Genomic DNA, 144,179 nt, shown 5'->3' with positions numbered 1-144,179 from the left:
GTAAATAGATAGAAGAGCGCGCGATTACTAACCAGCATATATTATTTGACTTTCCCTCAAAGGCCTCAGCTCCCAATTTGAAAACTGATCCGACTTATTGAGTCTTTGTCCAAAGCATAATTCTACAAGTTTACTTAAGCTTTTGTTCGTGAAATTTGGATCACCTTTGTATGGAAAAATAAAATTGTATTCTTCTACTAATTTTCTCCATAAAAGCATCAAGTCAATGTATCCTTGACCATATGTTTTAACGGACGACAAAGCAGGTAAACTATTACGTATTACAGTCACGTCTTGCGCTATTCCAAATCCTGTGTGTATGATATAATACATATAATAATAACATAATAACAATCATAATATAATTTTAATCACAATATTCATTTCTGTATCAAAAAACAAATTAATCCTGTCTACACACTGGGTTACGGTAACCTAAGCCAATTTTTAAATGTCCACTATTTAGCAAAACGACGCTGCGACTGGGAAGGGGAAAAAGTTGGAGCTGATAGAATACAGCTTCAACGTTCCTCCAGTCCCAGCGCCCCCTTGCTAAATACTTTTAAATAACAAGCATTTTTAAATGTGCGTAAGAATTGGAAGAAAAATATAGTGTGTAGGCAGAGAGTTAATCAAAATTAATGTTAAGTAAAATATAATGTATATGCATTGCGTATTTAAAATAATATAGATAATATTATTTTATATAATTAAAAATACACACCAATCTTGATAATGTCTTTATTTCCGAATAATATAAGACCAAGTTCATTCCAGAGTTCAGGCAATTGATTACCAATAGTAGTTACATCCAGAATGTAGATGTTATCCTCAGTAGCTATTTGCATAAGTGCTAATTCAGGTTGTTTAGTTCCTGATATAGAAGTTTTAAATTCAATTAAAATATATTACAAGTTAATTATAGTTTCTTTAAATTCAAATTCATTCAGGGTGTTTACTCAAATTTTGCTAAGAATTTGAATTGTCTAAGAATTCTTACATTATTTTTAGGAATTTGATTTAAAATTCAAGTAAATCTTTTAATAGAGAAATATTTTTATATTTTTATATTTTTATATTGTACACATTTAATATTCTTTAATCATACATTGCACTTACAAAGAAAAAATTTTTTTAATTCTAAATATTAAATTTAAGAAGATATACGAAAAAAACGGAGATAAAGGCATAAAACACCACAATCTAGTTGCAACTTCACTGGAAGTACAAAAGTCAAAGTGATAAAATTATAATGCAAATTTTGAACAATAAAGAAGGAAAACTATTATTACAATAGTCTGACTAAAAAGTAACAAACTAAAAAACATCTTAAAAACAAGACATTCGAGAAAATATTTCATACAAAAGTTATATTTTGTAAAGGGACAAAAAATAGTAGATTCAATTTTCAAAAAAAAAAATGTTCAGAAAATTCGTGCATAAATTGAATATTGTGTATCATAGAACTATGCGCTAAAGAGTTAGCAATAAGTTTATAATTACACGCATAATGTTTATACGTGAATGTATATGCCATATTTATTATCAACAATCGATTGTCAACATTTTGCATTGCAAGAAAAAAATTAAAGAAATAATTTTATTAAAAAAAAAAAAATTTTAATTTAAAAATAAAATCAACAAAATTTTCTTGTTTTCTTCTCAATATTATCAATAAAATTCCATAAAAATCTGCAATTTTCAAGAGCAATAAATAAATTTTAGGTTTTGCTAGTTAGTAAACACCCTAAAATTTTGTATTGTAATTACCGAAACTAGGTTTCCATTCCACGTCAATTCCAACCATAGTAATATCTCTTAATCCGTTATCAAGAAACTCTTCAAAGAATCGTCTATTGTCTATTAACTTAATGTTTTCTCTTGGTAATTTTAAAACATGATAATTCACATTATCTTCATTTGGTTCGCAAGTGGTTTTCTCTTTGCTCGTTGAAGCGCCCTCATTTACCACTGTAAACTATAATATTATGGGTATTTCTCGAGATTTAAATGTTAAAATATAGATGAAAACATTACTTTGTGCACTCTGTTCTTCTTCATGTACGATAGCCCATGGCCATTCATCTTTAGATATTTCATATTCTCTTGCCCAGTGTAAACCTTCTTGTGTATCATTAGCATTAACTAACATGGTGAGTAACTCTGTTTGTAATTTAGCATCGTTCCCTACCGCTTCTCTTACCATCTCTCTCCAACTGGCAACATCTATACATAATAAAAATGATTAATTCAACTTTACTCTCGGTAGTTTATTGTAATTACTCACGAGGGAAGTTTCTGACTCTCCAACATTGTATTTTAAATGTTCTTTATAATAATTTGCAATTAAATAAAGATTGATAATATTGTACACATTCTTTACATAAAAATAAATACTATTTTTAATTGTAATACCATTTATGCTAAATAAAATAACAAAATAGTTTTATAAAGTGAGTAAATATAAAGGATTCATGAGATTGAGGTATTCTGGAAACTCCACGTGAGTAATATACAGTTAAATTAAAAAATTTAATAAATTTATTATTCTTAATTCAATTTTAATTCAATTCTTATTTCTTAATTCAATTTTTAGTTCCAAGTAAAGTTAATTTTACTAAACAATAATATAGGAAAAAATGGATATATTTACTTAAGCTACCATCCACATAGCGTTTATGCAAAAGGAACTGCAATGCTCCTTCATTTCGTTTTGTATTTAAATGAGGACATACATCAGGTGATAAGTTATATTGCTTTATTAGACGTGCAATAAGCTTAGTTATTGGACGAACTTGTGTAAACGATATTTTAACATCTGGTATATCATTTGTACTGTAAGTTCAGCAAAAATCTCAGTTAGATAAAAATTAATATCAGAGTGCTTAAGAATATATTTTATGCATTTAAAAATTATGAATAAATTATAAATGTTCTATACCGAGTTTTAAAAACTGATAAACAAAAAATTGTCAGCAATATTGTACCTGGACCAACAATTCTTTCAATGAAAAATAGAAATGTGCTTTAACCTTTAGAGAACCAGGATTTTAGAAATAAGTTCGTAATTCCCATAAAAATGAGTTTTGAAGCCCCCCCCACAGAGATCAAACAAGAACGGATATGTACGAGTCAGGATATGACGCCATATGGCGTCATTCCAGTCCTCTAAGGGTTAATGAAAATGTAATTAAAAGATATCAAATTTAAATGTTCTTATATAAATACTTTTCAAGATGACACTTATACAGTTTTATTGCAACATAGAAATTGTTCTATAAATGAATAAATTTTTATAATATGTATAAAACTACATTTGTGTATAACGTAATTCAAGTAGAGATAAGCGGATAAACGATCACAGCGGATCTTACAGGTAACACTATCCAATTGTTAATCGACAATTTTTTCGAAACTGTGCACACTTATAGTATATAAAAAAATATCAAACATGTGTTTTTTTTTGTTTCGGCCCATAAGTCGTTTTAATTAAGGGTAGAAATCACCCTATAAGTACGTAAACTGTTTTATCTCAAAACTGTTTTATCTTAAATGTTAATTACCAAAATTCATAAATTCGAAACCCATAAGCATCCCCGAGCGGGAGGGTTCCGTTAGCACACGTCCACTCGCATCTCCTAATGCCTAGGAATCTTTTGATAAAGTACCAATCAGAAAATGTTATATTAAATTAACCAATTGGCGTTGTGGACTATTGGATCCCTCCCTCACGGGTCACGATCAGCTAATGAAGGCAAGATTTTACTTATAGGGTGATTTCTACCCTTAACATAACTTGTGGACCGAAAAGCATGTGTTTGATATTTTTTGATATACTATAAATGTGCACAATTTTGGGAAAATTGATTAGTTTCGGGAAAATCGACAACTGGGTAGTGTTACTTGTTAGTATTTCTTGTACAGGGTTGGGTAAAGTTAATTTTGAGAAGCTTTAATTAAATTAAAAAGCCATATAATTTACTTAAGTCAGATTACCAACATAATTACAGTATAAATGATCAAATATATTTAATATTTTATTTGTAAATTAAGTTATAATATTAATTATATAAAATAAAAAAATATTGTTTTCATGTAAAAATGTATTTCTATTTTATAATTTTTTTCGTCCAGATAAAATTTTTAATTAAAAAAAAAGTTAATAAGTTAAAGTTTATACGTTTCAAAAATAACAAGTTAAAGTTAAAAATTAAATTATTTAAAATTAACTAAATTAAATTAAATTATTAATTTTGCTTCATCATAAAGGAAACTTTGTCTTCGTATAAAGAAATTTTTTTAGCTGTTTTTACCAATGTATCCGGAATGTTCTTAAACGTCATAAAAACACAATTTTTAAAAATGGTGTGTGTGTGTGTGTGTGCGCCAAATTTACTAAAATTTCTATAACTTTAGATCTGATTAACCATTTCTTTTCGAAATTTATGTGAGATACAGGTAGAAAAGACTGAAGATTTTGATAGATTTAGAAAAAATTCCAATTAAATTTGCATATTGCTTTCTCATAGTTTTTAAGTATACAATTTAGAAATTTGTAAATATCACTTTTATTTTGGCTACCTCATAGAGGAAGCTTTATATATTGTCAACAAACATTTTTAATAATGGACAAACTGCGTTTACGCACACTCAGCTGGAATATTCTCCTTCCGGATAGTTTATGTGCGTGACGCACACACACACACACACACGCACGCACGCACGCACGCACGCACGCACGCACGCACGCACGCACGCACGCACGCACGCACGCACGCACGCACGCACGCACGCACGCACGCACGCACGCACGCACGCACGCACGCACGCACGCACGCACGCACGCACGCACGCACGCACGCACGCACGCACGCACGCACGCACGCACGCACGCACGCACGCACGCACGCACGCACGCACGCACGCACGCACGCACGCACGCACGCACGCACGCATACACACGCACAAACACACTTTCTTTATTTTTTATTGGCTACATTTCAAAGTTTCAATAATTAAAACTTTTCTCAAAATGATGTTTTTTGACAATTTAGAATTAATTATTCTATCCATTTTTTATTTCGAATTCTTATTCAACAATAAAAAATCTTAGGGTACAAATTTTTATAAAAATTAGTCAATCAAAAAATAATGTGCGCACTATTGGATCAATATTTCTTTCTTTTAAGCTAAAAGTGTGACAATGCTAACAAAGTGATTAATCAGAGAAGAAAAGGGGATTATGAACCATTTTCTTTTATTTAAATAACTCCGCAAATAAAGAAATAAATTCAAGCGGCAAGACGAACGCGGTAAATATGGGGCAATAAATTTAAATTAACGAAATTATAAATAAATACTTTAATTGTACACTTTTTTTAGTTATCTTCAATGAAGAAAATAGATAAACCAAATACGATAAATTATTGATTTCCGTAAATATTTATGACAAAATTCTTGTCGGTATAAGAATTTGTTAACTCTTTCGTGCCCACGGGAAACACAGCTATGATGAAAGAAAACCAACGATGGTTCTTGAATCGTGATTTTAAACTAAGTTTATTATGTTAAAAAAATTATTAAAATTAATTGTTCTTTAACAATTTTTTTTAAAACAAATTGACAAATTTTTGTCATAAAACCAGCAATAATGCTATTCAATTCCGCAAGATAAATTTCAACGAAAAAATGTCTTGCATATTTAAAAAAACGTGTATTTCATAAAATAATAGAATCACTAAGAATATATAATTTTTTTTGTTTATGCCAGCGTTTGTTGCCGGATTTCTGAGGCGACGCTTCCCGCGCCTCCACTACCTCTCAAGACTCAGTCCATTTACATCTTCTAATTTCGTCAACGATTGTTTATATGCAATCAGCAACCAAAACAAAGAAAGGCACTAACAAGTAACACTACCCAAGTGCCACTCACCGATTTTGATATGCTTAGGGCGGGTTTATCAATGCTCAGCTAAGTTAAATTTGACTAATAGTTAAATACTAACTGTAAGCTATGTGTTTATCAAAGCGGAATAACTAACAGTTATTCCGCTTTGATAAACACATAGCTTACAGTTAGTATTTAACTATTAGTCAAATTTAACTTAGCTGAGCATTGATAAACCCGCCCTTAGAATATGTTGTAGTCTAGGTCAAAATAAGAGACACGTACTTTTTTATACGTGCCCATACGGCCGTTGAAGTGGTAAAAACCCTCTTGTAAAAAAAATTTCAAACAAAACTTTTATGGTTTTTAATGTACTTTAAAACTGTGCAATCAAATTTTTCGAAAATTTTATGTTTTTCGAAATTCTCCTCTCACTTCTCAGTTTTTGAAAATTAAAAAATTTTGTTTATAGCAAAAGTTATAGTATATATTTAACAACAAATTTAACCATTTATGATAAAGTAGTTTTAAAGTACATTAGAAACCATAAAAATTTTGTTAAAAATTTTTTTTATATCTTCTATTGTTTCGACGATATTTGCTTAGAAAGATAAAAACCGATTTTTCTTCAAGAGGGTTTTCACCACTTTAACAGCCGTATGGGCACGTATAAAAAAGTATGTCTCTTATTTTGACCTAGATTACAACATATTCTAAACATATCAAAATTGGTGAGTGGCACTTGGATAGTGTTACTTGTAAGTATCCACAAGAGAATTTATTTTTTTTTTTTTTCAGTTTTTAAGTTTATAATATTGGATCCTCCATTTTGGATTTATAATAGTCACACGATTTGTAATAAACAGTGCCAACAACCCAATATACAATTATAAACACAATTATAAATATTATTAACACAGAATGTCGTTCGAAAGTAATAGTTACTGTCTCCAATTTCTGATTTTCATGAACTTTGAGCCTTTTTTTATTATTTATAATTTTTTCATATACATTTTTCATCACATTTTTTTTATATAAGTAGTGGTAACCTTCCTTAACAAAATAAAATAAACCGTATTTAATTCTATCTATTTGTTCCAAAGATATAAATTTTTATAGAGATGGGACGTATATGTTCCATGGGCATGAAAGGGTTAATCTGTTTTTATGTTCTAATATAAAAATATATATATAAAAGTTATTAAATGTTATATTAAATGACGCGACTAAAAAAGTAACGCAAAACTACTTTTAGCGCGGCGCCTATAGCACAAGATTATTATCTCGTTTTCCCAAAAATTAAATGGTGGAATCCATATATTATTATATATGAGTAGATTTGGCTTTTAGTGCTCTTTAATTTTTGTCTTTACAAAATTTTCAAAATTTTGAAAAATCGAAGTAGAATTGGGTAAATTAAAAAATTTGAAATTTTTGAAAAACAAATATATCATTGTAAAGAATATATAAAATCCCATAAAACTTTTGTATAGAACATATTTTTATAAACCTAATATTTTTAAAGATATTTGCCAAAAACGAAAAAATGCATTATTTTTGAGGGATAATTTCACTTCTAAACGTTGAGATACACTGCTAAAAAAATATGGGTTTAATATTTTTTAATGCTCTATATTATAGTGTCCCTCATTGATTTTAATGAGTTTTTGATATGTTATATGTTGATGAGTCTATAACATATCAAAAACTTATTAAAGTCAATGAGGGACACTTCCGACCGTTTCCTTGTTGATGCATTGTAGAAGTATTATAAAAGTATTATAACAAATAATATTAACTAATAAGTATCGTAGAAATATAACCAAATTACGTGCAAGATTATGGGACCTCAAACCTCGGACTCGCGACAGTCAGTTATGACAAGTAATTCATAACCCTAAACGCAGACAATATAACTTTACACGTATCCACACATTACGTCAAACATTAAATTTAATTACGTTATTTGAAAGTCATATTCGAATCCTTCAACTTAAGTTAAAAAATTAATATCCCATATACTTCTCAAAATGGTGTACAAAATACTCTTATAAGATGTTTGATAACACTGAAATGCAGTATTCATAATAAATACTAATGATTAATAACTATATATTATAACATCTAAACAATATGTAAAGAAGTAATTTAAAGTTATTCTTAGTATTCAACACAAAGAATACAAGATATTGTAAAATCCACTCCACATCTAGTTCATAATCGTCTTCTCTCCTCTCCATTATTAATTTAACTAAAAGATATATTTTCTTACCTCAAATATTAAAGAATTTGTTGCAAAAAATATTACCTCAACCAGAATAAATTTTATTTATTTATAGAACAAAAAACTACACTACTAAAATATTTATAGTATTTAAATAAAAAATTGAGATTTGTCATTATTTTAACAATTTTTTAAAAACAAAACAATTCATAAACTATAAAAATATTATTAAATAAAAATGTAATATTTTACATTATTTTCATATGTTGTTTACTTAAAATATTAATATTAATATGTTTCTAGTTTTAATTTACTTTGCAGAAATTTTATGTAATGCATCCTTAATAATAATAAAAATGGATATGTTGTCACTTACTAAATAAATTGTTCCAATATAACTTGTACGTTTTTCCCTGGTGCTATCAAATTGTCTAAATAAGTTGTTAAGGCTTTTTGAACCTCTGGGAAGCCTGTTAAAAACTCGTCAACTATTTGTAACTTATTTTGCAGTATAAGAGGTAACAACAATATTTTCGGATCCATAAAATGATTTTGTAATTGTAACATTGCCGCGTATTGCGCAGCTTCTTTATATTCCTTATTTCGTATCATATCCTACACATAGAAAAATACACCGGTTGTTTCAACTTTCTTAGTAAATTTACCTATGAGGTGAACATGCAGCTATCTTCATTTTTTTCTTAATAAATAAAGACAGACATATATTTATCTAATAGATAAGTTTATCAAGACGTTGGAACTGGCTCATACTGTCTTTAAGTAAATACTACTTGTTTCAAGTATAGGTATCATAAATTTATCATAAGTATCAAATCTATTCAAAATATATTTTGAATTCTAATATTCAATCATGAATATTAAATTAAAATAAAAATTTAATTTGCTTTTGACTTGTCTTTGATAAAATTTTATAATTCAAGAGAATGTAATTCTTTTAAAGTACATAAATTTTTCTAGCATTTCTAAACAAGTACATTTTAAGAACATTATCAAGAAAATTTTTTATTCAAAATAATCATAAGTTTAAAAAAAAACAAGTAAATTAATAATTTCTTCTTAAAAGTCATAGCACAGAAACATTCTACAAATAACTGAGACATATTTCAAATAAAAAATAAAACATTTCATAAAAGTTGCAAAGTCTGCAACATTATTAAGCTTTGGAATATCAAATTGTCGGCGATTCTTGTAATTAAAACTTTATTTAAAAACTACTCAAACATATTTATTAACTTGTTCTTTAAAAAAAACTCAAACTTTTTTAAATTAAAAAAAAAGTAAAGTTAAAGCATTAAGGACTGATTGTTCCAGTTTATTGAAAAGCTTTATCCAACAAATACCTATCTGTATTTATTTAAAAAGTTCATTTGTATTTATTTAAAAAGAAAGATAAATACATATTTATCTGATAAAGATATAAGTTTTTCAAGAAGTTGGAACAGATCTAAAACAAATTTGTTATTTAACTTACTTCCACTCTACTTAAACAATAAGCATAGTTATTACCATCCCATAGTCCAATTATGCAAAACAAATTGTATAAAAACTTGTGCTTGTTATTATAAACTATACTCAAATAAAACGAGTCATAATAACGTCAAATAACATAAAAACTAATTATGATTAATCGTAAAGTTACTTAATAATTTTTAATGTTATTTCGATATCATTTGATAACTTTTTATTGTGCTTCTAGATATATTTTCAAATTTACTATATATGTTAGATATTTAATAATATTTTTGTTGTAAAATTTTATAATATTTTGCAGAATTTTGTAAAAATGGTGTGTACACAAAACATGTAAAAAGATTGAAACCTTTTTGAAAATTTTCCATAACAGTCGGTGCTGTATTGAAAATAATTTTTTTTGTTAAATATGCAGTGTAACGCTCTCATCTCCAATTTTTCTTTAACTTTGTAATTTTTTGTACTTTTGTGCGTGGAATCGTACCTAAATAAGAAAATCGTCGCTTAAGTTTTTTTTTTAATTTAATTATAAAGTTTTTTATGTCGCTGGCGTTGTAAGTAGAAACATGATAAATTTATGGCTGTATGGACATGGCGCATGCACTTTAATGTTGTTTTTAATATTGCAATTTATACATTAGAAGTGTAAAAAGTGTAAAATAAATTATTCAATCAAATAGTAGTTTCTTAATAAAAATTCCCAGTTCAGTCGACTATAAGCTATTTTTATTTTTATATACTGAAAAAAAGTAATATATCCAATAAGATATGTAGTTGCTGGCTGCCAACTACAGATATACTCGATATAATAATATATGCTATTGTAATATCAACATTGTATTTGCATTAACAGTAAATATTATTGTATTGAGTATTTTATGTAGTTGACAGCCCGCAATTATATATGTTATTGGCTATATTACTTTTTTTCTGTGTATATTTTCTATTGTAATTATTATTTAATATTTAATTGAAACATGATATTTGCTAATATAAATTAACAAAATATAAATCTTCAACCACAAACAAATATTCCTTGGTGTAAGTAAAATTATTTCTCAGAAAACTTATTTTTGATTAAAGAAAATATTTGCTAGTACAAATTAACAAAGTATAAATTTTCGACCATAAAAAATTCTAAATATGCAAACCTAAATAAAATTTAATTATGTTTTGTCAAATTTTAATTAAATCAGAATGTTGATCGTATCTATAAAGGGCCACAATTTAGCATAACCAACATCTTGAACAAGAAGTCAAGGATTGTTATTAAGCTGTTCGACTAAATAACTTATTTTAATTTATAAATCGTAATATTAAAAAGTATAACAACATCAAAAAACATGCACAATTTTCTTTACTGTCTTTACAGTCATAAAGGGTCAAGCAAGATAAGCATATAAAATCTGCCCGTGCAGATTCAAATTTGTGCCATAAGTTCACATCAATGTGATATAAAATTTCCCTAAATAATAACTTGATATTTCCATTAGTTTAGGAGATATGAGGGAGAAAGAAAAATAAAAAAGTCAATTTTCTCGAAAACGACTCGACCGATTTTGATGGAAAAAAATGTTATGAATATCAATAGGACAATTTTCCCCTCCAAAATTAAAAAATTTTTGACAAAAAATAGAGATTAAAAGTTTTAATTTTTATAAAATTATTTGGAAATTATGTTTGTGATTCGCACCATATTTAACATAAAACTATAGAACTATAGAAAAACTATAAAAAAATAAATAAAATATAACTATAAAACTATAAAAAAAATAAATAAAAGTTCATTTTTTTAAAACTTGTACCATAGAAAGTTAACACCTCAAATTTTTAAATTTTTTTTTAATTAATTCGATAGAACTATGACATATACTATCGGGAACTTTAGAACTATTGTAAAACAAACCAGACTTCTAAGAAATAATTGATTTTTACAATTCGGTGCGCTGCGTGAACTTGGCGCACTATATTTTTAAATTCAATTTTTTTATATATAATCAACAAAACTCTAAAAAATTCTTACAGAGAACTCTAGAACTATTCGAAGGAATACTAGAACTCTAAAGAAACTTTTGGATTTTTAAAATATGGTGTGCCATTTCACAGTAGTCCAATGCAGTGCACCAGCGTTACCAGAGCAATTTTTATTTTTTTTTTCATTATGTTGCACCACTTAAAAAATTGAGCACAAATATATTATAGAGGATATTCTTGCGAATATTTATGTTAAATACGGTTGGTGTGAATCAAAAACATAACCAACAAATTTTTTTTTAATTAAAAAAAAATTTAATCCTTATTTTTGTCAAAATTTTTAATTTTTTTGGAAAATTATCTCATTAATATTAATAACATATTTTTTTTAATCAAAATCGATTGAACCGTTTTTGAGAAAATCAACTTTTTATTTTTATTTTCCCCTCCATATCTCCTAAAACAATAGCAATATTAAGTTATTATTTAGGAAAATTTTGTTATCACATTGATGTGAATTTATGGCGTAAATTTAAACCTGATATCTGGGTGGGCAGATTTTATAAGCTTATTCTGCTAAGCCCTTTACTATGTGCCTACTTATCACAAAATAAAAATTTTACAAAAAAATTTAATTTAAAAAAAAAACTTGAGCAACAATTTTTCTTCTCAAGAAAGATTTTACACATAAAAATACACAAATTTATAAAATTAAAATAAAATTGAAGATAGGAGTGTTATACTGCATATTTACCTTTTCCTGTTTATAAAAAAATATAGGTATAAATAAAAGAAAAAATTATACTTTTTGCCAATAAAATACCTTTATCATTGGTAGGAATATATCGTTATGTTCCACAAATTCGTATATAGTAGACATCTTTTTTATTAACAGCATCTGTTTCATTTGTTTCTGCCTTACTAATTTAAATGCTGCTAATTTCAAATCAGGAACAAGAAATTCTTTGTATCCTTCTTTTCTCTCCTCTATCCAAATTGAAAACTCGTCTATCACTGCAATGCAATAAAAATTACAAGAAGTTCATAGTTTGAAAGAAAGTTGCTTATCTCTTTTCATATAATCTTTCACAAAGAATTGTTAAAATTATTTTACATATATACAAGAAATAATTTTTATAAATTATTTAATGTTAAGAAATCAGTTTCCTGAACTTTGATATGTATTGTAAAAATAAAAATGTCAACTTTATATTTTATTTTAATTAGTTTCTCTTCATCTTTTATCATTTTTATACTATATTTATCAAAGGAGACCTCTTACCAGCATAATTTTTCTTTTGTTACATAAATCAATAATTACAATAATTATAATTATTATATGTTATACAAAATGGTTCCTTAAGTACAAATTCTTTAAATACAAAAAATAAAAGGGATATTTTATAGATTATTTTAGAAAGTTTTATAAATCATTTACATATATTTTATATTGTTTTATTTTTAACTTAATATAATTACACACATATCTATCTGTATATATGTAAAAATATTTCATAAAAAAAAAAAATTCTTAAAATTCTGCTTTCTTGTTTAATCAAATATTAAATAAATTCAATAAATTAATCTTTTGTCTACACATATTGCCACAAGTATAACCTAACACATTTTTTTCTTTAAAATACTGTAAACCAAGACAAACAATAGCCTACATTCTCTTTTTAAAAAAGTTTGGCATCTTAAGAACAGAGTATGTGTCTTTTTTTCTATCTGTAAATTTTTCAACTAATGTGTTTATATTAAAGAAATTTCACAAAATATTCATAAATGTTTTTAATAATTTTAAGTTAAATGCAAAGAATATCTCTATCATGGAATGTTATAAATAATATTTAATGTCTCCTGTAATTTATTGCATTTCTCACCTTTGACATCATATAAATAATGTTGTGCTACAAAAGTGCCAGGATGAATATATCATATACATCAAATTAAAATATATCAAAGTATTTTCCAGATTTTCAAAAATTTTATATTTTTCTCAATTTTAACATTTTGAAAACAAAGCAATACAGAATATATATTCACATGATCTTTATCCATAAAATAAGCCAAGGAATATCCCCTTCAATTTTTAAAAATTATCCTATATATTACGAATCTCTTACACAATAATCATAATATACATATATACATTGTATATTGCAAAATTAATAAAAAGTTAGGTGTGCAAACCTGCAAACGCAAGAGACTTGTTGTTCGTCATGTGATCAAAATCTGATGCATTGACAAGAATTCTCAGTGTACTGAGATAAGGATTTGGTGCTGTCTCAAAATAATCTGTTAACGTTTTGCTGACCCCATCACATTTCTTCCCTGTGAATTAATTCGAATACACATTTAATGTATGCGATCAAATTTGGGAAAGTTTGAGAAAGAAAAAAAAAGCTCGGAGAGGATATTAAATGCTCGAGAAAGGATAATATTAAATGCTTACACAGCGCCCACATTCGATGCAGGCTATCAAGCCACATTTTCGTAGCCTCATCTATAGAAGTGAAAAACAAGAAATCCATATCGGCGTTCTGATGACTATCCATCACGCTTTAAGAATTTTTAGAGAATTTAAATTTCAAGTATACTGTACGTCAGCTGTCGAGAATATAACAGATACAGATACTTTTATTTCAGAGACACTCGGAGAATTGACGATAGAAAAAATTATGGGAGAATATGGATACCCGAAATATAAGAAACAACAGAATGACAAATGAGTGATATTCATTTGATGATCACGTTATAATATCAATGAGAAAGAAAACGCAGAGGAAAACGTTGACCAGGATCGTCGGGACTTCACCGCTTCACCCTTCCACGCTTGTGAATCATAATCCTATCCTCTGAAGTTTGCGCCACTTCGTTTGTCAAAAGGCATAAATCATATGACAACAATAGATTGCAAACACGTTTATTAAATTACCAACGAGATTATGGCTGGTATTCATAAGCCGCGGTCATTCAATGTTCAGAGTTCCTATTGGCCGGGTCTACATGGGTGCATCAGTCGAAGCATAGTAGAGTGAGTATAAGAAGAGTGGAACTAAGGCACTATAAGGCCCGGTTCTACAACTCACGGTTAAATTAACTGGCCGATTATTCCATTGGAATTGACCAATCGTATTTGTCGTTAAGCAAAATTAACCAATACCATTGGTCAATTCCAATGGAATAATCGGCCAGTTAATTTAACCGTGAGTTGTGGAACCGGGCCTAAAAGTGAGTATTCTTCTTTGGCCGGTATTCATAGTCAAATCTTATTTCAAGATCGTCTCAAGCAATATCTTAAGATGCTAATACGGCTCTGTGATTGGTTGATGGCATCTTAAGACAGTACTTAAGATGATCTTAAATATAAGACCCGACTATGAATACCGGCCTTTGAGTATTTATACATGGAGGAGGAATTGCTATGGTTTCATGTAGACCGAAAGTGTGTCCAAGATCTGTGCAAGAGAGAAAGGTATATCATGATACTCGCTTTCTCTGCGCATGCGTTAATATCATTATCTGCACCGCAGTTTCAACACTTCTTGTGCACTTCTTGTGCACTTTTGTACTTATTTACGAATTGTATGTGTGTGTGAAACATACAATGCCAGCCATTGTACATATAGCGTTTGACGCATGCGCAGAGAGAGCAAGTATCATGATATACCTTTCTCTCTCGCACAGATCTTGGACACACTTTCAGTTGGACACACTGGCATTCCTCCTCCATGTATATATACTCAAAGGTATTCTCCATCGACATATAGAATGGACTGAGCATTGCGATAGGTTAGCGCGCGCCTGCTTTAGAGTGAGAGGTACTACACCTGAGGCCTATGTTTGTCTCTTTTGCAAGCTTCTGATTTGTTATTTCGTCCCCCTCCATTCACGAAGGAGGACGAAATAACAAATCAGAAGCTTGCAAGAGAGACAAACATAGGCCTCAGGTGTAGTACCTCTCACTCTAAAGCAGGCGCGCGCTTGCCCATCGCAATGCTCAGTCCATTCTATATGTCGATGGTATTCTCACGTCCGCCATTTTTCTTCTAACTACCAGGAAAAATTAGGTATGTTTGTATATATATACGTCAATAATCTTTGGAAGCACCAAACTTTATGCGACAATGGCTTAGTTTACATCGTCAAAACCTTAGTACGCGTATTAAGTTTGGTGCGCACCAAAGCCTTAGTACGGGCGCGTTTACATCGAATGTACTAAGCATGTACTGTGAAAAATATAATACAAATTTAATTCATGTTGATGTCTCCTACTAAGACATTTTCACACCGATTTTTAGATTTTAGCACTGAGGTTATGCTCAATTGCTAAATTCTCTTTAAAATGCGTTTTATGCGTTTACATCGACATTTGTATCACTTGGTACCACTGATCTTATTAAAGTGGATATGGCATAGGACGAAATAAGTGTGACCAATTGAAGGTTGTAGTCTCTGTACACAATATGGCGGTGTATACGAATACGAACACAGTTTACTATGACGATGATACGAAATTCCACGTGTAATTAATTATCTATAGACGTAGATGTATAGCAGTTTTATCCAAAATATTACTTTTTTTATAATAAAAATAGTAAAATAGTAAAATAGTAAGATTCCAAAATTAAAAAATGTGTTTATTGTGGAAAAGGAAGTGAAAATAAACAACAAACGTTTCATAGGTGAGTAAGGTTAAGTCTGAAAAGCTTAATAATAATATGTTTAATATATAATGTACCTGGATTCAAATATGTACCTCATAAGTACATAAGTATTTGTTGAATACACATTTTTATTATGTTGCTTTAAATTACAAATTTAAGTTTTAAGTGATACGTTTGTTTTGAATTCATATATTTTATGTTATAAAATATATTTATAATGTAACATTATTGTCATTATGTTTAAATAGCACAGCATGTGACTTGCAAAGTTTAATAAAGCACGCAAAATAACATTTTTCTATTACTACTTTTTTATTACTACTTTTTTCTAAAAAACGCGATAAAAAAATTATCTTATTTTCTATTTGCTTCTATGCTGTGCATGTATATAGTGCATGTATATACATTTTATTATGTACATTATAATATTTATACTTAAATATTAAATAAATCTATGCTAATCTATGTCTAATAGTTACTTTTTTTACAAGCTGCAAGTATGGATTACTACAATACAATTAAGGACACAAGGACAAAATAAGCTATAACAATACCCTTTAAACTTATTTATAAGTTTAGTAGTAGTAGTATTATTTATTAGTAAAATTATTTAACAAGATGGTCATAAATAAAAATTTACGATTTTTAGACACCTGCAAAATTTTATTTTTTAATCTTTTATTTATCCTCTTATTTAATAAAATATTTATATATTTTGATTCAATTTATACATAAAAATGTTATATAGTACCAAATATTTTTTTAAATATTACAAAATATTTGTTATAAAGTCACTTACAAATGTCACTTACAATTATAAAAAAATACATAATATTAAATGTTATATGTATGATATAAAACAATATTATAAAAATTCAAATAAACACATTCCAGATTAATATTTTAGAACATTTCAAATTACTAAACATATACATTTTAATATATTTTGTAAATTAATTAATTTTTTAATTCATTTTTACTGGTTACATTATAATCATATTTTATATTTTTACAATATATCTTATTTAACACATATATTTTGTGTTAGTCATTCAAATTTTCCGCCAAAAGCGTGTACGCTGACTACAACTTTAATGGCTTCCGGTATTCTATTGGTCACACTTTTTTATCTCAGATTATTAGGGTATGCCATATCCACTTTAATGAGATCAGTGCTTGGTACGCGTATCAGTTTAGTACGATACTCCTACTTGATACGCTCGTACCAAATTGATCCGGCAGCGTTTACATCGTGCGTACTAAATATTTAGTACGAATTTGATACGAATATGATACCTGATACGTATCAAATGCACGATGTAAACTAAGCCAATGAAACAAAAGATGAAACGGGATTCATAGCCGATCTTAAGCTCAAGCATTGTCTTAAATCTAGCTTCGAGCCGACTTGAGACTTACTTAACCAATGAAATAACAGCATCGACGTCTCAAGATCGTGCTTAAACTGGAACTTGAATAAGATTCGACTATGAATTCCGGCCAAAGACACGATATTTATGATCTTCAGACTGTAAAGGTTATTGCGATGTATTATATACAGGGTGTCTGGTATTTTTTTATGGGATTTTTATGAGTAGGTAGAGCGCATGAAACTGAACAGAAGAGTCCTTACCGTTTTTCCATTTTCGCAATAGTTAACAAGTTAGTGACTTGTAAAATTTTCTGTATTAGCCCGGCCTACCGACAAATGCAAGCGCGGCGCTGAGCGCCAGGCCGCGGCGGCCGCCACTCCCTAGCGCTTGAGCCTTGTGATTGCTAGACGCGCGGGGGGAGTTGTTACAATAAGCGGCAATGGCTACGCACGAGCGACGCGTAACGCTGGATTCTCCCTTTGAATTATGATAGTTCCTTACTTTTTTTAATAAAAATAAAATTTTCTAACGACAAAAGTATGTGTGTACGTGTACATACATGTGTAGAGAAAAATATCAGTTCTAATGCTTAAAAAAGCGATTAGTAAATTTATTTTTTTAATAAATAACGATTATTTTTAATAAAAGAAATATTTTTTAATAATAGTCTTAAACGTCGTAAATTGTCATTATAAATTAAAAAAAACTGTTATCACGTGCTCGAAAAAATAATTTATACTTCTTCAAAAAACATTACAAAATTTTATCAATTAAAATCGAAATAACAACCAAATAAAATTTTTGTTTATCTTTATATTCTTAATTAAAAATTAAATAACTAGGAAATTTATATTTTTAATAAAATTAATCCCCGTGATAGACTTATAACACACAGAGAAAACTTTATAATAAAAATTACTATGGTAAGTAGTAAACGCGAACTGTTTAGGTTTTCTAAATTTAGCAAAAGAAAAGATTAAAAACTAATTTAAGTTTGAAAAGAAATGATATGCGATGAAAAGAAAGACGAGTGGATTCATTAATCAAAATAATTTTATTGTAAAAAATAACAAAATATAACAGAATTATTGAGGGGAAAAGTAAAAATGAAATTAAATAATTGTACTGTTAACAAGATACAAACTTTAAAAAAAGAAAATATATAAATTAAATTTAAGAGACATATTGCACACAAAGATTAACTAACATAATTAAAAGAAACAGAAAGATAATGTTGCTAGTGAAATATTCTTAATAATTTAAATAATAGAGTATTAATCAAATAAAAAGGGGGGTTTTAATGACCCCTAGTTGCGTATCCTGTGTGATGATCTCGTCAAAATCGTTCATGTCGTCATCTTAAGCCGTTTATCAACGTTCGTTGTCCATAGTATGCGTCTATAACCGTCAACTTATAATAGATCGGGAGACGTAAGTGATGCGAGTCATACCTGCTATATCAAGAAAAAAAAGAAAGATGCAGTGGCAGGCCTATGGACTGCCAAAAGGCCCCACTCGTTATGTGAAATGCCTGTGCGCTTTGCAAGGCCCCAAGTGAAATAATGAGTTGATTGCCAGTATGCTTTGTATCGGTTCCTTGATGGTGAGAGAGATATCTAGTGTCTCACTAGGTTATCTGAACGTAAGAACTGCCGTTGCTCTTCGCAAGGCTTGTATGCAAAACTGATACCGTGGCGCTTCGCCAGGTATTTGCTTGGTGGATGCGTATTCCCAATGAATTTGTGATTATCCGAAACTCTAACACACGACGTTATTTCCTCAAATCTTTTTACTGTCCGTTAACACGTGGATCGTCCCGAACGTTCCGTGTTCGTCTGCGCGCGCAATCGCCCCCACGCCGTCGCGATTGTCGCGAAGCGGAAGCATGCCGCCAGGAGGAGGGGGGCCGTCCGCGCATCACCGTGAACCGGGGCCCGGCCTCCCGAAGTCAAGCTCCCTCGTCTGAAGCGCTGTTCTCACTAGCCTTCTTATTTCGGCCGGGAAATTCGAATCGGACGCGAATTCTTTTCCCTCTTAACTCCATCAAATTACAATTGTTAGCGATTGTGTCGCTCTAATTCTTTAATGTCTCAACACGAACCAAGGAGGAATTATGGAAATTTATATTATGTTTTTTATCAAATTACGATAGTACATTTACACCACTCATATGGTTTAATTCTCTGAAATTTCTTCTTACAATTCGTGATTACTATCGTAAATAATAAATCATACATAATTTTTCTATAAAATTTTCTCCGTGTAGATTTACGAATACATGAATTTATCTGGCCACCACGATCGCCGGATCTAAATGTGCTAGACTTTTTTCTATGGGGTTATATAAAAAGTTTAGTCGAACATGCGCGTAATGGCACAGAACAAGAAATGCGTCAAGCCATAATTGACGCTTTTAATACTATTACGCCAGAAATGGCGCATCGTGCAACGCGTAATATTGTTCGAAGAGCCGGACTCTGCGTACGAGAGAGAGAGGACATCATTTCGAACAATTTTTGCATTAAAATATGAGAGTGGATTAGGCCTATTGGGGAAACCACTAAAAAAAAAAAACGCACTATGCTATCTACCGCAAGGTGGTGTGGAAATGATAGCGCTCTGTCATTTTCTTACTGAAAAGACGAATGAAAATTATAAAATTATTTTTTGCTGCGCGGTACTTGCATTGCACAATCCTTGTTGTTTATGCACGCGTACGTCATATAAAAATAATTATTTTTATTTGTTGATTTAATTCAAGAAACTTTTAGCATGTAATTTGTGTGTAGTGTGTATACACAGGAAAATGTTAATTATTATTTGTTTTATGTAATGTGAAGTGTTTATTATCATTGACAGAATATTCTTTCCAACCATTAAAAATAAGATAATTATTTAAAATAATAAAAGTAAAATTAAACAATTGATTTTTTTTAATACCAGAATTATATTTTTATACATGCGCGTTTATAGCAATTAGCATGAATAGCAATAGTGATATAAAATCGCGAGCTAAGGAATAATAATTTTTCTATCACAAAAAGGAGAAATTGATTATTGAAAAATTATTCTTTAGCTCGCAATTGTATGTACACACACACACACACACACACACACACACACACACAAATTACATACTAAAAGTTTCTTGAATTAAATAAATATTGTTTATAAGCTTTCAAACATTCTATAAATTCATGTATTCGTAAATCTACACGGAGAAAATTTTATAGAAAAATTATGTATGATTTATTACTTACGATAGTAATCACGAATTATAAGAAGAAATTTCAGAGAATTAAACCATATGAGTGGTGTAAATACTATCGTAATTTGATAAAAAACATAATATAAATTTCCATAATTCCTCCTTGGTTCGCGTTTACTACTTACCATAATAATTTTTATTATAAAGTTTTCTCTGTGTGTTATAAGTCTATCACGGGGATTAATTTTATTAAAAATATAAATTTCCTAGTTATTTAATTTTTAATTAAGAATATAAAGATAAACAAAAATTTTATTTGGTTGAAATTTCGATTTTCATCGATAAAATTTTGTAATGTTTTTTGAAGAAGTATAAATTATTTTTTCGAGCACATGATAACAGTTTTTTTTAATTTATAATGACAATTTACGACGTTTAAGACTACTATTAAAAAATATTTCTTTTATTAAAAATAATCGTTATTTATTAAAAAAATAAATTTACTAATCGCTTCTTTAAGCATTAGAACTGATATTTTTCTCTACACATGTATGTACACGTACACACATACTTTTGTCGTTAGAAAATTTTATTTTTATTTAAAAAAGTAAGGAACTATCATAATTCAAAGGAAGAATCCAGCGTTACGCGTCGCTCGTGCGTAGCCATTGCCGCTTATTGTAACAACTCCCCCCGCGCGTCTAGCAATCACAAGGCTCAAGCGCTAGGGAGTGGCGGCCGCCGCGGCCTGGCGCTCAGCGCCGCGCTTGCATTTGTCGGTAGGCCGGGTTAATACAGAAAATTTTACAAGTCACTAACTTGTTAACTATTGCGAAAATGGAAAAACGGTAAGGACTCTTCTGTTCAGTTTCATGCGCTCTACCTACTCATAAAAATCCCATAAAAAAATACCAGACACCTTGTATATAAAACATTATGCTAGTTACTTGTTAGTTTGAAGAAAAATGGCGGACGTGAGATACCTATTTTTTTAGTGCTCTAGTGGAGCCAATGCTGGTTCTTCTCCTTGATTGGTTCCGCCATTTTACGATCAGTTTCCGGCAGCCAGCCAGCCAGCCAATCAGGTCGCCTGATTATTCATTTACGTAGTTGAAATTTACGCGCCTCAGTTCCGCTGTCAATCGTAAAATGGCGACTTCCGGCTTATTGGCTCCACTCTCCTTATATCCATTCTAAAGCGTAATGATCCTTGTGACGTCCCGTCGTTCCTACCCCCTCTTCTTTTTTATTTTTTGATATATTTTTTCTTAAATATTTATCTACTAACTATTTTTTCTCCTTAGGCTGGATTCCCATGGCACGTATTTTCCGCGTATTGCGTAACCAATCATATTGTTCATTCTTTTAAAATGTTTCAACAGAAATGTCAACCGTGTAAATTCATTGGTTACGCGATACGCGTTACGCGGAAAATATCAGTCCATGGAACCGCACCCTTAGGGCTCCAGCAGACCAGCGCGATTTTGTGACCAGGCTGCTTTCACATGGGGCGTAACTTGCGTCGTCCAATCACATTGTCGTAGGTCACTTTAAAGCGTCTTTAACGTGCCCTGATTGGTTGACGCAAGTTACTCTTATTAGATATCGCTCGTCGCTTATCGCGTCTAGTGTGCCAGAGCCATTAGGGCTCTGATAGACCAACGCGATTTCCGTCGCGCGCGACGCGCGATATCCAATGGGCGTACAGAGATGAGCGGAAAGACGGTTGCTCATTGGACATCGCGCGGCGCGCGCGACAAAATCGCGCTAGTCTGCTGGAGCCCTTAAGGGCCATCTACAATGGAGAGTCGTAGGCCGTAGCAGTAGTCGTAGAAAATGTCTCCACTTTGTATTGCTTTACTGTTTACAGCCTACAGCAGACATTGAGCCAATTCATTGCGTGCTTACGATGAGCGTTGGGGCATTCGGGATTAGTTTTTGGTCGCCTTTCTTTGATGGCCGGCTTGTATGTTATTGCTACGTCGTTTTTATTCTAGACAGCATTGCCGTAGTTTTAAGCGGGTCACACACACTTTCCGTAGAACGTAACAGTAAGGTTTTGACCAATCACGTACTTGATTTAGTCGCTTACTGTTACGGTCGCCCAATCCAACATGTCGAAACCTTACTGTTACGTTCTACGGAAAGTGTGTGTGACCAGCTTTAGTGCTGTTACGGCTAAAACACTCCATTGTAGATGGCCTTTTACATGGCGTGTGCACTGGGCGGTGTATATATTTACTTCTTTTTACTAACCTCTTCAGGGCCATCTACAATGGAGTGTTTTAGCCGTAACAGCATTAAAACTACGGCAATGCTGTCTAGAATAAAAACGACGTAGCAATAACATACAAGCCGGCCATCAAAGAAAGGCGACTAAAAACTAATCCCGAATGCCCCAACGCTCATCGTAAGCACGCAATGAATTAGCTCAATGTCTGTTGTAGGCTGTAAACAGTAAAGCAATACGAAGTGGAGACATTTTCTACGACTACTGCTACGACCTACGACTCTCCATTGTAGATGGCCCTTTCAGATTCATGAGTACTACGCGTGCTACTTCTTGTCACTTCTTGTGTACTTCTTATGGGCACGAAAAGGTTAGAAATGGCCACGCATGCTTGTGTGTGTGTGTGTGTGTGTGTGTGTGTGTGTGTTCGATACGCCGAAATGTGGCTCTTATGTCCCACTGAGCGGATTACGCGGAAGCAGAATCAGCGGATCACTAATCACGGGATCGTTCTAATAGAACTTTTTCAAAAATTCCGTTGAAACAGTCCCATGATTGGTGATCTGCTCGTTCCGCTTCCGCGTAAAGATGGAAGCACATAAAATTACAGGAGCCATAAGGCAGAATGCAGAAGCCATAGCGCATGCGCTATGGTATTACTTTATCTGTCCATGAGAAAATGTAATACTATAGCGCATGCGCTATGGCTTCTGCATTCTGCCTTATGGCTCCTGTAATTTTGGCTTCCACCTTAATCCGCTTCATGGGACATAAGAGACATATTTCGGCGTACTGAAAGCAGCGGAATATCTGTGATTGGTTGCAGAGTTCGATACGCCCGATACGCGCGTATCGCAATACGCGCCATGGGACGTCACCCTTAAGGGCCATCTACAATGGAGTGTTTTAGTCGTAAGGGCCTTAACACATGAATTGACATAATCATAACTAAAGACCTATAATCAAATGGTTTGTTCGCGTCGCCATGCTCCGACATGCTCCTACTCACTCCAACGCATTCTAATAGGTTGGCGTCATCGAAATCAACGTATTGGAGTGCGTTGGGGTAAATAGGAGCATGTTGGGGCATGTGACGCGAACAGACCCAAAGATTCGCCAATGGCGAACACAATTTTGATTGGTCACTTGAGTCACATGGTTTATTCGCCATTGGCCTAGTTTACATCGTGCATTTGATACGCGTATCAAGTAGTGAATTTAAGCTGATCAGCCAATGATTAAACACATTCACTAGTTATTTACTATTTGATACGCGTATCAAATGCACGATGTAAACTAGGCCATTGCGTACCCACGCTGGGCGAGGAAGAGGGGAGAGTGCTCTGTGTTGAGCAGTATAGGTTAAAGGAATATGTGTCAGAAATTATAAGGTAATTCAATCTCTGCATTCTAGGGTCACTATATTTTGACGATACACTCAGGAAGAACAAGAAAAATTAAATTTGCATCTGTTATATGGCTGCGTATAACTTGGAGCAGGCTCGCATTATTTACTATCTCCACTACTCCAGACCCCAGCCCCAGATCCCAGCCCCCGGCCCCAGCCCCCATCCAGTCACCGTATGGGTACAAGATGGTGGATAGCAGTCATGGTGGGGGGCCATTGGCGCATCTTTGATTGGGTGCTTTCCATTTAGTAACACAAGTCGACACAAGCATCGTTCTATCTTTTTTTATGTTCAATGAGTAACAAAGATAGAACGATACTTGTGTTGACTTGTGTCACTAAATGGAAAGCACCCATTATAGGTCTTTAATCATAATGTTGCGAACGTGAGCTTCGCGAGCGTGAGCTTTGCGAGCGTTGTGAGCGCAAGCTTAACGCGAAAAATCAATATATCGATTGCTTCAGTCAGCTGAGTCTATCGGCCCCGGCGTTGCTTATATAGTTATGTATAAACAAATGGTTTTGTTTAGAACTTCCTGAGACGTCGACTCGTGCGGACGTGCTCGGAATTGTTGTAAACGTGTTCGCAGTTTTGAATAAAGTTTTTTGTTCGCCAAAAGCGTGTTCTTATTCCGCCGCGCTCGCGAGCGGAAGAGTGAGTGTGTGGAAGTGAGTGCTTCGCGAAGTGCAACACTTTTTGGGGGCTCGTCCGGGATCTTCCTTGACAACGGCCATGGCAACGGATGTGATTTCCGACGGGGGACGGCGCGTTCTTTCAAAGAGAAGACGCCTTGAGACTCCCGGGCCCTCTGCGGGAAGTGTCGGAGCGGTTGCGCCGGAGTTTCAAGCTCTGCTGGAGGAGCTCCGTCTTCTGCGCGTGGAGCAGGCGCGTCAGGAGTTCGCTGAAACGCTTCGGCGACGGGACGAGGAGCTACAGCGCCTGCGAGAGAGCGTGCAACAGCTCCAGGGCGTGCGCGGAGAACGCGAGCAACAGGAGGAAATGCTGCGACAGCTCCAACTTCAGCGAGGAGCTCCGCCACAGCTAAGTCCTTCCAATAACTTTTTCGTGAATGAAATTTCGTTGGGCACGGTGCTTGGATATAAATTAAAGCCTGATACTTTCGATGGGACGGTTTCTCTTCAAGAATTCCTTTCCCAATTTGATTTAATAGCGCGGGCGAATTCTTGGGGGGATTCCGCGAAAACAGTGGCCCTGGCTTCGTGCTTGAGGGGAAAAGCGCGTTCCATTTTAGAAAATGTGTCGGATTTCGAAAACGTAAATTTTTCAGAGCTGGTTTCGAAATTAGAGTTACGTTTCGGGGAAGGGCATAATTCCCAGAATTTTTATTCGCTTTCCACAAATCGGAGACAAAGATTTGGAGAAGATTTTGCTTCTTTCGGGGCGGAACTTGAGAGGCTCGCGCGGCAGGCGTATCCTGAGTGCTCTTTTTTGGTTCGGGACAAGATCGCTTGCGCGCAATTTGTGTCTTCTCTCGCGGACGGTTTCGTAAAAAGAACGCTTCAATTAGAAGGGTAACTTCTTTAAAAATCGCGATTGAAAGGGCTAAGGCGTAAAAGTTATTCAGGGGGGTAATTTCGTGAATAGGGGGAATTTTGGAAAAAGGGATGCGGGGGAAAAGAATGATAACGGAAAAGGAAATGGCGGGGAAAAGTCAAAGGCCGCGTTTAAAAATTTTATTAAAAAGGAAAATGGTCGAAATGGGGAAAAGGGGAAATTCAATTCTAAAGAATGTTGGTCTTGCGGAAAAGTAGGGCATTTTCGGTTTGAATGCCCTGAAAATGTGGGAAACACGGTTTAGTTGATCTCAGCAGGGTGAGATTGACTGGAATTTTTAATTCCCCGAAATCTTTTCCTGAAAAAATGATTTTGAATAGAATTAAGAGTAGTTCTAAGAATTTTTATTTAAAAGGAAAATTAGAAAATAAGAATTGTTCTTTTAAGATAGATACGGGCTCCGATGTTTCAATTGTGAGTAAAAAGTTTCTAGAAAATAAAGGAAAAAGAATTTTATTAAAGAATGTGAACTTAAGATATCCTACTGGTGAAAAGGTTCCAATTTTGTTTAAAGTCTTTGTCAATATTCAAATTGGTAGATTTTCGAAGAAAGTTCCTATGTTTGTAACTGAAATTTGTGACGAATGTCTTTTGGGAGCAGACTTTTTGAGTTCTGTTAATTTTGATGAAGTTCTCAAATCGTTTTTCGAAAAAGAAGATCCTAAAAAAAAAAAATTTTATCTTGCTCTCGTATTTCTAAAAATCAGGAGTTCAAAGAAAATCAAGTTATCTTAAAAGAACTTTTGGAGAATAATTCAGAAAAATTGGATGCTAATCAAAAGGAAATGTTTTCTGTGTTTTTGAAAGAAAATTGTTCATTGTTTTCAGAAAATATTGTGGCTGGCAATTGTGATGTTTATGAACATGTTATAAATGTAAAAGATTCCCCCCTCCCATCAAGCAGGTACTTCGTCGAATTCCATTTTTAATGAGAGAGAAAGTAAATAAAACATTGGAGGAGATGTTAAATCAAGGAGTAATCGAGAAATCCCATAGTCCCTAGACCTCTCCTGCAGTTTTCGTCAGAAAGAAGGATGGGACTATCAGATTTTGTGTCGATTATCGTAAATTAAATGATGTCACGGTAAAAGATTCTTATCCTCTACCTAGAATAGACGATATTCTCGACCATTTATCAGGTAATTCTTGGTTTACTACTTTAGATCTAAAAAGCGGTTACTGGCAAATTAAAATTCGTGAAGAAGATAAAGAAAAGCTGCTTTTTCCGTCGGGAATGGTTTGTGGCAGTTTACTGTTATGCCTTTTGGTTTGTGTAACGCCCCTGCGACTTTCGAGCGAGTAATGGAAAAAATTTTAAAAGGATTGCTTTATAAAGTTTGTTTAGTCTATTTGGATGACGTAATTATTTTTGGAAAAGATTTTTCAGAAATGTTGGATAATCTAAAAAAGGTTTTTCTAAGATTAAAGATGTCTAATTTGAAAATTAATAAAAAAAAAGTATTTTCTTTGCAAAGGAAATTAAATATTTGGGATATGTAATTTTGGCGGAGGGCGTTACTACAGATCCTGAAAAAATTTCGGCTGTGAGAGATTGGCCGATTCCTCATAATAAAAAGCAATTACGAAGCTTCTTAGGTTTTTGTTCTTATTATCGTAAATTTGTTAAAAATTTTTCAACTTTAGCTAAACCACTTTATGTTTTAAATGAAAATCAGATTAAATTCTTTTGGAATGAAGAATGTCAAAAGACTTTTTTGAAACTCAAACGAATATTATCATCTTCTCCTGTTCTTGCTTTTCCAAAGGAAGAAGGAGAATTTATTTTAGATACGGACGCTTCAAATATTGGAATTGGCGCAGTTCTCTCACAGAGACAAGGTTCGGTAGAAAAAGTTATTGCTTATTACAGTCGTGTTTTAAGTAAAACAGAGAAAAATTATTGTGTGACGCGTCGCGAACTTTTGAGTATTGTTGAAGCGTTGAGAGCATTTCGTCATTATTTGTTGCGACGAAAATTTTTAATTCGCACAGACCATGTTTCTCTTAAATGGTTAATGTCTTTTAAAGATTTAGAAGGACAATTGACCCGCTAGTTGGAGAGACTACAGCAATTTGATTTTGTGGTCTCTCATCGTAAGGGGCAATTTCATAAGAATGCGGATGGTTTGTCCAGACGTGAATGTGCTTCCTTAGACTGTATATATTGTGAGAAAATTGAGAAGAAATTTTTGGAGGAACCTCCGAATTTGGTAGCCCGAATAATTCTTGCGGGAGAAACTTTGAAGGAATGAAAAGCTGATCAAAGAGAAGATTCTGATCTTTCGATGGTTATCCAAGCAAAAGAAATTGGAAGACGTCCATCTCGCTCGGAGTTCCCACCTGAGGGTAATCCTGCACGTTTGTAGTGGTTTTATTGGGATTCTCTGTTTTTGGAAGATGGAATTCTTTACAAGATTTGGGAAGCACCGAATTTAAAATCGAGGATTTTCCAATTAATTGTTCCCAAGAACCGTAGAGAAGAAATTTTAAGGGAAGCTCATGATTCTTCTTCTGGTGGTCATTTCGGAATTAATAAGACCCTGGAAAAGATTCGAAAACGTTTCTTTTGGGCTTCTTGTAAACAAGATGTCGAAAATTGGTGCAAAACATGTGAAGTATGTATTTCAAAAAAAGGTCCGCCTGGGAAAGGAAAATCTCCTTTGCAAATTTATAATGTTGGAGCACCTTTCAAAAGATTGCAAATGGACATTCTCGGTCTCCTTCCGAAAAAAACCTGGAAGGTCTCTTAAATTACAGAGCAATTGGGAAGGACCTTATTTGATTTTGAAAAGATTGAATGAAGTAGTTTTCTGTATCCAAAGATCGCCAAGGCACAGAAAGAAGATTGTTCATGCAGATAGGCTAGCGTCTTTTTCAGAGAGACATTCTTTTATTTAGGGGAACGGAGCCCGTAAAAAAAATGAAAACGAATAACAATAAGGATATTTTCTTTTTTTAAAAATAGAATTACTTTTGTCTGGTTGGTTCTGTTGTTTTTTTTTCAGATTAAAGCTTTGAATTTGGTGACGCTTGGGTCAGAAATTTACGTCTGAAGCAGGAGAGGAGAAAAGGAATTGAGTCTTCTGAAGAGGGTACTCCTTCTAAGAAGACCGTCTCGCTCACGGTTTTTGGACGTAGTTTTTCCGTGAGACTTTGAACAAATGCCGAGACGGGAACTTGGGAGTCCTTCGGGACTGAAGGGGACCACGGAGTCATTTCTCCCCCCTTTTCTGAAATGCAAGTAAGAAGGGCGCAAGTCTCTTATGAAGAGAGAAGCGTCGTCGATGTGGAAAGAGGAAGACGGGCGAGTTCTTCGCTTCGAGAAATTGGGACTCCGTGCATCGTTCTGGAAGCTGGCCACTTTCAAGAGGGGGATGAGCGGAAGTTTCGGCAGGAGGAGGAGAAGAAGGAGTCGCTCGGTAACCTGTGGCTGCGGCTCAGGGTAGAGCAAGAAACGTCTGAAACTAAGCCCAGGAAGTTTTCCTCGAAGAAATCCTCCCTGAATTGTCGGGACGACAATTCTGAAGAAGGGGGTTAGTGTTGCAAACGTGAGCTTTGCGCGCGTTGTGAGCGCAAGCTTAACGCGAAAAATCAATATATCGATTGCTTCAGTCAGCTGTGTCTATCGGCCTCGGCGTTGCTTAGTTATGTATAAACAAATGGTTTTGTTTAGAACTTCCTGAGACGTCGACTCGTGCGGACGTGCTCGGAGTTGTTGTAAACGTGTTCGCAGCTTTGAATAAAGTTTCTTGTTCGCCAAAAGCGTGTTCTTATTCCGCCGCGCTTGCGAGCGGAAGAGTGAGTGTGTGGAAGTGCGAGAGTGCTTCGGGAAGTGCAACAATAACGTAAGGTTTTAACGCGTCGGATTGGGCGAGTATAACCGTAACCTGCCGTAACCGGCTAATTCAAGTACGTGATTGGTCGAAACCTTACTGTTACGGTTATGTCAATTCATGTGTGAAGGCCTTGAGGGCCTTTACAGCGCTAAATCTACGGCCATGCTATCTACAATACAAACGATGTAGCAGTAACACACAAGCCAACTATCATAAAGAGGCGACCGAAAAGTAACCCAGAAGGCCCCAACGTTCATTGTGAGCATGCACTGAATTGATTCAATGTCTGCTGTAGGCTGTAAGCAGTAAGGCCGAAATCACATGGTGCGGAATAGAGTGCGGAATAGAACGTGCGCCATAGAAGCAGCCAATCAGAGCTTTGCCACATCAGAATGCGTTGATACGGCAAAGCTCTGATTGGCGCTTTTATGACGCACGTTCTATTCCGCAGCCCTATTCCGCACCGTGTGATTTTGGCCTAAAGGGCCATCTACAATGGAGAGTTCTAGGCCGTAGCAGTAGTCGTAGACAATATTTTCATCACGTACTGTTTTACTGATTACGGCCTACAACAGACATTGAGCCCATTCAGTGGGTGCTTACGATGAGCGTTCAGGTGTTCGGGGTTAGTTTTTAGTCACCTCTCTATGATAGCCGGCTTGTATATTATTGCTACGTCGTTTATATTATTGACAGCATGGTCGTAAATTTAGCGTTGTTACGACTAAAACACTCCATTGTAGATGGCCCTTAAAGCAGTACGAAATGAAAATATTTTCTATGGGTGCGTTCCGTTTCACGCATAATACGCATGATGCATCGTTCATCCTTGTTGTTTGTCAAACGTTAAACAAGGATGAACAATGCATTATGCGCATCATGCGTTGAAATGGAACGCAGCCTACAACTACTGCTACGGCCTACGACTCTCCATTGTAGATGGCCCTTTAGGGTGCGGTCTCCTGAGCCTAGTTTACACCGAGTACTTGATACGCTTACTAAGCACCATATTCGTACTAATCGCTTAATGCGCATGGTATAAACGTTCATGGACTATTTTAGTACGCTCTGGTCTGGTATTCCTGAAATACGAGTATCAGACCAAGTTGGTACGCGTATCAAAAGATTTTAGCACGCTGTAAACACTTGGTCCGTTTGGTTCATTTGATCGTATATGGACTGCGTTCCGATATTCACTGCCAGTACTGAAAATCTATAGTTTACGTTATATATACTGTAGATTTTCAGTACTGATAGTAAATATCTCGGAATGCAGCCATGGTGTAAACAGAGATGTACCAAACGTTTAGTCCGTACCAACTTGGTACGGGTACCAACCGATTTAACGGTGTAAACTAGAGCATGGACTGAGGGTACGGTCCCATGAAGCGGATTATGCGGAAGCGGAACGAGCGGATCACCAATCGCGGGATCATTCTGATAGAACTCTTTCAAAGATTTCGTCGAAACGGTCCTGGGGCCCGATTCTTGAAGTCATTCGCAAGAGAAACGTATACGCAAATACTCGCTCTAACAGAAAGTTGTAAGTTTATTGGTTAATAGCCATACGATAGCCAATAAATTTCTAACTTTTCTGTAAGAACAGAATTTGCGAATACGTTTCTCTTGCAAATAAATTCAAGAATCGAGCCCCTGTGATTGGTGATCCGCTCGTTCCGCTTCCGCATAATTCGCTAAATGGGACCGCACCCTGATACTTTCCACGTAACGCGTATCGCGTAACCAATCGGAGACTTTCCGCGTTTTCTGTACGCGGATTTGAAATCTCATCGTTCACATAGACACAAAATTTGGGTAATAAAAACTTGCGTAACCAATCAATTGTGACATTTAGCATTTCTGTTGGAACGTTTTAACAGAATAGAAAAATATTATTGGTTAAACGCGTTACGCTGCTGCTGTTTTATGTACCATGTGAACGATGAGATTTCAAATCCGCATAACAGAAAACGCGGAACGTCTCCGATTGGTTACGCGATACGCGTTACGTGGAAAATACATAGAGCTTGTATTAATGAAGGGGCCATTGCTATGGGAGCGTCCCAGATGCCACAGTAATAAACGGACACAGCAGGCTGAGTGAAACGGACACAGTTACAAACGGACACAGACCAAACGGACACAGTAATAAACGGACACAGTAACAAACGGACACAGACCAAATGCGCACAGAGCGAAACGGACACAGTAACAAACGGACACAGACCAAATGCGCACAAAGCGAAACGGACACAGTGCGAAACGGACACAGACCAAATGCGCACGGACCAAATGCGCACACTGCACATGCGCACACTGCACGTGCGCACGGACCAAATGCAATCCATGTACATTGCAAGCAGAGTAAAGTCCACATAGGTTAGCGACTTGGACGGGGTGGGTGCGGGAGGGCGGCCGAAGGCCCCCCTCGTGTGTGTGTGTGTGCGTGCAAAGCATTCACTGCATCACATGGGTTTGCGACTTTCCGTGTATGCATTTGGTCTGTGCGCATGTGCAGTGTGCGCATTTGGTCTGTGTCCGTTTCGCTCTGTGCGCATTTGGTCTGTGTCCGTTTCGCTCTGTGCGCATTTGGTCTGTGTCCGTTTGTTACTGTGTCCGTTTCGCACTGTGTCCGTTTGTTACTGTGTCCGTTTCGCACTGTGTCCGTTTGGTCTGGGTCCGTTTGGTCTGGGTCCGTTTGTTACTGTGTCCGTTTCACTCAGCTTGCTGTGTCCGTTTATTACTGTGCGCATCTGGGACTCACTCATTGCTATATGCCGGAGTCTGCGCGGGGAGAATCGACAGAAACATGAATATATTCTCATATATTCTTTTGTGTTGGACATCCCCACCACTCCGTTTTCTAGAAGGAAAGAAGCGCACATACGACAGGTACGAGCCTACCTACTTGGTGACTACTTGGGTTCCGGGCTGTTACAATTAGTACAAAAAATTTTTACATACAAAAGTAATACTGTGTATTCATTGATTGGCATGCATCTTTTAGATTCTAAATTATGTACCACTTAATGAATACACAGTGTTATCTTTGTAAGCAATTTTTTTTCGTACGAGTTCGAGAATCGGGCCTCAGATTTATATAAGTTACGAACCTGTTCCCACACGAAAAAAGACAGAATATATCCACTTCTCGATTCTCCCCGCGCGCGTCGCGATGCACCAAGGCCCCTCCATTAATACAAGCTCTATGTTATACACACACACACACACACACACACACACACACACACACACACACACACACACACACACACACACACACACACACACACACACACACACACACACACACACACACACACACACACATATATATATATATATATATATATACAGGGTGTTAATAAACCTTTGCATAATATTTATACCATCGTGTTGCCCACGAAAATCGAAGATGAAAAGCTCTCCAAATTTTTTCGATTCCATGCGTACAGTTTTTATAATTATTGTCGGAAAATAGTGAATTATTGCCAATGTACGCACGGCTATAACGGAAACACGAGCGCGGTACGACACAAGACGATCGTCATCGCTCGCCGCGAGGCGAGGAAAGCGCAAACAAAATTCATTGCTATTCGTAACGTTGTTCGTAGCGATAATCGATGGGGACTAAGGATGGTCGACGATAGCTCATAACTAAAATTTTTTACATAAATTTTTAAACTGTACTACATAAATTGCGAAGCTAAAAAATTAAAAGTTGATTGAAAACATTAAGAGAATCATTTCATAGTATTTTTATTGATATACTTGAATTTTAAATTAATGAAAGAGAATAATTCGTTGGAAAACTATAGTTTATGCTATTTTGTAATTTTGCAAGCTTATCAGAACTGTATGTAAAATTAATATATTTTGTTATTATCCTTATACTAGCAGGTTACTTTACAGCTTTTGGAAGATGCGCCATAGTATTTTCAATGAACTACAGTTTTAAATTAATAAAACCGAATAATTCATAAAAAGTCTGTCGCTTCCGATTTTTTCTCGCAATTTTCCAACTTTATTGATTAAATATGTAAGGTTAATATTTTTGGCCACATATTTTATACTTGTAGACCATTTAACAACAAAGAATATGCCATATTAATTTCATTAATATACTTGAATTTTAAAGAAATAAAAGCAAATAAGTCATGAACAATTAATTGTTTTCTATTCGTTTTGGAAATTTTGTACGTTGGAATAAAGTCTATAAATTGTGAAGTCCGCTGTTTGTGGAAATGTCTACTTACATTTTATAAATAAACAAAATATATTAATTTTACATATAGTTCTGATAAGCTTGCAAAATTACGAAAGAGCATAAGCTGTAGTGGATTTCCAACAAATTATTCTCTTTCATTGATTTAAAATTCAAGTATATCAATGAAAATACTAATGAAATGATTCTCTTAATGTTTTTAATCAACTTTTAATTTTTTAGCTTCCCAATTTATGTAGTACAGTTTAAAAATTTATGTGAAACATTTTAGTTATGAGCTATCGTCGACCATTCTTAGTTCCCATCGCTTATCGCTACGAATAACATTGCAATGAATAGCAATGAATTTTATTTGCGCTGTCCTCGCCTCGCGGCGAGCGACGACGATCATCTTGTTTCCCACCGCGCTCGTGTTTCCGTTATAGCCGTGCGTATATTGGCAATATTTCACTATTTTCCGACAATAATTATAAAAACTGTACGCATGGAATCGAAAAAATTTAAAGAGCTTTTCGTCTTGGATTTTCGTGGGCAACACGATGGTATAAATATTATGCGAAGGTTTATTAACACCCTGTATATAATAAAAATAATAAAGATAAATTATATATAAAAGTAAGATACAAGTGCGGACATAAATCAAATATCCAGCACAGGACGTTCTGAATAGAACATCCGTTTAAATTCCAATAATGGACATCCAATGAATGTCCATTTTATGTCCCTGGACATGCGGACCTGAATCGGACTTAAAATGAACGTCCTTGAAACATCCAGTGCTATTTGGGTAGTTATTGCAGTTTATGTTTTATATTTTTCTCTTGCTATTATATATTTTGTTATATTGTATTTGCAGTTTTAAATGTTAAAAATTATTTTGCTTCATATTAATTTATATTCGCGTTTGTAACAAAAAATATACGCAGAAGAGGCAGTTATTGAGTATGACGCGACTAAAGAAATAACGCAACACTACTTCTAGCGCGGCACCTATAGCGCGAGATTACTATCTCGTTTTGCTAATAATTGAGAATGATGGAACCCATATGTTATTATATATGGGTGGATTCGGCTTTTAATGCTCTTTAATTTTTGTCCTTACAAAATGTACGTAGGCACATACGTATATATATGCTACTTTTGTTATACATATATATGCATTTATGCTTTATATCGTGTAATACGTTGCGTATTATATAATTAAGATTAATCCATTTTTATGTTTTAATATAAAAATATACGCAGAAGAGGCAGTTATTGAGTATGACGCGACTAAAGAAATAACGCAACACTACTTCTAGCGCGGCACCTATAGCGCGAGATTACTATCTCGTTTTGCTAATAATTGAGAATGATGGAACCCATATGTTATTATATATGGGTGGATTTGGCTTTTAATGCTCTTTAATTTTTGTCCTTACAAAATTTTTTAAATGTTGAAAAAAAAGGGGTGGAGGGTGGGATAAATTAAAAAATTTGAAATTTTTAAAAAATATAAATATACTGTTGTAAAGAGTATAAAATGCCATAAAACTTTCGTATAGAACATTTTTTCATAAACCTTATATTTTCAAAGATAAACTTTTGCAAAAAGATTTTCGCAAAAAACGAAAAAATGCGTTATTTTCGAGGGGTGGTTTCAACCCCTAAACGTCGAGATACGCAGATAAAAAAAAATGGGTCTAATATTTTCTTATGTTCTACAACATGTCCGAAGCTCATTAAAGTCGGTGAGGGACAGTTCTGTCCGTTCTCTTGTTAGTATAATGATTGGCAATACTAAATTGGCCAATACTTAGTATTTACGAATACTTAGTATTGACGAGTAGTAAGTATTGAGCGCTCAATATTTAGTATTGGTCAATATTAGATATTGGTCAAAATTTTTTATAGAATACTTAGTATTGATGAATACTATTGCAGTCTACTGTGTTATGCTGTGTTATATTCCGAAATTCACTGCCAGTACTGAATATCTATAGTATACGTAACGTGAACTATAAATTTCTGGTACGGAAGAGTATAATATCGAGATGCAGCCCATATACATATATATATGTATACGTATAGTATATTGTAATAGTAAGTATTCGTCAAGAGTGAGTCCCAGATGCGCACAGTAATAAACGGACACAGCAGACTGAGTGAAACGGACACAGATCAAATGCGCATAGAACAAATGCGCATGGACCAAATGCGCACGGACCAGATGCACACGGACCAAATGCGCACGGACCAAATGCGCACAGTCGCAAACCTATGTGGTGCAGAGAATGCTTCGCGCGCGCACGCACGCACGCACACACACACACACACACACACACACACACACACACACACACACACACACACACACACACACACACACACACACGGTGAGGTGCAAGGGGGGCCTTCGGCCTTTCTCCTGCACCCACCCCGTCCAAGTGGCTAACTTATGTGGACTTTACTCTGCTTGCAGTGTACATGGATTGCATTTGGTCCGTGCGCACGTACAGTGTGCTCATGTGCAGTTTGCGCATTTGGTCCGTGTGCATTTGGTCCATGCGCATTTGGTCTGTGTCCGTTTCGCTCTGTGCGCATTTGGTCTGTGTCCGTTTGTTACTGTGTCCGTTTCGCACTGTGTCAGTTTTGCTCTGTGCGCATTTGGTCTGTGTTTGTTTGTACTGTGTCCGTTTCACTCAGCCTACTGTGTCCGTTTATTACTGTGCGCATCTGGGACGCTCCTTTCGTCAATACCTTAGTACTAAGTTGTAACCCAGGTAACAAATTGTGAGGGCTGACGTCATCCTCACGGTTTGATTATCACACGTGCGTGCAATACCACAATCATATTGCCCTTACGATGTGATGGCGACACGTGTGTGTGCGTGGAAGATGGCACTAAGCAGTCATGCATGAGAAGGTAGATGAATGATCGAAAAAAGATTTCACTGTACGATTGTACTTCCTTATGTATGATTGTATTTATCACAGTACGAATGAAAACATTATTTGTACGGACTCATGTCATCCGCACAGTGTGATATTCACACGTGTATGCAACAACACAATCACGTTGTGTTTATTACGTGATGGGGTAGAAAATGGCACTGAACAGCCATATATGATCGATATATAGGGCTTGCTTTTATATAAAGTTTATATACATATATAAACTACAGGACAAAATTAAAGGAACAAAAGTTTGAAGTAGCGCCATGTTCGTAAAAGTTGAGCAAAAAATCTGAATTTTTTATATGATATAGCCCAAAGTGTTGACTTGACCCCTAAAAAATCTCCCCGCTGTAGGTCCAGCAGTTTCGGAGTTATGCCCTTCGAAGCAACTCCCGGTCAAAAACAAAAGTTGCAAGATTGTAACTTGGAAAGCACAGGACAATCTGATGCGAAAAACGAACCAGAAAAATTCGGAAATGGGCTAAGCCGGTTCTGTAGGTGTTGCTCAGAGCACCCCTGGTGCGCCCTGATACCCCCATTTCTTTTTAATTCTTATTCGCAACTCCTTAGAACTGACAGTGGTGACAGCGTTTTGCGTCTCGTCTGTCCAATCGAGAACAATTCTCTAGCACCGCTTGGCTTTAAAACCGTTAAATGTCGAAGGTCTTACCTTTCTATGACCCTTACCACCCGCGAGGGTGGGTTAGGCAACTACCCCTAACACTAATTAGCACCCGCAGGTGCTTCCATGCGTCCGGAAAATTCGGAAATGGGCCAAATCGCACCTGTAGAGGTCTCTGGCACTCCTTCCTAACCACGCACGAAATCCACCCCTTTTAATCTCTACCTGCTGCTCCTTCAATCGGACAGCGTGTCACGGTTACGCTAGGCTACAGGTGATCGTTTCAGAGCACGACTTGCATTCGAGATAAAAAAATCCTTGTTCTCCCAGCCATTTTCTTTTCATCCCCTCTTTTTGTGTTAGGTTTCTTTCTCTTCCTAGATTTGCATCTTTTTTTGCTTTCATGCCTTTTCCAGCTGACTCTTCGTCTGCGTTCTGTTTGTTCCTGATTGCTCTTTTCGTTTCCCTTAAAAAATGCATTACTTTTCCATGTAAACTTTCACGTTCTCTCCATATTTTTTGTTTTTATGTTGCTTGTGGACAACAAAATATTGTTAAAGCAAAACAAATTCAATCAACAATTTCTTTGTTTTGCTGATTAGTGTTAAAGGTGGTTGTCCAACTTACCCTCACGGGGTGGTAACGGTCATAGAAAGGTGGGACCTTCGACATGTAACGGTTTTAAAGCCGAGCCGTGCTAAAGAGTTGTCCTTGGTTGGACGGACGCGACGCAAAACGCTGTCACCACTGTCAGTCCTAAGGGGTTGCGAATCAGGGTTGAAAAGGAATGGGGTATCAAGGCGCACTAGGGACACTCTGAGCGACATTTATTGAACCGGCTTAGCCCATTTCCGAATTTTTCTGATTCGTTTTTCGCATCAGATTGTCCTGTACTTTCCAAGTTACAACCTTGCAACTTTTGTTTTTGACCGGAAGTTGCTTAGAGGGGCATAACTCCGAAACTGCTGGACCTACAGTGGGGAAATTTTGCAGGAGTTAAGTCAACACTTTGGGCTATATCATATAAAAAAATTCAGATTTTTTGCTTAACTTTTACGAACATGGTGCTATTTCAAACTTTTATTCCTTTAATTTTGTCCTGTAGTTTATAATATATATATATATAAACTTTATATAAAAGCAATTTAGCCAACGATATATATTATATTTTAATAATATTAATAAATCGTTGGCTAAATTAGAAAACCTTATAATTCCATCGGACGTCCGATGGAGTTCTAAGATTTTCTAATTTAGCTCATGATATTTATATTTAGATATTTATTACATTCATATTTATTTATTTATATTATACTTACATACGCGCGCGCACGGTGTGTGTGTGTGTGTAAAATGAACATTTTGAACTTTTGGGATTTTCATAATTTTTTTCTCTATTATGCATTTTAATTTTATAAAATTACATTTGATTAATAATTTTCATTGTAATTTAATTTTAATTGGTTTTTTTAGTTTTAGAATATTCATATTTCAATTATTGAGTCAATATATACGTGTCATCGCTTTGAAAATTTTTTACAGTTTACAGTCGAAAAAGAACGTTGCTAAATTGACAAAAAAATTAGGAAAAAAATAATAAGTTCCTTTTGACTATTGCAAAAAATTTTCAAAGCAACACATATTGCGTGTAAATTGAAACATATTTATCCTGAAATTACAAGAATTAATTAAAATAAAATTAAAATTAAAATTATTCATAAAATGTAATTAGAATAAAAATACAAAAAAGAATAAAAATAATAAAAAATTCAAAAAATGTTCAAAATTAATATTTAGCTGGTGTGTAAAATCTCAATAAAATAAAAAATGCAAACATTTTCAAAATGGTCATACTGTTAAAAGTTTCTTAAATTTTGATATTTTTAGAAAATTTGTAAAATGTGTAAATCTGTAAAGCTTTCAAGAAATACTGAACTTTGTTAATTTTGACATTTTTTTTACATTTTATAATCTTTTAAGGGGTTACACAAACCTAGCGGGAAAAAAATTCGATTTTTTTTTTATTACATTTTTTTGAAGCTTCAAGTTTCGAGAATATATCCTGAAAGTTTTATGTTGATATCTGAAAAAATGCCGGAATTACAGAGAGTTGAGTAAAACGGGATCGAGCGTTCGAATGCTCGAATTGGAGCAATATTAACATAAATCGCCGCTGGACGATAATGTGATTAAAGCCATTCGTCCAATATTTGAAAACAACTTTCTAGTGATAATTTACTGAAGAAATGCGTCGGTGGATTTACGCAAAACGTTAATGAAAGTTTGAACAATCTGATTTGGCGCATAGCGCCAAAAGTGCAGCACAGCGGTGCACACGTTATGCAAATTGCTGCCAATATTGCTGCATACACATTTAATGAAGGTGCTGCCGCACATTTATTAATAATAATAAAAGAATTGTGCTGCATATTGCAAAAATCAAGACCGAGCGCGCATCGATGTGGCCGAAGTACGAGCGCAGAAGGCGACGCGCAAAGGAAGGATTGCTCGCCGTCAACAGAAGTCTTCACAGAACGCTGCTGCTTTTGATGTGGAAGGAATCTCATATGGCCCCGGAATTGCCGACTAGAGGTAAAGTGCAAAATTCGGCTGTTAACAATAGTAGAACTAAACTTGAAACTTTAAACGCGTTTTTCTCGAAACATGGTTTTCAAAGTCGGTGACCACCAGATCTCAAAAACTAATCGATGGATCGTTTTCAAATTTTTACACAATACTCTCAGAAACATTCTTTTCTCGGTGACGATCTACTTTTTTTTAATCAACCTTCATTAAAAATTAAAAAAATAAAAAAGACGAAAATTTTTTGTTTTTTTTTTAATTTTAACTTCAACTCATCGCCATTTTGTAACAAACAATAAAATCGACAATCGGCAATCGTCACCGACAAACCACTACTGTTAGCTTAAAAACACCATTTTGTTTTTTTGTTTCAGATGGATCATTTGGACGGGACAGTGGTCACCGCAAAATGCGTTTTTCCAAACCTCAATGTGTGTCGGCGGCCATATTTCTGCTTTCCGCTATTGTTTAATAAAAAAATTTTTTTATATTGTCGAAGCATAAGTCAATAATCACACAAAATTTCATTTAATTCCCACTACCCGTTTAGAAGGAATAAAATATCAAAGTTAGGCCTGTTTTTCGACCGTCTAGGTTGGTGTAACCCCTTAATTTTATATACATATAAAATAATCTAAGTTTAAAGAGATTAATATTTTTCACATTTTCAATAATTAACTTTATAATTTCTTGAAATTATTTCGTTTATCTGTACTTACAATATAAGAAAACGGTCGGGGCTGTTTCTCACCGATTTTGTTGGCCTTGGATATGTTGTAGAACACCCAAAAAGAAAAAAACTCGTATTTTTTATCAGCTTATCTCGAGTTTTAGGGGTTGTTTTAACCCCTAGAAAAAAAAACAAAAAATGAAAATTTGATATTTTTAAAAGAATTGAGTACATCATTGCAAAGAGTATAAAATACTATAAAACTTTTGTATAAAACATTTTTTCATATTTTAGAAGATATTTGTTAAAAATAAAAAAAAAAACGTTTTTTAGAGGCGTTAAAACAACCTCTAAACCTCGAGATAAGCCGATAAAAAAATACGGGTCTCTGAACTTTTTTGATGCTCTACAACATATCCAATGCCCATCAAAGTCGGTAAGGAATAGCCCCGACCGTTCCCTTGTTAGTTACGTATCTGTAAATAAGTATTATATTTATCTTTATTTTGTATTTCTTTTTTGTTCTTAACACAAAGTAATATACATTCAATATATAATTTAATTCAATACATAATAATTTGATTTTTAATTTAGCTATTTCCCGTTTCGTCTTAATAAAGATATCATTGGATTAAAATATAGTTCACATTATTCTTATTTTTTAATAAGTCTGTAAGAATATATTACATTAGGTGAATATGCAGGACAAAATAACGCAATGTTTAATCTTACGATCTCTCTCTCTCTCTCTCTCTCTTTTTTGCTCGCTCATTCGAAAAACGTTTATTATTTTTATTATTTTATTATTTAACACTCAAAGCTCATATTGCTTGCACGCGTGAGTGCCGCACGTGTGCGAGCGATATGAGTCTCAAAGGAGGACGCATCTGCATGGTGCTGTGCAGTCACATTGTGACGATTATATTAAGCACGCGTGCAAGCACTGTGCAGTCACTGTGCAGACATTTTGTTATCTGGGAAAAAGTATATAACTTTGTAACAATAATAAATCTTTGTTATAATATACATACATATATATATATATATATATATAAATTTTTTAACTCATATTATTTCACAATACTTTAGCATTGATGAATACAAGTCGGTAATACTTAAATATTTACCAATACTGACTCTCAATACTCAGTATACATTAATACTTAACTTTTTCAATACTCCCAGATAGCAAGCTCACGTCATTTTGACGTCCCAAAATGACGTGAGCTTGCTATCTGGGAGCTTGCTATCATTTACTGACTATTCTTGACGTCACGAAATGACGCCCTTATGACGTTAAAATGACGGTCAAATGTCACAAATTCCTGACGTCATGAAATGTACCGTATTTTGACGTCATATAATGACGTGAACAATATGTTGTTAAACAGATCTCTAAAAGATATCCTGTTTCTGAAAATGATAACATAAAGAGACTTCTAAAAGATAACATATAATATCAGAATGTTAACCAATGCGTCGTTTTTTGAGAACAGAAAGATATCATGAAACTAATGTCTAAAAGATTTCTTAAATCGGATATCTTTAAACTGCAACTAGAGATAAAAAAATAAAATAAAAATTTCATTTAAAAAAATTTTTTTATCAATAGTACATACTAAATTTGGGACAAATTTTTATTAATTAATTAAATTTAAATTATATTATTTTATTTTACTCTTACTTGTCGCTGGTATAGGTTTTGAACTCGGGACCTTAGGATTACAAACCTTGTACTCCATCTGCTACGCCAGTTTGAATCATCGATATGGGTACTTGTTATTGTCTACATATACCTATATGTTATAAACTGTCACAATTATATTATTTTTTATAAAAGCAATTAAATCTTCCAAAACATATTAAAAATAAATAGCATTAACTTATTTACTTATTAATTTCATTGTTAAATTTAATTTTTTTCATAACCTTTATAATTTGATGGAAATTGCGATCTATTTAGCACTAAGACTTTGAAGCGTTCAAATGATTAATTTGACCATTTTGAAATTATTTCCAAGATATCTAAATGTTTTCTTAAAAAAGTTCTCTTAAAGTTGAATATAATATGCTTATATAATATGCTTATGTCTTACGCCTTAAATCTCATTGTATAGACACCGCTTTAGACCGTGTCTAAAATATGTCTTAATGACGTACGTCTTTATGTCCCAATTTTGAATGTGTGCTGTCTGGGAAAATAATCGTCAGATCATGACTGAAATATGACTTCGATATGACGTCATCATGACGTCAATTTTAGGTCATGTAAAAAAATGGTCATTTTGACGACATATGACCAGATATGACCATTTTGGGACGTCAAAATGACGTGGGCTTGCTACCTGGGCTGTAGTATTGACAAATAGTAACTTTCAATAATCAATATTCATCAATACTTAACTCCTTCAATACTGTAGTATTGACCAATAGTGACTTTCAATAATCAGTATTAATTGTCTTTGAGTTTTTTAAATTCTGCTGTTATTGATTTAACCTCTTTTTTTATCTTTCCTAAACACTCTCTATATTATTATTATTAACTTCTTCTTGATCCTTGAAACTCGATCACCTTCTTCCCCCGCTTATCTCGATCCTTTCATTATTAATTTTTTCTGCCCCTCTATTCCTTTATCTTTTATTCCTCTCTCCCTCGTCACCCTGTACATTTCTTTGAGATCTTCAACACAATTTAACCTAATCTCTTAACCTTTTCGTTTGTTTTCTGTTTCATAGATCTTTTCGCCTTACCTCTTGCAATTCCTTCCAGTTGTTCTATGCTCTTAAACACCTCTCTAATCACGTATCTATAAACACTCTATCTTACCTAATTCCGCTTTAATTACAATTTTATGCTAGCGCCACAATCGTACGAATCGTACGAATCGCGAATACGCGCATAGTGTGGCGCTAGCATTACAGTCGCACTTATACGCCACGCGTCCGCACTTAGAGGGGAGCGTCCCAGATGCGCACAGTAATAAACGGACACAGCAAGCTGAGTGAAACGGCGGACACAGTAACAAACGGACACAGACCAAACGGACTCAGTAATAAACGGACACAGTAACAAACAGACACAAACCAAACGGACGCAGTAATAAACGGACACAGTAACAAACGGACACAGCAACAAACGGACACAGACCAAATGCGCACAGAGCGAAACAAACACAGTGCGAAACGGACACAGTAACAAACGGACACAGACCAAATGCGCACAGAGCGAAACGGACACAGACCAAATGCGCACCGATCAAATGCACACGGACCAAATGCGCACACTGCACATGCGCACACTGCACGTGCGCACGGACCAAATGCAATCCATGTACATTGCAAGCAGAGTAAAGTCTACATAGGTTAGCGACTTGGACGGGGTGGGTGCGGGAGGGGGGCCGAAGGCACCCCACCGTGTGTGTGTGTGTGTGCAAAGCATTCACTGCATCACATGGGTTTGCGACTTTCCGTGTATGCATTTGGTCCGTGCGCATGTGCAATGTGCGCATTTGGTCTGTGTCCGTTTCGCTCTGTGCGCATTTGGTCTGTGTCCATTTCGCTCTGTGCGCATTTGGTCTGTGTCTGTTTGTTACTGTGTCCGTTTCGCACTGTGTTCGTTTGTTACTGTGTCCGTTTCGTACTGTGTCCGTTTGGTCTGTGTCCGTTTGTTACTGTGTCCGTTTCACTCAGCTTGCTGTGTCCGTTTATTACTGTGCGCATCTGGGGCTCGATTCTTGAATTCATTCGCAAGAGAAACGTATTCGTAAATTCTGTTCTTACAGAAAACCCAACTTCATACCTCTATTCCGGGGACCCTACAAGGTGATCAAGGTTCTAAGAAACAATAGATACGTACTGTCCGATATAGACGAAAAGTTGGAAATTTATTGGCTATCGTATGACTTTTAACCAATAAAATTGCAACTTTTCTGTTAGAGCGGGTATTTGCGCATACGTTTCTCTTGCAAATAAATTCAAGAATCGAGCCCCTGGGACTCACTCACTTAGAGAGCCTCTGAGGGAGAGAGTGGCAAACTGATCACGTGAACACCTCCATGGAATCAGAAGAGACACGGTCTCTCTGTCGGTTTAGTGAGCCTCTGAGTGAGAGAGAGAGAGGGAGAGGGAGAGGGAGAGGGAGAGGGAGAGAGAGAGAGAGAGAGAGAGAGAGAGAGAGAGAGAGAGAGAGAGAGAGAGAGAGAGAGAGAGAGAGAGAGAGAGAGAGAGAGAGAGATTTGATTGATTGATTGATTGTATTTATTATGCCCGAGCATGGCTGTAGGGCAAAGGAGTATAAATAGAAATATAATTTTGACAATAATCAACACTGAATGATGTAGTAAACTTATGAACTAATCTAAGCTAATAGTATAAAATAAAATAAAGTAAGCAAACGCAAGCTCCAAACTGATAGATGAAACAATTACAAGTAAAATAATGAGAATCTACGTTGTACAGTTAGCAGAATTCAGCAATCTGAACGCCGATATACTTAATGTTCGTAACAATTTAACATAACAATAGTACTGGTCTAATGGCATACAGGAAGAGTAAAAATAAAAATATAATTAAAATAAGTATAAACTAGGAGTACAAAGTGGCAAAGAGAGCAGACTTAGCAAGTAAAAACACAAAAAACAATAGTTTATAGTATAGCTTCGTTTACAAAGTAGATATGAGACTTGGACTGCAAGAAACATAAAAAGTAGGGCAAGGCACAAATGCACGCAGTATAATGTAGTAAGACAAGCAGGAAGCCTTCAAGCAGTGAAGCACAAGTAAAGCAAGTATAGACAATTCAGTAACTAATTGATGAAGTAAGGTCAAGTCTAACTCTTGGCCACGAAGTAATCAGTAAGCAGATTGCAGGTATAAGTAGAGTAAGCACAAGTAGCAGCTCAAGCAAACTCAGAAGCGATCAAGAACGACCGAAGAAGATTCTTGAAAGTAGCCAAGGAGGGTGCAGAAGTAATATGATCAGAAAGGGAATGCCAGAAATAAGTAGAAGATAGCCTGAAGGAGTTTCTGTAGCAGTTCTATGGGAAGGAATGTGGAAGGTCTGTGATGAAGGATGCAAAGAACGCTCGGATCTTCTTAATGTTGGGTCAGAGGGGATAAAAAGTTCATGTAGATAAGAAGGAGAAGTCATGTAAGGAATACGATAAATTTGACATCCAAGAAAAAACAACCTTCTGTTCTCCACCGAGACCCATCCCAGACGACGCCTGAACGGTGTGATATGCTCATCACGCCGAAGATTAAAAATAAATCTAACACAGCAGTTCACCAGCCTTTGCAGCCTGGCATTGAGTTCGCCGCTAAGCCCATGATACACCAGACTACAATAGTCAATGTGAGGCAAAATTAGAGTAACGACAAGCTTGATTCTAAGCTTCTCAGAGAGCGAGTTCTCGTTAAATTTGAGCCTGTAAAGGGCACGATGCACGCACTGAGAGACATGCAAGACATGTCTTTTCCATGAGAGGTCAGACATTAGCGTGATCCCAAGATTACGCACCTCACTTACAAAGGGTAATGACGTCAGGCCCACAGTAACCGGCGGCAAGCGAGAAACGTCAATGCTGGTAGCATAAGCACGGCTGGAAAAGATAATGATCTTGGATTTTTCAAGGTTGAGTTTTAAACCATTTGCCCCAGCATATTCAAATATGGCGTGTACGTCTTGAGAAATCAATCTCAAACCCTGAAGAATTTCTGCTGGCGCACAAGACAGATAAATCTGAAGGTCATCAGCAAACAGCATATGTCTTGAATTTGACAAGGCATCCCCAATGTCATTGACAAAAAGGGAGAACAAAAGCGGGCCCAGCACAGATCCTTGAGGAACACCCAAGGACGTAGAAAGCCAACTCGAACAGCCCCCCTCATCATCAACAACAGCCTGCGAACGACCAGTCAGGTAATGAAAAAACCAACATAATACTACTTTAGAAAACCCGAGACACTTAAGCTTCACAAGCAGCCGCAAGTGCGGAACAGTATCAAATGCCTTGCTGAAATCAAAGAGAACCATAATCGTAGCCAGTCTATCATCGATTCCCTCTCTAATGTCATCACAGACACGCAAAAGAGCAGACTGGGTGCTGTAGCCAGAGCGGTAAGCAGACTGTCTGGGATCCAGAAGATCATACTTATTCAAATAAGACATAATTTGTTCGGCGACCACTCTCTCAAGTAACTTAGACAACTCAGGCAAATTTGCAATCGGTCGAGTGTCAGATGGAGACAAGGGAGTGCGAATCTTAGACAAAGGCCGAATCAGAGCGCATTTCCAGATGGAGGGAAACGAAGCGGACTCAAGAAAGCCGTTAAATAGTGCCACAAGCCAGGACGACACACAAGGCCAAGCGATTCGTAGAATGTAAAGAGGGATCCCATCCGAACCTGAGGCATAAGAATGAAGGGGTTTAGCTGCTATCAGATCGAAAACCGTTTGAGGTGACACCAAAGAAAAATTAAACTCAGGACGATGTAGCGTACGAGCAAGACCTGAAATAGTCAGACTAAAAGCAGCAAGATTAAGTGGTATCCCACCAGAGACGGAGGCATAATAAGAGTTCAGTTGATCAGGTAGGAAGAAACGTAGAGGAGAAACAAGAACCGATTTAACAAGCCCAAGACGAGCTAACTCTCTCCAAAGCTTAGCAGGTTCCACAATATCGTTCAATGTGGCCAGAAGAAACTCACTCCTGGCACGCCTAATATCCGCATTGAGCTTACTTCTGAACAGTCTAAATCTGGCATAACCCAGGAGACTATTCGCACGCTTGGCCTGCTTATATAGCAGGTTGCGATCTCGCAAGCGACCTTTAAGCTCAGTGAAGAGCCATCGCGCTGGAGGCTTCCTGACAGTGAATTTCCTTGCAGGAGCAAAAATATCCAAAGCACCCCGGAGAGTGCAAGAAAGTAAGTCGCTAGACTGCTGCACATCAACTACGTCTGACAGGACGCCAGAATTAGTATGAGCGTTAATCACCTTGGCGTCGAGGAAATCATGAAAGTCTGCAATAATGATTCCTCTATAGCAGCGACGATAAACAGAACGCTCTCTGTCCGTCTCTACATTAAACGAGAGTGTAAGCTCCAGAAGGTCATGTCTCGCAATAAACGGACTTGAGGATTTGGAGTAAGATTTGATTTTGTCAGGATCATCGACAATGAAAACATCCAGCCATGAATCCGAAGTAGCCGTATGATGAGTAGCCTCAGAGCGGACAATCTGCAATGAATGAGCAACCATAAGATCATTTAGATGATTAGCTTCGAAGCTATTATTTAATAAGTCACAGTTTAAATCTCCTCCAATAATTATGTTATTGTATAGATGAGAAACACTGGAAAGTTTCTCAACAAATTTATTAAGAAGGTGTCCCTTCGGTCTTCTGTAAACTGAAGCAAACAGAATCGATACACCATCCGGTAGACGAATGTCAATGATCAAATATTCGACATCATCAATGAGATCACTTTCAGACACATCGACAACCGCGGCCCTAAGAGAGTTGTGAACGTAGCAGGCCACACCACCGCCCGCACGTCCAACACGATCATTTCTAATTAAAAAATAATCACTTAAGGTGACAAGGTCATCAGATACCCCCGCATGGAGCCAAGTTTCAGATATAGATATCACGTGATGGAAGTGCGTACAGAAATGCAGCCTCACAAAATCCATATGCCCACGTAGTGAATTCGCATTGAATTGAGCAAAACGAATATGTTTGGACTCCAATTCCGAATTACCTAGCATGACAGATGACGGTGAAGGAACAGAAGGAGCATGTCATGTAAGCTTGTCAAGGTCTGCCACCGAGTCCACTCGAATCACTGGTTCGCCATCAGAGCGCCTAACATTAATACGACCACCACTGACCCAGACATAACGATACGATCGTTCCTTGGCGGCACGCTTGGCTTGCGTAAGCAACTCATAAATGTTTTTGGGAAGCAGTTCGTTCACATAAATATTTCTACCAGAGTCGTTCTCACAAACATCTCTCTGCACCAGCACACGACACGCGCGCTTCTTCAAGATGACAGCATCACGAACAGCAGCAGAAGCCAAGGTGACAAAAAGCGAAACGGTGGAAGAGGCCGGCAAAGAATTGTGAGGCGTTCCGCGACGCGACTCACGAGAGACGGCCCTAACATCTAAGATATGGCACGTCAACTCAGGGATACCGAGCTTTGAAAACACGTTGCGTACAATAGTCAAGGAGGTGACAGACGCTGCGGATGGTACACCAGATATGATCAGCATATTGTCAGTTTGGTTGTGTGAGGCTGAATCAGACGATGCCTGATGCTTCCTCATGTCACCGACATCACGCGCAAGGGCGGCACAGCTCTGCTCCAACGAAGAGATGCGCTGGCTATTTCTCTCCACATTGCCAGCAATGACATTTAGTTGATTGAGCTTGGCATTAATCTCATGATTTGTGCGCCTTTGTTCCTCGATGAAGACAGAGAATTTGGCGTCTGACGCATTAAGTTGCTCCATTAACTTCAGCAAGAGTTCGTTGGTTGAAACATCAGCCCCCGCCAATGGCTGCGACCGCGACTGCAAGAACTCGCACCCACAGGAGTGGTCATGCTTCCAAAATTGAATGGCTGTGATGTACCAAGCACCTCGGGCGTTGAAGGCGTGCTTAACGAAGCCGACAACGACCTACAACACTCGTCCGCGTATCTGGTGACGGAATAAGACTTTACGCAGCCCGGGTGAAACACCCTCCCGCACTCACATCCAACCGATACAGTAGCAATCGGTTTATTACACTTAGCACACACAGGTTTCATAGGTGGGTAATTATACGCTAATTAACTCGATACAAATATGAGCACACAATTCAATCACAGAAATGCGCGTAGTCGGTTACGCAAGCAATACTGTCAAGCTTCACAATGCACGATGAGGACTAATCCGAACACCCGATAGATGTAGGGATCACGCAAAGCACACGCCTCAGATGCGGTGGAGCAGCGAGATGAGGCATGGAGAGATCGGCTGATGGAAGCCGAGCATGCGCAGGAGAGAGACGACCGATGGAGACAGCAAGCCGGAAAGAATGATAATGAAATCCAAACCCAAAAAGAGCCAAAAACACCAATTAAAGGCTAAGTGGACACCCACCAATGATGGAGAGTGTCAAGAAGATGGGCCCTTGACCGTGAGACTGCAACAAGAAAGCCCCGTAGGGCAGCAACACAGCAGTAACAAGCACAGAAATACGGAGCAAGAAAAGCACGCCTGTACGCAGTACTCACCAGAGAGAGAGAGAGAGAGAGGGAGAGGGAGAGGGAGAGGGAGAGGGAGAGGGGAGGGAGAGGGAGAGGGAGAGGGAGAGGGAGGGGGAGGGGGGAGGGACAAACTGATCATGTGACCGCGTGCTTAACGCCCGCATCGAATCAGAAGAGACGCGGTTTGCCACTCTCTCCCTCAGAGGCTCTCTACACACACTTGCTCCTCCTAACCAAGTCCGTCAGTATTAATCAATACTTAACTTCCTCAATGCTGTAGTATTGACCAATAGTGACACTAAATACTCAGTATTTATCAGTACTTAACTCCCTCAATACTGTAATATTGACCAACAGTGACTCTTAATATTCAGTATTCATCAATACTTAACCTCCTGAATGCTTAAGTATTGACTAATACTTAATCTCAATACTCAGTATTATAATCTGAATACTAAGTATTAGAACCTCAATACTTAGTATTGAGCCTCAATAGTATTTTTCCGTAAGGGGTGACTGTTAGGAAGGACTCTCTCACCAATTAAGAGTCATCTATTAGAGACTCATCTATTGTATACTACGATGATTTGTTTATGTTAGTGAAGATTGTGAAGGTATACGAAATTTAGGAGCGACGCTGTCGCCAGTACATTCACCGAATTGAACTGTGTATAACATATATCGAAAGTTTTGAAGTGTATTTTTTGTTTTTTCACTTGCTTTTCATAATTTTTTAATTATAGTCGTACAAAGGGCTTAAGAGAGTTAAGACGCACAGAGGGGCATCGAAAATATTTACTAAAAAAAAAAGAAAAAAATGTTTTTAATTCGAAAACAGTAGAACAAGACGACAGTGTTTCTAGTGCATCTGCAAAAAAATTAAAGAGACAAGAAGAAATTGCTGTACTTCAAGATAACAATATAGTGAAAGCTTTTTACTCTGTCTATTTTTAAACTTCTTTTCCCGCGCCACGCTTTGCACGCGTGGTCGATCGAAGTGCTCTCTCACCGATGACTTTAACACGATCCTCGGGTAGGAGGAGCTATGCACCAGGTATTCGAATGGGCACCGACGTCGCCCGCATCCGGGTAACGTCGCTGCGGTTTCCGTGGTCTCTCGACCGTCCGTTGCGCACACGTGCGATCGAGACCCACGGAGGCGCACTTAATTCGCCACCGCTGGACCAGGGGGAAGGAACCGGATTTAGGTAAGTACAGATTAACGCAGGTATGTATCTTGCAGGTAAGTATAGAATCTATTTCACGTACATTACAGCGTAGAAAAATACAATGTCTGTGCACACTTCACTCCGACGCGTCTCACCCGAGAATGCCGGCCTTTGTTAACGCCGAGTGCTCCCACTCGCGCCCTCCTCCATCCAGCGCCGTTGTCGGCGCATCTCCCTACTAATCTATCTGCTGCGCGCTGCAGCCGCCATCTTTCAATAGAATACAGGAGTTTAAATTTTCTGACTGTATTTACTGCAATTTCCAATCTTGTGAAATGTAAAAAAATGTACATGTGACGGAAATGTCACATTTCAAACAGCAAGCACGCGTGGTCTTGGATTCAAAATTGCAGTATTGTGGTGAAAATTGCGCTACTCAATATATTCCTTCATGCAATTTCATAGGACATTCATATGAAATAAATCGCCGCTTTATATTTCTAACGAGAGTGTTAGGAATTGGCTTTCAAGAGGATGCCACTCCGATAAGGATGTGACAGGCGCATGCAGTAGACGACTCAGGAAGGAAGAATACTCCGTCGTCAACACCAAATTAATATTTTAGAAGCGGCTATGGAAGGCGAAGGTGTGCTGTATAAGCCTGGAATTGATAACTGTGTGTAAGTTTAAAAATACACCTTTTATTTATACGTAAACATTGCAGTACTTAAAACTTTAAACGCGTTTTTCTCAGAACTGCATTTTCAAAGATTGTGCCAAAGATTTCTGAAAAACTATTCAACCGATTAATCTGAAATTTTACGTGCTCTCTTCTAACATAAAATGCAAGTTTTTGATCAAAGGATTTTTTTACTTATATTTGTAATTTTATGTACAAAAAACGCGCGCTTTTTTTTACTAAAATCGTAAGTTTGACTTTTGGCAGTCGCCATTTTGTTCTAAATTAATTTTTTCCTAAAATCTTCGATTAAGGACTAGAAAATTTCATGTACAAACTAAAATTTTTTGTTTTATCTGTTTCAGATTCACATAACAGTTGGCATCGCAAAACGTGTTTTTTTAAGGCGACTTTGTTATTAACTATAACTTCTTTAAATTTTAATATTTTTACTTGAAATTTTTTTTGAATTTTTTTTACATATTATGTAATACAGTGCCAATGTTCATAAATTAAATTTAATACTGTAGCTTCAAAAAAAATCCCAATAAAGTGTCTTTTTTGGGCTTTCTAACTGCCCTTGATCCCTTAAAATACCATCTCCGTTCCTTCTAACCAACACATCTAGAAAAGGGATTTAGTTGTTTTATTCTACTTCTATTGTAAACTGAATGTTAGGATGCTGAGAGTTGAGGAAGGCAAGAAATTGAGGAAGAGTATCTGATCTGCCATGACTCCAGATCACAAAAGTATCATCAATATATCGGAACCATATAGATGGTTTGAGAGATGCGTTTTTTAGAATTTAATTTTCAAAATGTTCCATAAAGATATTTGCGATAATGGGTAGTGAGAGCCCATTGCTGCTCCAGAAGTTTGTTTAAAAAATTCTCCTTGAAACTGAAAATAAGTTAACGTTAAACAGTGTTCTATTAATGGAAGAAGGTTCGTAGAAATTCTGTCGGATTTCCCGATAATGTTCAAAGTGTTCTGGTTCAAAGTGGACTGAAACATTTGTGTACAATGAGACTATACCAAAGCTTACAAGGATATCATTAATTTTTGTTTTGATTTTAGTGATTTTGTTCACGAAATCTATTGAATTCTTAATATTAGAATCATTGAGTCCAGTAAGTTCTTGTAGAAGTTTGGTGAGATAGCGGGTTAAATTATACGTAAGTCCACCTATATGTTGCTAACAAATGGGGCGTAATGACACTGATTCTTTATGAATCTTAAGAAGGCCGTAGAGGAGCCGAAAATTCTCTGGGATTGAATTTCTAAGAATTTGAGGAGAAAATTTTGCATTTCTAAGGAGAGAGATCGTTTTTTTCTCTATAGTGGAAGTAGTTTTTTAATTGATCAATTAATTTCCAAACAGCACATATTAATTGGCAAATAGTAAGCCAATATTGTGTTAAGATTAGTCAATAGTTGACCAATGGTAGGCCAATGAACTGTGTTACTATTGAACAAATAACTCCGTCCCCTCCCCTCACCTCTATCCCTACTACTAGGACAAGGGATATACAGGGTGTCTGGTATTTTTTTATGGAATGTTTATGAGCAGGTAGAGCGCATGAAATTGAACAGAAAAATCCTTACCGGTTTTCCCTTTTTGCAATAATTAACAAGTTAGTGATTTGTAAAATTTTCTGTATTAGCCCGGCCTACCGGCAAATGCAAGCGCGCTGAGCGCCCGGTCGCGGCGGCTGCCCCTTCCCAGCGCTTGAACCTTGAGATTGCTAGGCGCGCGGGGGGAATTGTTACAACAAGCGACAATGGCTACGCACAAGCGACGCATAACGCTAAATTCTCCCTTCGAGTTATGATAGTTTCTTATTTTTTTTAATGAAAATAAAATTTTTTAACGACAAAAAGTATGTGTGTACGTGTACATACATGTGTACAAAAAATATCAGTTCTAATGCTTAAAGAAGTAATTACTAAATTTATTTTTTTAATAAATAACGATTATTTTTAATAAAAAATATTTTTTTGATGATAATCTTAAACGCCGTAAACTGTCATTATAAATTTTAAAAGAAGTTGTTATCATATGCTCGAAACAAAATTTATGCTTCTTCAAAAAACATTACAAAATTTTATCGATTAAAATGGAAATGACAACCAAATAAAATGTTTGTTTCAACTTTATATCCTTAATTAAAAATTAAATAACTAGAATATTTATATTTTTAATAAAATTAATCCTTGTGATAGACTCATAATACACGGAAAAAACTTTATGATAAAAATTACTATGGTAAGTAGTAAACGCGGGCCAAAGAGGAATTATGAAAATTTTTATTATGTTTTTCATCAAATTACGCCAATATTTACACTACTTATATGATATAATTCTCTGAAATTTCTTCTTACAGTTCGTGATTACTACCATAAATAATAAATCATACATAATTTTACTATAAAATTTTCTCCGTGTAAATTTACGAATATATGAATTTATTAAATGTTTGAAAACTTATAAACAATATTTGTTTAATTTAAGAAAATTTTAGTATGTAATTTTTATCATAAAGTTTTTACGTGTATTATAAGTCTATCACAAGGATTAATTTCATTAAAATATAAATATCCTAGTTATTTAATTTTTAATTAAAAATATAAAGTTGAAACAAACATTTTGTTTGGTTGTCACTTCTATTTTAATCGATAAAATTTTCTAATGTTTTTTGAAGAAGCATAAATTTTGTGTCGAGCATATGATAACAACTTCTTTTAAAATTTATAATGACAGTTTACGGCGTTTAAGACTATCATCAAAAAAATATTTTTTATTAAAAATAATCGTTATTTATTAAAAAAATAAATTTAGTAATCACTTTTTTAAGCATTAGAACTGATATTTTTTGTACACATGTATGTACACGTACACACATACTTTTTGTCGTTAAAAAATTTTATTTTCATTAAAAAAGGTAAGAAACTATCATAACTCGAAAGGAGAATTTAGCGTTATGCGTCGCTTGTGGGTAGCCATTGTCGCTTGTTGTACCAATTCCCCCCGCGCGCCTAGCAATCTCAAGGTTCAAGCGCTGGGGAGGAGCAGCCGCCGCAGCCGGGCGCTCAGCGCGCTTGCATTTGCCGGTAGGCCGGGCTAATACAGAAAATTTTACAAGTCACTAACTTGTTAACTATTGCGAAAAGGGAAAAACGGTAAGGACTTTTCTGTTCAGTTTCATGCGCTCTACCTGCTCATGAACATTCCATAAAAAAATACCAGACACCCTGTATAAGGACGGTTACAATCCAAGAGAGCTCAGAGCTCCTAGTCCTGATGATGCAAACTGCAACGTTTGCGAAACGCTGTACCAGGACGCATCATGTCATCCGGAAGCTCTTTCCTATTGGAATTAACGTCAATAGCCGTGAAAGCTTTAATAGCGTTTTCTACTGAGAAAACTAGTGCAACACTGGTGCGCACTGAGTGCAATTTTATTGTTCCACTGTAAAAATCAGTTCACATATTTTCAGTGTTTAATGTTCTACTGACAAAATTGATTATGGGCAAAAAAATTGCACCAAGTGCAACTTTTGCTCCACCGTCTTTGCAGATGGTGCAAGGTGCCGGTGCAAATTAAATAGATGTTATGTTCGTGCTTTAAGGTATTACATTAAAGTATATGTTATTACATTATTTAGTAAACTTTATAACAATGAAATTGTTTAATTTTTAAACCTGTCTAATGATGTGTTCCACTGAACCACACTAAACCTGCACTATTATTGCGCTAGTGGAGTTTTCATCGAAATCTACCGCAACGTTGGTGCTGCATCAGTTTTCTCAGTAGAAAACGCTATAAGTCTAAAAAAAAAAGGAATAACATTACTTGTTCAGAGAGTAAGAGTAAGAGTAAGAGTGAGAGTGAGAGTGAGATTGAGGGAAAGTGAGAGTGAGAGAGGAGAGGGGGGGGTGGGTGGGAAGAGAGAAAGCATTTTTTCAATTAAAAAAACATATGTATTTTTTTATCGCAGTACGTACGTATATACATTAATAAAAATGGAAACTATCTTATGATCTAATAGAATGTAACGTTATAACAAGTATAATAATGATATAATATTAAAAAAAACATCAAACATTTTTTAGCTTTAAATTTTCAATTATAAGCTACTTAAACATATGTAGCTTTAAAACAATAATTGTATAAGTGTGTATTTAAATTTGTTGTTGCATTTATAGAGAATTATAATTATTTATTGTTTAATCTATTTGTGCACAATTGATGTAAAAATTGTTTGATATTTATAAGATTTTTTTTTCAGAAGTTACATTACTTTAGAGATAGCAAGTTGTGTAATTAAGTACCATTATTTGATTGAAAGAAACTTGAAAGCAATTATGTTGCAAAACTTTTAATTTAAAAACAATTACTGTTTTTTAATCAGGCATAATGTTATTATGTTATTAACATATAGTTCTTTTTTCAAAATGTACAAATCTGATCTTATCGAGGGAAAATATCACTTATTAAAACATCAATTGTTTATTTACGTTTCTACTTTTATACTCGTACACATTTGAAATGTTTGATTAATGTTAATTGACGTTTCCCTTTCTTCATTTTTCTTTTTCTCGTTGTTTTCATTTCTTTTTTCCTCGTTGTCACTAGTTTTGTTCGACTCAGTAGTGGAATTTGTGTCACTATCTGATGATCTTTGTCGCACTATTGTATTGTATATGTTTATATTCATATTATTATCTTGTTGTTCGATGTTAACTTCTGGCAATTCAACAGTAGGTCGTGGCCTGTAACATATTTTATTTGATTTAAAAATTAAAATTAAAATTAAATTTGCTATAAATTTATTTAAGAAAGAAATATACACTGGCGCAAAAAAAACGAAACAAAATTTTTGACCAATTTTTAGGCAATCTTCAAAGTGATGCAACTTTGCGAAAAGTCATCCAAAATCCAATCGTCATTCTCCACGTGGTGCAGATCGGGTCACTTTGATGACAGCGGTATGATTGAGTTCAACACGAATAAAATCAATGTGCAATATCATATTGATACTCAAAATTCATGATATTCAAAAAATACCGTATTTATTCGCTAAAATACCTTAAAATGCAGTGTAAATTTCAAACTCGCGTGCAATCCACAAAAAACATCGTATCGACATGTTTTTTTAAATTGCTTAGAAAAGAATGAACTTTAAGAATCTGAATTAATATTAGCAAGATTTTAACGAGAAACTTGTGCAAAATGATAACAAACTTTTACTTTTTTCAATTAAAAAACACATGTTTGGTTTTCATACGATACAAAAGGTTCGCACTGAACAAATCAAACTTTCGCGTAGGGATTCTCAAAGTAGAGTCTTTGCCCTTTCAGTTTAAAAAAAAGTACATGTAATTTGGATGATTTTTCGCAAAGTTGCATCACTTTGAAGATTGCCTAAAAATCGGTCAAAAATTTTGTTTCGTTTTTTTTTGCGCCAGTGTAGAATCTCAAATTGAAAGAAACATGGCTGCAATTATCATAATTTTCTAGTAATTTATAATTATTTTCGGTACCAAGTATATATTTATAGTTATTTTAACCATGTAAATTATAATTAGTATTATCTTAATTATTATAATAAAAGTTAATATTATATAAATAATCTAATATAAAAAAGAATTATATTTATTATGATTGTGATTGTATTCACCTTATATAAAATATTAATCTTATTTTATAATCCACATTTTAATGTTTATTTTATTATAGGATAACTCCGAAACTACGTGAAGATCAACTTACGCCGCAAAAGTAAAAAAAAATAGAAAGAGTGAAGGTAATTTACACAATCATTCTGTGCCTATGTATTTTCATGTGTTAATATTGTGTTGTGATTTTACTTTTTTTTACTTTTAATGTTAAAACTGAACGATAGTGAATTGAATCAATTTGATAACATATTAGTAAGTGCGATTATGTATTACGACTTATATAAAATGAGTACTGTATAAAATATAAAAGATTTAATGGTTAAAGGATAAGAATAAAGCAAAATACAAGTAACTTAGTTCTTATATTCTTGATTTGGTTTGTTATCTTGTATACCCATCCGTTTGGAATACATGGTATTTTTAACACGCGGCATTTATACCACAGTACAGACGTTTGTGATTAGAAGAATGAAATATTTGCGGTTGCGAGGAGCACATAAAGTGTTCGTATTTGCATGTTACTCTTGATTAAAATTAAGAAATGCTGAATGACAGTCAAATTTGATTGAAGTCGATAATGTAAAATTGTTAGTGCACATTGTTAACAGAATTTCGTAAGTATTTTTTTTATAAATTTGGAAATCCTTCTTCAGTATTAAAGTATACGTATCACCACATAGAAACGAATATACTCTCGAGTATACTCTCAACATTTGGATATGACACTCAATAAATGAGTGTATACTTCCAACATAAAGTGTGAACACTGAAACGTTGGGGATGTACACTCAACATCTGTCGGTTGAAGGTATACACTTAATTTTGAGTGTGCACTCTCAAACATTGGATTAGAAAATGTTAAATAACAACAAAAGCAAGAAAAGCAAGTTCAACCGAGATTAAAATTAATCTGCATTGGTAAAAATGGACATAAAATGAATCTAAAATAAACATTCAACTATAGAGTGTTTAGCAGGCTTTGAGTATTAATTTAAGTATTACTTTCAACTTGGATGTTTGCTATCTAATTGAGTGTTAATTTCAGTGTTATTCTTAAATTTAGGATTAACATTGAAATTAACACTTAATTAGATGGCGAACGTTCAAGTTGAGAGTAATAACACCCTAATTAAAAGTAAATTAAAGAGCGAACACTCAAGTTGAGTGTTTACACTGAATTAAGTGTTTACCCTTTGTCCCAAATTATACTCAACTTGAGTATTTTTTAAGTGTTATTTTCAGTGTTTTTTCCGTAAGGGCTGAAATTTTTCGTATGAAATATTTTTACAGACCTTTCCGTTTAATTATTTCTGAAACTTTTCACATGAAACAATTTAACAAACTTTCAAAAGAGTTTTTTCTAAAATCTTTCACATGCAATAAATTTGAAACTTTTAGTTGAGTTATCCCTAAAACATTTCATTTGACATATTTTTACAGACTTTTCAATTGAGTTATTTCCAAAACCTTTCACATAAAATAATTTAATACATTTTTCAGTTGAGTTATTTTTGACATCTTTCACACGCTATCTTAAAAACTTTCAGTTGAGTTATCTTTGAAAACTTTCTTATGAAATAATCCAGCACATATATTGTTCGCGGACCGTCACTAGGTAACGCACGCCGCACCTTTCTCGTAATGCAATTCACACTTCACAAGCTACATAAAGCAGACCACGGTGACAGAAAACGGATCAACCTATGCTATCGTAGTGAGTTCTCGGGGCCTACGTGATATTTATTTTTGTGTCTTAAAGACACATCTTTCATGGCTAAAAATTTTAGCTTTGGTAACGAATCCTTTTTCTGCATGTAGTGCACCCATATAGCACAGAAACCTTTCAGAGATATTTCAGAAATGTTTCAAGTGAAAAGTAAATCATTTCAGAAACGTTTCAAAATATTTCTGAGACAGTTCTAAGACAGCTCTGAGATAGCAAAATGTCCGCGATGCTTGCACTTGAAACATTTCTGAATGTTTTCAGAAAGGTTGCAGATATGTTTCAGCAACCTTTCAGTACACTTTCAGAAATGTTTCAAGTGCAAGCATCGCGGACATTTTGCTATCTCATAGCTGTCTGAGAGCTGTCTCAGAACATTTGGAAACGTTTCTGAAATGTTTCACTTTTCACTTGAAACTTTTCTGAAATATCTCTGAAAGGTTTCTGTGCTATATGGGATACAAATAAGTTTGTCATTGTCTATATCAAAATTTCTAGAAAATCTTAATTCTCACGATTAATCAAATTTAATGTAAAATTTCTATCTATTTTATTGTTTCTATATCATGGAAAATTGTTAAAATAATAGCCTATCAAAAATATACTTCAATGCAATCAATTTGTATCATAGTTGAACTAATAAAAATTTTCATTTCATTATAAGTCATATCATATTTTATCCGTTTCTATACTTCAGAAATTAATGCTTTCCTATACCAGACAATTTATAATATTATATATAAAAAAATAACATTCCTAAATATAATACTATCATGTTGAATCTTATTTAATTATACAAGGTGTAATAGAAATCTTCCGACAACGTTTATGAGCAGGTAGAGCGCATTAAGAGGATGCTAAAGCCGTCTGTTTTACCAACATTCTGTTCAACCATTTAGTTTCGAATTGAATTTACAGAATTGATAATTTTTTTACACTTTTAAAGTACGTACACAAATAAACCCAGGGACGATTAGATAAAGACCAAAAATGCAAAAAATTTTTTAAAGTTTCCTTCAAAATACAAGTTATGTAGCTTATACGTACAAATAAATGATGTTGCCGGGTTCGGAATAGATTGAGGAATAAAACTATAATCGTCAAATTACGATTACAAGCCGTAAAAAAAAGATATTTATATAATAAAAGCGCTTAAATGAATAAAATTTGTGATCACATAAATATGTTTTTTTACGGCTTGTAATCGTAATTTGACAAATATAGTCTTATTCCTTCTATTCCAAACTGAAAGACATCATTTATTTGTAAGTATAAACTATATAACTTGTATTTTAAAGCAATTTTTTTCATGAACAAGGATAAATAATAACTCTGCATTATCGACCTCAATCAATTAAGTTTGATGGGCAGTTTAGCATCCTCTTAAACTGAACAGAAAAATCCTTTACCGTTTTTCCATTTTCGCAATAGTTAATGAGTTATGAACTTGTAAAATTTGCTGTATTAGCCCGGCCTACCGGCAAATGAAAGGCGCCCGGGCGCTCCCTCCCCAGCGCTGAGTAAGTCCCAGATGCGCACAGTAATAAATGGACACAGCAGGCTGAGTGAAACGGACACAGTAACAAACGAACACAGTAATAAACGGACACAGTAACAAACGGACGCAGTAACAAACGGACACAGTAATAAACGGACACAGTAACAAACGGACACAGACCAAATGCGCACACTGCACATGCGCACACGAAAAGTCGCAAACCCATGTGATGCAGTGAATGCTTTGCACGCACACGCACACACACACACACACACACACACACATAGAGGGGGGGGTGCAATGGGGGCCTTCGGCCCCCTCCCGCACCACCCCGTCCAAGTCGCTAACCTATGTAGACTTTACTCTGCTTGCAATGTACATGGATTGCATTTGGTCCGTGCGCATGTGCAGTGTGCGCATTTGATCTGTGTCCATTTGTTACTGTGTCCATTTATTACTGTGTCTGTTTCGCACTGTGTCCGTTTGTTTCTGTGTCCGTTTGTTACTGTGTCTGTTTATTACTGTGTCCGTTTGTTACTGTGTCCGTTTCACTCAGTCTGCTGTGTCCGTTTATTACTATGCGCATCTGGGACGCTCCCCCAGCGCTTGAACCTAGAGATTGCTTGGCGTGCGGGGGGAGTTATTACAACAAGCGACAATGGCTACGCATGAGCGACGCGTAACGCTGAATTCTCCTTTTGACATATGATAAGTTCCTTGCATTTTTTAAATGAAAATAAATTTGTCTAACGACAAAAAATATGTGCGTACGCGAACATACATATGTAGTTAAAAATATTTCTAATAAAAGTTGTAGATCTTATTAAAATGCACATTTTATGTCCTACTGATTTTTGTCATAAATATAACAGTTTTTGAGGAAAACAACGTTAAATGTTCAAAATTTTATATAACTTACCCAGCTAGCCAGGCCTGTTAAAATCACATATCGTGAAAGCTTTACATCAAGGATTGTTTTAATTTTGACAACAATTTTATGACAAGTAATTGTCTGTTGCTTTGTTTTCTAAAAGTTTCGAGCAAATTTTCGGCAAAAGTTTTCATCACACGATGCTGCAAATAACAGAGAAAGACTTGTACATAAATATTACATAGAGAAATTACAAGATTTGCTCCGACACGATAAAATGCAAAATTTAAACAAATAACAGAGCAAACCTTGCTACACGACATGATAATAAATTTATGGCAGGAACAGGAAATCTTGTTAAGCACAGAATAACAGCAAATTAGTAGCAAGAACAAAATAAAACTTACCGAACACACTTTTGCAACAAAATTGCGACAAGGTGTGTCCGTAAACAGCTTTGTTTTTGCTGGCAAGGCTTGTCGCAAATAGTATGACGCACATTTTATGCAAATAACAGGGTTGGATTATCGGGTTTTAAACTTTATTTCTGGGACTTTACTATCTATCTCGAGATGGCGCATTTCTCGTGAAAAAGATTTACCTACTGGATTAATAAAAGGGGCTCGTCGAGAACCAAGTACAATTGCACCATTCACATATGATATTGGACTAATCAGTCCAATATTTCATTTTTGTTGATCTTAATTTCGACAAAATTTGTCCTGTTTTTGCCACAAATTTGCTATCATGCTATGTACAGCAAGGTTTGCCTTGTTCTTGTTGCAAATTTGTTGTTATGCTTTACTAGCAAATTTTACCCTGTTATTTGCATAAAATATGCGTCATACTATTACAACAAGCCTTGCCAGCAAAAGCTAAGCTTAATGCGGACACACCTTGTCGTAATTTTGCTGGAAAGGTTTGCTCGAGTTTGCGGCAAACTTCGCGCAAAGTTTGCGTCATTTTGCTAGCTGGGTTATCTAACACAAATCAAGTTTTATTAGTTAATTTCAATGTTTATTCAAACTATTAAAGTACGTTTGTTGTATATTAAGGTTGGGTTCGGAGAGCACTTTTGGCGCTGTGATCGTGCTCTATCTTTCTTCGACATTCACTAAGCAACAAGAATAGAATGATACTTTTAGCGCTAATAGCGTCTTCTCGAACCCAGCCCAAGTCTCTTTACTCCTCCAATGCGTTCTCTACATCACATGGGTTTGTTCCCACTTTCCCAACTTTCCACGCCAAACAAGATCCATTGTTACTTTTTATCCACGCTGTTTGTTTCCACATTGTTCTGTGCCGTGAGGATAGAATTTGTTATAATTATTTATGCAGAAAGCCCCTCCCCTACACCCTGCCCACGCGTTCTCTGCACCACATGGATTTACGACTTTCCATGCGAAGCGAGATCCACCAACATCTCCTCCCTGCTTACAGAGCGAAACGACGTCCACGCTTGTATTGTAAGATATTTGGAGTCAAAAGGACTCGTATCGATAAAGTAGAGAACCCTATGGTTTTAATTTTGAGACTTATAAGCGGACGGAATATAACAAGAGCAGTTGGAGTCGTGTGGTCTAGCGGTGAGAGAGCTATCGTATGGAACAAGGGACCCCGAGTTCGAATCCAGCCAACGTTTCTTTAATTTTTCGGGAGCGTCCCAGATGCGCACAGTAACAAACCACCAATCAGATTGCTGGGTTGATTAGGGTTAAGATGAATTTATAGAATTTGATTAGTGGTGTCCGTTTGTTACTGTGCGCATCTGGGACTCACTCAATTTTTCCATCACTTTTAGTACTGTACCACATGGATTTTCGAGTTTAATTTTTTGGGGTAGTTTAAGTAAGCATTGAAATTATCTAATAAAACTCGATTTGTATTGAATGGGTTATATAAAGTTTTTTATATAAATTTTTATATATATTTTTTTAGAACGTTTAAACTGAACGTTTTGAACGTTTAAACTTTGTTTTTCTTAAAAACTATTATATTTATGGCATAAATCATTGTGATATAAAATGTACATTTTGATAAAATTTACAACTTTTATCTGAAATATTTTTTGAAATTCTCATTAGTTGCTTCCAATAGAAAGAGCTTCCGGATATATGCTACATTCTGGTACAGCGTTACGTTTCGCAAACATTGCAGCTTGCATCATCAGGGCTAGGCGCTCCGATAGTGAGCTCTTTTGGATTATAATCGTCCTTATATACTCTTTGTCTTGGTGGTAGGGATGGGGATAAGGGAAGAGAATGGAGTTTTTAATTGATTAATTAAAAACATTTCCGAACAGCACATATTAATTGGCAAATAATAAGCCAATATGGTATTAAGATTGACCAACAGTTGACCAATGGTAGGCCAATGAACTGTGCTATTGGACAAATCCGTTCTCTCCCCTCATCCCTACCATTAGGACAAGGGGTATCTCAAAATATGTGGATTAACGCTCGTAAAAAGGTAGAAGGGATCGAAATGAACATAAAAATCCAATATTGTTGGGTTAGGTTTTGAGTTAGGTCCACCAATAATCGAGATATTAATGGAATCTGCAAATAATCTAATTAATTTCTATCGTAATATCATAATTGTGAACAGTAAATTAATAAAAGCTTATCATACATTCACGATATTTTTCTTTTGTGTTATGGCTCGAGCGGATCGAGCTCTTCCCTCGGTGGGCTCTCATTCGCATAATTTAAAATATTAATACCTCAATTTGTGATAGACCTAACCCAAGACAATATTGGACTTTATGTTCATCTCGATTCCTTCTATCTTTTTACGAACGTTGACCCACGTATTTTGGGACACCTTATATAAGGAGGGTTACAATCCAAGAGAGCTCAGTATCGGAGCTTCTAGCTTTGATGATGCAAACTGCAACGTTTGCGAAACGTTAGCGCAACGCTGTATCAGGATGCGGTATGTATCCGGAAGGCTTTTCTATTGGAAGCAATGGCCATAAAAGCCTTAAGTCTAAAATTCTTATTAATTATGGAAATAAATGGAAAAAACATTAATTTTTGGTTTTTTATGATTTTTGCCATGAAAATCAAATATGCGCCAATTTTCACTATCATATTCATAATCAGCGCGCTAAAATACGTAAGAATACATAAATACATAATTAAGGTAAGTCGGTTTTCGGAACTAAATTATATTTAAAAAAAAGGGGGGGGGACACCTATAATAACACATAATATTATTTGCGATATAACAACAACATGACAGCAACAAATTAATTCACAACAAATTGATGCTAACACGATTGTTGGCAACATGATCGCAACATCAAGACATTTAGCTACTTTTATTCTAGAAAAGGATTTCTAAATCTGTAAAAGCAATAAGACAAATTTTTTTGACAAAAATTATTGCGTTTAATTGTAAAACAGATCTGTCTTCATTTCTTTAACCTTTTTGTATTGCATTATTACTTACACTGGCATTTATTCTCTAAGAAAGTAAATACCCAGCTAGCAAAATGACGCAAACTTTGCGCGAAGTTTGCTGCAAACTCGAGCAAACCTTTGCAACAAAATTACGACAAGGTGTGTCCGCATTTAGCTTAGCTTTTGCTGGCAAGGCTTGTTGTAAATAGTATGACGCATATTTTATGCAAATAACAGGGTAAAATTTACTAGTAAAGCATAACAACAAATTTGCAGCAAGAACAAAGCAAACCTTGCTGTACACAATATGATAGCAAATTTGTGGCAAGAATAGAGTAAACCTTGCTGTACATAGCATGATAGCAAGTTTGTGGCAAAAACAAGGCAAACCTTGCTATGCACAATATGATAGCAAATTTGTGGCAAGAACAGGACAAATATTGTCGAAATTTAGATCAACAAAAATGATTATTAGACTGAAATATTAGACTGATTAGTCCAATATCAAATGTGAATGGTGCAATCATACTTGGTTCTCTGTTCTCGACGAGCCCCTTTTATTAATCCAGTAGGTAAATCTTTTTCACGAGAAATGCGCCATCTCGAGATAGATAGTAAAGTCAGAAATAAAGTTTAAAACCCGATAATGCAACCCTGTTATTTGCATAAAATGTGCGTTATACTATTTGCGACAAGCTTTGCCAACAAAAACTAAGCTGTTTACGGACACACCTTGTCGCAATTTTGTTGCGAAAGTATGCTCGGCAAGTTTTATTTTGTCCTTGTTACTAATTTGCCGTTATTATGTGCTTAACAAGATTTTCTGTTTCTGCCATAAATTTATTGTCATGTCGTGTAGCAAGGTTTGCTCTGTTATTTGCTTAAATTTTGCATTTTATCGTGTCGGAACAAATCTTGTAATTTCTATACGTAATATTTATGTACATGTCTTTCTCTGTTATTTGCAGCATCGTGTGATGAAAACTTTTGTCGTAAATTTGCTCGAAACTTTTAGAAAACAAAGCAACAGACAATTACTTGTCATAAAATTGTTGTCAAAATTGAAACAATCCTTGCTGTAAAGCTTTCACGATATGTGATTTTAACAGGCCTGGCTAGCTGGGTATGTTTTATCAATTATAACGTCATTTTACTTTATATAAGTATCATATATGTATTGTATATATTACATGAGTGACCATATATCCTAGAGATATACATATAATAAAAATGCAAGAATTTTCCAAAACTTTTTTCAAATAAAACAAATAAATATTTCGTATTTCCAAATTTTTCTTTATAATAGTAAATAGTATCAAGTTTTTCTTGGTATAGCTTATTTTCCTTAAACATAATAAATAATACTTGATAAGTAAGTTTTTATTAGATATAGGATATAAGTATATATCAGAGTTACCCTAATATTTCACATTGTTTCTAAAAATTTTTTTTATTCAATAAAACTGTAAACAAAAGTTACAAACATTATAGTAGTAATAAGTATAAAATGACGGTCTTAATTATAATTATTTTATTATACAATTATATATATATAAAATTACTAATATCAAACATTTTTCTTTCAGTAACAAATTAAAAAATAAGATATTCTTCAATACCGTGTAAAAATTTATTTAAATAATGTTTCCGTTTAAAAAATATATATTTATTAAACAAAGATACAAAAATTTATTTAAATAATGTTTCTGTTTTAAAAATGTGTATATATATTTATTAAACAAAGATACAAAATTATATTGAAAAAATAAATTGTTAAACTGAGAACACATTTTTTTCCAAAATATTTTTTAAAGCGTTACACGACATAAACTTAAACATGGTTTATCCGAGCAATCAAAAATTTTAAAGCATTATTTTTAATAACAATTTTGGCAGCAACTCATAACAGCTTTTCTCAAATTTGAATTTTTTCTTAATATAACAAAAAAAAAAATTTTTTTTTCAAAAAATACAATTTTTTAATAAAAAAAAAGTGTAATTTAAAAAGTAAAATTAAAATATGTTTAAACCAAAAATAACAAATTGCATATTATTTAATTGAAAATAATTTATCAAGATTAAATGCAAGTTTATTTTGTATTTTGTATTTTTTAATAAAAAATTTTCGAGATAAGAACAGATTTATCTGTCATTTAAATAAAATTTTATACAATTTAAAAAAATATCTTATTTCCTATTTCGCTACAATTTTACACCTTAATAATACAAATTTTATTTTATACATAAAACAGTTGAAATATTAATTTGATATTCATCATTTTGATTAAGAAAACAAAGAGAAACATATCCATTACTCACATTAGTGGCCAATTAGCAGGAATATCATTTTGAGATTGAGCTGTAACTATGTTAGGAACATTTGCGTGATCATTACCGGAATGTGGTGAATTTATCGTAACCCAACTCGGTGGTACAAATGGTCTAGCTTTTTGATATCCATTGATGTCTATGGGCTGTCTGTTCTTACCGTGTACAGATTCATCTTCAACAATCTTGATGAACGAAGCTAAAAACCAAACATTTGTAAGTTACATAAAGTTATCGCATATGTTTAAATATGGATAATTTGTATCATTTCATTTATGCAGGACAGTTACCGCGGTCTGAACTCTTCACACTTTCATTTCAGCATTCAAATATGTAGGTATATTGCACTGTAATGCAATAATTACATTTTCGTTAATGTGTATTTAATCGGCTATTTTTGTGCGTTATTATAAGTAGAATATCTAGAATATCTAAAGCTTAAAAGCGTGCGAGTATAAAAAGTGCAAGTTATTTACGTAATGTAAATAATTTATTCATATTGTAGAAACATTATGCCAGTCCCACATAAAGCATTATGTGAAAGTCATTTAATTCTTTGTGAGCAGAGTTGGCAAAATTTTTACTCTTTTTTAGATAAAATCCATGTTAGTATTCAAAATCAGTATTTTCTGAACAAAAAGTTAATAATTACGTTCAGAAAAGTGATCAGTGAGCAGTCATTGATTATTGGTCCTTACTGTTAGATCTCTAAATTTAGATCAATTATATTAGCGAATTACTCAACTGTTGTACAACGTGTTCACTGAGAAAAAAAATTATAGTAATAGTAACAAAAAAATAAGATTATTCAAAATAGCTGTTTTTCATTAAACTATTTTGTTAAGATAGCAAAATTTTATATTTTTTTAGAAGACGAGCAAAATTTGATAAACTTATTGAATTGACAAAACAATTATTTTGTCATTCGTATTTATTATATAAGTAGTAATACAAAGTTTAGTTGCAGTTACAAAAAAAATTTCTTTTAGTAATATTAACAAAATGATTTATTAATATAGAAAATGCACAGAGAAAAGTTATAGTAATAGTAACAAAAAAATTATTCAAAAGTAGCTGTTTCTTATTATTAGACAATTTTGTTAAGATAGCACATACATATGCAGCATCTGCGGCCGCACTGGCCGCAGCAGCCGCCAATTCGCGAGATCGCTGATAGATAAGGGCGTGGCGCTTCTCCTTCTCGTGAGAAGATTTACATAAAAGGCTCATAAAAGAAAACTACTCACAGCGACGAATTATCTCTCGCTATGTGTAGGGAACTCACTAGGCTTACCTAGAAGCAAAGTGTAGTATGATTTTTGTCACTCGAAGAGAGTTCCTTGGGCCTCCGCAACTTGAGAGCTTCCGAGAATTGAGAAAATATAAAAATAAAATTTTAGTCCTCGATCCTCGGTCTTATGCAATGACTGGCAAAATTTCCACACGGGTAATATGAAGTTTGGTTGCAGTTACAAAATATTCTAATCTTCAATATGAAGGATCTCGATCATATCATACAAAATTATTTTGTATTTTTAAATAAACTAATCAATGAGTTTTTAAATCGCCTAACGGTCTACATCGGATCTTAGTGATGGATATAATTCTTTTTTTATTAAATTTAATTTTCTTAGCTTTATTTTAAACTACGCGCCAACAGGATTCGTCAGACTTAAGACACAGTAACTAAGCTAAGTTCGAACCCCGGCTGAGGTATTATTTTTTGCAATAAATTAATTTACAGTTTTTCGGGAAAGGTAGAAAAGGGGGGATTGTAAGATGCGCTTGAGCATCGAAATTTAGCTTAGTTACTGTGTCTTAAGTATGACGAATCCTGTCGGCGTGATTTAAAATAAAGCTAAAAAAATTAAATTTAATAAAAAAAGAATTATATCCATCACTAAGATCCGATGTAGACCGTTAGGCGATTTAAAAACTCATTGATATGTTTAATATATTACAGTCGAAATAATGTACTAATATTAAATAAACTAAATTCAAAAAATTAATATCGGGATCAGAACCAACGATTTTATTGGTGACATACCAACAAATAGTTTCTGTTACAGTGACAAAATTTTGGTTGCTAATACAAAACTTTTTTCTCAGTGTTGTTTTTTGAACGTAGCTAATTCTATTTATTGAAACTATGAAGACTAGAACCAGGAGACCGATCTCTGTGCTTTTGAGTGAGGCGAAAATCTGTTAGAAATGTAATACCAAATGGTGGCGCTGACGATGCTGATACACCAGGATATACTGGAATATATTCCAACTCTAGATACAATCGTCTAGTCTAAGTTTATCGTAGTCAGCCGTGCTAGTGGTGCTAGACTGTACGCAGTTGTTGTATTGGTATAAGAAAACTGAGATAAGTACTATAAATGTAAAATTGCTAAGATTTTTATTATAAATTTGCATTTATTGTCAAATGCTTGTCCTTATACTCCATATTGTTTCCGGTAAATCATTGTCGCCAGCGCCACCATTTGGTACTACATTTCTAACAGATTTTCGCCTCACTTTTGGAGGCGAAATCAGGCTTAGTTCGGTCTGTTGGTTCTAGTCTTCATAAATGAAACAAAAACATTTGAAATGAGCGGGCTATTGTTTGAAGAGGAAAGAGAGGGAAGACGGAGGGAGAGAGGGGTTCCACACTATATATATGTATCTCTTTCTCTGTACAATAGCGCTCATTCGAGAGTTTTCTTTTCAATATTTCTATTAAAAACAATAAAATAAATAGAAAAAACAAAAGAATACTGTCAATTTAAAACAGTGTTTTTCAATTTTAGCTTCAAATTCGTAATAAATTAATAAATGGACGTAGTAAATAAATTATACTTTTTTGTTAGATGTTATATGTTGAATTGAAATACAAATCAGATATATTCTTTATTGATCATTGAAAAATATATATACTTATGTTTTTATCATCTAACTAAAAATTAAGTAAAATTTAGTAATATTTATATTTTTAAAATTTGTTTTAAAAACTTTACATAAAGGAGGGAAGACGATTGTGGATTAAATGTGAGGTTATGAAATTCATGATATATATTGTGTTGAATTTTGAAGAATTTTGGAACCGTTGAAATTACTCCTTTTACATATTGTTAAACGTATAACATGGCCATTGATTATAAACGTTTATTGTGTTGCCTTAAAAGTTACATTTCAATATTGTAGGTAGTCGAAGATTTTATAGATGTGTATTGTTTACGTCATTTTGAGAAATATGTCGGGTGTCAATCTTTTAACTTTAATGCAATTTGAAAAGAAGGATGAATATGACTTTCAAATGACGTAATTAAATTTCATGTTTAACGTAATGCGTATATGCGTTTGAAGTATAAAATTATATTGTCCTTGTTCAGGATTATTGCGAGTGTCGCGAGTCTGAGTTCCATAATCCTTTCGAATATAATTTAGTTATACTTTGTATATATATTTTTAATATTTTTCTGTGATATTGTGTACGAGATATTAATACAATACTTTTACGATAGTGATGTACAAATCTGTCAAAGAACATTAATTTTTTTTATTTTTTAGAAATAAAAATGATTTTAAAAATATTTGTTGATAGTGTTCCATATCCCCCTACATGTTCCATAAACACAATCTTTTCAGTAAATTGTGAATTATGTTCATTACGTATATTCAAAGAACTTCTGCTTACAATATAACTGGTAGAACTTTATAGATAACAAATTTGTACTGACAAGAATTGTTACATAAATATTTACTGAGTTATTTAAATGAAACAAAATAATGATTTATTCATAATTTCTTTCTCTCTTCTATTAAATTAAATTAAAAAATACTTTATTATTAATTCGTTATTACTGATTAATTTTATTGTTTTTTAAACACTAGCAAATAGTATAATTTATTGAGGTTCTAAAGTCGTTTGTTTTACCGACATTTTTTAAAGAAACTAATCTTTTTAACACCTTAACTGTTAATTTTTTAAAATTCTTTATATAAATAACTTAAATTAACTTAAATTAACTTAAATTAAGTATTTAATCGATTAATCGAGGAATTTTGTCGATATGGAGATCTCGAAAGTGACCATTACTAGCACACTTAGATGGCCATATTGACAACATTCTATATCGTCGTTTAATTTTGTATAACTCAAAATATATACAGCCGAATAAAAAGTTAAATAATAAGAAAGTACTCAAGTGTATATACATTTGGGTGATAATGCGGTTAGGTTTAAGAAGAATGAGGAAGTATGTGTAATTAAATGTTGAAATGTACCTTAAAAATTTTTTGAAATTTTTAAAAGTAAAAATGCTTTAAACAAATGCTGACTGTTGTGTTTTGTCATATTAGCATCATTATATATAACCAGTGTTGTAATAGATCATTAAATAAATAATCTAGATCAGATCAAGATCTTTATCAAAATATTAAATCTAGATCAGATCACAGATCATTTTTCATACGTTTGATCTAGATCATAGATAACATTAATTTTGATCTAGATCGAAGATCTTTTTTTACTTGACAATTTGGTAGGAGTAGGAATCGAAGTTTTATAAGTTTCTTTAATGGGCTTTCAGGAATGTCTCAGAAATCTCCAAAGGAGAAAATCTTCGATAGTTTCACCTTATTACCCCCACTCTACGCCTCTAAAAGGAAGTTTTTGCCGTCGGAGATTTTTTTTTTGAAGATTTAGTGGTACGCATGTGCAGTAGAAAATCGCACAATTCACGTGGAACTTTCAAAACAAAAATTTGAATTAATTAAACAACTATTTGTGACATTAACTTTAATAATATAATTATTTATAAGTATACATATATAATTATACATAAGTAAATTAAAATCTGCAAATTGATTGGCTACACATTTCCCGGACCGCGAACTTGGACCAAGTTCTAGCATCGCGGACACAAGGCTTTAATCTCAGAAACTATTGACCCAGAGTAGAGGTTACAGTATAGATAGAGACCTTCTAAAGTCATTTGAGTCAAGTAATAAAAAGATAATCTAATTTTTTATAGATCACGATCATAATTTAAAAAATCTAGATCAGATTAAAGATTATCGTAAAAAAAGATCTTTACCAGATCAATAAATCATAGAAGTTGATCTAGATTAATGATCTAGATCATTTGATCTAGATCGTTTACAACACTGTATATAACAGTAAGTTACTAAACAAACGATATCATAAATAATTATTAGAATTCGTCAGCTAATAACAGAGATAATATGGGCAGCCATATTATCCGCATTGGCTATATTACCACATTTTCCTCTATATATATAAAATAGGGAGGGAAATATGGAGGATAATGGGAGTATACGATCGCTCCCAAATAAAAGGCCGTTAAAGTGGGTCACACACACTTTCCGTAGAACGTAAGGTTTTGACCAATCACGTACTTTTAATCGCTTACTGATACGGTCACCCAATCCAACATGTCGAAACCTTACTGTTATGTTCTACGAAAAGTATTATGTGATTTTTTTGATTAAACGTATCTTTTTCAAGTTCGTGAATAATATCAACTTTAACCCTTCATATTTCAGCAATAAAAGGTATGCTCAATTCGAAATTTTTAGGGGATGAATGTTTGATGATATACAATCATTTACTACCAAAATCGTATCAAAACTCGATGTCCATAAAATGGGCGATTTTTGCGGTCGCTCTTTGGAAAATTCACTTTGATCATTAAAACATGTACAACCAAACGTAAACAGAGATGAATAAAGTCACTGGATTTATAAATTCAATGACTTTAGGCATGAATGTTATAGAACGCTGCGTAGTGGATTGCAGACATTAAATAACTATTCTATGATTTCGAGCTCGTGTCTAGTTTTTGCTAGAGATCCTGTACAATAGATTAGACTTCTTGAGGAGTCGCAAGGATTGGTTCCCCTGTTGAAAAGATGAGATGGAAATCTAGATGGTTATCCACATTTATGTGGATTCTCATGGATTTTAGATAGTTTTGTATGGATTCCATATAGATAACCATGTGGAATCCATACAAAACCATCTAAAATCCATGGGAATCGATGCACATACATGGTGGATAACTATCTGGATTTCCATCTCATTTTTTCAACGGAGTCAGAAGACGGTGCAAATGGAGCCCGATCCAGAAACTGTTGATCACCGGCTGAGTTTCTCTATTGGAGCGAGTCGTTTGGATGCACGAAATGCCTAGGAAAGAGATTAAGGAATCGAAGGCCCGAAGTTTGGAGGACGCTCTGCCTTAATTTAAGGAAAAATTGAGGAGCGTCCCAGATGCGCACAGTAATAAACGGACACAGCAAACTGAGTGAAACGGACACAGTAACAAATGGACACAGACCAAACGGACACAGTAATAAACGGACACAGACCAAATGCGCACAGAGCGAAACGGACACAGTAATAAACAGACACAGACCAAATGCGCACAGAGCGAAACGGACACAGTGCGAAACGGACACAGGCCAAATGCGCACGGACCAAATGCGCACACTGCACATGTGCACACTGCACGTGCGCACGGACCAAATGCAATCCATGTACATTGCAAGCAGAGTAAAGTCCACATAGGTTAGCGACTTGGACGGGGTGGGTGCGGGAGGGGGGCCGAAGGCCCCCCTTGCACCCCCCCCCGTGTGTGTGTGTGTGTGTGTGTGTGTGTGTGTGTGTGCGTGCAAAGCATTCACTGCATCACATGGGTTTGCGACTTTCCGTGTATGCATTTGGTCTATGCGCATGTGCAGTGTGCGCATTGGGTCTGTGTCCGTTTCGCTCTGTGCGCATTTGGTCTGTGTCCGTTTCGCTCTGTGCGCATTTGGTCTGTGTCCGTTTGTTACTGTGTCCGTTTCGCACTGTGTCCGTTTATTACTGTGTCCGTTTGGTCTGTGTCCGTTTGTTACTGTGTCCGTTTCACTCAGCTTGCTGTGTCCGTTTATTACTGTGCGCATCTGGGACTCACTCAAAAATTGGCGTACTGCAGAACGCATTCATAGATCTCGGTATTAGTCCGGGAGCCAGCGACAATTTGGACCTAGTTATTTCACCAAAGCTGATTTTCATTTATAAGAAAGATATTATTGTGCTAATAACTAAAAGTAAAACAACCGTCAGCTGGCGTAATAGCGGTGGAGGCGGCTGCAGTAGTGCTTCCCACGTATAAAAAAAATATTAAAAAATAGTTATATTATCAAAGCTGGATATTTTTTTTACTATTTAATTATACTCTAAGACAGCAAAAAATGAAAGGTCAGCTGGTAAAATGGTGGGGAAAAATGTGTCAGCTGAACGTGTTAAAAAATAATTTGTAAGACCACTGTCTCCGTTATATTTCCTACCTAGTCTAGTAAGCACGCTACTGGTTGCTGTTAGTTCGCGTGCGCAATGACGTCACGGCGACGTCAACTTATGTGATTGGCCGATGCGACAAACGTGGCCTAAACACGCGTTTCGCGGTAGAGCCCTTTGTGAAGAGGACAACAAGAAGAGACTCGTGCCTCGTAAGTCATAACGAGCGGTCATGCGTTTCGGACGCTCTTAAGTTCGCGAGCTGTTTACGGTCGCTTCAACTTCGAGATAGCGAGCGCATATACTCGTCGGGATAGCGTGTAGTCCGATGATAAAAGTCCGCGTCGCTGTAACGAGACAAAGCAATAAATTCGATTTTGTAAACCAAAGGGTAGTGCGTCATCATTTTTCAAATTGCCGGTGAACGATCCCCTTTTCTCTGCGTCTTTGAAATCCTGATCATCCTAAGAGCTTCCGGTGTCTAAGATAACCTGGCTTTTACAGCTAGGAAGTGGGATTTCTGCCGTTCACTCGTCAAAAAATTTTTTTTTCTCTCTCTGTCCGTACACGTGGATGTGAAAGTATAGCGTGACGCAATACACGACGAGCGCCCGCCATTTAAAAAGTACGTGTTCAAACGTGTTGGCTGATGCAAGATGGATCTGAAGGCTTTAGAAAAACTAAGTTACGAGCAGTTAGTTAAAAAGGCTCACTTTTTTAAACTACAGAACATCTCAAAAATCAAACAGGCACTACTGGATTCACTCGTTAATCATCTGGAAAATTACAACCCGCTGAATGAAAGAAGAAATCCTCAGCAAGAGGATATGACAAGTTCAACAAAAACAACAAATTTCTCATTGTCTGGAACAATTCCAAAGGTAATGCGTACACTTACCACTAATAAGTCCTAAAGTTCCGACACTACAGACATCAGTGTAACGCAGTTAGTCGCACTAATGCAACATCAACAAATAATGATGCAAAGTCAAATTAAAGAAACTAATGGATTATCAACGTCAATCCACATTATCATATCAAAAATCCACAATATCAAAAAGACATGACTCAATTATTTTCCGCGAGTAGTGCGCGCGGCCGCCACTAGGCGAAAGCGCGGCGCCTCAACTCACAAGAAGAAATGCAACATGAGGTTTACATAAGCAGACCACCCACGTCGTGGGATCAAGCCAAGCTTCACAGTGTAGAGAGCTCATAAGGGCCTATACTACGCTCGCTATCACTTTTTTGGAAGAAGTACCTACGGGCCCCGGTGTATCTGATATTCGGCGCGGGCGAGCTCTCTGGTACTACGAGGAACTCCTCCGGGAGACACAACAGTCAATCTGCCCCGCTGCCGCCAACTCGGCCACCGCGGTCCTAGGGCCAATCCGGTGAGGCCGGACGCCAGGAGCTCTGCGAAGCCGCTGGGAGCCCAGGAGTCGCCAACAAAGATCAGCGTTCCGTGGCGGCTAATCAGAATCGCTTTCTCTCCGGAGAAGTCCAGGGATCCCCGTCTCCAGCCCAGAGGTCCTTCTCGCCATCCTCCGGTCCACAGAGCTACACAGACCGCTGGACGAGGGAAAGTCACCCGAGCGACGCAGACCGCAACATCTGGTCCTGCGGTTTCTATTGGCCGGTCCACACAAACCACAACCGGCCTTCGGGTGGTTTCAGACCTGACCACCAGGGGTACACAGGCCTCCTCTGACGATATCATCGCTGCTTCGCCAACGTCGCCAGAAGTTCCTGAGACTCCACGGGCGCTCCCTCAAACACCCGGGAAGCATATCCCCCGCGCTCTTCTAGAGAAGAAGCGAGCCGTCTTCAGGGAGCTGTTTGGCAGCGACAGCGACTAGGGGAATCCTAATTTCCTCCGGGCACCTTCGGGTGCCGCCTAATCCTTCCACATCCTACACGGACTCTCTTCCGAGGCTAAGATTGCTGAGGAAGTCACAACCACCTAGAAGCCTCTCCGAGCGGCGCCTACTCCCACCAAGTCCAGAACGAACCAGCTTCCGGCTACCTCAAGATCAATTACACACTGACGCATTCACAAGTGTACATAGAGAGATCAAATATATTCGATACGTTTTATTGTTTGTAAAAGGGGGCCTTCTGATTGAACCAAACCTAACCACGACTCCCCCATATCTACCTTGCAATCTATTCAAGGTAATCAACAAGAGGCTCAAAATATTCCTCTGGAAAACCAAAATAATTTACAAGTTCAAGATATAGAAGGAAGCCACAGATCTCTTACGCCACAGCGAAACCTTTGAGGCAATCTAGACAAGAACGTGGAAGAAAGTCATAGGTTATTTATACCTCAACGCAACATTCAAAAAAACTTTTCATTTCATTCTAGTTATTCGACATAATTTTTAAGTTCGCAGATCCCTTTCTTTTCCGGTGCTGAAGAAGATAATGTGGAAAAGTGGATTGAAAAAATCGAAACCATAGCTGAACTTCATGGAATTTCTTTCATTGCAATGTTATCAGCAGCTACAACAAAATTATCCAAATCTGCCAGGAAGTGGTTTGACCTATTAATCGGATCAATCACACGGTCATGGACAACCTTCAAAAAAGTCATAATAAATAGATACAAAAGAAGAGTTAATTTTAGTGCGGTTATGCGCAAAGTACACGCAAGGAAATGGATTTACAGTAATGAATCCTTTCAAGAATACGCAATAGAAAAACTAATTTTGATGCACTGTTTAAACTTGAATGAATCAGATGCCATACAATTACTTATTGACGGTATCGGAAGTATTGCAATAAAATCAACTGCGGAATCAAGGGAAATAGTTTACATAATTCTAATACTGCACTGATGAAAAATTTAATTACGTGGTTAATTATAAATACAAATACGTAACTTAGGCTATTTAACAGCATATAGGATATTAACGCTTTTTAACATCAATCAAATGCATTTCAAATTATATTCAATATAGTCAAAGGAAATGTTAACAGCCGCTACTTACATACAATGTAGTAAATACTACCGGCTAAAAGCCGCTATATATTCTTACGATATTATTCCAGACAATTATGAATATCTTAATATATTTTCTTGAAATAGTACCCAAATTGGTAAGGATGTCTTTGAGTTTATACAGATCACAGATTAATTAGAAGGGATACGTTTTCCTTCTTACGCGCTCCATGAGCGTTTACCGAACCAGATCTGACGTCAGTTATTAATAGTTTTTAGTTATAATATCATTCATCGTATCGAATTAATCATTCTTCATTCACTTATTTATTCATTCATTCATTCGTTCATACATTCATTCATTCATTCATTCATTTATTCATTCATTTATTCTTTTTTTTTAATTTAAAAGAGATTTTAAAGAGATTAAAAAGAAAATGAAACGTATATAGTTGCAACACATATATCGGTGCACCCTCTATCTCCATTTTATGGAGCCGCGTAAATGCTATCTACGTCTAATCAACGTCGATCTAATTTACTATTTCTACCTGGGAAAGCTGTAGACACCATCGACGTCTGATCAATGTCGATCCGACTTGCCATTTCCCTCTGGGTCATATACAAAACAATAGATATGAGATATGTGAGATATCATTTTTTATACTTGAGTCAAATTAGTGTGTACAGCAATTTTAATGTGCACCATTGCGCACTAGTGCAGTCCAATCAAATTAGTTATTAGCTAACTTGTCAATTCATGTCACACAATAAAGACATATCTAATGTTAGTTACAACAAGATCGCGTAAAAACGATCGATAATGTAATGATACGATTAGAAAAATCGGAAATAGATTCCAAAAACATATTACTCGAAAGAGACACTCTAGAGATTATCTAAACTGCAAAAGACTAAACTGCAGAGACTAAGAAGAACAAAGAAAATTTTTTTCCATAAAAATCGAACGAAAAATATTTGAATATATGTATACAACAAATTTACACAAAAAATAAAATTTATAAATAAAAAATGCTTTATTTTTTATTTAAAACTATTTAAAAATCAATTTGTTTTTATTTGGAGTTGAGTTTTCTGCAAATTCTTCGCTTTCCCTTCCTTCGAATTTATTTCGCTTTGGCCACTTTCTATGCATTTGTAACAAAAAATAATATGTGCAATTTGTGCGGTTCGGTATTGTCCACGTGTGTAGGTAAACGCACTTGTCTTCGACTCGTCTGCGTTCATTTCGCACTTATGGGCAATAGTTTTCCGCATTTGTGTCTATTAAATGTGATTATATTTAACAATAAAAAAAGACAAAGATATATTTTCCATGAGATATATCCTTTCATGAGAAAAATTTTTGTCTAAAATATTTTTGTCTTAGAACCATTCTTGTCTAAAATATTTTCATAGCATCAATTGATATTCACGATATTTTGTATTAATTAAAATGTACAAACACGTACGCGCATATTCATGCATAAATATGTAATAAATATAAATATACTTACTCTGTTCTTCCGGTGGAGCAGTAGCTATTGTTACTGAATTATTATTTGTTGCATTAGCAGTTGCAGCATCAGTGTTTGTTACATTATTCCGTCGAAAACAGTTAAACTCAATTTTTTCGTACCCTGAAAAAAGAGGCATTTCCAACGTTAATTTTTATTACGTGTATTAAGTGATTATTAAAGTATAACTACATTAAATGTAATTTATTTATTTATCTTACATAAGATAAATGTTCCAATGACTAAATACATAATTAAAAAATCAATATTTAAATAATTAAAGTGTTTATCAGTAATAACAAGAAAATAATAAATTGAAAGAGTGAAATATGTCTTAATAAATGTTAGAATAAAAATAAAAATATGTCATTTTGATTAAAGAATCTTCTTTCTCGTATAGGCTTAAAAGTTGTATTTTGTCTTAAGTATTTATGATGCGCATGTAAAATAAACTGTACAGTTGGTACTAAAAAGTTGCAGCATTTATTTTTTTATGAGTTTTGAAACACAGCTTGTTCATAGAGTGATTGGTTCTTACTAATGTATCTAACCAATTACGTTCAACCGAGTAGAGCTGCGTTTCGAAATTCATCGAAAAAAGGTGTTGCAACCTTTTAGTAACCGATTGTATACAAATAGGAAGCGTCCTAGATGCAGTGTAAAACGGACACCATTAATCAGATTATTGCTTTAGTTAAAGTTAAGATAAATTTATAGAATTTGATTGGTGGTATCCGTTTTACACTGCATCTGGAACTCACTTAACAGAAATGCCTGGCCATATAAAGTTAACTGCGTTCCGATTTTTATATAGAATACGTTACATGCACTATAGAAATCCCGGAACGCAGCTAATTTCATATGGCCAGGCATTCTTGCCCGCGTGTAATAACGTGGGAGCGTCCCAGATGCGCACAGTGTAAAACGGCTCTATCAATCAGATTGCTGAGTTAGTTAGGGTTAGGAAATTTTCCTGCATAATTCACATGTCTATTGGGAAAATAAAACAATTCAATAATGACCCACATGGCATGTAATATTACTGAAATATTATAATGGTCGGAAATGGTACAAAAATATTTCATCAACATTTTAATTGCAATTTGCATGTACAATATTTTTGAAATGTTCGGTTTTATATTTTTTGTAATATTGCATGTGTTATATTTCTGAAATCTTTTAGAAAGAAAAGAAAAGTTTGATTTCATATTTGTATGTTTCTGCAATATTACAAAAAAATGTTTTAGATGCAATATTTCAAAAATATTTCCAAAACGTGATAAAAGTAATATCACATTAACAATGCAAGAATAATATTTCTGCAACATGTCAACCGCAATATTGCATTTGAAATATTTTTGTAAGATTGCGTAGGTAATAAAAAATTGAATTGCACGCACGCACGCACGCACGCACGTACGCACATGCACATACACACGCACACGTACATAATTGCTTCAAGTTGTATAGAAATACATATCATTCTTTTATCGTTTTTTAACCATATAAAATTGATATAAAAACATGGTTCTTCATATTTAGTAAAAAATGATGAAATTAAAATGTTGCTGAAATAGAGAATAAAACTGTAAAAATATATATTTTATAATATACATATTTTATTGTACTTGATATTTGATACAAAAAAATTATAAGTTTTATTTATAAAAGGTAAATCTTATGTCATTAATTATAGTATGAAGAATAAGATAAACCACAACGGAATCCGCTTTTTTATCGTAAGCTAATTTTAGCAATTTGGCTCTTATAGATGAACATACCCGTAAGAAAAAATTATACAAAAATTACTGCAGTTTTTATAGATTTTTGTACAAAGTTTTCGCCTTCAGAATTTTTCTGCAGAGTATTTTGCAGAATTTTATGTAATGTTTTCTGAAGTTTTTTGCCTTTAGAAAAAATTACATAAAATTCTGCAAAATATTCTGCAGAAAAATTCTGAAGGCAAAAACATTGTACAAAATTCTGTAAAAGCTGCAGAAATTCATGCAAAAATATGCAATTTTTTGTGCAGTAATTTTTGTATAACTTTTTCCTACGGGTATGTCTAATACAATAACATTGATTATATAAATCGCAATATTTCTGAAATGTATCTACAATTTCTCGGATGAAATGTACCTGAAATATTTCTGAAATATTACATAGATATCTTTCAGAAATATTTAATAATATTGCTGATATATTACTGAAATCTATCAGCAATATTAGAATTGAAATGATCGCGGACATTGAAACATTTCAGAAATGGTGGGAAAATATTTAGCAATATTGTTGAAAAGAGTAATATTTCAAATGGAATATTGCAACAATGTTTCAGAAATATTACATGCCGTGTGGGGAGTTACTACAGGAAGAAAACTGTCTTGTGAGAATTTGATGACTTTCTACACAAAAAAGTGACACGAAAAGGATTACTTTTGATGTATGTGTAACAAAAAAATATTTTACACATTTAATAAATAACTTACGCATTTTATTTCTAAATTGTGTCTATTTTTAAAATAAACTGTTTATTTTATCTTTGAAATGCTCGTATTTTTTAAATGTTTAACTTTAATCTTTTCAGTTTATAAAATTTGTTGTTTAATATACATAAAATGTACGAAATGTACGAATATGTGTATAATATACAAAATTTTAATTTATCAATTTACTTTACAATTACTTCACAAAACTCTCTTTTCTGCATCTAAATCTTATCATTACTGCCTAGATATAATAATTTTGAAGTTTAGACAATCATTTTTTGCTATCTTATAAAAATATTAATTATTGTAAATACGATATAACATTATAAACAATAGTTATATTATCTGATAGAAGACACTTTCTAGTAAAAATTTGTGTTTTTAAAGTTTTATTTATTTCTACTAAAAATTTGTGTTTTTAAAGTTTTATTTATTTTTGTTTAAAAAATATTGTTCAAAAACAAAATAACCTCGGTGGCGATCTTCGATCTTCTGTTAAATTCATGCAATATATAAAAAGTGACTAATGATAGTAAAAAATAAGGAAAGGAAAAAAGAGGACAGAAAGAGAGAAAGAGAAAGAGAGAGAGAGAGAGAGAGAGAGAGAGAGAGAGAGAGAGAGAGAGAGAGAGATTAGGGGGAGAAAAAATATTATATAAACAAATTATCTAGAAATAAAAATATTAGAAACTTACATTGTTTGACTTTATGGAATTTCACATAAAATATGATAGATAAAAATATGAATACTGCTATGGAAATTATCATGTATATTACAAAATCTTGACGTATCATCATAGATCCTGCGAACAAAAATTTATTAAATAAATGAAGAAGCAAGAAATTGTTGTACTTAAGAGATATGAATGTAAGTATATTGTACATTTTATTTCAATGGGAGAATAGTAAATAACAAATTAGCAATAAAATGAACAATTACACAAACGCATAAAAAAAGTGTCGTGAACTCGAGATTTGACAATAAAGATATCTTTATAGTTTTTGGGTTACTGAATCCGAATTTATCATTAGTTTTGCTTCATCACGTCACAGTTTTTCTCTAATCTCCAAAAACCCTCTAAAAACGCTGATTTTCACAGTAGAGCATATACCCAAATAACTAAATATGGTATTCCCATGTTTTTAGGATCGCTGAACACGAATTTACTATTAGTATTGTTTTATTTAATCGTAGATTTTATTTAATCTCAAAAGTTCCTAATAATGCTTGTTATAACAGTATTATATAAATAGTGTTTCGGACGATACCGAGACTAGTCACGGTCTTGGTGTCGAGTTAAGCTTTGAATGCGAGACCGAGACGAGACTTTTTATGCCGAAAGTTTCGACGATATCGAGAGTCTCGTTGAGATTCTCGAATTTTGATATACAAGGTATAATTTTATTAATCAGTAATTTTTTAATATATAAGCAATACTCCCCCACACCAAATAACGAACGCAACGAGGATGCGAAGACAATGTAACCCTTTTCGAATTTTCTTCCGTTATATACCTGAAACCCGACGCTTCTAGATTTTTTTCGTTTCCTTGCGTAAGCAGTATGATTGCCTGCAACAAGGAAATTTCTCGAATTTTCTGTTAGGCTCTGTTATCATGTAGTTATGGTGAAATAATCGCCACAAAACAAAAGATTGTTAAAAACATCGAATAGATAGAAGCAGAGAATCATTTGTTTGCAGCATCATGCGTGTTCGCTGAATTGAAGTAGCAACATTTCTCGAGGAGGAGACCCTACGCTCATCGATCGTCAATTTGCGATAGAATTGGTCGGTGGACTTAAGGCGATGCTGGATTGCCTCTCAAACTTGATCGAGGTCGATAATGTAGAGTCATTCATGCACATTATTAATGCGATTTCGTATATATCTCTTTTATAAATTTGGAAATTCTTTTCCAGAATTAAAGTACACATATTAATATCCATCTGTGAATTGGACTTTATATCGAGGACAAAAAATATATTTTTTTATTGCTCTACTTATCAACTTTTTACACCTATATATAACCTAAATTTTCGTTTCACAATTTCGTCTCAATTAGGCACTAAAATCTAATTTTCGAAACTCGACACTGTTTGTTCTCGTCGTCTACTAGTCTGTGAATACGAATTTCGTAGATACAAACTGTAGATCTTTTATATTAAGCAAACATTGTTATGATGTAACAGCAAATTAACAATTTTTTCTCGTTTTTGGAGGAAATTCCACTCCACAGACTGATAGCAATGCGTATTCTTTTATTCTGAAAAAGGATTTCCAAATCTATAAAATAAAAAGATATTGTTAAACAAAAATTACTATCTTTTTGTTGGTAAAACAGACAACTCCAACATCCCCTTAAGAAATCTTGCTATCTCACTTCAACAAGCACCCGACTCGTTTGAACGCTGCGGTTCTCCGCGCACGAGCCAAAAAATCGCCCAAACATCCAGGCCCTACTATTATAAAACAAACGATAACAAAATGACCATCGCGTCTGCTTGTAATCCAGATCACGTTTCGGCTTAAATTTTTATTCGGCATTTATAGAGAATCTAGAGAATGAAATTTTAAGATACAAATAATAAATAAATTTTTCAGGTAAGTAATTTAATTGCAATTAATTGATGATAGTTGGCCCCGTTAGCTTACTGAAACATTCTATAATACGGTGCCAGGTCGTCAACTATGTATGTACATACACGCAGTTGGTCCCGAGTTTCGAGTATTTCAGTGAGCCGGTAAAAAATTTATTTAACATTTACATTTTTAAATGTAATTCTCTATCACTAAGGAGCACTTTAGGCTCACAGTAAAAATAGTAAATAGTTTAAGTTTAATCGCATAGAATAGATCAAAAAGAATAGAAATAAATACTTTTATGCTTATCGAGACTGAGAATCTCGACTCGAGACCGAGACCGAGACAAGATTGTCATTGTCGAGATCAAGCCGATACCGAGATGAGACCAAAAATTTCGAGACCAAGACGAGACTCGAGCTAGTCTCGTCTCGTCTCGGCGAGACCAAATCACATGTAAGAGATATAAAATTTACCATCACGATCTCTTCATTTTATGAATTTTTTTAATCGTCAAATGACTTGTGGATTTCTTTTCTTTTTTTATTTTCAACTTTACATTCTCTCTTTATTATCCAACAAAAGTATGCCATCATATGTTTATCTTAGCGACCTTGATAACATCGCTCTATTTCTTTTATATCCTAGTAGAATCGTTCTCCCTATTCTTCGTTGGAAAGATTACTTGAAAAGTAGTCTAAGTGTGAATGCAAAAGTGCAATTTTAAATTCATTAGGCTACCTAACTTCGATGAAACTCCCCTTTGATGCAATTAGAATTTTTATAAACTTTCATGTGACATATTAAATAAGTGTTCCGTATTGTCGCAAATACTTTCAGTTTCTATTTACCACGCTATTTGTATGTACATGATTTTGCTTGTTGAGCCAACGGCATCGACATTATTATATTTCGAGATCGAATTCGGTTTAATTCAAAGATTCCGAAGATCTCCAGAATCTTACCTATCACTCCGTGCCCGGCTATGAGCCTTCGAGGAAAGTGACGAATCTTCACTTCGGGGTCCGTACCATTATCTCAAACACCCGTCAGTACGGAGTGCCAATCGCCAAATTATAAGAGACATTCAATAAACACAAGTTATTAAACGAGAATACTGAAACAAGTACATTATCAATCACGCCCGCTCTTCAGGAGAGACACAATCTAGCATAAGTAATCTGAGGCTCTAGTTGCGTCGACCGTGGAAAGACCCGGAATTTAAACAAAACTATCTTCAACAATAAGTTTCATTAAATAAGTCACCAGTTTGATATTTTAGTATGGCAAGGAGTATTGTCTAAAGATTAGAAGAGATTTTACTCTTGCTGTAGTATAAAATGATAGCACTTTTATCATAAAATACTGTGAGCATAATTTCTTTTTTTGTTTTTCGGGTATAAAAACCTGATAGAAAACTTACTGCTACGGAGGATGCTGGAAACGATGACAACTGCCTCGAAAGGGGATGTGTACAATGATTCGTTTTCCTTCCCATCAAGGTAACGAAGCAACCTTGACTTACAATTAAATAAAACAAAACTAACAGCAAATTCATGTTCAGAAACCCTAAAAATACGGGAATACCATATTTAGTTGTTTGTGTATATGGTCTACTGCGATGTTTTTATAGGGTTTGTTTTTGAGGTTAGAAAAAAACTGTGACGTGATGGAGCAAAACTAATGATAAATTCGGATTCAGTGAAAAATATAAGGATATCATTGTCGGATCACGAATTCACGACATTTTTTCTGTGGTGCTGTTATTTTACACACGCACGCAAATTATAAATCCAAAAATATTACTCACCTTGATACTGTTCTCCGTCAGTAACAACAATTCTTCGACAGAAATCTCTTTCTGTACCGTCTGTGAGTATTTCAGTCGCGTATCTATGAACCAAGAAAATATAGAATAAAAATAGTATATTGTGTAAGGGGGGAAAGTCGACTTTTTCTCACTTGTTCAAATAAATGCATTCGTGCTGAAAAAACTGACTTTTTTTTTAAAAAAAGCTAATAAGATTTGAAGCAGTTAGTTGAAGATTTTATGCATCTGCAGGAAGGCTAGAGATTTAATCAAAAGCCGGAAAACTAATCGTATGCGTAACACATGCACAGTAAAAAATTTGTGTTTTCTTGTTAAAAAATATCCTGGTTAAAATTTTTATGTTAAAATGTAACATGTTTGTTACTTTAACATATTGCTGTTGTATTAATTCAAGTAAAATGTTAAATTATTAGAATAACTGAAAAAGTGTAAAAGTATAATAACACAATGTGTACGTACTTTTAATTTTATACAATAAATATGTTCCTTATTATCAATGATAGAATTTATCTGTTAAAATTGACAAAAAAAAATGTTGAGTTTACTTTATAATCGGGTTTTAACCCATTTCGGCCCAAATGTTTACTATTTTTTCTCCACGTTCAACGCTCAAACTTTTTACATATACGCTATAAAAAAAACTGGACATAGTTTTCGATAATCTGAAACATCCTCTTTCGAATGCCTGCGTCAGAATTGATCTATAAAGCGAGTAAAAAAGTTATGGCCCATTTTTCTAAAAAAAAGCAGGATTTTTTGACATTTTATTCCGAAAATTCCATATTTTGGATGCAAAAATGTTTTGCAGGATCATCGCAACAAGGATAAATCTCTTTGGATTAGATATCTGCCTTTTCAGGGAGCATCCCAGATGCATACAGTAATAAACGGACACAGCAAGCTAAAACGGACACAGTGTGAAAAGAACACAGTACAAAACGGACACAGTACGAAACGGACTTACCACAAGGGTTTGCGTCTGTATCCGTTTCACTCAACCTGCTGTGTCCGTTTATTACTGTGCGCATCTGGGATTCACTTTTCTTTCAAATCCCATTGCAATTTTTCAAAAATTTAACATGGCGGATTTAATATGGCAGTCAAAAGATGGAAAACCCGTATAAAATTAAAATATTTTCGATTTTCTTACTTTTTCTCGTAAAATCTCAAAATACTGTTACACGCACTCCCGATCGAAATAAATTGTTACACCACTGAGAACTCACACGGCTCTTTAATGTAACACAAATACAAGAACACAGTAATTGAATGCCAAGAAATACGTCCGAACAGTTTGATAGCTCGGAATCTAGTCGCAAAGGCACTTGTTTGTAAACAGCAGCCCGTCGTCAAGGAACGCCACGCGGCCTACTCAGTAATCGTCCAGCAGCGCGGGCGTAACACTACCCTCTCTCTTCAAGATTGTCGTCCCGACAATCCGAAAGGGTAGTTCCAAGGCTTCCGTTCCCCTGACTAGGACACAAAAGTTCCAAGACGGCCTCCCGCTCTTCCTGAGCTTTGTCTCAGGTTACCGAGCGCCGCTCCTAAATAAGTCCTAATTGTCTTCAGGGAAATCCAGGACCTCCATCCTTTCCAAAAGTCCTTTAGAACCACCATTCGGCATTCTCTGAGGAAAAGACGACCTCCCTCTCCCTCGGCCGACATCTGAGTAAACTCCACTCCTCCGGGTTCTCGTTTACTGGATTTGATCTAAACGCTGCCCTCCACGCTTCAGCCGACGTCGCCGTTCCTCTTCGGACAAGAGGGGGGTAACCACCGTGGACCCGTCGTCCTGAAAGGACTCCTCTAGTCCCTGCCTCGGCATTTGCCCTTTGCCCCACGGGAAAACCACGGCTCAAAAACCGTGGGTGAGGCAGTCTTCATTTAGTCACAAGAAATTTTCTTGTAAGAAAAGAAAAGAAACTGATCCCACGTCGAAAGGATTTCGCTCACTTTCCAGGAAAGCTTGTAAAGCATCTCTCGTTTCGTAATTTTTTTCCTTTCCCTGAAAAGAAAATAAAACAACAAGCAACAAACTTCTCCGATTTAAAAAAAAAACAATTCTATTTTTGTCAACGTCTCGTTTCCTTTTATTACTTTCTATTCCGGGCTCCGACTCACCTAACGAACCAATTTCCTCTCATAGAAAGGAGCTAACCTATCTGAATGAACTATCTTTCTTCTATGTTTCGGAGTTTTCTGAATACAATAAACTACTTCGCTCAATTTCCTAACAATAGAATAAGGTCCCTCCCAATCACTTTGTAATTTAGGAGCCTTCCCCTTAACCCTTCGGGGATTGAAGAACCAGACCTTCTGCCCCTCCTGGAATAAAATATGTCTAGCTCTGCGATCATAGCGAGACTTAACACGTGAAGATCGAATATCTAATCTTTCATTAACACTCGCATAAAATCCCATTTTCCGTTGAAAATCCTTAACGAAACCTTCTACAGTATGAGAATCTTCCTTACAAGATTCAGGCGGTTTCTCTCGTAACAAATCCAAAGGCAATCTAAGATCTCGCGCAAAATACAACTCTGCCGGAGTCACACCGGTAGCCTCATGCTTTGAGGTTCTATAGGCCAAAAGAAACATAGGAATCCAACGATCCCAATCCTTCTGATTTGAAGAAATATACTTCGCCAAATAATTAGTAATGGTTTGATGCTGTCTTTCAACCTGACCATCCGATTGAGGATGCAAGGCAGTAGTCCTTGTCTTCCTAATTCCAAGAAGTTTCATAAGTTCAGTAAAAAGTTTGGACTCAAAATTCCTTCCCTGATCCGTGTGAACCTCGAAAGGTGTCCCATGCCTGGAAACAATTTGATTAACAAAAACCTCCGCCACTGTTTTCGCTCTAATATTTCTCAAGGGAAAAGCTTCTACCCATTTGGTAAAACAGTCGACTACAACAAGCAAATACTTATTTCCAGAAAAAGTAATGGGAAAAGGACCAAGAATGTCCATTTGAACTCTCTCGAACGGAGTTCCAACATTGAAGATCTGCAAAGGGGACTTTCCCTTTCCTAAGGGGCCCTTTCTTGCTACACACACTTCACAGGATTTACATCTTGCTTACACAAAGCCCAGTAAAACCGCTTTCTTATTTTCTCCAAGGTCTTATTCACCCCGAAATGTCTTCCCGACAAAGAGTCATGGGCTTTCTCTAAAATTTCTTTGACTCGTTTACGTGGAACTAATAATTGTAGGAAGCTAGATTTCAAATTTGGAGCATACCAATTTTTATAAAGGACATCGTTCTTAAGATTTATAACGTCCCAATATGACAAGTAAATGCGAGCAGAAACATCTGAAACTTCCGAGCGTAAAGGACGTACTCCTGTTTCCTTACCGCGGAAAATTACCGACAAACTAGGATCCTCTTTCTGCTCCCTTTGCCATTCTTCTAAATTTTCTTCAGCCAAGGTAATACGAGCAATAGTTTTCCTCGACTCTCGAGCACAATTTTCTTCGATTTTAGTATAATATCTGCAACCTTGAGATTCACAGTGACGTCTAGACAATCCATCGGCGTTTTCGTGAAAATGTCCTTTCCGAAAAACAATTTCAAATTCAAATTGTTGGAGTCTCTCCAACCAACGCGCAAGCTGTCCCTCAAGATCTCTGAAAGGCAAAAGCCATCTAAGGGAAACGTGATCCCTACGAATCAAAAATCTTCGTCCCAAGAGGTAATGACGGAAAGCTTTGATTGCTTCAACTATTGCCAAAAGTTCTCGACGCGTAACGCAATAATTCCTCTCGGCTTTATTCAAAACGCGACTAAAATAGGCTATGACTCGTTCCTTTCCTTCCTGTTTCTGAGAAAGAACTGCACCAATACCGATATTAGAAGCATCGGTATCTAAAATAAATTTCTCTCCCTCCCGCGGAAAAAAAAGCATAGGAGAAAAAGATAATACGCGTTTCAATTCATCAAAAGCATTTTGACATTCTTCTCCCCAAGAAAATTTAACCTTATCTTCCGTTAACGTATAAAGAGGTTTCAAAATAAAAGAAAAACCTTTAACAAATTTGCGATAATACGAACAAAAACCCAAGAAGCTACGCAATTGCTTCTTAGTATGCGGAACTGGCCAGTCTTTTGCTGCGGAAATCTTTTCCGGATCTGTAACTACCCCTTTGGCAGAAATTATATGACCCAAATACTTAACATTTTTTCTGGGGGGAAAAAAAAACATTTCTCCGGATTAATTCTTAAATTCGCTTCCCGAATTCGTTGAAAAACTTTACCAAGATTCTCTAACATTTCTTCAAAACTTTTTCCAAAAATAATCACATCATCAAGATAAATTAAACAAATTTTCGTTAACATGTCTTTTAAAATTTTTTCCATTAGGCGCTGAAAAGTCGCGGGGGCATTACATAATCCAAAGGGCATTACAGTGAATTGCCAAAGCCCCTTACCGACAGAGAAAGCAGTTTTCTCCCTATCTTCCGGACGAATTTTAACTTGCCAGTAACCGCTTTTCAAATCAAGCCAAACATTACCTGAGAGCTGATCAAAAATGTCATCGATCCGAGGAAGAGGAAAGGAGTCTTTAATCGTAACCGCATTCAATTTCCGGAAGTCCACACAAAATCTCAATGCTCCATTTTTTTTTCTAACCAATACCGCAGGGGAAACCCAAGGACTTTGAGATTCCTCTATTACGCCATGTTTTTTCATCTCCTCAATTATTCCATAAACTTCGTCTCCCATATGATAAGGAATCCGTCGGGAAACTTGTTTTATGGGGGAAGAATCTTCAACATTTATAGAATGACAAATAATATCACAATTTCCTGCAATAATTTCCTCAGAAAATATATCCTGAAATTCATTTAGCAGACCAGCAAAAATTTCCTTCTGAGAATCAACAAGATTTTCAGAATTTTTTTCAATGAGTTCCCTTAAAATAGAAGGGACGGAAACAACACGAGAACAATTAAAATTCTTTTCTTTTTTTGATTTAGAATTTCCAAGGCAGATTCAAAAACATTTTCTAAACTAACCTTTTTGAGAAAATCAACCCCTAGTAAACAATCGTCATAAATTTCCGCCACGAACATAGGAATTTTCAAAGAATATTTACCAATAAGAATATCAACCGAAATTTTATTTTTGCAAAGAATCTTTTCTCCGGTAGGATATCTCAAATAACAATTTACCGTTTCCAACTTTTCTCCATAATCTTTTACTAATTTTCTATTTACAATAGAAATGTCAGAGCCCGTATCAATCTTAAAGGAGCAACGTTTTTCATTAAGCATTCCTTCATAACAAAAATAAGAATCATCATCATTATTAAAACTAACAGAACGATAAACACAATAATCTATATTCAAATTATAATTAGAACGAAAAATAATCGAGGCATTACTCTTCGAAGTTGAACTCGCCCCCAAAAAAGTTCAACTAAGTCGCGTTTCCCTTCGCGTCGGGACACTCAAAACGGAAATGTCCTGTTTTTCCACACGCCCAACATTCTTTATCTTTGGCTACAGATTTGAGGCCGCGCCAATTTTTTCGGGGCCCCCCTTCCTCCGATTTCTCACCCCCAACACTCCGCGCGTCCTTCCTCTCCTCCCTCTCAAAATTTCTCCCAAAACGATCAAAATTTCTCCCGAATTTTTCTTTTCTTTCAAAATTCGCCCCTTGAATGATTTCGATAGCTTTGGCTCTCTCCACGGCCGCCTTCAAAGAAGAAATCCCTTCCAGCTGAAGAGTTCTTCTAAGAAAATTATTGGAAACAGCGGAAATGAATTGCGAACATGCGATCTTATCCCGCACCGAAAAAGGACACTCCGGATATGCTAAACGCAAAAGTCTTTCCAACTCAGCTCCAAAAGCAGCCAAGCTTTCCCCGGATTTTTGTTTTCTATTGGTAAAAAGAGAATAAGAATTTTGAGTAAAAATTCCCTCCCCGAAACGCAACTCAAGCTTTGATTTTAATTCTTCAAAACTAAAAACTTCTACGTCCTCTAACGATTCTAAAACCGTTCGCGCTTCCCCCCTTAAACTCGCGGCCAAAGCTACAGATTTCGACGCGTCGTCCCAGAGGTTCGCGCGTGCGATTAGGAGAAATTGAGAGAGGAACTCCCGCAGCGGAACCGTCCCGTCAAAAGTGTCAGGCTTCAATTTGAAACCCAACTCCGTTCGCGCACGATCCCCGCACGTGTCCCCCGCGGACGCGGTCCCCAATACATTATCGCCCGAGGCTCTATTAATAGAAGGACTTAGCTGAAAATTTCGTAAACGAGAAAGCGCCTCTTCTGTCTGCCGCAGCAACACTACAAATTCCGATTCCCTACGTGCTTGTTCCTCACGTATCGTACGCATCTCCTGGAGAACTGCCTGCAGTACCGCCGTCTCCGACATCGTAGATTCAGAAGTCTGCTCTCGAGCCCTTTCTCTTGTAGTGGGCATTTCGGTTCCCTCCTCAATAGAAATATCTCGCGGGTTCGGACGTGTCGGAGTCCTCGAAACCATCCGGACTCTCTCTCTCTCTCTCTTTTAAGCTCGTTCCGATATCCGCTCGTCCGATCCCGGACGAGCCCCCAAAATGTTACACGCACTTCCGATCGAAATAAATTGTTACACCACTGAGAACTCACACGGCTCTTTAATGTAACACAAATACAAGAAACACAGTAATTGAATGCCAAGAAATACGTCCGAATAGTTTGACAGCTCGGAATCTAGTCGCAAAGGCACTTGTTTGTAAACAGCAGCCCGTCGTCAAGGAACGCCACGCGGCCTACTCAGTAATCGTCCAGCAGCGCGGCCGTAACAATACTCTAAAAATGCATAAGCTTGTTATTTTATATGTAAGTCGAGATTATAATAATACATAATCAATACAAATAATAGAGGTTTCTTTCAAAAAATGCGAAAAAAACAATTTATCGTCAAATAATGTAGAAAAGCTATAAGCAAGGGTTTATTGCTGGCATTTCATCACTCACGCTCACATCTACGCATACGCCTATGTACATCATATATACAGGGTCATTTTCAACAACTTTATGTCCATAAAATGATGTACTTCTGACACAATCCTAAGACGATTTTTTTTTAACCAAAATTTGATTTAAAGCGTAGTTTTTGAGTTATAAGCAAGAATAGTTAGTGAATCACGTGTCGAGTACCAGCGGCAGGCAGAAGTGGCGCGTCACGAGCGTACAGCGGACGCAGCTGACCATCCGCTAACGGGAGAGAGAGTGAGAGAGAGAGAGAGGGAGAGGGAGGGAGGAAGTGTATGCGTTTGTATATGAATGTCTCTCCTTCCTTTCTCCTCCTCTCTCTTTTTCTGTCTGTCTCTTTCTTTTATGTAAACACTCATAGCATACACATATTGCGTGTAACAATCAGTTGGTTGCAACGTCCGACGGCCGGCGATCCGAAATAACTTTTGATCATTAAAGTGACGTAATTCTAAGACACTTTCTTGTTTACCAAAATTTTATTTAAAATATAATTTTATATGTAAGAGAAAATAGTTAACGACTTACGCGGTAGTAATATTATCCGTCAGCTGACGCGGATGGTCAGCTGCGCCCGCGTTATGCTCGTGGCGCACCACTCCTGCCTGCCTCCTGTACTCGATATGTGATTCGCTAACTATTTATGCTTAATTCAAAAACTACGCTTCAAATCAAATTTTAGTAAAGGAAAAATCGTCTTAGAATTGTGTCAGAAATATATTATTTTATGGACATAAAGTTGTTCAAAATGACCCTGTATATATGATGTACATAGGCGTGTGCGTAGATGTGAGCGTGATGAAATAGCAACAATGAATACTTGCTTGTGGCTTTTCTACATTATTTGACGATAAATCGTGTTTTTTTCGCATTTTTTAAAAGAAAACGCCATTATTTGTATTAATTATGTATTATTATAATCTCGACTCACTTAAAATAACAAGCTTATGTATTTTTAAAGTATTTTGAGAAGATTTTACGAGAATAAAGCAAGAAAATCGAAAATATCTCGATTATATACAGTTTTTCCATCTTTTAACCGCCATATTAAATCCGCTGTGTTAAATTTTTGAAAAATTGCAATGAGATTTGAAAGAACAGATATTTATTCTATGATTTATCTCTATTGTAATGGTCCTGCAAAACATTTTCGCATCCAAAATATGGAATTTTCGGAATAAAATGTCGAAAAATATTGCTCTTTTTGGAAAAATGGGCCATAACTTTTTTACTCGTTTTGTAGATCAATTCTGATGCCGGCATTTGAAAGAAGAGGTTTCAGACTATCGAAAACTCTATATCGAGTTTTTTTCTACAATGTTTATATAAAAAGTTTGAGCGTTGAACATGGAAAAAAATAGTGGACATTTGAGCCGAAATGTGTTAACAAGACCGAAATGGATTAACATCATTTTATTTCTGAGGACTTCATTATTTACCTCGAGATGGCGCATTTCTCGTGAAAAATATTCACCTATTGGGTGAATAAAAAAGAACAGAGAACCAAGTACGATTGCATTCACATATACATATTATAATATTGGACTAATTAGTCCAGTAATATATATACATAAAATTTTTATCAATGATCCTGAAACAATCTATATATGCAATTGTAAAAAATTTTCTCAGCATTTCTAAAATAATTATTATTTAACATATATGATATGTAGATTAATATATATAACGTGTTAAAATAATATTATGATCATGTTAAGTAACATATATAATATGTTATTGTAACATGTTACATGTTACATTAATATTATTATAATGTTGAAGTAACATGTTACATGTGTTACTTTGACATAATTTTCTCATTAAATCGTTACATATAAATTATGTCAAATTATAAAATTTACATTTATTTTTATGTTAAAATACAACATAATATTTATGTTGCTATTTAACATATGCTTAATATGTTAAATTAATAGAAAAATTTCTGTGAACCGTTTGGGACATGTGATATCTGTTAAATTTAACACAAATCTTTTTACTGTGTGTGCTCATTCAACAAACTGCATTAATATTTTACATGTCGCTAGAATGTAAATCTTGATAATTTTGGGGAAAAACAACTTTTCTCCGATTTTTTCCTTATTAATATATATATTTTATGAGTTTTTTAAAAAATAATGTTACCATTATTGCTGTCTATTTTAAGAGTTGCAATAAATAAGTAATTCATCAATGAAGTTTGTTGTGACAGTTGCATTTTTTCGTATTTTTCAGAAAAAAAATAGAAAAACCATTCATTTTATTTTTCTGGAAAATGAAAAACACTAATTAAATTGGCCAAAAACTTTATTTTTTAGAAAACGTTTATATAATAAGTAATAAAAATCAATATTTTTTTAAAAATGTAGTAAAAAGCTTTTTGATTAAAAATAATTTATTGTAACCATGAAAAAGATTATTTTTATATTAAGATTACTAAAATATTAAAATAATATTTTATTAACTTTCCGGCAATATTATAGTATTAAGTTATCAAAACATTATGATTTGATTTTCTCAAAAACAACGCATCCAATGAAAAATTGACAAGAATACTTTCTTCAAGAAATTTTTTTATAGAACACGATACTTTTTTTGTTTAAAAATTCTGACATTTTTAATTTTCTATTCGCCATCTTGGATCCGCCATTTTGCGATATCAAAAACAAAAAAAACATACAAAACTTATAATGTCAAAACTTCTGTTGCTAATAATCACGAAAAAATTATTTTTTTAGTTCTCTGACCGCCATATTGGATCCGCCATTATTAAGATTGTAAATTCTGATAAAATATGAAGAATGATGTTGAATTCATCCAAAATTCATACTATGAAGCTTGACAATGCTTGATTTTCATAAAATTATTGAAAAAAAGTCCATATTGCACAAAATTTTTTGCAATTTCCGCCATTTTAAAAAGGTTGCAGTAAATTGGGGTTAAAAAAAAAATTTCTCGTTAAACTTCAAGTATTTTATCCACCTTTGGACGCAACTAGAAATGAATCCTAATACTTTTCCTACTTGAAAAAAATTATTAAAAAAATTTTTTTTTCAATTTTTCAGTACTTTTCCACTTAAAGTCCGCCATATTAATTTTCTGAGACATAAAAATGCAATTTTGACCCCGGAAATCGAAAGAGCATACCCAAAAATAGCAAGATATATGGTTTTGGTCAAAATATTTCCCATTTTTCCTATTGAGAATAAAGCTCAAAAATAAACGAAAAATTGCGTGTCTTAGGGCGTTAATAGGTTAAATAAAACGTGAAAATTATTCTGCAGCATACAATATGAGTATAAAATGTAACATAAATATCCAACTAGAATTAAATTAAAATGTTAATTTTCAATTGAAAAATTTATTGGAATATTAAAATTTTCTAATTTATATTTTTAGTTTACAATTGTTAAATCTGTATTTTTTCAACAAAAAATCTTTAACATCTAATTTTTTAGATAGAAAGAAGAGGCAAAAGAGTATTACAGGTTTTCCGTGTAAATGTATATTCTACAATTGACAAATTTTATGTAATTAGCGGTTTTATTTTAATTATGTATTTGTTAACCGGCCGGATTAATATTGAAAATGGTCTAATGACAGACCGAAACGTATATTAAAATTTGTCGATTATAGAATATACATCTACACTTAGAACCTGTAACCTGTAATGCTCTTTAGCTTCTTCTTTCTATTTATCGATGTGTTAATCATTAGAACTATTCAAGTCGTATCTGTATTTTCAATTAAGAATTAACATCTTCTCAATTTATGAAAACCTTCTAAAGTAAATAATATTGATTTTCTATTACAATTGATTAAATTGTATACACATAATCATTTTTATAATTATGCACCGATCATAATAATTGCAAAAGTTGACATCGCCCCGCCCATGCAATAAACATATGCCGAAAAAGCATTTAGACGCCGTGATTGCTTCGGAGTTGGAGCTGAATTAGAAAAAAAGAAAAGGAAAGGACGAAACGATACTTTCTGTCGCTTGGCATGTCGAACGTATAACTGAGCACGTGACATCTCACGGATAGATGTAGCGCGATGCATGTATGAGTGTGTGAGTGCGTGAGTGTGTGAGCATGCTCGATCTAGGATCGCAGCACAGCGAAGATTCAGCTTCCTCACACGTTATTCTCATATCGCTCGCCTCTTTTACTGTCTTACTCGCTCACATAATGTAAATATGTTTGAGACTTGAAACCGATACTTTTACTTAAAAAATTTTATATCAAGAGTTTTCTTTGAATATTTATAGACGTGTGGAAATCTGGACACACACACACACACACATACACATTTTGACATATTACATAACGTAAATTAAATTATATTTCTTATTATAATATTTGAAATAAAAAATTATAAGAACCATTCTTTAAAAAAAACTTAAAATTACGCTAATAATTTCTTTTAAAGATTTTCAACCAATTTTTTTTACAAATTATTTAATATTCCTACACTAAAAAAAGTCTTGTTGAATTAACTGAAATTAAACTAATGGTTCAACTAGAATCCGAACCGTTAGTTCATATCAATATCAATTTCAGTTCATATCAATATCAGATTTCCAGTTAAATCAACCAAATTTTTTTTTCAATGTACATTCCAATTATGTCGAATATAATATATTGGCAATTAAGAGCAAAAAAATTGTCTCATTTGAAAAATCTCTTATTCACATGTGAGATGTAATTTCACCACTGTCGGTCTCAAGTTCGAATAAAAAGAAGGAAGGCGACGCTTTATCAATTTTTAAAGTAGATAATTTTTTGCTCTTATGTGCCAATATATTATTATATTTTATATAAATCGAATCTAGAAATACAAAATTATTTGGAAAATTAGTTCAAAAAGAAGAATCAATAATTGATGTATTATCGTAGTTTCAAGTTGTCATATATATGTATTCCATAAGATTACTAAATTCTTTTATAACAATTGTTAAGGTAAAAAATATAATCTAATTGACGTTTTGCGATGCAATATTATGTTCGCACTTGTTCCAATTTTAATTTAATTTTTAATTTATTGAAGCATAATTGATAGCGATTTTATTAAAACGCAAAAAATTTTATTCGTGTTATTTAAATTTTAAATTGAAAATTTTATCTAAAATAGAGGATTATATCGATAATTTTTTATTTCTATGAAAATTACATAAGAAAATATAAAAAATAACACGATCTCCAAGTGGTCACGCAAATGTTTAAAAGTCGTATTCTCCTTTACATTGTTAAAAAACAATTGTATCTCACGAATGTGGAAACTATAGTCAAAATTGTAATTATTATATCATTGCCATAAATATATAATTATAATAAATAATACATATATAATCTTATGTTAAAAATAAACTGTGCGTTTGGAACACTATTGTTCTTGTTAGGTTAATATATTTTTAATTGTTGTATGTTTCACACAAAATATGATACGGATTTTTCATCTCAATATTTTATAAAAACAATATTGGTTAAAATAATTGTAATCGACAGTAAATCCTGTGGTTTATTATGTTTGAAGTTTTATTATGCGTATTAATTATACGATTTACTTTTAATTATTTATACTATATTATAAGTTTAATGTTTTAACTTTGCAATTGTTATATTCACTTCTATCAATGCAGTAAATTTAGGACAATTTATTTAAATATTGTTTGACTTTTTTTATTATGCGACACTAATTATAAGTCGCATAACGAATGTAATAAGTAAGCGTTTAATTAATACTCAGCATTTTTAATATTATATTTAATTTTAAGAAACTGCATTGTCATTATTAAATCCTGAAACTTAATAAAATATACATTGAGTAAAATTCCGTATAGATCGAAACCCTGATTTTTTATAAAACTGCGTATTCTTATGTATTTTGGCGCGCTGATTATGAATATGATAGTGAAAATTTGCGTAAATTTGATTTTTATGGCGGAAACCATTAAAAAATCATGGTGTTTTTGCATTTATTTCCGTAATAATAGGAATTTCGAAAAATACTTCAAATAAAAGTTGTAGATTTCATCAAAATATACATTTTATGTCCTATTGATTTTTGCCATAAAGACAATAATTTTTAAGAAAAACGACTTTAAGTGTTCAAAACTTCATATAACTTATCTAACACAATTCGAATTTTATTAGTTAATTTTATTAGTTAATACTGGAAGGCCAAGTTGCTCCCCCGCCCACATGTTTTCTATACCAATGGATTTGCGACTTTCCACGCGTGGAAGAGATCTATAACTTTATCTGAAGTATTTTTCAAAATTCCCACTATTTACGGTTATAAATGAAAAGAAATCATGATTTTTATGGTTTTTTCATGGTTTTCGCAATAAAAATCAAATTTGCGTTAATTTTCACTATCATGTTCGCAATCAGCATGCCAAAATACGTAAGAATAAGCAGTTCCAAAAAAATCGGAGGTAAGTCGTTTTCGGAACTGTACCCAAAATTTATGATAAATATTTTGTACATATTTTTATGTCCGAGTTTGTCAGATAAAAAAAAATTATGATAAACGTTTATAAAAATATTTAAAATAAATATTTATACCATTACCCAGATAGCCAAATAAAAGCAACGTGTTGTTATTTTGCTGTCACTTATTCCCTATTAATTTTATCAAACTAAAGCCAAGGTGTTTCCTCAAACTGTCTGTTGTTCTGACATCATGTAAAATTCTACATTAGAATTCAACAAACTGACGATAAGTTGTCAACATGCATGCATAATTTGCAGTCAATGTGACAAGTTTATTATTCCTCAATGCATGCACTTATAATTTTATAAACTCATGAAAGTTATTTGCTCTCCTGATGTTAACTTCGTTCCACGTTAAATTACAATGACAGCAAATTGTGAGCAGGTTCACAACATACATGCAGTGCATTAATTTGCCCGATATGCTTAATCTCGCTTGGCTATCTGGGTATTATTAAAGAATATAAAAAATATTTTAAGTTCATATAAGGTAAATGTCCCTATTCCCGACCATGTTCCCTCTATCGACCATTTTGATGCGAAACGTTGTTTACGAGCCTGCTGATTCATCAGCTCGTTTATTTTAATTTAATTTTTAAAGCTTAAAAAATGCACAAAATAATAGAATTATTCTCGAATCATTTTATTTATTTAACTAATTTTTTAAAATTATATATTAATAATGTATAGAAAAAAAATTAAATATAATAATTTGTTAATAGTACAAATTTTCTAACAAGTAACACTACCCAAGTGCAACACGCCGATCTTTTTGAGTTTGAAAAAACACTTTAATTTTAAGAGTTTACATTCAAAATTGAGTGTTAATACTCGATTTTAGGAATTTACTTCCAAATTTAGGTGTATACGCTCAAATCTTGAGTATTTACACTAAAGATTGAGTGTTTATACTCAAACATTGAGTGTGTACACCTAATGATTGAGTGTTCATACCAAAGTTTGAATTTAAATATTGAATATTTGAAAGTATACTCTCAACATTTGGATATGACACTCAATAAATGAGAGTATACTTCCAACATAAAGTGTGAACACTGAAACGTTGGAGATGTACACTCAACATCTATCGGTTGAAGGTATACACTTAATATTGAGTGTGCACTCTCAAACATTGGATTAGAAAATGTTAAATAAAAACAAAAGCAATAAAAGCAAGTTCAACCGAAACATTCAACTATAGAGTGTTCAGCTGGCTTTGAGTATTAATTTAAGTATTAATTTGAGTATTACTTTCAACTTAGATGTTTGCCATCTAATTGAGTGTTAATTTCAGTGTTATTCTTAAATTTAGGATTAACATTGAAATTAACACTCAATTAGATGGCGAACATTCAAGTTGAGAGTAATAACACTCTAATTAAAAGTAAATTAAAGAGCGAACACTCAAGTTGAGTGTTTACATTGAATTGAGTGTTTACCCCTTGTCCCAAATTTATGCTCAACTTGAGTATTTTTTAAAGTGTTATTTTTAGTGTTTTTTCTGTAAGGGAAGAGCGATTAAAAAGTGTCAGATATCCATTAACGGATGTGATACTCACAAGTATCACATCTGTTAATGGATATCTGACACTTTTTAAGTGTGTAAACTCACAAGAGAAGCAAGTGATTAATGTAAAGTAAAAAATTATGAGGTAAAAATACTCCAGTGCTTCAGAATCTACTTTAGAATACTCCATATTAATATAAGTTTCTACTCCAGATATGTATATACATATATATATGTACCATAAGTATGTATGTATGCACTTTGTTGACATAATGATGTCACATGGGTATAAAATGGCGAACAGAAGTCGTGGTGGGGAAGTTGGCGCATCTTTGTTATAAGTCTCTATTCTCTCGGATCACCTTTAAGGGGATCCTAAAGTTGTGTGTTTTACTGACATTCTGTTCAACCATTTAGTTTTAAATTGAATTTACAGAATTAAAAATATTTTTTACACGTTTAAAATACGTATATACAAATAAATCCGAAGACGATTAGATCAAGACAAAAAACGCAATAAAATTTTTAAAGTTTATTTGTTCATAAAAATATTTGCTTCAAAATACAAGTTATGTAGTTTATATAAATGAATTATATCCTACAATTCGGAATAGATTGAGGAATAAGATTATATATATTCGTCAAATTAAGATTATAAGCCGTAAAAAAAGTTATTTGTATGATCAAATTTTATTCATTTAAGCGCTTTCACTACAGATTTTCTTAGCTATATCCACATTTTGGGCTGTGTTCCAAAATTCACTGCCAGTACTGAAAATCCACGTTACACATACTATAAATTTTCAGTACTGGCAGTGAATTTTGGAACACAGCCTTGGTCACACAGATAAGGCCGCGGTGGCCGCTCTCAGGCTTTTCTCTAAAACTAGAATTCTAAATAATAAGAGAGATGCAACTTTTATATTTAAAATTAATGCTTTTCCAATGAAAAAGTTGATTCAAAACGATTAATCAAAAATATGTCGAACCGACATTAAATCGATGTATTTTGTATCGAAAATACATTAATTCAATGTCAATTCAATGTTCTTTCAACATTGCTTCTCATTGGAACATCTCTTTATTATTTTTAAATACAAATCTATGCGTCTGCAAAATTATAGGATATAATAAATGTTATGTACCTAAATGCCCTAAATCGGCGGCAATGTTAGGTATTATACATTCAGTTCTTGTCTTATTTTGCTTCGTTCCGTAATGTGCATATGCATCTATATTATACGTGACGTTTATTATAGAAAATGCGCGCATATACGCATTACGGAACACAGCCTAGGATTCTAACGTATACAAGTAACGCGTTGTCATTATTTATTGTCATTATTCATTCATAAACATATTGCTTATCGTTTTATGTCCCCCTTCAAACCAAAGAACTTTTGCTTGAAACGTTTCTTGATATCTTTCATATTTTCTGAGAAATTTTAATGGTCAAACTAAAATAGCTCACCTCTCTCTCACTTTGTCTATGTATACATATACATATATCCCACATAGCACGGAATATTACAGTAATATCACAGAAATATTGTTCTCCCATTACAATATTACAATAAAATATCGTATAAATATTGCAGAAATATTACCGAAATATTACTACAATATTAAAATGTCCGTCGAAATCACAGTAATATAATGGTGATATATCACGAATGTATTACTGTAATATTTACGTAGTATTTTTGTAATATTACGAAATTTAGGGTTCTGGATATCAATTCAAACGCTATTTAAAATGTAATATCGCTACAATATAACCTAATATTTTAATGTTATTTATAAACGTATAATATGTCAGTAATATTTCTGTAATATTTTACTGTAATATGTAATATTGTTGATATATTGCAATTTTGCTGCGATATTACTGTAATATTCTGTGTTATGTGGGATATATTGTGTGTATACATATATGTATGTTTATATAGGGGGCATTTTTTGTCAACTGGACTCTCCCTTCTTCCATTACAAAAAAAATCTTAAAAATTTCTGCTAGTGATCAAAATGTAGCTTATAGCTTTAACTTTCGAAAGCACTGTGGCGTTTTAAAAAATCCAATATGCCGGCTCCAGTACGGCGGCTGGAAGCTGTGTACACACCAGAAAATTTCACTTATGTGTGAATTTATCGTTCAAATCATGATGAACTCCTACAAAAAAAGCATTTTAAAGGATATTCAAGGATGCTCTTTCGAAATCTGGCGTCAATTTTTTATTTCATAGATCCCTAAGGGTTGGAAATAAGAGTGGAAGGCGTGATTTTATGATTTTTAAAGTTTTCTGTTATTAATCAGTGAAACAAAAAGCTTCTATTACATATTTCAACTAGTTCTCGGAAAATCCATACGTACTCTATTTTCTTAGAGTGAGAATTAGGGGTAGGGGTGGATTTTTTCAAAAATGATGTGATAATACAGGTACAGAGTGTGTGATATATCATTCTCGACGTTTCTCTGCATGCTTATATTGAATTTGGATATAAAATGACTATATCTTGTTACCTCCCATTCAGTTTTGTAAAATTCCAAATGGCAGATCCAAGATGGCAAACAAAAAAGTGAAAGAGGTTTCAATTTCATAAAACTTAAAATGTAGGGGTTTCCGGGATCGCTGATTATGAATCTGATATTACTTTTCCAAAATTCAAAATGGCGGATTCAAGATAGATAAGAAAGTGATAACGGAAAACTTTGTACCATTTTAAACTTCAGTCCGATACATCTTTAATGTTTATTAGTTTGTTAATAAAGAATGGTTTTATCTTCACATTATCACAATAGGTATTCTCTACTTGTGACGGAGTTACATTCCCAGACTTTAGATGTATCTGTTTATATAACTAATGGAAATGAAAATCACGAGACACGGTAGTGTCTTGCGCCAAGTGTTACGCGCAGCGCGAGACCGCCCGTGTATCTTTACGCGAAAAGACGACTTGCGTGCATCCGAGATATCAGATTCTCAATAACGGCTGAACTGATCATATTCTAACTAGACTCAATCGAAAGTTTGGGTTTGATTTGTATAAAAAATTGTTTTTATTTTTACTCTACATGCCCTACGAGTGGAGATATTGTCACGCAAAGACCGAATTTAAAATTTTTCATTTAAGATGCGTCACTCTTTGTCGTCGTCACTCTTTGTTCTTTGTCCAGTACATGAAATCAACACTTGAGGGCATTAATATTTATCAGTGACAGGTCTCTTATAAAGTTGATGTATACTATATTGATATAATAAATCGCTGTCATTCGTGATATGATCGTTTTTGACAGAATAAAAAATAAATATTAAGTGATATATCTGTAAATTGTACGGTTAACAATTTCTTATAAAAAGAAAAGTCTCGTAGATCTGATGAGAAGTGCGCGTTCGTAGTTGAATATATGCTTTGACGTTAGCAGACGAGTTCGCGGCGAGTTTCACATGATATATAAAGTTGACAAAAGTAATATAGAAAAAGAAGCTCTACAGGAAATTACAAAGCATGCAGTATCAGGAAGTTATATAGTAGAAAAAAATTTATATAATATGTATAATAATTTTTTATTGCAAAAATATATAATATTCTAAATAAGAACTACAAAATGCGTGATATTCGAACAAAATTACCTATTTTAAAAAAAGCTTTTTAAAAAAAAAACGCCAAGTATGTGCGCCCCTAAAAAAACTATTATATTAGGTAAATTGTCTTACTGTCCTATTGTTTTATTGTCTTTTCTACACAAATAATGATATAAAGTAAATGCGCCAATTATAGTAAGAATATTTATACAAAATTTATTTATTATAATTTTTTATTAAAATATTTAACAATAAACGGACTTGATCAAATAATTGTATGATTAAAATCAACTAACAAGATTATAGTGAAGCAAAAACTTGGCGTGCCCGGGTCGTTAAAACGCAATAAGCCATCAACATTAAACAATAAAAATATGGAAATTATTTGTAGAAATAAAATAATGAAAAAATGATAACCCATCAAAAATTTTACAAAGAAAATATGTCAAGTACATAAACGCATTCAAAAATGGGACAAAATCAATACAATTAGACAAGTATATTTGAAAAAAAGACTTAGAAAAATCTTATAAAATCTATTAAAAAATTATTTAAATTATTTGTACAAATAAAATAATAAAAATAATAATGCATCAAAAATTTTACATAAATACATTTAAAAATGGGACGGGATCAATTAGACAAATATATTTGATGAAAAAACTAAAAAAATCTTATAAAATCTATTAAAGTTATTTAAAAAATGGAAATGTTATCAATAATAACAGATAATCAAGCAAAAACTGATAGATAGTAAAACAAAATCCAAGCCACATTAATCGCTTTCTTGTATATATACTTATTGATATCAATAACATAATTAGTCTTTTAAATATTGAAAAAATGCGAACCGGGCACGCCAAGTTTTTGCTTCACTATAATCCCGTTAGTTGATTTTAATCATTCAATTATTTGATCATCAAGTCCGTTTATTGTTAAATATTTTAATAAAAAATTATAAATAAATTTTGTATAAATATTCTTATAATTGGCACATTTACTTTATATCATTATTTGTGTAGAGAAGACAATAAAACAATAGGACAGTAAGACAATTTACCTAATATAATAGTTTTTTTAGAGGCGCGCACACTTGGCGCTTTTTTTTACCTTTTTTTTAAAAAGGTTGAATGTACACTAATCGAATTTATATATAAAATAATATACTTTTAATATATATATATATTTATATATATATATTAAAACAGATTGTTATTATAAAAAATATATTATATATATATATAATATATTTTTTATAATAACTGTTTTTTTAAGATAATATAAATCTATTATATATAATATAAATCTATTATAAAACTATTATAAATCTATTATAAGCTAAAATAGATAGATAGAAATGGAAAAATCCTAGAATAAAATATAAAATTTACATTTTCAAATTTGGGATATCTCCGTTTGACTATAAAACGATTGTTACAACCTTATTGGGGCAAATATTTATTTGTACACAAACATATTGTACACAACACATCTGACTATATCGCATCTGGAGAGAATTTTTCATTATATTTAAAATTAAAATTTGTTAAAATTTTTTTACTGTCTGTAATAAGTGTACAATAATCATAAAGTTAAAAATTTACAACAAAAAAGAAAAAAAGAATAATCTTACCCTGTAATACAAGGTCCACATTGTGATGCGCGGCGAGCTGGTACTAAATTCTCTAAACGATTATACCATGCGCAAGTGGTAAAATTTGTGCAGTATTTGGAAATCTTGTAACAATAAGAATTCGGACTACAATCATTGTCATCTTCGCACGGTCGTAAATCCTACAACAAAGAATAAAATAAGACATCTTTAAAATAATGTTTTTATTGGATCTAAAAAATAACGTCTTATAAACGTTCATTATTAGTCATCAACGTTATAAACTATAAATAGATTATATAAATAGACTATATAATAGATTAAAAATTGACGTTATTATGTCATTTTTTGACGTCACTATGCTACTTGGGAAATAAAGATATACTGATGAATTATTATAACGTAATATTTTGGTCCTACTTCTCGACGTCATTCCGTGACATAATTATGACATAATAATTTGATCTCGCTTCTCAGTTAGCAAATATAATACCTTTGATTTTATATTTTGATTTCTTAACAATTTATATGAATGTAATTAAAACATAACATAAACAAAAAACTTTGAAATTATTGATTATCATTTAAAGATTGACTAGACAAAACCAACTAGATTGTAAAATGTTAATTAATAAAAAATTAAACAAATTTTATTTTGTGCGTAAGTAAATTTTTACAAGGTTTAGGTTGAGTTGCTATATATCTTGTTAACGTTAAAGCCATTTAAAACAATTAAGACATAGAATGTCATTAAAAATTCTATTCAACTTTTAAACAAAATTCAACAAAAAGTTATTTTGAAAATGATTCATAAAAAAATGTTTATATAATTTTTTAAAAATCGATGTAATCCATGTGAAGTTAGCGGCTCAAATAAAGTAAAAAATTAATTATACTTAGTTCCTTCTATTGCTCAACGTTTGTATGTATTATACAAGTATTATGCACATATTTCGAATATATAATATTTCGTATATGAATTTTTGTCTGCTAGTAAAAAATTATTAACAAAATAATTTTGGAGAATTAAATTCCACGATAGCCGTCTATATAACTATAAGCAAAACCCATTAAAGTTTAGTTGCTAAACTAGTAAAATTATTAAAAAAAAAAAAAAAAAAACGATTGCAAGTAGAAGTATGTAAAGTTATTCCCCTCTTCCCAACACAATGGCTTATAATTCTGGCTAGTAATCTGAATAATTTGGAACAATAGAAAAAGTTCTTAATAGTTTTTAAAAAGAGTTCCGTCGATTATAGTGAAAATCAATTTTGAAAAATGGAAGAAGGATAAAAATCTTAAAATTTGGGGAAATTTTAAAAGTGAGGGAGGGGATAAATAGTTCTCAGCAAACTTCTGATGAGATTTTGAATAGTTACAAAGTTCCTGATGCCTTTTAGCGCAAGAGTTATTAAAATTTTTATTAAATTTTTATTATTTTTATTAAAAATTTTTATTAAAAAAAAAACTTTAAATTTTGCTGATTTCTTAAATTATGAATTTTGAATGAAAAACATACAATTAAGAACAATGCTTGATGAGACAAAAAAAACCATAAAAACTGCATTGCTTTAGCTGTTATATAGTTTCCGAGAAAGAGAGAGAGAGATTGATTGATTGATTGATTGTATTTATTACGCTCGAGCATGGCTGTAGGGCAAAGGAGTATAATCAGAAATATAATTTTGACAATAATCAACACTGAATGTTATAGTAAACTTATGATCTAACCTAAGCTAATAGAATAAAATAAAATAAAGTAAGCAAACGCAAGCTCCAAACTGATAAATGAAAAAATTACAAGTAATATAATAAGAATCTACGTTGTACTGTTAGCAGAATCCAGCAATCTGAACGCCGATATAGATAATGTTCGCTACAATTTAACATAATAATAGTACATGGTCTAATGGCATACAGGTAAAGTAAAAAAGTATAATCAGAATAAGTATAAACTAGGAGTACAAAGTGGCAAAGAGAGCAGACTTAGCAAGTGAAAACGCAAAAACAATAGTTTATAGTATAGCTTCGTTTACAAAGTAGGTATGAGACCTGGACTGCAAGAAACATAAAAAGTAGGGCATAGCACAAATGCACGCAGTACAGTGTAGTAAGACAAGCAGGAAAACTTCAAGCAGTGAAGCACTAGTAAAGCTAGTATAGACAATTCAGTAACTAATTGATAAAATAAGGTCAGGTCTAACTTGGCCACGAAGTAATCAGTAAGCAGATTGCAGGTATAAGTAAAGTAAGCACTAAGTAGCAGCTCAAGCAAACTCAGAAGCGATCAAGAACAACCGAAGAAGATCCTTGAAAGTAGCCAAGGAGGGTGCCGAAGTAATATGATCAGGAAGGGAATGCCAGAAATAAATAGAAGATAGCCTGAAGGAGTTTTTGTAAGTAGCAGTTCTATGGGAAGGAATGTGGAAGGTCTGTGATGAAGAGTGCAAAGAACGCTCGGATCTTCTTAATGTTGGGTCAGGGGAGGTAAAAAGTTCATATAGATAAGAAGGAGAAGTCGTGTAAAGAATACGATAAGTTTGACATCCAAGAAAAAACAACCTTCTGTTCTCCACCGAAACCCATCCCAGACGACGCCTGAACGGTGTGATATGCTCATCACGCCGAAGATTAAAAATAAATCTAACACAGCAGTTCACCAGCCTTTGCAGCCTGACATTGAGTTCACCACTCAGCCCATGATACACCAGACTACAATAGTCAATGTGAGGCAAAATTAGAGTAACGACAAGCTTGATTCTGAGCCTCTCAGAGAGCGAGTTCTTGTTAAATTTGAGCCTGTAAAGGGCACGATGCACGCATTGAGAGACGTGCAAGACATGCCTTTTCCATGAGAGGTCAGACATTAGCGTGATCCCAAGATTACGCACCTCACTTACAAAGGGTAATGACGTCATGCCCACAGTAACCGGCGGCAAGCGAGAAACGTCAATGCTGGAAGCATAAGCCCGGCTGGAAAAGATAATGATCTTGGATTTTTCAAGGTTGAGCTTTAAACCATTTGCCCCAGCGTATTCAAATATGGCATGTACGTCTTGAGAAATCAATCTCAAACCCTGAAGAATTTCTGCTGGCGGACAAGACAAATAAATCTGTAGATCATCAGCAAACAGCATATGTTTTGAATTCGACAAGGCATCACAAAATGTCATTGACGAAAAGGGAGAACACAAGCGGGCCCAGCACAAATCCTTGAGGAACACCCAAAGACGTAGAAAGCCAACTCGAACAGCCCCCCTCATCGTCAACAACAGCCTGCGAACGACCAGTCAGGTAATGAAAAAACCAACATAATACTACATCAGAAAACCCGAGACACTTAAGCTTCACAAGCAGCCGCAAGTGCGGAACAGTATCAAATGCCTTGCTGAAATCAAAGAGAACCATAATCGTAGCCAGTCTATCATCGATTCCCTCTCTAATGTCATCACAGACACGCAAAAGAGCAGACTGGGTGCTGTAGCCAGAGCGGTAAGCAGACTGTCTGGGATCCAGAAGATCATACTTATTCAAATAAGACATAATTTGTTCGGCGACCACTCTCTCAAGTAACTTAGACAACTCAGGCAAATTTGCAATCGGTCGAGTGTCAGATGGAGACAAGGGAATGCGAATCTTAGACAAAGGCCGAATCAGAGCGCATTTCCAGATGGAGGGAAACGAAGCGGACTCAAGAGAGCCGTTAAATAGTGCCACAAGCCAGGACGATACACAAGGCCAAGCGATTCGTAGAATGTAAAGAGGGATCCCATCCGAACCTGAGGCATAAGAATGAAGGGGTTTAGCTGCTATCAGATCGAAAACCGTTTGAGGTGACACCAAAGAAAAATTAAACTCAGGACGATGTAGCGTACGAGCAAGACCTGAAATAGTCAGACTAAAAGCAGCAAGATTAAGTGGTATCCCACCAGAGACGGAGGCATAATAAGAGTTCAGTTGATCAGGTAGGAAGAAACGTAGAAAAGAAACAAGAACCGATTTAACAAGCCCAAGACGAGCTAACTCTCTCCAAAGCTTAGCAGGTTCCACAATATCGTTCAATGTGGCCAGAAGAAACTCACTCCTGGCACGCCTAATATCCGCATTGAGCTTACTTCTGAACAGTCTAAATCTGGCATAACCCAGGAGACTATTCGCACGCTTGGCCTGCTTATATAGCAGGTTGCGATCTCGCAAGCGACCTTTAAGCTCAGTGGAGAGCCATCGCGCTGGAGGCTTCCTGACAGTGAATTTCCTTGCAGGAGCAAAAATATCCAAAGCACCCCGGAGAGTGCAAGAAAGTAAGTCGCTAGACTGCTGCACATCAACTACGTCTGACAGGACGCCAGAATTAGTATGAGCGTTAATCACCTTGGCGTCGAGGAAATCATGAAAGTCTGCAATAATGATTCCTCTATAGCAGCGACGATAAACAGAACGCTCTCTGTCCGTCTCTACATTAAACGAGAGTGTAAGCTCCAGAAGGTCATGTCCTGCAATAAACGGACTTGAGGATTTGGAGTAAGATTTGATTTTGTCAGGATCATCGACAATGAAAACATCCAGCCATGAATCCGAAGTAGCCGTATGATGAGTAGCCTCAGAGCGGACAATCTGCAATGAATGAGCAACCATAAGATCATTTAGATGATTAGCTTCGAAGCTATTATTTAATAAGTCACAGTTTAAATCTCCTCCAATAATTATGTTATTGTATAGATGAGAAACACTGGAAAGTTTCTCAACAAATTTATTAAGAAGGTGTCCCTTCGGTCTTCTGTAAACTGAAGCAAACAGAATCGATACACCATCCGGTAGACGAATGTCAATGATCAAATATTCGACATCATCAATGAGATCGCTTTCAGACACATCGACAACCGCGGCCCTAAGAGAGTTGTGAACGTAGCAGGCCACACCACCGCCCGCACGTCCAACACGATCATTTCTAATTAAAAAATAATCACTTAAGGTGACAAGGTCATCAGATACCCCCGCATGGAGCCAAGTTTCAGATATAGATATCACGTGATGGAAGTGCGTACAGAAATGCAGCCTCACAAAATCCATATGCCCACGTAGTGAATTCGCATTGAATTGAGCAAAACGAATATGTTTGGACTCCAATTCCGAATTACCTAGCATGACAGATGACGGTGAAGGAACAGAAGAAGCATGTCATGTAAGCTTGTCAAGGTCTGCCACCGAGTCCACTCGAATCACTGGTTCGCCATCAGAGCGCCTAACATTAACACGACCACCACTGACCCAGACATAACGATACGATCGTTCCTTGGCGGCACGCTTGGCTTGCCTAAGCAACTCATAAATGTTTTGGGAAGCAGTTCGTTCACATAAATATTTCTACCAGAGTCGTTCTCACAAACATCTCTCTGCACCAGCACACGACACGCGCGCTTCTTTAAGATGACAGCATCACGAACAGCAGCAGAAGCCAAGGTGACAAAAAGCGAAACGGTGGAAGAGGCCGGCAAAGAATTGTGAGACGTTCCGCGACGCGACTCACGAGAGACGGCCCTAACATCTAAGATATGGCACGTCAACTCAGGGATACCGAGCTTTGAAAACACATTGCGTACAATAGTCAAGGAGGTGACAGACGCTGCGGATGGTACACCAGATATGATCAGCATATTGTCAGTTTGGTTGTGTGAGGCTGAATCAGACGATGCCTGATGCTTCCTCATGTCACCGACATCACGCGCAAGGGCGGCACAGCTCTGCTCCAACGAAGAGATGCGCTGGCTATTTCTCTCCACATTGCCAGCAATGACATTTAGTTGATTGAGCTTGGCATTAATCTCATGATTTGTGCGCCTTTGTTCCTCGATGAAGGCAGAGAATTTGGCGTCTGACGCATTAAGTTGCTCCATTAACTTCAGCAAGAGTTCGTTGGTTGAAACATCAGCCCCCGCCACTGCAACGAAGAACTCGCACCCACAGGAGTGGTCATGCTTCCAAAATTGAATGGCTGTGATGTACCAAGCACCTCGGGCGTTGAAGGCGTGCTTAACGAAGCCGACAACGACCTACAACACTCGTCCGCGTATCTGGTGACGGAATAAGACTTTACGCAGCCCGGGTGAAACACCCTCCCGCACTCACATCCAACCGATACAGTAGCAATCGGTTTATTACACTTAGCACACACAGGTTTCATAGGTGGGTAATTATACGCTAATTAACTCGATACAAATATGAGCACACAATTCAATCACAGAAATGCGCGCAGTCGGTTACGCAAGCAATACTGTCAAGCTTCACAATGCACGATGAGGACTAATCCGAACACCCGATAAATGTAGGGATCACGCAAAGCACACGCCTCAGATGCGGTGGAGCAGCGAGATGAGGCATGGAGAGATCGGCCGATGGAAGCCGAGCATGCGCAGGAGAGAGACGACCGATGGAGACAGCAAGCCGGAAAGAATGATAATGAAATCCAAACCCAAAAAGAGCCAAAAACACCAATTAAAGGCTAAGTGGACACCCACCAATGATGGAGAGTGTCAAGAAGATGGGCCCTTGACCGTGAGACTGCAACAAGAAAGCCCCGTAGGGCAGCAACACAGCAGTAACAAGCACAGAAATACGGAGCAAGAAAAGCACGTCTGTACGCAGTACTCACCAGAGAGAGAGAGAGAGAGAGAGAGAGAGAGAGAGAGAGAGAGAGAGAGAGAGAGAGAGAGAGAGAGAGAGAGAGAGAGAGAGAGAGAGAGAGAGAAATATCGATTAAAAAAAATTTTTATAAATCATTTTTTAAATTACGAGTTTTGATCAAAAGTAATACAGTTTTGATCTAAAATAATACTCGATAAAATAAGAAAAATAAGAATAAATTATAGAAGAAGAATAACAGTTATTTTGGACTTACCAAATTTAAGGTACAAAATGATATAGATAACGGGTAATTAATCCAGCGCGGAAATTAAGGTGCAAATGAAACTAAAGTTTAATGCCACATGTCAAAATTTTAATTCAATTAAAAGCATCAAACAATATTTAAAACATATAAAAGATAATAAAAACATAAACGTTTTAAATATAAAAAAGATAACACCGTACGCGTTTCAACTTACTTTAAAGTCATTATCAACGGAATATAAACATATTTACCATGACGGAACAGCAATTTAGGTCTGATTAAAACTTGTATCACGGGTAAATGCATTGATAGGAACAAAGCGCAAAACATTTCATGGATTCAAATCACATTGTTCAAAGGCATCAATTCCAGATCGTCCATGCAAGTTAGCATACTGAATAGAGTTGCAATTAGTGCTATAAACAACATTTTTTTTATATTTTAACTTCTGCCACACGGGTGCGATTTAGGACAAGCAAAAATTGAAAATCTCGAAAATCTTGTTTTAAAGATCGTAATTTTTTACTACGTTAATGATATTTTTTACTTTTGCACGTATTTTATCGGATTTTATGGGAAATGGTAGCCCTATAAAATATATATTTGAGTTTGATTTGAACAATTACACGTAAAGTTATCAAAATTTAAAGATATAAAATCCCACAGTAGTGTGGCTACTGTGTAGAGATGTGGCTTCCAAGGGTTAAGTATAAAATTTTGAAAAAAATATCTAAAAACACTTTACAAAACTCAAAGAATAACTCACTCATAGATACGCCTCATCTCGCACTTTCACAAAATTAATCAACAATTGTCAAAATCAGAATGTAATCCAATAAACTAATGATAAATAATTATGATAACAGAAATTAGTGACACTGAATAAATTTTAAACAAAAGTTAAAAAGAGTCTAGTATAAAGAGTCAATCTAAAAGGCACAATGTAAACAGTACGAAGTTGGATAACAAGTGAAATATACCGTTAAAATTTGTAAAGATCGACAAGAGAAAGTGTCAGTAAATATTACAGATTCCCAATAATCGAAGTATATGCATGGTTTAAGGTTTAAGGAAATAAATATCCGTCTGTAAATTCAAACCTTGTTTTTGCAACTTAATAAACAGCATCTCGAAGGTTAATCTTTGGTAAATATTCATTTTCGCATCAAGAACTCTTACAGACATTATTCCAATCGAAATCATGTCCTTGTTGTATTCTATGATTCGTAATTACCGAAGTGGAATTTCTATTTATGTGATTTCGGTGTTTTGAAATACGCGTTTTCAATTGTCCTCCCGTTTAGGCTTACATATGAAGCCTCACAATCCTTATAGGAAATCATCTACCCCACGTTTCTCATGGACACGATTTCAAGAGAATATTTGTGTACTTTAATAAATATCCGCAATTTATTTATGCTGTATAACGCCAGTCTAGAATCAAAATTTTTTGTAATGTTCTCAAATTTATTAAAAACAGCACTAACAAAAGGAATCGTGAACCAATGTGTTTTTTCAACTTCAGAAACTAACTTGATGGCATTAGTATTTAAAATATATTCATTAGTTAATTTTTTAATCCTTTTATTCACCGTCTTAAAAATAAAATCGATCGGATAATTATTATTTAACAGTGTTTTTATTACAAAATTGAGATTTTTCTGATAAAATTCAGGATGCGAGAGACAAAAAATTTTATCTACCGTAATTATTCTCTTCTTCTGAGAGAGAGGGTGCTGAGACAAATAATTTAAATATCTTCCTGAAAAGATTGGTTTATGAAATCAATCAAAAATTAACTTTTTGTTTTTCATTAAAATGATAGTTTCCACAAAATTGATCTTGTCTCCATCAATCTCCATAGTAAATTTTAATTTCAGGTGGAGGGAATTAAAGACATCTAGAATCGAAGATGTAAACGAGTAAGAAACCGCATCGTTTTAGTCATTTTAGTTTTCGAGACATCAATTTAAAAAAATGTACTTTTATAAAATTTTTTCAAAATTACGAGTTCTGATCAGAAAGGGTAGACTTCTGAATGATATTCGATTACATAAGAAAAAACCATATTGCTCTTAGTATTATAGTTTACAAATTATCAATTTAAAAAATTCCATTATAAAATTCTTTGAGAACTTTGGTCAAAAGTAACATAATTCTAATCAGCTTTCGGCAAGAAAGAATAGTGTAAACTGCACATTGTTCTAGCTGTTGAGGTTCAAGACATCAAATTTTTAATTTTCTTGCTTCTAACTTCCAAAATTGCGAGTCAGAAATGTAGAAATTTGCATTCTGCATTTATCCCTTAAACTTTGCGTCACAGTGTTGCCCCAAGGGCAACATCTATTACCTAATTTTTTATGTTAAAAGATATTATACGTATTTGTATAACGTATTTTGTATTCAATAACTAAGATGTTTCTCTAACTAATAAATTTACTTTTAGAGGTAATTGTTAAGTATGCAATTTGTTATTAACAAATATGTATTACAACTGTCATTTTTAGCAAAAAAATTCGTTTTTGAAAAATTTTCATTATCAATTTGTATTTGAAAATCACTATTTAAGGCTTTTGAGGTCACTGATTATGAATTCAAAGTCAAAAATTACATAATTCAAAATGGCGGATTTAATGACGGACATAATAATATAAAATATCTATAATTATTACATACATGTGCAATATATGATTTCTATGTAATTTTTGCCGTAGAATCCGATGGCGCTGTTAGTTTTCACTGAAAATCAATTTTTTAATTATTTGTTTAAACAAATTGTTAATAAGCAATTTACTTTAACAATGTGTTTCGGCATTTTGAATATTGTGTTTTTAAGCTTCAAATGTTTGATTAGCAACTCAAAAAAGTTCGGAAGACGTTTAGTTATTGTCAGAATAAGGAGATTTAAGCTAATAGACTGATTTTCATAATTAATACGTGGGCCATAAATGAATTACACCCGGCATTTTAGATCCACCATTTTGAATTCCATATTTCTGACTTTGTAATCAGCGATCTCGAAAACCCCTGATATGGTAAATTTTAAAAAATAATATTGACTCCAGAAAAACGTGGCATAAAGGGTTAATACTCATATTATATTGGCGCTGCAATGTACGATTTTCAATTGTTTTTACATTTCAATTGTTTATACTAATTATGGTAGTATATGTATGTATCGTTAATTGTTGTTGTAGACGTTTAGTTATTGTCAAGATCGTGAATGAACATTATTCACATTTCCAAACTCGTACAAAAAAATTGGCCCATAAAAGTGACATTACGCATTCATTAATTACACTGTCTGACACTTTTTGTAACATAAATGCGAATAGTAATTTTTTACGTATTTTTGCCTGTTGAAGACAAATTTATTGTCAAAATTTGGGTATCGCTTTTTTTGTTTATGCAAAAAAAATATAACTAGTGAAAAAAATAACTAGTGAAACTTGCTCCCATAGCTAATACATCACTTAAGTTAGCAAAAAAATAATTATTGAAAATAGAATTATCAGTTTTTTTATAGTTAATCTTTAACAATTTATTTATAACAATTTCTTGTAAAATTGATTTTTTCAAAGTACTTTTATGTCAATAATGTATAATTTGTATGTTTTAATCCTATTTCTAATATGTAGTTATTTTTTTTATTAACTTTACTAATATAGCCATGAGCTTTAATGGGTTAAATTGAACTAATTTCAATTGATGGATTTTTGTTTGCACAATTCCAAAGATTATTTTACGTTTGTATCCCTAGTTATGTTATTAACAATCTTCGAGAACAATGTTCAAAAATACCAACCATATGTTAATATACAAACAATATTTCAAATAATACCATTTTAAACAAAACTATTATGAACTTATCTGTAAAATTCGATATCAATAGTTCTTAAAATTTTATGTATCAACATCTATTTAAATAACTGTTTGCCAAAAAAAACTTGACTGACTTGTTTGGTAATATATAAATAAAAATTTATCAATTAATGCCATTTTAAACGCAATATCCGTGGATTAATGTTACCTACCAACATCAACTGTGATCGAAGTTTTAATTGTTAATAATGTTTTAACTAAATGGTGTGTAAATAAAAAATTAACTTGTTTAGGAATGCAAACGAGAAACTACCGATCGATGCCATTTCAAGCGTATTTCTTCAGAAATCGTATCGAAAACGTATTTATGATGTAAAGCTCTCCCCCCTTTCTAAAATTTGTTTATTAATTACTTTTTAACTAAGATTGTGCAAATAAAAATCGACTTGTTAAATAATGTACTAACAAAAATCTCTCAATTAATATTATTTTGAACGCAATGTCTTAGATAGATATTGTCTATCTATATCGATCCCACCAAACACCAAGTTACATGTAACGTACCTGTTAGTTGTAATTTCCCACTCAACAATGTAATTGTAATATAACACGTGTGTTATATTGCAATTATGTTATTGAGTGGGAAATTACAACTAACAAGCACGTTACATGTAACTTTGTGTTTGCTGGGATATCATCGAAGGTTTAATTGTTAAAAATATTTTAACTAACGGTGTGTAAGTGAAAAATCGATCCGTTTAAGAATGTACAAATGAGAAACTATTAATCGATGCCATTCAAGCGCATTTCTTTAGAAATCGGAAATGTATATTTCCCAGAGTGAAGTGCCTCTTTCTAAAATTTAATTATTAACCACTTCGTAATTAAGAATGTGCAAACGAAAAATTGAGCTGTTGAAAATGTGCTAATGAAAATATTCGCATCGGAAATATATTTTGCGATTTGTGTGTTTATGATGTCCAAAAGTGCGTGTTTCAGATTATTTGCCGCTCCTGAATACATACAGCTTCGTTGGAAGAGAAGGAGCAGGTGATGACTCATATCTTTCGAGCAGTAGTGGCATCGTTCAATTTACACCAAAAAAGAAAATCTCTTTCATCTTGAACCGATTCTTAGATCCTTTTACTGTCTCGCTTTCGTTTTCGTCGGTTTTGATTGCAATCCTATTTTCTGATCCAAAGAGTAACTGATTTTTATTTTTATAATGAGAAGGGAAATTGTCAGGGTTATTTGCAACGTTAAAACAACATACGTTTCACCACATCCGACAATGATATCGGAAAACGCAGCGTAATTGGACGGGCTACGAATGCGTTCCATCTCATTTTATGTCCCTATTTTTTAATCCCTTTCTTCGAGCTTTCTTTGTCTACCTTCAGTTAATTCTGCGCCTTTTCAAAAGATGATGAAATCGTTTGCGTACTTGCGACATTATTCCCTTATGCATTCTGATCATACTCTTCTTTCAAAAAGTATATCTTTAGCAAATTTGAAGGCATTTTGGATTATTTTTCATTAAAATGTCATTATTAAAACTTAAAATCACAAATATATTTCTTACACATTGTTATATGATGATGTTATTGAATTTATATATTATATTATTATGTCTTGAAAATTACTTTCAAGAATTACAAGTACTTTTAAGCTATTTTTATATAAAATAATAACGTTTTTATAATAAATTTTTAATATTTGATTTAATTCATTTTATTTATTTGACAATAATATGCTATAATCGCACAATTATTTATTAGTTTTATTTTCCAAATATATATATAATTTCATACATGTATAAAATATAATTTATGTGTTTGGATAAAGTATAGAAATTCAATATTATTTTTAAAATATTAAAAAATTTTTTAATTAAAATCACTATTTAAGAATATCTATATAATAACTTAAAGCTTTAAATTAAATTGATATTTTTTTATTTAAAATTTTTAATAAAAGTTTATTTTTTAAAATAGAATTTATTTTATTACATTTTGTAAGATATTTTGTTTTACGACAATTCAATAAAATATGATTATCTATAGTTGTCCATCCATATTGTTACTTGTGTTGTTTTTAGTTATTTAGCGGAAAAAATAAAATCTCTGTAGTAATAGAAATGAATATAGAATAAAATATAGAAAATGTTCATTAAAAAATAAAATAAAGTTTTATTTAAGTCATTATATTAATTTTAAGTAAAGTGGTTCTTCTTGAATAAAGTAACAGTTTAAAAAACATTTGTTATAATTCTATTATTCAAAAAAATACTCAAGAGTGTAAGTTTAAAACCAAACACCTGTATATGTATAATGATGTATCATTATAAATAATAATTTAATAATTGATTTTAATCACTTATATTGTGTATTTAATCATATATATATTAGCATTGTCAAATAAATTGTTAATAAAACTTGTTTCCTTGTTAAGAGAATGTTAAAAGAAAAAATCATTTTTCAAATCAAAAATTAATTCGACCTTATAGTTTAAAATTTTAAAATAAATACTAAAAGTAGCAGCTATAAATATTTGTGTTTCTCATGATCTATTGACAATCATTGTCCGCAAAAGACACAAATAATACTTATATTTATGATTATGATAGATATATTACTACAATTAAATTATGTAAAAATATAGAAATAATAAAATTAGCATTGATTGACACACACACACACACACACACACACACACACACACACACACACACACACACACACACACACACACACACACACACACACACACACACACACACACACACACACACACACACACAAATATTTAATTATGTTTTTGATTAAATTCTTATTAGTACTTATTAGTACTTTTGATGATTTCTCAAATGTTCAAGATATCTGAAAGACGATTCACTTATTTCTCTTATCCTAACTACTTGAGAATCACGTCGATCTCGAGCGATCATAATCGAATTAAGATAATCCGTTAAGATAATTTATAAAAATATTTATTTATTTTAAGTATCATCTTTTTATCTCTACAATATTATCTTGTATAATCTTGTATTTCTTTTTTTCTTTTTTAATATGCTGAGACTATTAAATCGGAATTGTGATGGCAAAGCCACGACAATCGAGGAATTAAAGCAACACGTGTTTGTCAGATTCTGGAGTACAAGATATTTACAGATATATTTTACCGATTCACGTTGATAATTTAAACCACACAAAAACTGTCAAATTAAAATATCTGCTTAAATTATTGTTATTTTTCTTATCGTGTAATAGATATTAGTAATACAGTAATAATAAATGTCCATTGTGTAAATAATTCGGATTCGATTCTTGATCTTGTCCGTACAACAAATGTTCAAATAAAAATGATTAAAGCTGGAAACAAACTCCGGGATAGGAAAGTTGTGTAAATAAATTGTGGTTTTTCTATATTTTGTGGAACAAAACTCCAAATAATGATTGAAAATAATGATTTCATTATAGACTTACCATTTTGTTGTTATATTTAAATATGACATAAGACGTTCCAACTCTGAGCTATTTGCTTGAATTGTTAAATAGTAATGATATTCTGTTTATTCGTTTTGTCTTCTTTTCGCACTTTATTCTTTAAATCACTTTCCACTTGTCACCGTACGCAAGTTAAACTTGGACTAATAGGCACGAACAGGTTCGTGCCTGCACAACGTGTCGGTCTGGTGGATAGTGGGGGTGATACAGAGTAATAGCAGAAAAAGGAGTAGGAGAAGGGCTCGAACTCAGGGCCGAAGCAAGGGCCAATTTATTAAAAAAATCTTTACATTGTAAATAAAAATAAATATAAATTAATAAATACAGATAATACAAATTAATAAACATATATAATTATAAATATGCATATTAAAAAAATTGAATTATATATCCTCAAAAATAGAAAATTATACAAATTTTAGTATATATATATATATATATATATATATATATATATATATATATACACTAAAATTTGTATATATATATTTGTATATATATAATTTTAATTTTAATTAAATCTTGTAATTTATTATTTTATATTTTTGTCTTTTTCTCTGACCTATTCTTGGACAAAACATTTAAGTTCAATTCCCTAAATTCTTACAGAAGTCTTCAAATTATGCATTTAGGACCATATAAAATATTATATTCCTGTTGTTCATAATAACACAATATTTTCCAACTCAAAGAATAGTTCAGAATTTATGTCTTTAATTCTCAGTTTCCAAGATATACTTTTGTGTCGGGAACTGATGCAATCTAAAAATATAAAGACAAATAAATCTACATTTCTTATAAAGAATAAATACATAAATGTTGCAAGATTATTTTTCTTCAAATTGATCATTCATATATTATATGTTTATTTATTTGCTAGTTGAATAAATTTGTCACGTTACTTGTAAGTTAATTATTATGTTATTTTTGCTAATTTCTATGCTCAAAACAAATGAGTAAATAAATGTGTGAGTGAATGAATGAATATGTGTGTGCATGTGTGTGATGTATTTTACTTTTTCCATGTACATACACCAAAAATAGATCTGTTTTACAACTTTATTTTTGATACACTTACACGAACATGTTCGAGTCGACTTCTCTTACTCAACAGGTGGTCCTATCTATCTTTATATCCCTTTGCATGTGACATTTTTTGCTGTTAAATAGCGTTTTTTAGGATATTCTATATTTATGTTGTATGTACTATCTGTATACTATCATTTTTTTTTGTAAAAAAAGAAGTCATTAAAATTCAGAATAATTAATTGGAAATTTTTTTATTGGCTGGAGGTTCGAAAATTCGTTCAAAAAATTGAAGTCTGCAAAAACAATGTAGCCGTAGCGACCTGTGATCGTGAATGACTGTGATAATAGAATGCATTCTACTAATTTAAACTCAATTTTTTATATATTTCCGACGTGTGACATTTTTTTAACTAGCATTGGATTTTTCTCCAAAACTATTAATAGTATCTATTTCATTTTTCCTGAGCATAGCTTTTAAGTGGAGCTCCACTTTTAAGTTGATCTTATAAACATTATAATATTTTATAAACGTTTTTAAATTGTTATTTCATAATGTAATATTTCTAAACATTACAATTACAGTGTAGAAATATTATTTTTAATGTTTTATTCAAATATTTTTCATAATAACATTATGTTGTATACAATATTAAGAACTATATATTTGAAAATATTACATGTTATAAAATATTATTGTAATTATGATATTTTACTAATTAATTGCACGTACGCATATACGCACACATAAAAGATAAACTTCAGATGTATTATGTATCAATAGACCTATTTCTATCGTTTGCATTTTTTGTACTTAAAATTATCTTTCTTTCCAACGCCTAAATGTAAGTTCATCCCGGTTTATACAAATCTAAAGACGAAGATTCAGATATTCAGATGTATACGTACCTGTTAACAGGTAGAATCTCTGTTGCCAAGGTAACAACGAGAGAATGGGATATTCTCGAAATATGGCAATTTTACCCTAGAAAGACCAATGCACTTCAAAGTCCGATAAAATTATTAATGATACATTAAAGTTACCTTTTAAACTTGGAAATGTATAATTTTGGTGGTAATTAAAATTTTTGAATTGTTAAAGCATAAGATTATTGTTAAAGAACACGTTCGTAAAAAAACTATGTTTGCAATTTATTATAAATAAATTGTTATTTAAATATTTTTAAAAACGCATTCTTTTCGTTAAAAAATATTTTCCATTACTTTTAATATTTTTAAAAGTTTTTGTTTTATTTTAAAGAGAATAAATGAAGAAAGAATTACTATGTGAAAAAGCGTGCCGCTATTATTCGTTTCAACAGTTTCATTATTTGACAGAATCAATTAAAGTATGGATTTTTAATGTTAAGAAGATAAAAATTAATTTTGCATATTGCAAAATTTTTTAATTTTGCCATATGCAATTTTTAAATTATTGTTCATATCTTTTTGGCGTTATTTAAAAAATATTTTGTTTTTCTTTTTATTTTGATTTTTTAATCTTTGAGTATTTTAATAATATAACTCCTCATTAAATATTTAAGTAATAAATAATAAAAATTATTTGCACAGTCTCCAGTATATTGGACACCTTTTCATTTTCTATTTTTACGATGTATTATTTATAGTTTAATAAAAGTAAGTACAATTTCACATTTTTCTGACATATTAATGTTTACTTTACATGTTTCTTACGAATTTTATAATCAATTGTTCATATCTAATTATTATTTATAAGCAAATAGCATTTCTTTCAGAAAATATGTGGCTTCTTAAAAAATATTTAAGATTCGAAGCTAAAAATTTTCAAAAATATTTTTCACATTTTAAAATATATTTTTTCCAGAATTTTTACATGCTAGATTTTTTATAAACAAATTATTTATTGTAAAGATAAAAATTAAAAAACTAGGTTTGTATACAACTCATGGGTTTGTTTTCAAAACATAAAATAAAATTTTTTAAGGATAAAATATCGCAATGTTGTGGCCGGTTTTTTCGTATATGCGTTATAAACATATAACAAGTAAAGTTTAGCAATTAAAAACTGTCGGAAATGATTATACACTAAAAAGAAAATAAGAATAAAGACTTAAGAAAATAAAAAATCGTAAATTAAAATAAAATAAAGAAATAAAAAATAATACAATAGTATTATAAAATAAAATACAATATAATATAATAAAATACAATAAAATATACAATAGTATTATAAAATAAAAAAGTAAATCAAAAAGATTATTATTAAAGATATATTTTTTCCTCTCTTAAGAAAACCATGTAAAGAAAGAGTCGAATGGAAGTCACTTAAAGATAAAGTCAAAAAACATATTGTAATTATTATATATATGTATATTTATTTGAACTTAAGGGAATATTAAACTATAATAATTTATATTTTTAATAGAATTCACAAGAATTGTTAAAAATTATTCAATAAATAAAACCAAAAAGAAGTCTTTTAGTCACCAGTTATGATTAAAATAATAGTCTAGTACACGGAAAGAATTTTCTCTTAAAAATTACTTTGAAAATCGTGGTAATTGTAGGACAACGTAAACCTTGAAGAATTTTACTATACTTTTGACAAAATTTACTAAAATGTTAACAAAATTTGGCAAAATTTTGTAAATTTTACTATACTTTTAACAAAATTTACTAAAACTTTGCCAAATTTTATTAAAATTTTAATAAATTTCAGTAAATTTTATTGAAAGTATGGTAAAATTCAAGGTTTATGTTGTCTCACAATTACCACGATTTTCAGGGTAATTTTTAAGAGAAAATTTTTTCTGTGTAGAATTAGCTTCAAAAAGGGCAGTTTTGGGAAAAAATTGGTAATTCAGGTTTGACTGTGCGTAAAGTATAATTAATATGCGTAAACTAAGATAAGTATGTTTGCCACTCGCAAAAAGCTGGGGGTTATTGCAAAATTACGGGTTAAAGTGAACCCATATAGCACAAAAACCTTTTAGAGGTATTTCAAAAATGTTTCAAGTGAAAAATGAATCATTTCAGAAACGTTTCAAAATATTTCTGAGACAGCTCTGAGATAGCAAAATGTCCGCGATGCTTGCACTTGAAACATTTCTGAATGTTTTCAGAAAGGTTGCAGATATGTTTCAGCAACCTTTCAGTACACTTTCAGAAATGTTTCAAGTGCAAGCATCGCGGACATTTTGCTATCTCAGAGCTGTCTCAGAAACATTTGGAAACGTCTCTGAAATGTTTCACTTTTCACTTGAAACTTTTCTGAAATATCTCTGAAAGGTTTCTGTGCTATATGGGTAAGGAACAATACTATGCTTTCAGATTGAGCGTAGGCGTCTTAATAAAAAAGATACACATTGGTAAACATTTCGTGTCTCAAAAGATCTGAAAAAATTTTTTTAATTCTTGGTATGAAATTCAATTCAAACAATTTTGTATTAAAACAAATTATTTTGTTTAGCGGCGCCAAGTTTTTGTAGTAAAATATTTATTTGTAATATTTGTAATTTAGTCGTATTATAATACTTATTTGCCAATATTATGTCCTTTATTTCTTGCTAATATGCTTCCTGACAACTGTTCTTTACAGGCGCGCAGCAACCAATAATTTAATACAAAAGGCTGATATTTATAGTTTGATCTTGTATTTAAGATTTTCTTAAATTTATAATTAAATTACCTTTATAGTTAACAAAATTGTATCTAAAGATAAACTTAAGACAATCTTAAAGCCATATTAGACTAAAAATTGAGATTGAGATTAAATTGGAATTTGATCATTCAAAGCAAAGTTAAAAAATATTAGTTTTGTTCTTAATTGGTTACACTTCAATTTAATCTCAATATTAATCTTTAGTCTGATACAAGCTTAATGAAAAATCAAACTATAAATGCCAGCCAAAGAATAAACATCTATTTTTATAGATTGGCGTATATATTTCTTCGTATCATTATTTTTGTAGAGAAAAAACTTAATGCTCTCATTTTGTAATGTTTATTCTTAATTGGCGCAAAATATTTACATATCATAATTTTTGTAAAGAAATTAATTTGTGTGTGTAAATACAATAATTTTTTATTTAAAGTAATTGTCACTTTAATAATCAAAGTTATACCATTTCAGGAATGTATATTACTTAAGTTAAATTTGACACACTTAGTATATATTACTTAGGTTGAATTTGACACACTAGTATATAATACTTAGGTTAAACCATCCAAAAGTATATACCACTTAGGTTGAATTTGATTAAAAGTTTTATCTTGAATTTGTGATTTTTTCCTTATATTACTTAGGTTGAACCAGCCAATAATTTTTTTGCTTAAAGGAAAAACCAAACACTTGGCAGCTTTTTAAACCTTTTTTAAAAAAGTAATTTTGTTGGGATATCACGCATTTTGTGGTGTTTATAGACCACTTAGATTGAATTTGATGAAAAATGTCTTATTTAATACATAAGTAAATTTTTTTTTATTCCATATATCACTTAGGTTGAAGTTGATTAAAAGTTTTACTTAAATTTTATAAATTTTTCGTTAAAGAAAAACCACACACTTGGCGCTTTTTTTACCCTTTTTAAAAAGGGTAATTTAATTTTGTTGTCTAATTTTGTTTGGATATCACGCATTTTGTATTTTTTTATAAACTACTTAGGTTTATAGACCACTTAAGGTTACACTCTATAACTTTCTTTGAGAAAAATTTTACTAAAAAGCTAAAGTTTATATAACGGATATAATACTATAAATTTTTTAATAAAATTTTTCTTTGGAGCATGTTTTGGAGCCAGGCCTAAGTTGAATTTGATCAAAACAATTATCTTGAATTTGTGTCTTTCCTTAAAGAAGCCCACACTTTTTTACCTTTTTTTAAAAACATAATTATGTTTGGTCACTAAAATTTTATTTGATGTAACATAGACTAAGTGATATTTTATTTTAAGGAAAAAATCACAAATTCAAGATAAAACTTTTGATCAAATTCAACTTAAATAATATATACCTTTGGTTTATAAATATTTCATAAATATTTTTATAATATTTATAATAAATTTTTATGATCTATTATATTTAAGACCATAAAAATATTTATAAAATATTTGGATAAATATTTATAAAATATTTAAATAAATATTATAAATATTTTGTAAATATTTTATAAATATTGTGTGCTGTCTGGGATATAATTTAGCTTTATCAAAAGAACAGAACAAAAACATATTTTTATAAGTTATTCCACATGTTATTTCGTATATGTAAAAATCAGTAAAAAAACTGTAGATTTATATTTATTTATAAATATTATTTAACTATACGTTTCATGTTTCTGACATCTATTGAACTGATCTATAACAAATATGTATTCATGAGTAGAGGAAGATGGGGCACATTGAGACACGGGGCATTATGTGACAGCGATTTTTTCTCAAAACGCAGCCAAACATTGAAACATACAAAAAAAAGGCATCATAAAAAAAGTTACTTTGACGGAGTTTCAAAAGTCTCTGAAAAAAAATCAGAGCGGCTAGAGTAATATAACGAAATCCAGACTCCATGTGCAAAATCCAACCGTCATTCTCCATGTGATGCACATCGGATAGCTTTGATGACGGCGGTATGATTGAGTTAAACACGAATAAAATCAATGTGCAATATCATATTGATACTCAAAATTCATGATATTAAAAAAATACCGTATTTATTTGCTAAAATGCCCTAAAATACAGTGCAAATTTCAAACTCGTGTGCAATCAACATAAAACATCGTATCGACATGTATTTTTTTTAAATTGCTTAGAAAAAAATGAACTTTAAGAATCTGGATTAATATTAGCCAGATTTTAACGAGAAACTTGTGAAAAATGATAACAAACTTTTACTTTTTTCAATTAAAAAAAACATGTTTGGTGCGATACAAACAGTAGAAAAACATGCGATACAAAAGTTCGGACTTAATAAATCAAACTTTCGCCTAGGGATTCTCAAAGTAGAATCTTTGCCCTTTAATTTAAAAAAAAGTACGTGTAATTTGGATGATTTTTCGCAAAGTTGCATTACTTTGAAGATTGCCTAAAAATCGGTCAAAATTTTTGTCTCGTTTTTTTTTGCGCCAGTGTAATATATTTTATTTAGATTGAGAAAAACTCATAAAAAATTTACAATTTAAAGGAATATTAATACGAATTTGTTGTAATATTTATTTTATTTAAATTAAACTGTTAAAGTTACAGTCTAAGTTAGCATATATATGTCTATCAGTGAAAGCTTTATTTTTAACATTAGAACTTAAAAAATTTATTTTTTGTTTTATATTGTATCAATAAAGGTGCAATAATAAATCTGATTGTTTAAGGTGACAACTTTTACCCGCAGAAGAAGCATCGATAAACTTCTAGTTTATATTTACTGAAAGAACATAATCTGTTTCATCTAAATAATTCGACATTTGGATATTATTGTCAAAAAATTAAAATAAATTTTAATTATTTCGATGTAAATGCATATAATAGTTGAGATGTCCAGACAAGACCAAAAATATTTGGTCGCAAATTAAATTATTTTAAAGAATTAGTTAATACGATTTTTTTTTGCAAATTTTCATTATTATTAGAAGAAATTGAAAATATTATTTTACACCAAATCGGGTAAGGATAATAATATAATAAAATATTGACATGCAATATAATTGAGTTATTTTTGAAAAATATTCTATAAAAGTGACATATACTTTTATTATTAATAAAGTTAAATTATCATATATATATATATAATTTTATCCAAGTTATCATTTTTATTTAATTATTAAATTATTGAATTATAAAAACCAAAGAAAATACCTAATTATACACTACTAAAAAAAGGGAACACTTTTTGTATACCAAAAATTTAGACTATTTTCAAACCGCTGGAACTCAGCAAAAAATCATCGTACAAACAAAATCCAAAAAACGTTTTAAAGCTTAAAACTTCTTCTAAACGCTTTTTGGCGATTTCAGTTATCTTTTTTTTTCATCAACGTGGCACAATGATAAAGCTTGACCCGTTAAAATAAAAATTTTTGCGAATTTGCTGCACTGCATCTTGCGTGAAAAAATCAGAGAGAATTTTTGTTACTTGCATCTTAGAGCGGAATCTTTTTTTTATTTTGAGTTGTTCATTGCTGTACAATTTTTTTTGACTGAGTTATTGAGATTTTAAGAAAAAATGGTAATTTTTATTTTCATCGCTTGTTACTCGTGAACAGATCAACGTACAGCGCTCAGCAAAAAGACGTTAAAAAAATGAAAATTTGCACTTTTGAATGCTGTTATTAATTTTTTCAGAGTTTTACTTTTTTTAACAACAAATCGCGTTCAAAGATTACGTAAAAATTGCATATTTTACGATTTTTATTTAGTTCAATGTATTGTTATGAAGAAAGATTCAATCATTAAAGCAAAGTTTTATTATAGTACGATTACTCCCCAGTAATAAACACTAACGTTCATGGAATATAACATTTTTATTCCACGTGTTTATCATTCTTAGAATTGCTAAAATTGTTTTTTCAACAATTTTTCTACACTTTTTTGACCAAGTTACAAAGTCAGCTTTAAATTTTTTTTATAACCCTTACCGCCGACGTTAAGGCTGCGTTCGGAAACGTCACTCGAGTATCATTCCATCTTTGTTTCACATAGAACGAACAACAAGGATAGAATGATACCCGAGAGTACTCGGGTGACGTTTCCAAACACAGCCTAGCGTTATCCAATGTGCACTACATAGAGGTTGCCGGTCGGATTTTGCACATCGCGCGCGCGCGCGCGTGTGTGTGTGTGTGTGTCACAGCAGAGATAAGAATCCCGCGATTCGTCACTTCCGCAGTATTTTGAAACTCCAAACCTTCTGTGCTGTATGCGTGTGAGTACGTGTGTATGTGTGTGTGTGTGTGTGTGTGTGTGTGTGTGTGTAAAGGCAAGGGGCGTGTTATGTGCGTGCGTGTTTAATATTGTGTTATCTCCTTTCTGATCAATTACTGTTAAACATTCTCGCATATTTATGCCTCTTTTATAGCGTTCTTCAGTGGGAGAACTAATGCGCACTAAATGCGCATTCGCCGCAGGCCGCAGGCAACGTATTTCACGTACTGGCGTTTCGGTGCGCGTGAAAACGATGCGCGCTGTTTTATTGGAAAATTTAGTGCAGAGTCTTTGCATTATAGTGCAAGAATTCTGCACGAACTACTATATGAGAGACGGTGTCAGTTCAGTGCAACATGACTTCGCGGGATATGGTTCAAATTCACGAGATGCACGATTAGCATTTAGACTATTACATTGATGTATATAAAAATTTTTAAAATTAGTTTTAATTTGTACTTAACATAAACCACTTACTGATAGATTTGAGATGCTATCGTATTCATTGCGCAACGTACACTTGCAAACAATAACGTCTGGCTACACTAACTGCGCTAGTTCAAAATGTGTCTTTTTTCCAATACGAAAACATGTGGAAAGAGAAAGATACACTCAGAAACCTTTCGGAATTAGTGTAGTGAGTATAGCCAGGCATTTCTGTTCGCATATATACAGCAAACAGTAATTTTTTTCCCAAAAACCAATTTTTCGAAAAAAACCCGCTTTTTTTAAAACTATATTGAAGACAAATCTAACGATGTCTAAGTGTAAGACTCGGCACTCGAGCACGAGAACGAGAACAAAAGTCGGCTTTTCTTAAACGATTTCGAGCTCAATATACTATGAAAGTCGTTTGTGTACTGAAAATTTATTTCAAAGTCCCTTTTTGTACGTAAACATTACGGCATGTATGTAAGTGCGTACTCGTAATGTTTACATGTAATGTTTATGTATAGAGGCTTTAAAACAAATGTTTAATCATAGAGCTTGTATTAATGGAGAGGCCATTGTTATATGCCGGAGTCCGCGCGGGGAGAATCGACAGAGACATGAATATATTCTCATATATTCTGTCTCTTTTCGTGTTGGACATCCCCACCACTCCGTTTTCCAGAAGGAAAGAAGCGCAGAAGGAAGAAGGTACGACAGGTACGAGCCTACCTACTTGGTGCCTACTTGGGCCTCGGGTTGTTACAATTAGTACAAAAAATTTTTACATACGAAAGTAATACTGTGCATTCATTGATTGGCATGCATCTTTTAGATTCTAAATTATGTACCACTTAATGAATACACAGTGTTATCTTTGTAAGCAATTTTTTTTCGTACGAGTTCGAGAATCGAGCCTTGAATTGTATAGTTACGAACCTATTCCCACACGAAAAAAGACAGAATATATCCACCTCTCTGTCGATTCTCTCCGCGCGCGTCGCAATGCACCAAGGCCCCTCCATTAATACAAGCTCTATGTGTTTAACACAGACGATTCTCGTAGACGTAGAGTATTGAGCTCGTATACAAAATTGTCAAAATGCCGCGTAGACATTTGAACGAATTTGAAACGACATAAAATATTTAAGAAATTGCAATGGCTGCGTTCCGATATTCACTGGCAGTATTAAAAATCTATAGTTTACGTCACATATACTGTAGATTTTCAGTACCGACAGTAAATTTCGGAACGCAGCCAAGGAACAGTCGCGAGCGCGCGCGTGACGAACCGCGGGGTCTTTACCTTTGCTGTGAAACACACACATACACGCGCGCGCGCGATGTGCACAATCCGACCGGGATTCTCCACGCGGTGCACATTGGATAACACTAATGCCGGCGGTAAGCGTCATTAAAAAAAATGTAAGGTTGACTTTGTAACTTGGTCAAAAGAATGTAGAAAAATGGTTGAAAAAACGTTGTACACAATTTCCAAGAATGATAAACACGTGGAATAAAAATGTTTTATGAACGTTAGTGTTTATTACTGCAGGAGAGTAATCGTATGAAACTTTGTTTTAGCGATGTGATTGAATCTTTCTTCACAACAGTACATTGAACTAAATGAAAACCGTAAAATATGTGATTTTTACGTAATCTTTGAACGCGATTTGTTGTTAAAAAAAGTAAAACTGTGAAAAATTAATAACAGCATTCAAAAGTGCAAATTTTCAGTTTTTTAACGTCTTTTTGCTGAGCGCTCTACGTTGATCTCTGTTCACGAGTAACAAGCGATAAAAATAAAAATTGCCATTTTTTCTTAAAATTTCAACTCGGTCAAAAAAAATCGTACAGCAATGAACAACTACTCAAAATAAAAAAAAGATCCCGCTCTGAGATGCAAGTAATAAAAATTCTCTGATTTTTTTCACGCGAGATGCAGTGCAGCAAATTCGCAAAATTTTTCAGTTTAACGGGTTAAGCTTCATCATTGTCACGTTGATGAAAAAAAAGATAACTGAAATCGCCAAAAAGCGTTTGAAAGAAGAAGTTTTAAGCTTTAAAACGCTTTTTGGATTTTGTTTCTACGATAATTTTTTGCTGAGTTCCAGCGGTTTGAAAATAGCCTAAATTTTTGGTATACAAAAAGTGTTCCCTATTTTTTTTTAGTAGTGTATATAACATTAATAAAACTTAATAACTAACAGTTTCTACTATTTTAAATTTATTGCTTAATAATTTTATGAATTTATCCATTGATATATACTAATAAATGAATTCATAAACTGATAATAGTCCGTGCATAAAACTGTTTTCGAGAAAGAATTCATGGAGAAATTTAAGAAAAATCGAAATTTTTACACTTTTTGGTCGCCATATTAAATCCATCATCTTAAAAATTGTGTATTTGATCGAAAATGAACTGCAAATATTAATCCCATTATTTTCAGTAATAATAAGCCGTTAATTGTCCGCAATTTACGAATTATTGTGGAAAAAATACGATAATTCGTAAATTTCTGCGATTTAGCTGCTATTTTTCAATAAAAATAACAATTTTTACAAATTTTAAAAATATACCCTTAAAGTACAAATATTTTGTGCACTGATGGTTGCGAAAAGTTGTAGTTTCATACTATTTCGATGTAAAAAAAATATTGAAAAAAAGTTTTTACAATTTTTTCGTATTTTTTGACTTAAAACCCGTCATAACTTTTTTGGAATATTTTTTACACAAATTTTGACGACAGATTCTGAAAGAGCGTAAAATTTTACGTTAAAAATGATACTTTTCACACTTTTTTATAGACCTTTAACGTTGCAAATAAAGTCGCTGAAAATTATGTAAAAAATGCGTGCGCTTGGGCGTTAATGAGTTAATCTATCTTAATAAAGTTTAATATATCATTATATTAAACTTATTCATATATTGTAATACATGAATAGCGTTATTCAAAAATTTTATTTTATTTAAAAAATATTATTAAAGTCTTATTATAATATTAAACATCTTAATTATATTTAAATATATACTCGTCATAATATTAGAAAATAGTAATCATTTGTTAGTCCAGTTGTTAGTATCATTAGGTACTACAAATCTTGTGTTACAATAATCTGTACATTCCAGTATCAGAGTAAAATATATAAAGAATTAAGTATATTTAATATAAAAAAAAAAACTATATTGACTTAAGCAATTATTATCAAGGTAAGCAGTTGATATGTGTATTGTGAATAATTATGCATTATAAAAAAAGAAAGTAGCGATCATATTTAATTTCTTGAAGTACGTGAAAACTAATCTCTAAAGAATTACGAGCATGAAAAAATACCTTAAAAATAGCATTTTTTAAGCACAAATTATTTGTATAGACAAGAGATACCGGTGACCATTGCATAATGATCGATTCAGAGGGAGTTAATGCTAAAACTCCATGTCTGCGGTGAGCTCCGGCAAACGCATGCGGTGACCAATCAACAATCAGGCGGAGGTCGGGTTCCGGCAAGTCACAGCAAGCGTTTAAATTCTGATTGGTCACCGCGTGCGTTTGCCGGAGCTCACCGCATACATGGAGTCTTAGCATAAGTCTCTAAGGAAACATATTATTTTTATATCAGCATATAAAAAACTTAATATTTGCATTTTTATCATACAAATATAAATCTCAACAGTTAGAACAATTTCTTAATTTTTTAAATTTAAGACTCGCCAATAGAAAAGAATCATTAAAAGTCGGTTGTTCCAACTTCTTGGTAAACTTATCTATTAGATAAATATATGTTTATACACGACACGAAAATATATATATTAATATAAAATACTATAGAAAATTATTCCCTATGACTAAACATCTCTACAAAAATTCAACTCTAAGGGCCAGTTGTTCCAACTTCTTAGTAAACTTACCTACCAGGTAATCATGTGTCTATCTTCATTTCTTTTCTTAAATAAATAAAGACAGACACATGATTACCTGGTAGGTAAGTTTACTAAGAAGTTGGAACAACTGGCCCTTAGAGTTGAATTTTTGTAGAGATGTTTAGTCATAGGGAATAATTTTCTATAGTATTTTATATTAATATATATATTTTCGTGTCGTGTTTTTTGATCCGTCCTTGTATGTATTTTACCATGGAAAAAACTCACTAGCACTAAAATCTTTGTTAAATACAATAACTTAAGTAATTATAAATTGAATTAAATTTTGAAGACAGATTGTAAAGAGAGGAGAGGGAGAAAGGGCCTCTCTCCTCTCCTTAGGAAAGGGAAAAGAGAGCTTTTTTTTTCAAGTAAAAAACATAATATGTATTTTTTTATCTTAGTACGTACGTATATACATTAATAAAAATGGAAACTGTCTTACGATCTAATGCAACATGACGTTATAATAAGCACAATAATGATATAATACTTAAAAAAACATCAAACATCTTTTAGCTTCAAAATTTAAATTATAAGCTACTTAAACACATGTAACTTTAAACAATAATTGTATAAGTGTGTATTTAAATTTGCTGTTGCATTTATAGAGAATTATAATTATTTATTGTTTAATATATTTGTGCACAATTGATGTAAAAATTGTTTAATATTTATAAGATTTTTTTTCAGAAGTTACATTACTTTAGAGAGATAGCAAGTTGTACTTTTATTGATTGAGAGAAACTCAAAGGCAATTATGTTGTAAACTATTAATTTAAAAACAATTTCTGTCTTAATCAGGCATAAAGTTATCACATTATTAACATAGAGTTCTTTTTTCAAAATGTACACAAATATCTTGAGTTTTATCGAAGGAAAACATCAATTATTATATGGAAAGTTATTTTGCGTAATTTTTAAAAATTATATATATTTTTTCACCGATTGTATACTTTTCTTCTCCATCTTCTTTCCAGGTACTACGTTTATCATTTAAACTGTTATAATGCTAGTTCACAGAGTTATTTTCATTATCAGTAGCAAATAATTTCTCACATCACTTCCATTCCACCGTTTTGTGTATTCTCTGTAAAACCTAATGTAGATGTAGGTGCATCCTGCGACGTGTCTTCTAACGCCGGCGCATCAATGCCCTCGGGAAGATTATTCGCCGTTCCAGTCGGACAGTCATCCCAATTGATTTTAAATCTAGTAACACGAGGCTTGTCGCCAAGTATATTCCTTTGAACCTTATCGAATTGTGGCTGCGGAGGTGGATTCTCCCGAAGTTCTGGATCTGTATATTCGTTATTTATAAAGTAGCCCACGCGAACAAATTCATGACCTCTGTATGAACAAGTTAGTAACACAACAGTTACGCCTAAAGCATCATTGACAGGGATCCTGCTTACATCAGGTGGATCAGCCTAATGGCAGAAAGAAAAAAGAAATAATCAGAAATGATAACCATTTAACATCAAATTAGATCAATTAATAATATGGAACACATGGATTTATATCTGCTGATTCATATCTTACCTGAAATACAAACATATGTCTCCCTTCAGGGATTGGACCAACATAAATGGTATCTAAGACTTGATCAAATTCCTCCGACTCTGCACTGCCTACATATATCATCTTCCATTCCAAATCTAAAAGAATATCAATATTATATATTAATAAATAGTTTCTCTGCATATGTACATATACATAAAAATATAACATTAAATTCTAGAGAATTGAAACAACTAAAATGCTAAATTGAAATAACTAAAATAAGTCAAATAAGGTTTAGTACTCTTAATTTACCTTATTAAGAAGTTAGACCACCATGGAATTTTCAAAAAATTGAAAAAAATTTTTTTGGCTACCTTAAGATATCAAAAATAGTATGTAAGTGGTCCCAATACAAAAAAAAATTTTTAATGGTGTTTATGAGGCCGTATTGCCGAGCGCCTTGGAGTGCGCTCGAGTAGTCAAATAATTCTCTCATTGACGAACAGAACAAAACAGGCTCATAGAGACTTTAAATCACTAAGGAAAGAAGAGGACAAAAATGTCGATCCAAAATGGCAACTATACATAGTGCCGAAATAGCAGATTAGTGGTAAATAAAAATTTTATTTTATTTACAAAATATCGTTATTTAAAACTTTAAACACGTATTTTTTGAAACCATATTTTTCAAATTGGGCAGAACCATAACTCTGTCAAATCTTTATTGATTTATTTGAAATTTTTACTATAGCTTCAAAATAGGATTTTTCACCAAAGTACATACGGATTTTTAATTTTATTGTAAACTTTGTTATAAACAATTTTCACGTAATTTTTTCTCTAAAAATAAATTTTTTTTTATATGTATGCATTTTCGCAAAAAAGGGAAAAATTTTTCAGTATGTTTTTCAACAAAACATGATGTTTAGATCTTAAAAGTTTTTCGGAGAAGGGGGATTTTAAGATGCTCTTGAGCATCGAAATTTTGCTAGTAAAACTGTGTTGTAAGTCTGTCGGCGCGCAGTTTAAATGAAGCTAAGAAATTTAATTTAATTTAATAGAAGTAAAAATTATATTCATCACAAAGATCCGATGCAGACCGTTAGGCGATTTACAATCCATTAATGTTTAACAAATACCGATCGGAAGAATTAATGTACTAATAAAATTTATTTTATTTTTATTTTCATCACTTATAAAAAATATATCTTACATATAGAGAATATGTATATATAATGTACAAATAAATAAATAAAATTTTTTAATTAATATTAGACTTTATTATGTATATAGGTATATAGGTATATAATAAAACCCAAAACAAAAACAAATTAAAAATAAGAAAGATACTATATATATAAATTAGCTTTAGAATTATTAATTACAAAAATAAAATCCCTTAAGATTCTATTCTCAAACATCACAATTATCTTAAATTTATCTTTAATTTTTAAATATTTTTATATTTAATATTTTAATCTTTGTGGAAATTTCTAACATTTGAGTACAATTTTCTTAGTACAATTTAGTTTCCCAAAAGTTAGAAGTATTGATAATTATTATTCTGTAATAATTCTTTGATAATCCACATATATAATAAATAATAATCATATAAGCAAGCTTTATTTAATAAAAATGTTTCTAAAAAAATATATTTGTTTTAGAAAGTTGATACATAAATGTTACTTTCTATAGTTAGAAAATTATTAGAGGAAAGGCATCAAATTTGGAACATTACTTTGTTTTTGGACAATATTTCTTAAATAATAGAAAAATAATTGAAAATATGAATACAAATCAGAAAGTATCTTCTGTCAAATAGTATAGTAATTCTTATAATACTGTTTTGTATTTTTAATAATTAATGTTTTCGTGACACGTGTTAAAAATCTGAAAAATGAGTGCCTAATTTGGAATTTGTATGCGATCGAAGTATTAATATTATATTTTATTGATTTATATATCTTATTCTGTGTTGTGTAGTCTTACAGACTCAATGTTATTTCATTAGGTTTGCCAAAGAGACAGAATCGTGCAAGTATAATTCTCACTTTTGACAAACTCGTTTTTACATAGATTTTATATAAAAAAGTATATGAATGTACAAAATATAGGTTTTTATTTCTTTAATTAACTAAACATATCTTTATTTTTATCGGTATTCATTTGATGCAATATTTAGTTTCCAAAACATAAGAGAGTTCTAATTTAGAAAACTGTTCCAAATTTGATGTCTTTCCTCTATATGTTATAATAAATCAAATTGATGTGTTATATATGTTATAATCTGATTTTTATAAAAATAGCCTACATAACAGCACACATCTTGGTTACAAAGTTTTAATTGCCAAAAATATTGCTGTTGATTCTAATTTTTTTTATTTCTGATATTTTTTAAACATACTCTAAGCATGAAATATCTTTTTAAATGGCAAATTCAATAGTAGGCTTTATTTAGAGATTGGTATTATTTAACTTGGATACCTTATATTCTATAAAAGTATGACAAACAAAAACTTTAATTATTAGAGCATCCTTTTCATAAAAAATAATTATGTACTTTATATAATCAAGTATATTACCACAGATAGCAAGGTGTCTGTATTGTTATTAGTACATAGCTTGCAATCATGCATTGCTATTAGAATTGTAACTAATGAGTCTAATTTGTTGACAAATCAATGCTTTTAAAATGACAATGTGTATATAGCCACTTGTCAACAACTTGCTAGCAATTTATTGTTTAAAATTGTACAATTAAAAATTGATGCTATTACTGTTATGTTGGAAGAATTTATAGGATCGCGTAATGCTGTCATTGCCAACAAGGTGAAATAATTTTGCTACTATCTTACTGTCGTTGAAGTACTGATAATTATATATATATATATATATATATATATATATATATATATATATATATATATAATTTTGCTATGTTTGTCAATATTTTCAAGTATATGGACATTGTAACATGCAGGCAACAATACACATACATACATATGTATATATGTATTGTTATGTGCATGTGCCAGTGTCCATATAATTGAAATTATTGAAGCAAACATATAGCAAAATTACCAGAATCATAAGCAATCATAAATTCGCGCAATTTTGCTGAGTTTATCACGTTTGGTTATATAGGAAAAATACTTATAACTTGTAGCACATCATGGCAATCGTGAAATTAACCTAAACCTAAACCTAAACATAGAATATACATGCGAGAATCTCGCATAAATAGAGCAACAATGTCGGACCGTCATATACACAAGATCGAAATTCGCACCTTCTTTCAATTCCTCGATGCATTCGAACGTGACCTCGAACTGGAACGGATTCAGAAACGGCGAGGGATTGTCCAGAACAGCGACGTTCGCTAATTGTACCTTTGCCATGATACAGCTCGTAAATTTAGAAAGTTCAAACAACGAAGTGGATCCTAATAAGCACGCAAAAAGATTCTGTGGCACAACGCGATATAACGTGTAACGTGTGCCTGCGTTCAACGTGATTATCCACACTACAGCCCACTACAGTCGTAGGTCCACGAGCCGACAGATAAACAACTTCATCGCAGCACGCTGGGTAATTTGGCGGCAAACGAATCGAAGTACGCTTCCGGTACTACGCGACCATTAAAAAGCGACTGTTCGATGAGTGAAATAATATAATACATTATTCACACAGACGCGAGTGTGATAAGAAATTCGCGCTATAATTATAGAGCAACATGCGCACGAGGTATATTTTCATGTTATAGGTGGTTATAGCGCCTTCACTATATACAATCATCGACATATAGAATGGACTGAGCATTGCGATGGGCAAGCGCGCGCCTGCTTTAGAGTGAGAGGTACTACACCTGAGGCCTATGTTTGTCTCTCTTGCAAGCTTCTGATTTGTTATTTCGTCCTCCTCCGTGAATGGAGGGGGACGAAATAACAAATCAGAAGCTTGCAAAAGAGACAAACATAGGCCTCAGGTGTAGTACCTCTCACTCTAAAGCAGGCGCGCGCTAACCTATCGCAATGCTCAGTCCATTCTATATGTCGATGTATACAATATTGTTGATTTTGCATTTTATGAACGCTCAAAAGGCGCATGTCATGTGGTCTGTTCTTTTTCGCTGCACTGCTGCGCTGATGCAACAAGTTAGGCCGAAATCACATGGTGCGGAATAGAGCTGCGGAATAGAACGTGCGTCATAGAAGCAGCCATTTAGAGCTTTGCCGCATTAGAATGCATTAAAGACCTATAACACTGATCTCATTAAAATGGATATGGCATACCCTAATAATCTGAGGTAAAAAAGTGTGACCAATAGAATACTGGAAGCCATTAAAGTTGTAGTCAGCGTACACGCTTTTGGCGGAAAATTTGAATGACTAACACAAAATATATGTGTTAAATAAGATATATTGTAAAAATATAAAATATGATTATAATGTAACCAGTAAAAATGAATTAAAAAATTAATTAATTTACAAAATATATTAAAATGTATATGTTTAGTAATTTGAAATGTTCTAAAATATTAATCTGGAATGTGTTTATTTGAATTTTTATAATATTGTTTTATATCATACATATAACATTTAATATTATGTATTTTTTTATAATTATAAGTGACATTTGTAAGTGACTTTATAACAAATATTTTGTAATATTTAAAAAAATATTTGGTAATATATAACATTTTTATGTATAAATTGAGTCAAAATATATAAATATTTTATTAAATAAGAGGATAAATAAAAGATTAAAAAATAAAATTTTGCAGGTGTCTAAAAATCGTAAATTTTTATTTATGACCATCTTGTTAAATAATTTTACTAATAAATAATACTACTACTACTAAATTTATAAATAAGTTTAAAGAGTATTGTTATAGCTTATTTTGTCCTTGTGTCCTTAATTGTGTTGTAGTAATCCATACTTGCAGCTTGTAAAAAAAGTAACTATTAGACATAGATTAGCATAGATTTATTTAATATTTAAGTATAAATATTATAATGTACATAATAAAATGTATATACATGCACAGCATAAAAGCAAATAGAAAATAAGATAATTTTTTTATCGCGTTTTTTAGAAAAAAGTAGTAATAGAAAAGTAGTAATAGAAAAATGTTATTTTGCGTGCTTTATTAAACTTTGCAAGTCACATGCTGTGCTATTTAAACATAATGACAATAATGTTACATTATAAATATATTTTATAACATAAAATATATGAATTCAAAACAAACGTATCACTTAAAACTTAAAGGGCATAGCGGAATAAGCAGGTGAAATCTGCCCCCGCACTAATCGAGCTCAAATTGGTATCATTAGTTGGCACCCTTGAGATGTAAAACTTCCTCAAATATTAACTACAAAATTGCATTTTTAAGGGAGTTATGGAAAGGGAAAAAAAAATAAAGAAAGTGGTTTTTTTCGAAAATGGTTGGACCGATTTTAATGAAAAAAATATATGTTGTAAACATCATTTAGACAAGTTTGAGAAAATTTTAAGTAATTTTTGTGGTAAAAAAAAACCTGATAAAAAAATTTTTGAATTTTTTATGAATTTTTTGGGGGTGATAGTTCTGAGATACCACTTTTATATTTTCACAAAAACATCTCTAGATCTTTTTCTTTAACACATTTTTTTTTTTAAATCAATCGGAGTGGTGGAACATGGTTAAAAATAATAATTTACACCGCCCCGCCGTGTCGTGCCGCGCTGACTGGGCGACCGGGCCGCGGCGCACGGCGATTGTTGTCATGTTGAACTTACATACTAGTTGCAGTGTTGCAATGTTTAGTTGCCAAGAAAAATTATAATATAATAATATAAAATATAATAACACATATAATATTTCCAGGACGTCTGCAATTAGCTTATAAAACTTATTGTTTCGGCAGTTTACCACGAGGAAATCGCCTCTCACATTATCTATCATTGAGGTGCTTTTTTAATGTAAGTTCCCTTGCCTCTCATATTATCTATTATCGGGGTGCTTTTTTAAAGTGAGTCCTCTTGCCTCTCACATTATCTATCATCGGGGTGCTTTTTTAAAATGAGTCCCCTCGCCTCTCACATTATTTATCATCGGGGTGCTTTTTTAATGTGAGTCCCTTTGCCTCTCACATTATCTTTTTGGCGAATGGACTCACATTTTGGCAAATAAACGGACACAGCAGGCTGAGTGAAACGGACACAGACCAAATGTGCACAGACCAAATGCACACGGACCAGATGCACACGGGCCAAATGCGCACGGACCAAATGCGCACAGTCGCAAACCTATATGGTGCAGAGAATGCTTTGCACGCACGCACGCACGCACGCACACACACACACACACACACACGCGCGCGCGCGCGCGCGCGGCGGGGGTGCAAGTGGGAGCTTCGCCCTCCTCCCCGTCGATAGAGATGCCCGAAAAGTCGCAACCCATGTAACAAGTTTGTAGGTTACTGTGTCCGTTTGGTCTGTGCGCATTTGTTCCGTATGCATCTGGTCCGTGCGCATTTGGTCTGTGCGCATTTGGTCTGTGTGCATTTGTTCTGTGTGCATTTGGTCTGTGTCCGTTTCACTCAGCCTGCTGTGTCCATTTATTACTGTGCGCATCTAGGACGCTCCCATTGCAGACGTCCTAGAAATATTATATGTGTTATTATATTTTATATTATTATATTATAATTTTTCTTGGCAACTAAACATTACAACACTGCAACTAGTATGTAAGTTCAACATGACAACAATCGCCGTGCGCCGCGGCCCGGTCGCCCAACCGGCGCGGCGCGGCACGGCGGCGCGGTGTGAATTATTATTTTTAACCATGTTCCACCACTCCGATTGATTAAAAAAAAAAGTGTTAAAGAAAAAGATCTAGAGATGTTTTTGTGAAAATATAAAAGTGGTATCTCAGAACTATCACCCCCCAAAAAATTCATAAAAAATTCAAAAATTTTTTTATCGGGTTTTTTTTGCCACAAAAATTACTTAAAATTTTCTCAAACTTGTCTAAATGATGTTTACAACATATATTTTTTTCATTAAAATCGGTCCAACCATTTTCGAAAAAAACCACTTTCTTTATTTTTCTTTCCCTCTCCATAACTCCCCCAAAAATGCAATTTTGTAATTAATATTTTGGGGAAGTTTTACATCTCAAAGATGCCAACTAATGATATCAATTTGAGCTCGATTAGTGCGGGGGCAGATTTCACCTGCTTATTCCGCTATGCCCTTTGTAATTTAAAGCAACATAATAAAAATGTGTATTCAACAAATACTTATGTACTTATGAGGTACATATTTGAATCCAGATACATTATATATTAAACATATTATTATTAAACTTTTCAGACTTAACCTTATTCACCTATGAAACATTCGTTGTTTATTTTCACTTCCTTTTCCACAATAAACACATTTTTTAATTTTGGAATCTCACTATTTTACTATTTTACAATTTCTATTATAAAAAAAGTAATATTTTAGATAAAACTGCTACACATCTACGTCTATAGATAATTAATTACACGTGGAATTTCGTATCATCGTCACAGTAAACTGTGTTCGTATTCGTATACACCGCCATATTGTGTACAGAGACTACAACCTTCAATTGGTCACACTTAGGCCGGTATTCATAGTCGGATCTTATATTTAAGATCATCTTAAGTACTGTCTTGAGATGCCATCAGCCAATCACAGAGCCGTATTAGCATCTTAAGACATTGCTTGAGAGGATCTTTAAATAAGATTCGACTATGAATACCGGCCTTATTTCGTCCTATGCCATATCCACTTTAATGAGATCAGTGACCTATAGGCCGGTATTCATAGTCGAATCTTATTTAAAGATCGTCTCAAGCAATGTCTTAAGATGCTAATACGGCTCTGTGATTGGCTGATGACATCTTAAGACAGTACTTAAGATGATCTTAAATATAAGATCCGACTATGAATACCGGCCATAATCAAAGATTCGCCAATGGCGAACACAATTTTGATTGGTCACTTGAGTCACATGGTTTATCCGCCATTGCGTACTCACGCTGGGCGAGGAAGAGGGGAGAGTGCTTTGTGTTGAGCAGTATAGGTTAAAGGAATATGTGTCAGAAATTATAAGGTAATTCAATCTCTGCATTTTAGGGTCACTATATTTTGACGAACTCAGGAAGAACAAGAAAAATTAAATTTGTGTCTGTTATATGGCTGCGTACAACTTGGAGCAGGTTCGCATTGTTTACTATCTCCACTACTCCAGACCCCAGCCCCAGATCCCAGCCCCCCGGCTCCAGCCGGTCACCGTATGGGTACAAGATGGTGGATAGCAGTCATGGTGGGGGGCCATTGGCGCATCTTTGATTATAGGTCTTTAGAATGCATTGATGCGGCAAAGCTCTGATTGGCTGCTTCTATGACGCACGTTCTATTCCGCAGCTCTATTCCGCACCATGTGATTTTGGCCTAAGACCAAAGGCAGAGAACAAGACGTAGGTGTCGCAATCGTAGTCGTAAGCCTCGTTTACAGAAGTCGTAAGCAGCCAGTTGCGACTTGCGACAGCCAATGATTGTCGAGCTTTAACTAGAAACTAGGCGCTCATTGGCTATCGCAAGTCGCAACTGGCTGCTTGCGACTTGCGACAGCAAATGATTGTTGAGCTTTAACTAGAAACTAGGCGCTCATTGGCTGTTGCAAGTCGCAACTGGCTGCTTGCGACTTGCGACAGCAAATGATTGTTGAGCTTTAACTAGAAACTAGGCGCTCATTGGCTGTCGCAAGTCGCAACTGGCTGCTTGTGACTTCTGTAGACG

General features: G+C 33.3%; 4 protein-coding genes and 1 long non-coding RNA gene across 10 annotated transcripts in view; 1 reads left to right on the top strand and 4 right to left on the bottom strand.

Moving 5' to 3' along the window:
• The window catches only part of LOC105833553 (exonuclease mut-7 homolog), a 47,090-nt gene extending 32,593 nt beyond the window's left edge, over positions 1-14,497 (bottom strand). Inside the window, exons 1-10 of one of the 4 annotated variants that reach the window (XM_012675379.3) lie at positions 14,276-14,495; positions 14,032-14,186; positions 13,770-13,910; positions 12,400-12,590; positions 8,488-8,726; positions 2,654-2,835; positions 2,038-2,226; positions 1,771-1,971; positions 725-874; positions 33-311 (exon numbers count right to left, since the gene is read on the bottom strand). In XM_012675379.3, coding sequence (XP_012530833.1) covers positions 33-311; positions 725-874; positions 1,771-1,971; positions 2,038-2,226; positions 2,654-2,835; positions 8,488-8,726; positions 12,400-12,590; positions 13,770-13,910; positions 14,032-14,134 — 1,675 coding nt within the window. In that variant the 5' untranslated portion in view covers positions 14,135-14,186; positions 14,276-14,495. Of the gene's footprint in view, positions 1-32; positions 312-724; positions 875-1,770; positions 1,972-2,037; positions 2,227-2,653; positions 2,836-8,487; positions 8,727-12,399; positions 12,591-13,769; positions 13,911-14,031 lie in introns of all 4 variants that reach the window. The other 3 variants (XM_036285189.1, XM_036285190.1, XM_036285188.1) reach the window with 3 other exon arrangements.
• A 1,406-nt stretch (positions 14,498-15,903) lies between these two features.
• Positions 15,904-16,897, top strand: LOC118645230. The gene is made up of 2 exons (XR_004963004.1): positions 15,904-16,264; positions 16,738-16,897. It is a non-coding gene; the product is annotated as an uncharacterized LOC118645230 (long non-coding RNA).
• A 31,821-nt stretch (positions 16,898-48,718) lies between these two features.
• LOC118645382 lies at positions 48,719-49,435 on the bottom strand. Its single transcript, XM_036286259.1, has one exon. It carries the CDS (start codon positions 49,433-49,435, stop codon positions 48,719-48,721), a length of 717 nt encoding a protein of 238 aa, XP_036142152.1.
• Positions 49,436-55,982: 6,547 nt separating this feature from the next.
• Positions 55,983-112,418, bottom strand: LOC105835169. Of its 3 annotated transcripts, none has more exons than XM_036285655.1 (7): positions 111,974-112,418; positions 106,395-106,555; positions 86,163-86,245; positions 82,467-82,574; positions 79,283-79,405; positions 67,522-67,729; positions 55,983-56,797 (listed from the first exon to the last, which is right to left on the bottom strand). In XM_036285655.1, the coding sequence occupies exons 1-7, from the start codon at positions 112,265-112,267 to the stop codon at positions 56,539-56,541; spliced, it is 1,236 nt and encodes a 411-aa protein (XP_036141548.1). In that variant the 5' UTR covers positions 112,268-112,418; the 3' UTR covers positions 55,983-56,538. The 3 variants fall into 3 exon arrangements, 2 of the variants coding, with proteins under 2 accessions (XP_036141548.1, XP_036141547.1); XM_036285654.1 differs by lacking the exon at positions 111,974-112,418 and adding an exon at positions 109,265-109,747; XR_004962944.1 differs by lacking the exons at positions 55,983-56,797; positions 67,522-67,729; positions 79,283-79,405; ... (1 more) ...; positions 106,395-106,555; positions 111,974-112,418 and adding an exon at positions 87,334-90,407 and having other exon boundaries at positions 86,162-86,245.
• A 21,800-nt stretch (positions 112,419-134,218) lies between these two features.
• LOC105838217 (histone chaperone asf1) lies at positions 134,219-139,115 on the bottom strand. Its single transcript, XM_036285828.1, has 3 exons — positions 138,652-139,115; positions 135,402-135,517; positions 134,219-135,289 (listed from the first exon to the last, which is right to left on the bottom strand). Exons 1-3 carry the CDS (start codon positions 138,758-138,760, stop codon positions 134,915-134,917), a joined length of 600 nt encoding a protein of 199 aa, XP_036141721.1. The 5' UTR covers positions 138,761-139,115; the 3' UTR covers positions 134,219-134,914.
• Between the last annotated feature and the right edge of the window lie 5,064 nt (positions 139,116-144,179).

Source organism: Monomorium pharaonis, chromosome 4 (genome assembly GCF_013373865.1).
Source record: "Monomorium pharaonis isolate MP-MQ-018 chromosome 4, ASM1337386v2, whole genome shotgun sequence".
NCBI lineage: Eukaryota > Metazoa > Arthropoda > Insecta > Hymenoptera > Formicidae > Monomorium > Monomorium pharaonis.
Note: the sequence above shows the minus strand (reverse complement) of the source record. Positions and strands in the feature narration are given on the sequence as shown.

Bases quoted from the DNA above. Each gene is read 5' to 3' on its own strand.
- LOC105835169 (XM_036285654.1), bottom strand. From the start codon at position 109,636: ATGAGGGGGGCTGTTCGAGTTGGCTTTCTACGTCTTTGGGTGTTCCTC. The intron at 86,246-106,394 runs GTAAGATTATTC...CTTGGTTCATAG, and splicing joins TGTGGACCTTGTATTACAGG to ATACGCGACTGAAATACTCA. The intron at 67,730-79,282 runs GTAAGTATATTT...TTTGGTTTTTAG, and splicing joins TGCTCCACCGGAAGAACAGA to CTTCGTTCATCAAGATTGTT.
- LOC118645382 (XM_036286259.1), bottom strand. From the start codon at position 49,435: ATGGAGCAACTTAATGCGTCAGACGCCAAATTCTCTGTCTTCATCGAG.
- LOC105838217 (XM_036285828.1), bottom strand. From the start codon at position 138,760: ATGGCAAAGGTACAATTAGCGAACGTCGCTGTTCTGGACAATCCCTCG. The intron at 135,518-138,651 runs GTGCGAATTTCG...ATATTCTTTTAG, and splicing joins CATCGAGGAATTGAAAGAAG to ATTTGGAATGGAAGATGATA. The intron at 135,290-135,401 runs GTAAGATATGAA...TTCTGCCATTAG, and splicing joins GACATATGTTTGTATTTCAG to GCTGATCCACCTGATGTAAG.